Genomic DNA, 101,824 nt, shown 5'->3' on the forward strand with positions numbered 1-101,824 from the left:
TCATCGCTGCAACTCCCGTACAGACTCGGAAGAGGCGAAGGTCGAGAAGTCCAACAAAACAGCTCCCACAATCTTTTTATTATCAATTTCTCTTAGCCAATCATCAGTCATTTGTGTAAATTCCGTGCTATTTGAATGTCCTTCCCTATAAGCGTGCTGAAAATCTGTTGTCAATTTGTTTACAGTAAAATAGCATTGTATCTGGTCAAACCCAATTTTTTCCAAAAGTTTACTAAGGGTTGATAACAGGCTGATTGGTCGGCTATTTGAGCCAGTAAAGGAGGCTTTACTATTCTTGGGTAGTGGAATTACTTTTGCTTCCCTCCAGGCCTGAGTGCACACACTTTCTAGTAGGCTTAGATTGAAAATATGGCAAACAGGAGTGGCAATATTGTCTGCTATTATCTTCAGTAATTTCCCATCCAAGTTGCCAGACCCAGTGGCTTGTCATTGTTGATAGACAACAATATTGTTTTTACCTCTTCCACACTCACTTTACGGAATTAAAAATTAAAATGCTTGCGTTTCATAATTTGATCAGTTATACTTCTATGTGTACTGTAGTGTCAACATTTGTTGCTGGCATATGATGCCTAAGTTTGCTAATCTTGCCAATGAAAAAACCATTAAAGTAATTGGCAATATCAGTGGGTTTTGTGATGAGTGAGCCACCTTACTCAATGAATGATGGAGTTAAGTTTGCCTTTTTGCCCAAAATGTAATTTAAGGTGCTCTAAAGCTTTTTACTATCATTCTTTGTCATTTATGTTTGTTTCATTTTATAGTTACTTCTTTTTATTCAGTTTAGTCACATGATTTCTTAAATTTGCAGTACTTTTGCCAATTGGTTATGCAGCCAGACTTATTTGCTATTCCTCTTGCCTCATCCATCTCAACCATACAATTTCTCAATTCCTCATCAATCCACAGGGATTTTCTTTACCTCTTTTTCTCCACAATTTCATGGTATCCAATTGGTAGTTACAGTCTTGTCTCATCGCTGCAACTCCCGTACGGACTCGGGAGAGGTGAAGGTCGAGAGCCATGTGTCCTCCAAAACACTACCCAACCAAGCCGCACTGCTTCTTGACACAATGCCCACTTAACCCGGAAGCCAGCCGTACCAATGTGTAGGAGGAAACACCGTACACCTGGCGACTGTGTCAGCGTGCACTGCGCCTGGCCTGCCACAGGAGTCGCTAGTACGCGATGGGACAAGGACATCACTGCCGGCCAAACCCCCTACCCTAACCCGCTGGGACAATTTTGCGCCACCCTATGGGCCTCCCAGTCACGACAGAGCCTGGACTCGAACCCAGAATCTCTAGTGGCACAGCTAGCACTGCGATGCCTTAGACCACTGCGCCACTCGGGAGGCTGATCGTTGGGAATTTAATGGTTTTAACAGTCATTTTCTTAATGGGTGCATGCTTATTAGTAACTGGAATAAGCAATTTCAGAAATGTGTAAAGTGCAGCGTCTGGTTGCTCCTCATTACATACCACAGGCCAACAAATATTCTTTACATCAACAACATAGGAATCACCACAAAACATATTTTATGACCTCTAATACACTATACTAGGCCCAGCCTTTGGAACTGTCTTTTTCCTAGATATGGCTACTGTATTGTGATCACTACATCCGATGGATTTGGATACTGCTTTGAAGCAAATGTCTGCATCATCAGTAAAGATGTGATCAATACATGTTGATGATTTCATTCCTGTGCTGTTTGTAACTACACTGGTAGGTGAATGATAACCTGAACCAGGTTGCAGGCACAAGTTACAGTTTGAAGTTTTTTCTTGAGTGGGCAGCTTGATGAAAGCCAGTCAATATTTAAATCAGCCAGAAAATATACCTCTGTTGATATCACATACTTTATCAAGCATTTCACACATTATCCAGATACTGACTGTTAGCACTTGGTGGTCTATAGCAGCTTCCCACCAAAATTGGCTTCAGGTGAGGCAGATAAACTAAATACTGTTGAAGTAATAGTTCAAGTTAAGTTTTACAGGAATGTGGTTCTAAATATAAATGGATACACCTCCACCTTTGGCATTTCTGTCTTTTCTGTTGATGTTTTAACCATGTATTGTTACCACTGTATCATCAAAGGTATTATCTAAGTGAGTTTCAGAGATTGTCAGAATGTTATCTGTAAATGATTGATTTCATGAACCTTGTTTCTTAAGCTACATATGTTAACATGGGCTATTTGTAGAACTTTTCTGGGATGCTTGATTGTTTTCATTGCTTTACTGGGAAGCTTGGCAGAAGTAGACATGCTCATGTTATTTATGTTAGTGCAGGGTGAGTTGCACACAGTGGACATCCTACTAGTGCACACCGCCTCAGTGTTAATAGTACAACTCTAGTTCATAGGCTCATGATTACTGCATACAATAGCTTTGGATAAGCAGAGGCATTCAGGGCAGTGAGAGGGACGTAAATTAGATTACTTACATTGTATTGTGTCTTCAAACACCACTAGGATAATGTACATTTGCTGTAACATTTTGACAGCTCAGCAACACAATGGGAGGGATTAACTGAGCTAAGCTTGGGTCATTGATAAATTATTGTCTCAATGCAGCCTTATAATGCTGTGAAAGGATCCAGGAACCCAAATGATTTGGGTGGATTCCATCTCCATTTAAATTAGCTTTGTTTCCAGAAGGTATCAAAATTGTCAATAAATGTTACACCCACAGATTTGCAATAGCGGGAGGGCTAAAAGTCTTAAAGTCTGCTGAAATGTTCAATGCCACTATTTAGGAAGGGCACAGGGACAGATATTATGGGGTGTTTGTTGGTGTCAAGCAGAGACCCAATCAGTTCTTTAAAATCCATCTTCAAATCAAATCACATGTTATTTGTCACATGCGCAGAATACAACAGGTGTAGTAGACCTTACAGTGAAATGCTTACTTACAAGCCCTTAATCAAAAATGCTTTAAGAAGTTAAGAAAAACGTGTTAAGTAAAGAATAGATAAGTAAAACTTATTTTTTTAAAGTAACAAATAATTAAACAGCAGCAGTAAAATAACAATAGTGAGGATATATACAGGGGGTACCAGTACAGAGTCAATGTGCGGGGGCACCGATTAGTCGAGGTTATTGAGGTAATATGTACATGTAGGTAGAGTTAAAGTGACCATGCTTAGATTATAAACAGAGTATCAGCAGCATAAAAGAGGGGTCTGGGTAGCCCTTTGATTAGGTGTTCAGGAGTCTTATGACTTGGGGGTAGAAGCTGTTAAGAAGCCTTTAGGACCTAGATTTGGCGCTCCGGTACCACTTGCGGTGCAGTAGCAAAGAGAAAAGTCTATGACTAGGGTGGCTGGATAGGTCCAGACCTTCCACAGCAGGCAGTCCCCCGTCAGATCCAGAGAGAGGGAAAGGACCCGAACTCGACGACGAAGCCGCTGCTGGAGTCAGCACAGCCGTCGCAGACACAGGCAATCCCAGCGATGAAGGCGCAAGTAGATCAGGCACCAGTGCGGCAAAGCTATTCCTTATGTCAATCTGCTCCAAACCTCTCGCAGACACTCCAGTCCGCTTATCAGTATACCGCTGCCATCGGTTTCCGTGACTTGTGACATTGGACCAGCGCTGATTCGAACAATCCTCTTGCTGTTCTCCGTCTACTCCACTACAGGATGGAGGAGGAGAAGCAGATAGAGACGACTTCCTGAGCAGGCAAGTTCCAGGTAGCACAGGCCATTCAGATAGGGACAGATAACAAGGCAGGGAAACATCCATCAGGCCCGAGCGGCGTCCAGCCACAGGAGTTGAGAATGATAAAGTTCCAGTTTTCCCCATAAATTTGTGCAGAATTTAAATTTGCTTGATAAGGATAGCCACCTCATTCCTGTAATCCTCTGCAAACAAACAATTGCCGCATTGGAACTCCGGATTATCAATATTGTCCCGGACAAGACTCCAGGCGAAGCGGGCTCCATTGCAACCTAGCTAGCCAACTAGCTGGTAGCAGGTGTTGACAAAAACACTTACGAACAAAATAAAAATAAAATAAAACAGGCCGAAAAAAAACAGGTTGAGGCGCAGGAGGTATCTGAGTTTGTGACAGGGATGATCATGCTGTTTAATCAGCTTCTTGATATACCACACCTGTGAGGTGGATGGATTATCTTGGCAAAGGAGAAATGCTCACTAACTGGGATGTAAACAAATGTGTGCACAACATTTGAGAGAAATAAGCTTTTTGTGCGTATGGAACATTTCTGGTATCAGCTCATGAAACATGGGACCAACACTACCTGTTGCAGTTATATTTTTATTCAGTATAGTTGATGACCACTGCAGTATAACATGCTCATTCCCATTCTATTGACGACTTATACTTTGAAACTCATTTATTCATCACACTTTGCATTAAATGTTGCAGATAGTCACTTAAAAGAGAAAAAGCCTTTGAAATGAAAAGCTGAATGACTTAACAGTATTGTAGTTATGAAACAGTCGGCAAGTCACCGGCCAGCCGCAAGGCAAAGGCATTGTCCTGTTAAGAGGGCTTCTCGCTCCAGCACACAGGAGTTCTCCGCCTTTGTGATCCTCTTTGAACACAATCTACCCAATTTGTCTGCTGCTTATTTATTGAGTCGGCATGTGTAAGGAAATTGGTTGGGAAGCTGGCAAAGCTCAGGCAACACAGGGATGGGCTTACACTTTCAAAAGATTCTTCTCTAGGACTTTTAAAGGATTTGTCTTTTGGACATGGTTGGATATAAGGAATAGATGACTATCATACTTCATTATTACAGAAATGCTTCTTTGCTGACGCCGAGTTCTCAAGTCCCTGTACTGCTCAGCAGGGGGTTGTCCAGAGCAGTTTCCACGGTTACCGGATGGACGTCTGGGCCGTTGGACCTGACCATGTCCCCGACATGTTTCCAGACAGGATGGAGGGGGTTAGATGGAGTGTGGTGCACACTCCAGATGTGAGGGACAGTTAAGAGAATTCGGTTCCCTTTGGGTTTCTCCAGTTTCATCTAATGCACAGGTCCACTCACTGCCCCACCCTCGTGTATCCCAAGGTGCCTTTCCTCCTTGGGTCTTGTCCAACTGTCCTGTGCAAGTTTGTTTTCTCTTTACAAGTGGGAACCTCCATCGAAGTCACTCAGAACAGTCCGAATTTAAGTCATTTCAGTCCTCAGTTTATGAAATGACTCTAGGTGTTTTCATTTCATGAATGGTATTTCAAGTATGCAGTCTCAAGACTTATGGTAGTTTTTATGCAAACAGACAAAATACAGCCTACACACTGTACGGCTTTGTTTGCGAGGCTGTAATCACACCATGATCATGAGCACTATTGGGGATTCTTTAAGGTTGGAAAAGCTAACGAACCAACCCTGTCACTGTCTTTATAGTATTTTGGGGGAACTAAAAATACATTTGTTTTGAAGGCATAAGCCTTGGTAGCGTGTCAACAAACTGCAATGGTAATTAGTGAATGTTCCAGTGTTGACAGACGATACTAGACTGCTACTATTCCAGATGTTTCTGTCTTTTTCTGAATGGTTCCTGTTGTGGCCATTTTAATCACCGAGGGCCGGGGGGGAAATTTAAAGAACCAACTCTTTGTAAAGTATTACATGAAATACTGACGAGGAGAATACGGTATAATTGAGAATACGGTTATATTTAGCCCTAAAGTATTTGTGAATGTCAGTTGGGTGCCAATTACAGACAGTATTGGGGGGGGGAAAGCTTTCAGATGATCGTTAGTCACACGGTCGATCTAGTATTCCCTAAAAAGTCCTAACCTTGACACTGATTACATATGGATCGAAGAGAAAAATGGGTACAAAGAGAGACAGTGCGGGACAGTGCGAGACAAAAAGAGAGGACAGAGGCTGCTCTCCGTCATCTCAGTTGACCCTCTCTAAAGTAAACCGAGTGAAAGACAGATGTTGTTCTCCCATCTGGGTGTGCGCGCGTGTTCTTTCCCTTCCAGCACTCCCTGACTTTTACCAGGAGTTTAGGTTTCGGCCTAGGGGGTCACAGCCTTCCCATTCCAAGCCCATGGAGAGGAGGCGGAGTGCAGAACCTGTCGCCAGGAATAAAAGGGGAGTCTGCTGAAGGGGTGCAGGCGCCGCTGAGAGCCGGAGCATTGTTACGGCTCGCCGGCAGGACAGTGAGGTCTGTGGAGTCAGAACCATCAGTGCAGTTTGTGGCCAGCAGCGCGACAGGCCGGGTGTTACTGGCACCCTTTTAACAGCAGGATGGAACAGCACCAAATGCTCTTTAAAGAGCTCCAGTATCCCCCACTCGCTATTCACTTACAGCACCAGCAGCTGTGCAGCAGTGCTTTCTCACCCTCCCCCCCCTTCTGTTTGCATATATATGTGTGCTAATGTACGTGTGTGGGTCTTAAAGTATCACTGCAACAGTGTGTGTCTCCTGGTTTGGATGGGTCCCTCAGGGCCACTACAATGAAACTAGATGCTCATATAGGTTTGGCAGGTGGAGAAGAGAGAGAATGAGAGTGAGAGACAGCAAGAGTGCTAGAAAGGAAGTAGAGTGGATAGGGGATTGAACCATTATTTCCCCTCTCTCAGCAGGTGGGAGGGAATTAGAGGAAGTCCTTCTCCACGCTTAGACCCATCCTCTTCATCTTAACACTATGTTTCCTGTGGAGTCTATAAACTCCAACAGAACAATGGACAGAGCTATAGTATGAGGGCTGCACAACAGGAAAGAACACCAGGGCCTTGTAACCCCATAAAGGCCTTACATTTGGTGCAGAGGGTTGCCTGCATACCATAGACTACCCGTTGACAGTGCTTTGTGTGATCACATAAAAAGAAAGAAATACACACACCATCAGCCACCTTACAAAGCGACAAAAGGGTCAACGTATTTATTAACAAGTTGCAGATGACAAAGTCTCGATTTCATATAATATATAAAAAGAAACAGTAACACTTGTGATTTCATCTGTAACGACCTTGCCAGTGATTGATTGTGGTAGGGTAAGGTGATGACTGATTTTGACCTCGCTCGTTGGATGATATGGTGAGGTTTCCTGTATGATGTTATTGTCGTCTCCAGTTCTAATAATGTCATTCTGCCTACAGACCAGGCTGGTGTCAATTCCTGCCCAATCCAGGATGCACATAATTTATTTATTATTAATGAAAAAAATCTATTTAAGCTGTCTATATTTGATATGGAATTGACTCCAACCCTGTAAACACAGCCTGTGTGGGCCTCGCCAGGGGTGTAGTGCATTGGTGAGCTGTTCTTAATACCCTAGCAGTGAAAGTCCTATGCAGGGTTCCATTTCTGAAAGATTGTTATCTAGGTTGGAGGGAAGGGATCAAAGTCTGAATTTACCCAGGCAGCCCAATTGTGATCTTTTTCCATTAATTGGTCTTTTGACCAATCAAATCTTTTCACAAGACAAATTAGTGGAACAAATATCAGAATTGGGCTGCCTGTGTAAAAGCAGGCTACTTTCCCCTAACTAATTTGAAGGGCCTGGATAGGTATTGTAACACCAATATGGTAGGAGGCTAGGTTAAGATTCCTCCATATTGTTTTATTTTCCCATCGTGAACAGAAGTGAGAAAGTTTTGTTGAGATAGCCCAGCAAGAGAGAGCAGTGACGCCTCTCTGAAACTGGTTAGTGTTCATTACAGCACACAAAGGAAAACTATTTAAAACCTTCCGCAATAGAACACAAATTAGCATTTGAAGTCCAGTCAGTCTCAACGTTTTTGTATGTTTTCTTCTATTTCTCAAATTAACACAACCCTAATAATACCTTACTAATGGACAGGAAGATAAGTGGATACAGGTGTACAGTGAGTATGCACCTCCATGAAAACAAGAACAAGTCAAAAACATTATTATTTTTTTAAATTAAGCAACAGCCAAAATGTCATCCAAAAAGGTAGAAAGAACTAAAAACTCCCCATCACCATATAAAGCTGATTATGGCTTTCAGTTTAAGTGTAGTTGATGAGGGAAGCAGCGGGGGAGGCTGTAACCATAGCGTGGTGTCTCATCTTGTAATACTGAGCCACCGGAGCAACACTTAAATACTGATCCGTTAGCGCTTGAACTGTAACAACTAACCAAATGGGCCTTTCACTGAGAAACATTGGACCAGTAAGCTTTCACATTGTAATACCAATTTGGGTTTAATATCACAAACCAAACAAGATAAAACTGAAATATGGTTTAATATTGTAATACGACTTACTGCAATCTGACTGAAATATTGGAATACTTGGGTTTTTATTGAAATACTGGACAAGTGGCAAATTATTCTGAACACGAGTGTGAACAGGAACACTATTCCCAGACCAGTGGTTCACTCTCTCTCTGTAATACTGGTCTGTTGGGGCGGCATCTTGTGATACTTTGTCATGTTCATTAGAGCACACAAAGGAAAACATAAAAAAAAAAAACATTTCATAATACAACACAAAAATCTGACTGAAATATTGGCCATAAATGATAATACTGACTTTGACTTGGGCTTATAAAATACTACGGTCTCAGCCCAGGTTTGAGGGATATCCACTCAACAACTAATAACACAGTGAGTCATTGAGGAAGCACATCGTGGCAAACTGGAACAAGGAAAGGATAATGCACCAATTCTCAGCCTATTTATAAATAAAATAAACCTAAATAAAATAATCCAGGCCTCTTGTCTTTCTGGATATTAACATCTGTAATAATAATCTCAAAATGCAGGGCAGCCTCAAAAAGGCCTGCTGATATGGAAGCGATAAGGGGGAGAGACAAAGGTTTAAAAAAAGGCCTTGTGTGGGTCTGAGGTGGGATATGTACTGTATGCCGATGCCCGGATGGAGGGTGGCTCGCCAATGCCCGGATGGAGGGTGGCTCGCCAATGCCCGGATGGAGGGTGGCTCGCCAATGCCCGGATGGAGGGTGGCTCGCCAATGCCCGGATGGAGGGTGGCTCGCCAATGCCCGGATGGAGGGTGGCTCGCCAATGCCCAGATGGAGGGTGGCTCGCCAATGCCCAGATGGAGGGTGGCTCGCCAATGCCCAGATGGAGGGTGGCTCGCCAATGCCCAGATGGAGGGTGGCTCGCCAATGCCCAGATGGAGGGTGGCTCGCCAATGCCCAGATGGAGGGTGGCTCGCCAATGCCCAGATGGAGGGTGGCTCGCCAATGCCCAGATGGAGGGTGGCTCGCCAATGCCCAGATGGAGGGTGGCTCGCCAATGCCCAGATGGAGGGTGGCTCGCCAATGCCCAGATGGAGGGTGGCTCGCCAATGCCCAGATGGAGGGTGGCTCGCCAATGCCCAGATGGAGGGTGGCTCGCCAATGCCCAGATGGAGGGTGGCTCGCCAATGCCCAGATGGAGGGTGGCTCGCCAATGCCCAGATGGAGGGTGGCTCGCCAATGCCCAGATGGAGGGTGGCTCGCCAATGCCCAGATGGAGGGTGGCTCGCCAATGCCCAGATGGAGGGTGGCTCGCCAATGCCCAGATGGAGGGTGGCTCGCCAATGCCCAGATGGAGGGTGGCTCGCCAATGCCCGGATGGGGGGTTGCTGCAGCTTGTTAAAAATCTTTGATATTTACATTGTTTTGTGAATACATTCAGGCAGTACAGGAAGAGGGCATCTGCTCCCCCCTTTGTAACGAGGTACGTACGTTTGGCACGGCTCTAACCATCTGTCCCTCTCTTCTGCAGATTGTCCGACTCTACAGCTGTCCGTCAGGCCTTCCGTCCTCTGCCATCCATCATCATCCTCTTCCATATCACTTGTTCGTTCATGTGATTTTCAGGGGTATTGAAACGGTAAACGCGGTTGTCGGATCCTCCGTTGACTGTCCTGAAGACGTCCGATCCAGGCCTATGTTTCTCCTGACACAGGAGCCTCTGGGTCAGAAGGCACGTATGTGCGTCTCTCCACTGAGCCGTCCGTTTAAATCTTCTCTTCATAAAAACTTAGGCAGTATGCAGACCACCAGGGTCTGGGTTCCCCCACCCCCCCACCCATCCAGGTTAATTCCCAGAATCCTCTGTTCTGTGGTTCTTTTGGAAAAAGGCAAAGCTCTGGGACAGTTAGACTCAAATGCCGTTGGTCAGGTCCGTGATGACGTTGGCCTTCACCAGCTTGCGGAGGAACTCCTTCTCCTTGGATATGTTGTGTGTCCAGGACTGTGGAGATGAAGGGGAACAAGATGAGAAACAAGAAGATTGTCAAAGATCAGTGGGGGTCAGGGTCAAAGACAAGAACTGAGTCTCAACAACCTATGAAGGAAATGTTTTGTTTTCTAATCCTGACAACACTGCATGAAAACAAGGGATGAAAACAGCCTTCAACGCTCTACGTCAAACCATTTATACTTTCAACTGGTTTTAAGAGCATTGTCATATGTAGTAATGTCTGCATTGTTTTCTCTAGTTAATATGATGGAGTTTGATGCAATTAAAGCCTTTAAGGCTGGGAAAACTCCAGTGCTGGATGGCATACCATCCCTATATACTCAGAGGACCATTTATACCATGTTTTAACCACTCCTATATAAACGGTAGATTATCAGACACGCAACACAGTGGTCTGATTTCATTATTACTGAAACAGGATCCAAGTGGTGTGTGTATATAAAGATCCAGTCCATTTAAAAAATAATTGGAGGCCTCTTACACTTGAGTGTTGTGATGCAAAAATTCTAGCTAAATGTTTGGCGCATAGAATTAAAAAGGTTTTGTCAGATATTATTCATCCTAATCAGACAGGTGTTTTACATGGACGATACATTGGAGATAATATAAGACTGGAAGTACTGGAAACAATAGAATACTATGAAATATCGGGGAAACCAGGTCTGGTTTTGAAAAGGCTTTTGATAAAGAACGAATGGAGTTTATACAAAGATGCCTGGAATATTTCAATTTTTGAAGTATAATTTTTGTAAATTATATCATAAATAGGACTGGTGGAGTTATGTCATTCAGACATATGGAAATGTCTGTTCTACCCAAATTTACAACCAACTAATTGCAGCATTACCACAAAAATGGAAGAGGCAAGTGGAAGGGGGAAAAAGTAAGGAACTTGTCTGTCTGCCCTACATTAACTTCTCTTGGGTAGGGGGCAGCATTCACAATTTTGGATGAAAAGCATGCCCAAATTAAACTGCCAGCTACTCATTCCCAGAAGATAAGATATGCATATTATTAGTAGATTTGGATAGAAAACACTCAGAATCATGTCTGTGAGTATAACAGAACTTATTTAGCAGGCGAAACCCCGAGAACAATCCATTCAGATTTCTTTTTCTTTTTTTGAGGTCACTCTTTTCAATGAGTTTTCATTGGGAAACCAGATTTCTAAAGGGACCTTCTTGCAGTTCCTACCGCTTCCACTGGATGTCAACAGTCTTTAGAAATTGGTTGAGGTTATTCCTTTGTGTAATGAAGAAGTACAGCCATCTTGAAGGAGGGTCACTCGAAGTGTCCTGTTTGTTAGAAGCGCGTGACCAGAGCGTGACCAGAAAGCTAGCTACAGTTGGTTTTAATCCTGTATTGAACACAGATCATCCAGTCTTGAATTTTATCGATTATTTACGTAAAAAATACCTAAAGTTGTATTACAAAAGTAGTTTGACATTTTTTGGCAAAGTTTACAGGTAACCTTTGAGATATTTTGTAGTCACGTTTCACAATTTGGAACCGGTGTTTTTCTGGATCAAACGTGCCAAATAAATTGAGATTTTGGATATATATCAATGGAATTAATCAAACAAAAGGACTATTTGTGATGTTTATGGGACATATTGGAGTGCCAACAACAGAAGCTCGTTAAAGGTAAGGCATGAATTATATTTTTTTTCTGCGTTTTGAGAGCGAGATATATATATATCCCAAAAATATATGGGGGATTGGAAATGATGCAGACAATTACATTGATGGAAGCATCAATCTATCCGCAATATTAAAGCTGATCCATCCCCCAATTATAATTTTTTTTAAAGTGAGTTTGTAGTGAGAGTGTGTGTGTCTGTTTGTTTGTGTGAGAGTGGAGCCACATTGGGTCAGTTTCCTTCCCCACTGTGCTCCGGGCCCGCAATCTGGTCGACAGTGTGTAACCAGAGTCCGGTATTCCTGTGGGAGGCTCTGGGGCCTGAGAGTGGGAGGACCTGGCTGGGTTGGGCCCCAGAGCCCTGCCTGGGTCCTGGCTGTGGGGCCGAGCCTCTCCTGAGAGCCACTGGCCTGTCTGGATTGGCCTGGCCCTGACTCTGTGACGGATCACACTCATACACAGAACCACACGGATCCATGGCTAGGGTTTCACTGCTTTACTACAGGGAGCAGGGCCGGGAGTGCCATGTGAGCAGTAACACCAGGGTGTGTGTGTGTCTTCAGGCCTTGCGGTCTGGGATGACGAGCTAGGTCAGAGAGAGGATGACGCGTTAACAACCACCCTCTCTCTTTAACATGCTGGCATCTCCAGAACACATACGAATGGTGTGTACAAACATACTGAACAGTGTGGCATTCTACATTCACTCCTGTTCGGTCCCTTCACACCAAGCTACAGAAAGTTGAAGCACCTGGATCCATCCTGAGTTTAAGCAGAGTAGCCCTGTTTTAGGAGGGGACTGGTTCAAGTCCGACAGTGAGTAAGGATACTACTGCATCTCAGCACCCCCTGAGAGGTGACCTCAGCATATTACCACCAGAGGAAGGACATGACACGAGGGAGTGGAAGTCTTTCAGTGTTCCAATGACGATAGACCTACTAGATGAGGTTTCCATTGATTACATGACAAGAGTTCACTGGGAGTTCAGACAAAGGTTATCATTCTGAGTTCATACGTCAGCTGCCCTCTGTGACACCTGGCATAATAGAACACTGAGGCAGTCGGGAGTGGAGGATTAAAAAGCTCCATCTTGGGGTCATTTATTTGGTCGTAGTTGGAAGGGAGGAGGGGGATGAGAGAGCCAATCAAAAAATGCACAGAAAATGGAATCACACCCTCAGTAGCTTAATAGGTCTAGGGGGGAGCCAATATAGTCTCTCTAATCTACACTCTCTAATCTACACTACACTCCTGAAAACAGTACGGTGGGTTTGTCTACTGAGAATGCATTTTCACCTTTCCAGTTCTTTGACACGGGTAGACAAGGAGAGGAAACACCACTCCATGACCCATTTCCAGTGGATTTGAATGCAACAAAAACAGGCACCTCTTTGATGGCGGACATCTTGACCGTCTCGTAGTAGTGCAAGGGTGCGTGGGGCGTGTTCATGTCGTAGCCGAAGCCAGCCACCGCCACCTCGTCACAGTTATGCAGGGCCATCGTTATGGCGACCGTACCCAGGGTTGGAATGTTCTGAAGAGGGAAAAGCACAAAAAGGTGGCCATGTCACTTCTTTATAGTGTGTCGTACAGCCAGCTGCCAAAATAAAGGAAAGTCTTAAGGAAATGAGGGATACAAAGTACACTGCTCAAAAAAATAAAGGGAACACTTAAACAACACAATGTAACTCCAAGTCAATCACACTTCTGTGAAATCAAACTGTCCACTTAGGAAGCAACACTGATTGACAATAAATGTCACATGCTGTTATGCAAATGGAATAGACAAAAGGTGGAAATTATAGGCAATTAGCAAGACACCCCCCAAAACAGGAGTGATTCTGCAGGTGGTGACCACAGACCACTTCTCAGTTCCTATGCTTCCTGGCTGATGTTTTGGTCACTTTTGAATGCTGGCGGTGCTCTCACTCTAGTGGTAGCATGAGACGGAGTCTACAACCCACACAAGTGGCTCAGGTAGTGCAGTTCATCCAGGATGGCACATCAATGCGAGCTGTGGCAAAAAGGTTTGCTGTGTCTGTCAGCGTAGTGTCCAGAGCATGCAGGCGCTACCAGGAGACAGGCCAGTACATCAGGAGACGTGGAGGAGGCCGTAGGAGGGCAACAACCCAGCAGCAGGACCGCTACCTCCGCCTTTGTGCAAGGAGGTGCACTGCCAGAGCCCTGCAAAATGACCTCCAGCAGGCCACAAATGTGCATGTGTCAGCATATGGTCTCACAAGGGGTCTGAGGATCTCATCTCGGTACCTAATGGCAGTCAGGCTACCTCTGGCGAGCACATGGAGGGCTGTGCGGCCCCAAAAAGAAATGCCACCCCACACCATGACTGACCCATCGCCAAACCGGTCATGCTGGAGGATGTTGCAGGCAGCAGAACGTTCTCCACGGCGTCTCCAGACTCTGTCACGTCTGTCACATGTGCTCAGTGTGAAACTGCTTTCATCTGTGAAGAGCACAGGGCGCCAGTGGCGAATTTGCCAATCTTGGTGTTCTCTGGCAAATGCGAAACGTCCTGCACGGTGTTGGGCTGTAAGCACAACCCCCACCTGTGGACGTCGGGCCCTCATACCACCCTCATGGAGTCTGTTTCTGACCGTTTGAGCAGACACATGCACTTGTGGCCTGCTGGAGGTCATTTTGCAGGGCTCTGGCAGTGCACCTCCTTGCACAAAGGCGGAGGTAGCAGTCCTGCTGCTGGGTTGTTGCCCTCCTACGGCCTCCTCCACGTCTCCTGATGTACTGGCCTGTCTCCTGGTAGCGCCTGCATGCTCTGGACACTACGCTGACAGACACAGCAAACCTTTTTGCCACAGTTCGCATTGATGTGCCATCCTGGATGAACTGCACTACCTGAGCCACTTGTGTGGGTTGTAGACTCCGTCTCATGCTACCACTAGAGTGAGAGCACCGCCAGCATTCAAAAGTGACCAAAACATCAGCCAGGAAGCATAGGAACTGAGAAGTGGTCTGTGGTCACCACCTGCAGAATCACTCCTGTTTTGGGGGGTGTCTTGCTAATTGCCTATAATTTCCACCTTTTGTCTATTCCATTTGCACAACAGCATGTGAAATTTATTGTCAATCAGTGTTGCTTCCTAAGTGGACAGTTTGATTTCACAGAAGTGTGATTGACTTGCATTGTGTTGTTTAAGTGTTCCCTTTATTTTTTTGAGCAGTGTATATTAAAAACAGGTGCTTCCACACAGGTGTGGTTCTTCAGTTAATTAAGCAATTTACATCACATCATGCTTAGGGTCACATATAAAAACGCTCAGTTACCCACGATTTTTGCTACCATTATTTGTGTGACTGTCCTTGTCTATCAATGTTTTGTTACAAGTCCTGTGTTGTGGATCCCAGGAAGAGAGGAACCAAATGAACAAACAAGCCATGGCTAGAAGAGATCTCAGTTTTGAAAGAGGGGTCTCAAAGGAGCATTGGGGGGTGCAATTGCGGTGCCTCCGGAGGCATGTAGAGGCCAAATCAGACGTCGGGATTGACCATGCAGCGCCTTTCAGTCACCAAACCTCAACCCAATTTGAACACGGGAAAATGGAAAATTCTGGAGCGGCGCCTGAGACAGCATTTTCCAACAAAACACCAAATTATGGAATTTCTCAAGGATGAAAAGTGTCACATCCCTTCAATAGAGATCCAGACACTTGTAGAATCTATGCCAAGGCGCTTTGAAGGTGTTCTGGTGGCTTGTGATGGCCCAACGCCCTATTAAGACACTATGTTGGTGTTTCCTTTATTTTGGCATTTACCTGTATATTGTATTTTATGTTGGGGTGCATTATAGTAACAAAGCATTATTATTAGGGGAGATGAGTGTGTAAACAAGCCAACACCCTTTCCTCTAACAGCAGTATGTAGTAAAAGCAAGCATTGAAAATGCAATAAAAACTAAAAATGTCTATATTAACGTCATCTTCCTTTACCGCCAGTCTGTGACAGGTATGCACCACCCTCCCTTCCCTCCCTGTCCTCGTGTTCATGGCTTTGTCCTGGGCCGGAGTTGTTAACTCGTCCTGAGCTGAGAGTGATTAACAATTTGCTTAAACAGATGCACCCGCACAATGACACAGCGGTTTGAGAGGGCAGAACTCCACTTCCTCAAACCCTAGGGCCTAATGGAGAGGAGATGGGGGGGGGGGGGGGGGGGGGCTCTAAATCATTACCTTGATTTTGAAGCCCTAAGGGTAGGTGTAGCTTAAGCCCCCCTGCTGTGTGAGCCCGCAAACACACACATCATACAAACACACCGCACTAATCAGGGGAAAGACAGGCGGGCATTTTAGGGGAAGGATGTGTCAGGCTGTATCCCGCCTTGATCGGTATTATATGAGACAACTCCCCCCAACACCAGGGCAACCCACATGTTCCACACATGTTCCTCCTGTAACCAAAGTTCAGCCAGAGGTGTCCTGGTGGTCGCCCCTTCAGGGTAGAAGGCTGTACACACTCCTTGTACCCCTTCCCATCCTTCTAATGCCTGTTGAAGCATGTTCCCTACCCCCTGCACTCCTATGTAGAACTTCATCAGCCTCTCAAGCCAGTCTGCTGCATAGTTCCAGTCCAGGAGGGGTGACAGCATCTGCTGGTCTTTATCTAACCTATTCCCTTTGATCAACCAGCCATAGTCCTAGTAACTCAGGTAAGTGGCCTTGAAGCCAATCAATGCGTTTGATTGATTAGCTACGTGCCAAGGAAAGAAGAAAAGCAGCAGAGCCTGTGACAGTCCAGAATCTACAGTCTCATCTGATAACCCCCTCAAAACCAAAATGAGGAGTTAATGAGGTAATACGTCCAAAGCTTCAATTTCCCTCCATAAATCTCTCCTTTTCATCGAGAGCAGGGGTCTGCAACGTGTGGCTCTTTAGCTACCCCTTTGTGGCTCCATGACAAACTATTCAACACAATTTTGTTTCCTTTAGTTTGAAATGCAGTCAGATGCGCCCAATGTCTCTGTCTCGCTCTCTGAATCATGAGGTTCATCCAATGCAGCTACTAGAGCACAAGGTTTTTGTAAACATTTGAAGAAATGTCTCTTCCTGTCACTCGGGTTCCCGACCCTTGATCTAGAGAGATGTTTGCAGAGTTGTTTTAACGATTTAATTTCCTGTGATGGCATGGCAAGGTGCTGCCTTGCTAGTGGCAGCGAGGTTTGAGTTTCGGGCCTGAAGTGTGTCAAACACACTTTGGTTATGACCATGCAGTCGGTCGTCAATTCCCGGGCTGCTTATGGGTTGTGTACCGTTTCGTAGCATGTGTGTGAGAATGTGTTAATGTTTGAAAGAAGGATTGTGCCTCTGTCAGGGTGTGCATTCTTGAACTTAATATACATGGGTGTGAGTAAAAGTCTATGCACTCTTGTAGGGAAAGGGGGATACCTAGTCAGTTGTACAACTGAATGCATTCAACTGAATGTATCTTCCGCATTTAACCCAACCCCTCTTTATTCAGAGTGGTGTGTGGGGCTCCCTTAAATCGACATCCTCGCCTTCGGCGCCCGGGGAACAGTGGGTTAACTGCCTTGCTCAGGGGCAGAACGACAGATTTTTACCACTTCAGCTCAGGGATTCGATCCAGCAACCTTTCGGTTACTGGCCCAACGCTCCTAACCGCCAGGCTACCTGCCGCCCCAGGTACTGCATGCGTGAATGCATGTCTGCATATGTGTTTGCATGTAGACTGCAAACCCAGTTTATCCACCATAAACCAGGTAACGGACATCATACTTTCCTCAAATGTCTACATAGCACCATACATGGGTTCTGCCAACATTCTGATGGTTCATCTCAGAACATTCCAATGCAGAAATTGTTTGATACATTTATATTTCTATCCAACTAGAGCGGGTTTCAGTCTGAGTGTCACTCACCCCTTTCCCCATGAGGCCGTTGTTGAGTGGCAGGCCGATGAACTGGAAGGCAGCCTCCTGGATGAAGTAGGGGTTGAGGATGCGCATCTCTGTGGGCTCCTTCGGGACGTAACGGGCCACTGACTTCCAGAAGCCCTCTGTACCACGCTAAGAGAGAGGGAGAAAAGCGGAAATTGTGAGTTTCAGCAGGCATTGAAAGTAACAATTTATGAAATTGATCATTTTGGGGATAAAAAGAGTACTTCTAAGTACGAGATAGACAGAGATTTAAACAAAGAGATTCTCTTCAATAACATTGACATAGAACCACAGGTCACGTCGCCAGAGAGGCCCACCTCCAAACTGTCTCCCTACAATGATTGGGAGAATGGCTCTGAGCCTTGGGGGTAACATGGAGGAAGGCTAATCCCGGTCATTAAATGTTACCCTTTTTACCTACCAAGAGAGTTCTCAGGGATTATTCCCACGGATGTGTACGTCGAGCCCAAACTGACACCAAAAATGCTAATCAAAGATCTTCATTGGACTTCATTGGCAGATTTCATTATCGTAAGGGACCTTAACAAAAGTAATCTGAGGACCGTGCTCCAGAATTAGTATCAACACATTGGCTATCCAACTCGCGGAAACTCCAAGCTTGACCACTGCTACACTTCTTTTCAACACAGGTATAAGGCCCTCCTGCTGTCCTCCTTTCGACAAATCTGACCATGACTCCATTTTGCTCCTCGCCGCCTACAAAGACTCAAGAGGGAAGTTCCGGCTGTCAGGTCTGTACAATGCTGGTCAGACCAATCAGAATACATGCTCCAAGACTGTTTTGATCACGTGGACTGCAACATGTTCCGGGTCGCCTCTGGTGAGAACATCAATGAATACGCCAACTCAGTTACCGGGTTCATAAAAAAAGACATAGGATGTGATACCAATGGCATCTTTAAATTTTTTTCCCGCCCCAAATCAAAAAATGTGGCTTGATGGCAGCCTTGTTGGGAAACTGAAGGAGAGACATGCTGCTTATAAACAGGGCAAGATGAGCAGGGACAATAGTATGGTTACACAGCACAAATACAACCTACGCACATTGATCAAGATAGCGAGACATCCCTTTAGGGACAAAGTGGAGGAACAATTCAGCGGGTTGGACACGAGGCGTATGTGGCACGGCTTCTAAGTATCACGGATTACAAAAAAAAGCCAGCCATGTCGTGGACACCAATGCTGCCCTACTGGACGAGCTACAGTAAACACCTTTTTCTCACACTTCAAGCATATGACTGAGCTGCTGAGGAGTGTCCCTGAGGACAACGAGGGCTACATTCTTACGATCTCCACGGAGTACGTTTGTAAGTCATTCAAGCGTGTTCATCCTCGTAAGGCTGCCGGCTCATTGTCTGACTTCATATGCTCCAGAATGCCAAAACATACTTCACTCAAGGTACATCTAAAGCCAGAATATTAACATTCAAATCTGATTCATACATTTTTTTTTTTATATCTTCCAAATCCACAATAATATTTTATAACGTTAGCCAAGTAGCTACGGCTAGCCCTAGTCCTCTGTATGTCAACATCCCTCATCAGGCATTATCAGGCGTGATGTCCCACAAATTACACTAGCTTTCTGACACACACACTTGCCTGCCTGCTTGCCTGACTGACTACCTGGCACACAGCCAAAGGGGTCAGCAGATGTAAATGGGAATCACCTGTTCAAATAGTCCTGCCCTGCCGCCTTTGATATTGGGAGGAGTGGGAAGGGGGGGTAATGAGAGAGAGGCAGTTGGGTGGTTTTGAGCAGCGTGTTTTCAACCAAGGGCCTCCGCCCCCTCGGCAAGCCGTGGCAGGAAAACCTAATCTCTCCTGTCAACATACTGCTTGTGTTTGGGGATCTGTTTGGCAGGAAGCGCTGCAGAAGCTGTAAGTAATGCTTTTTATTGTGGAGAGCAGGGACGGTGCCGACTCAAATGCACAGTACAGACAAGTGTCATGTATGACGTAGGAGTCAGACAAATGAGTAATAAGAGAAAGTGGTTCAGAAAGATACATCCAAGACGACAGCTAATTAGCAGGTAACAGCACTGCTTGTCAATGCACACTGATCATTTCCAATGAAGCTACCTAGGCCTATAACAACAAATGAGATACAGGTTTCCATATCGAATGAAGTTCTATCACTCAGAAGCCAGAGAAGAGTCTCTGAATAGGCCCCTGGGGGACAGGAAGTGATTTCCCCTGCGCTGTGACCCTTGGACCAGTCAGTCAGGAGAAACTCAACTGATGGTCCGTTTGAAAAGACAAAACAGGAAGCTGCAGATTGATCCTGTCCTACTCGCTCACACGCCATACTAAACCTGAGTCAACCATACTTACACACAAATGAATGTGTGTGTACATACACGCGGACGCACACACTGGGGTGAGCAGGAGTGTGTATGGCTTGTTGGGCGATGGCAGTGAGGAAATGGCTGTTTCCCTTCTCTCACGGCAGGTTTATGGTTAAATTAGTCTGGATTATTAGATTGAAGTGTATGCACGAGGCTGTGCCCTGACGCTGGCATCTGTTAAAACAGCCCTTAATTGGAGAGGTTGTTTGCATAGCAGGGAGAGAGAATGGGAGTACGTTTAAGATTTCTCATCCAGACAAGGGCCTCAGATCTGGCCAAACTACCTCAGTTCCACCAGTGTTGACCTTGGTTTAACAGGTGACCATTTTTCAACACCTGACAACGGCTCATCAATTCCTCTTCCACAGCAGCCACAAGTGTACGTACTCATTGTGGTGTTTGTATTGCAAAACAATTTCCATGGCAAAAAGCAGACCAAACTCTTGGGTCCAAGGTTATTATAGTTGTGATTTTCTATTTGTTTTCAGATTTTTATTTGATATTCAGTTTCAGTTCGTTTTCAGACTTGATTCACTTGTTTCTATTCAGTTTCAGTTAAAAAAAAAATATATATCTTTCATTTAGTTTCAGTTTTTGTTTTAAGTGTTAGGGACAGAATGTAGGGAGGCATAGGAGGCTAGGAACGATTTACACTACAATGATCTACACCTGCTCGTCAAACATCTCATTCTAAAATCATGGGCATAAATATGGAGTTGATCCCCCCTTTGCAGCTATAACAGCCTCCACTCTTCCGGGAAGGCTTTCCACTAGATGTTGGAACATTGCTGCGGAGACATGCTTCCATTCAACCACAAGAGCCTTAATGCGTTCAGGCACTGATGTTGGGTGATTAAGCCTGGCTCTCAGATGGCGTTCCAATTCATCCCAAAAGTGTTCGATAGGGTTGAGGTCAGGGCTCTGTGCAGGCCAGTCAAGTCCTTCCACACCGATCAACAAACCATTTCTGTATGGACCTCGCTTTGTGCACAGAGGCATTGTCATGCTGAAACAGGAACTTCCCCAAACTGTTGCCACAAAGTTGGAAGCACAGAATTGTCTAGAATGTCACTGTAAGCTGTAGCATTAAGATTTCCCTTCACTGGAACTAAGGGGTCTAGCACGAACCATGAAAAACAGCTTCTCCACCAAACTTTACAGTTGGCACTATACAGTCGGGCAGCTCGCATTCTCCTGGCATCCGCTAAACCCAGATTTGTCCGTCGGACTGCCAGATGGTGATTCATCACTCCAGAGAACGAGTTTTCACTGCTCCAGAGTCCAAAGGCGGCGGGCTTTACACCACTCCAGCCGACACATGCACATAGTGAGCTTAGGCTTGTGTGCGGCTGCTTGGCCATGGAAACACCTTTCATGAAGCTCCAGACGAATAGATCTTGTGCTGAAGTTGCTTCCAGAGGCAGTTTGGAACTTGGTAGTGAGTGTTGCAACCGAGGAGAGACAATTTTTAAACGCTACACGCTTAACCACTCGGTGGTCTCGTTCTGTGAGCTTGTGTGGCCTACCACTTTGCGGCTGAGCCATTGTTACTCTTAGACGATTCCACTTCACAATAACAGCACTTACAGTTGACTGGTGCACAAACTGACTTGTTGGAAAAGTGGCATCCTATGACGGTGACACATTGAAAGTCACCGAATTCTTCAGTACGGGCCATTCTACTGACAATGTTTGTCTATGGAGATTGCATGGGTGTGTGCCAGATTTTACACATTGGTCAGCAACAGGTGTGGCTGAAATAGCCAAATCAACTAACTTGAAGTGGTGTCCAGATACTTTTGGCCATGTAGTGTATGAGTTGTAGGTTTACAGCAGTTGTACCCAAGTACTATTTTAGATGGTCGAGTCGCACAAATTTCCTAGGTGGCAAAGGTCCGGATGGATATAGTCAGTCATTTGGGCGGCAGGTAGCCTAGTGGTTAGAGTGTTGGGCCAGTAACCGAAAGGTTGCTAGATCGAATCCCCGAGCTGACAAGGTAAAAATCTGTCGTTCTGGTCATGAACAAGGTAGTTAACCTTTCTGGCCACCCACCTCGACAACATCCGTTGAAATTGCAGAGCGCCAAATTCAATATACAGAAAGTCATAATAAACATTCATAAAAAATCTACCAATTATATGCATATCCTAGCTTCTGGGCCTGAAGAAACAAACAGTTTACTTTGGGCACGCTTCTCATCCAGACGTCGAAATACTACCCCAAGCCATAAGAAGTTAAACTCACTGTTCCCCGGTAGGCCGTCATTGGAAATAAGAATTTGTTCATAACTGACTTGCCTAGTTAAATAAAAGGTTAAATATAAAATTAAAACATTTTAAAAATGTTTTTAAAAGATTGCTGTTCACTGCCACTCCCCATCTAATTTAACAGAGCTTGAGAAAATCTGAAAGGAAGATGTGCAAAGCTGACAGACATACACAAGACGACTCAAAGCTGTAATTGCCACCAAAGGTGCTTCTACAAAGTATTGACTCAGGGATTTGAATACTTACGTAAATTACATACATTTTTGTATTTCATTCTCAATACATTGGCAAACAATTCTAAAAACATATTGTCATTATGGGGTATTGTGTGAAGATGGGAATATTTAATCAATCTTGAATTCTGGCTGTAACAACATCTGGAATAAGTCAAGGGGTATGAATCTTTTCTAATGGCACTGTAGCTGTGACCATCAACAAGGGTTTCTACAAAATAGCAACATTAGCACAGATAGCTTGAAATCTAGGCCATAAGCAAAACGCACAGATATGCATTGCCAAACAACACTACTGCCACCTTCTGGCTTGGAGTGTTTTAACAAGTTGATTGGCTGACTACTTCTAAGGTCTTTGCTGTGTGAACACAAAAGAGATTGACTGCCGACACTGAACAGAGGTGCTAAGTACTGTCAGCAGGCAAACGTTTGACAATCCTACCAGTGTGTCTGAGCTTTAATTTCTTGGCCTCCTACTCAATGACTCAGTCTCTAAAATCTTCCCTCTTCAACGGTCTCAAAGCACAAAAAAACAAAGACTGCTTAGTTGATCAAATCTGAGTAAAAAACGAATAGAAAGTAATTTCATATCTACTCTAAATGCCAACAGTCATAAAACAGGTGCAAGACTTGGTAAGGTAAACACTTTGTCCCATGATTAACAACAGGTTTGTCTGTGGAAGACAGAATGTGTGTATGGATGGTAAACACTAGTGACCCTGGGGAGATACATTCCCAGAAACACTCCCATTTTAGAAAATTGTGTTGAGGAGACCTAACAAATATCAAAATGTCAAGTAGTGTTTTTTTTCTGGAGACTAACTAGGAATGTCTGGATACTGTTTGTATTTGCACGAATAGTCTAATACTTGAAAAACATTGACTGCCTCACAAATCAACTGCTGACCGCACTACAGAGGCTCTGGTAAGTGGCTCCGTCTAGGAAAAAGATAAACCTACACGAGAGAGTCGTCGGGCAGGATTAGAGCAAGACAATGCCAGACCCGGGAGAATAAGATGTACAGAGAACAGGGGATCAATCTGAGTGAAAAAAATTATGGCAACCAACAGTCTGATGAAAGTGGTGTTTGAGGACAGGTGTGTTAAAAAGACTAAAATGGCACGAATCCCAAACAAGATTTTGAAATCCCTCACTGGAAAAGTGGTGGCAGAACATAAGCATCTAAACACCTGAAGTGTATGGAAGATTTCCTCAAAAAGGTCTGCATGTTCCTGACTGATTTGTAATCGCAGCGATAACGCTTCCAGCCTCTACGGCCCACACAGCCCCCCCCCCCCCCCCCCCCAGAGAACATATGTGACCTGTTACAGAAAGCTGGGCATATGACAGACATCACTACTTCACAAGAGAGGCATTTCATTTGACAAAATGCCTTCTTGAACATGTGAACTGTCATGTCCCTTAATAACACACTTATGTCATCTGTAGATCCAAATAAAAATGTTAAATTACGAGCCTAGTTGGTTTAGAAACGAAAAAGACAGGAACCTTCCCGCTACCTTCTGTCTATAACATGAGCTACTCAGAATCTTTGCTACCACGGGATTTTGAAAGACATAGCCATGGAGAATTGCAAAACTGTTGCTCCCGCTCTCAGCAACATTGCTGCCCTGAATTCCGCAGGCGGAATCGACAAAGACCAGCTGGAAAAAGTTGTGATGGACTACTTTCTGGAGAACGATCATGCCATACTGACTCTGAAAAAGGAATCCCTGACTTAAGTAAAAACATTTCAATTTAACCAGACATTGTAGAGTCTTCTGATGACAGTGATGGGAACAGTGTTGTCACGGAAGAAGTTGACAGAGTTTTGAAATCAGTGGAATGCCCGGTGGAAGCGGAGTATGAGAAAATTCAGAAGTTTGATTGAAAATACGGAGGGAATCGAAAAGAGAACACAGAAGGCTGTTGTATAAAACACCCGTCGTCAGATTACATCTTCAAACTAAAAGCAACCATGTCAGTGAAGCATTCATCCATGTATACCTGTAAGAGTCAAGTTACATTTTCAGATATTATACATTTGTAATTTTGTCATTGCAAGTTAAAGCATACTGCTACTTAGCTAATGTTTAGCTGGCTGGCTTGCCAACTAAGTGTATGATCTTTGTAAACTCAGCAAAAAATAGAAACGTCCTCTCACAGTCAACTGTGTTTCTTTTCAGAAAACTTAACGTGTAAATATTAGCATGAACATAACAAGATTCAACAACAAGACAAACTGAACAAGTTCCACAGACACGTGACTAAAATAAATGGAATAATGTGTCCTTGAACAAAGGGGGGGGGGGTCAAAATCAAGAGTAACAGTCAATACACCTGCATTACGTACTGCAGTGCATCTCCTCATGGACTGCACCAGATTTGCCAGTTCTTGCTGTGAGATGTTACCTCACTCTTCCACCAAGGAACCTGCAAGTTCCCGGACATTATGGGGGGGAATGGCCCTAGCCCTCACCCTCCAATCCAACAGGTCCCAGACATGCTCAATGGGTTTGAGATCCGGGCTCTTCGCTGGCCATGGCAGAACAGTGACATTCCTGTCTTGCAGGAAATCACACACATTACAAGCAGTATGGATGGTGGCATTGTCAAGCTGGAGGGTCATGTCAGGATGAGATTGGAGGAAGGGTACCACATGAGGGAGGAGGATGTCTTCCCTGTAACGCACAGCGTTGAGATTGCCTGCAATACAACAAGCTCAGTCCGATGATGCTGTGACACCGCCCCAGACCATGACGGACCCTCCACCTCCAAATCGATCCCGCTCCAGAGTACAGGCCTCGGTGTAATGCGCATTGCTTCGACGATAAACTCGAATCCGACCATCACCCCTGGTGAGACAAAACCGCAACTCGTCTGTGAAGAGCACTTTTTGCCAGTCCTGTCTGGTCCAGCGACTGTGGGTTTGTGCCCATAGGCGACGTTGTTGCCGGTGATGTCTGGTGAGGACCTGCCTTACAACAGGCCTACAAGCCCTCAGTCCAGCCTCTCTCAGCCTATTGCGGACAGTCTGAGCAGTGATGGAGGGATTGTGCGTTCCTGGTGTAACTCTGGCAATTGTTGTTGCCATCCTGTACCTGTCCTGCAGGTGTGATGTTCGGATGTACCGATCCTGTGCAGGTGTTGTTACACGTGGTCTGCCACTGCGAGGACGATCAGCTGTCCGTCCTGTCTCCCTGTAGCGTTGTCTTAGACGTCTCATTGCAATTTATTACCCTGGTCACATCTGCAGTCCTCATGCCTCCTTGCAGCATGCCTAAGGCACGTTCACGCAGATGAACAGGACCCTGGGCATCTTTCTTTTGGTGTTTTTCAGTCAGTAGAAAGGCCTCTTTAGTGTCCTACGTTTTCATAACTGTGACCTTAATTGCCTACCGCCTGTAAGCCATTAGTGTCTTAACAAACATTCTACAGGTGCATGTTCATTCATTGTTTATGGTTCATTGAACAAGCATGGGAAACAGTGTTTAAACCCTTTACAATGAAGATTTGTAAAGTTATTTGGATTTTTACGAATTATCTTCGTCCTGAAAAAGGGACGTCTTTTTTTGCTGAGTTTAGTAATAATAAATCAAATCTCGGAAAGCCGTTTGCATTTCTAGTTATAGCCTGATGATTATATAACCCATCAATTTAGCCAGGTGTCTAGGGGTGATTACGGCCATCTATTGTATTTCATGAACATGTGAACAGGTATATCAATCAATCAATTTTATTTTATATAGCCCTTCGTACATCAGCTAATATCTCGAAGTGCTGTACAGAAACCCAGCCTAAAACCCCAAACAGCTAGTAATGCAGGTGTAGAAGCACGTATAGACAATAGAGATCCATCCACTTAGCTAGATGTGGCTTGTGGGTGGTTAGAGCCACTCTTTCACATGACCCATCAATTTGGTGTCTGGGTAAGCCTAGTCTAATAATGATAAAATATGTGTATCTATAATTAGTCTTTCAGCAATAGCAGAACACACCCGACTCTCCTCCACCAGTCATACAAGGAGAACAGTCTAATGCCTCCCATCAAAAAGAGAGCCGGCCCAAGCAAGCATAGGTTACAACTGAAGCATGAAGACTTGCAGCGAGTTGTGAACTTCAATAATTGTGCAGAGGATAACGCAATAGTAATACCAGGACGCCACCCAGGACAAAAAGTTTGGTGGAAAGCTGCTGCCATCTCATGTGACAAACGCAGCGGTGTGTCTATAAGGAATCGATGACAACACTTGGTATGTAAAGCATAAACAACATTTTGATTATTTAATTTACCACCAACATGATTTGCACAACTTTTATTGATCTTACATTATTTTATAAAGTGTATTTTTACCTGGAGTTATTCCCTTATTGTAGACTACTTTCACCACTTTTAGTTTTAATCTTCGGTTGTTTACTACACTACCATACTCTGTTTAGCACATGGCTTCACATGTGAATCCTTAAAGAGATGGGTGGGGCTAAGGCTTAAGAGGGTGTGAACAAAGTGTAAAAACTGAACAAACTTTTCAAGGGCCATTTCTCAAAAGTGGGATTACAAGTTCATCAGCTTTCCAAGCAGCATTACTTTCCCATTGTTCCTCCAATTGCAGCGTGTGATATACCATGTTGAAGCTCTGAGTCTTTATCCAGTGTCAAAAATATTATTTCAAATTTTGGAACATAAGACCGAAAAGAGATGGGGGTCATAAAAATAGAATTAAAAACACCTATATAACATACCGTGCATTCCCTCCATAGAGGAGTGGCTTATCGTCAATTGCACAAGTTATGTTTTTCTTCTCAATGGGATGAAGGCAACCCCAGAATAGAAGACCCTGGAGATGTCTAGCCTATATGGTGTCCTGTTTGCATTTCAGTTCATAAATAGCAGGAACACACTGTTAAAGTGAAATTAGCCATTTTTATCCGGTGCGTATTCTAGTTAACTAGTCATTGCTTGACACATAGAATGAGAGAGGGAGGGAGGGAAGGCGGAAAGGCAAAAGGAAGAGAGAGGGGCAAGCAAGTTAGAGCGTTCACATCTGCAGGCCATACGCAGATGGTCATAAGGCCGCCCTATGCAAATGAAAACAAACACGCTTCACCCTGCACCCAGCCACAAGCAGCCAGCCGAGACTGTCAGTCCAAGTTGGACAGGGTAACAGCAAACCCAAAGCAGGGAGAGGGACGCTGCTTCCCTGTCCAAAAACAACCCCCATACCCCGTCCCAGGAGCCCTACTCCTTGGGTGTTCTGAAGGTCTGGAGGGCCCAGCTACACCGTAGGTGTACTGTAAGCGATAGGTGTTGGGATTCCAATGGGCTTTTTAAAAAACCTTTATTTAACTAGGCAAGTCAGATAAGAACAAATTCTTATTTTCAATGACGGCTTAGGAGCGCTCCCAGCGGGCTTAGGAGCACTTCCGCCATATTGCTTACACCATTCAGGTTCCTTCCACTCAGCAATCACTGAATGGGTAGTAGTCAGGACTTGTTTTTTGACCAGGCTAGAGCAGGCCACAGGGATACATAACTAACTAAAAGTCTAAATGGCAGCACCGAGCTACAAACAAACCCAATTAACGTTGTCTGGAGGTCATTAGCATGGTGTACATGTTTGACTCAGCGTTTACGAGGTTCAGTGTCTCGCCACAATTTCCCACAGGGAAGGAACTTCTTGGGGGGGGGGGGGGGCAGGGCATTTGAGGAGCACTCGCCTAGATAATATCAAGTTGGTAAGACTGAGACCAGTTACCAAAGACCTTAAGAGTCTACACTTGGGAGGTACTTTGATACTTATTCCCTTTTGTTTGGGAGGAATCTTAAGCATTTGCCAATTTGCTTTTCTTGATGCACACCGCAGGGAATCTGGTAGACCCCTGTTCTACTGGCCTACACTGGCAGGGTCTGGAGCTGTTTACTTACAGCAAACCGACTACAGCAGTCCCCTGATCCTCAAAACTGTTCAATGATTAGCCAACTATCATTTCAAAATAATATTCAGAAGTGTCACCATCAAGATACTCAATAACCCAGTGTTCTGTCAAAACCAGGGAATTAAACGCTAGCTTACATTTGAAGGTGTGTCAAAGTTAGCTGGCTAAGTTACTGATTCTGCTTTGTATAAAATAGTCTGGATGCTAGTCAGGATTTGACTACTTGCATTTCCGCAGATACCGCTTGGTTGTTTACTTGTATGTGTAAGTGTGTGTGTGTGTGTGTGTGTGTGTGTGTGTGTGTGTGTGTAAGCATGCTACTTTTGGTTCCTTTACAGATGTTTTAGTGGTCGTGAGAAATATCAATATAGATACTATTTCTGTCCCAGGCTGTGTTCTCAGCTATGGAGTATCTACTGTTGATCTGCACAATAGACCAGCTATGATATAACAATAGACCAGCTATGATATAACAATAGACACTACCGTTCAAAAGTTTGGGGTCACTTAGAAATTACCTCGTTTTTGAAAGCACATTTTTTGTCCATTAAAATATCAAATTGATCAGAAATACAATGTAGACATTGTTAACGTTGTAAATGACTATTGTAGCTGGAAACGGTTGATTTTTAATGGAATATCTGCATAGGCGTACAGAGGCCCATTATCAGCAACCGTCACTCCTGTGTTCCAATGTCACGTTGTGTTAGGTAATCCAAGTTAATCATTTTAAAAGGCTAATTGATCATTAGAAAACCCTTTTGCAATTATGTTAGCACAGCTGAAAACTGTTGTTCTGATTTAAAGAAGCAATAAAACTGACCTTATTTAGACTAGTTGAGTATCTGGAGCATCAGCATTTGTGGGTTCAATTACAGGTTCAAAATGGCCAGAAACAGAGACCTTTCTTCTGAAACTCATCAGTCTATTCTTGTTCTGAGAAATGAAGGCTATTCCATGCGAAAAATTGCCAAGAAACTGAAGAACTGGTACAACGCTGTGTACTACTCCCTTCACAGAACAGCGTAAACTGTGCAAAGGGGGGGTTCAACTCCATTTAATGCCCAAGATTTTGGAGTGAGATGTTCAACGTGCAAGTGTCCAAACACTTTATGTAGTGTTTTCAACACCTTTAATTTTAATTCCTTCACTTTACATTTTTTACTGCAACATCAAACTTCCTGACTTCCTGACGTCTCTAAATAACAGTTCACTGAATAACATCATTGCAAATTATTATGGCATTTCCAAATCCCTCTGGGCAATAAAGGTTACTACTCTTCAACCTTTGTGATGTCTTTTAGTAACAAGGTTTCAGTCAGTTACTCATCCAAACACTTCCGCCATGAGAGATGGGAAGGGGACTGCCATGACAGGGGAGTCACTAATTAGCATTATTACCTCCCACCCACCTTAAAGAAGCAACGAGAAACCTTCCCTTTCAAACCTGGTGAGAGATAGGCATCATGAAAGGGCCTCGCAGCCGCCACGCCACACAAAGGACATCAAAGCTCCCACAGAGCAACTGTTCAAAGTTAAATATAAGGGAGGAGGAGGCTGTGTGTAGGGATTAGTATGCCAGGAGTCCAAAAACATGATATCTCTAAAGCTCGTGGTTTTTGTACAGTTGCTCCTGCTCTGGTATTAGAGGTGAAAATGCGAGGGGTTAAAAACATGACAGCACAATGAAGCTTGCTAGCCGCAGTCCCTGAAGACATAACGTGTGTGTGTGTGTGTGTATGTATATACACTGCTCAAAAAAATAAAGGGAACACTTAAACAACACAATGTAACTCCAAGTCAATCACACTTCTGTGAAATCAAACTGTCCACTTAGGAAGCAACACTGATTGACAATAAATTTCACATGCTGTTGTGCAAATGGAATAGACAAAAGGTGGAAATTATAGGCAATTAGCAAGACACCCCCAAAAAAGGAGTGAATCTGCAGGTGGTGACCACAGACCACTTCTCAGTTCCTATGCTTCCTGGCTGATGTTTTGGTCACTTTTGAATGCTGGCGGTGCTCTCACTAGTGGTAGCATGAGACGGAGTCTACAACCCACACAAGTGGCTCAGGTAGTGCAGTTCATCCAGGATGGCACATCAATGCGAGCTGTGGCAAAAAGGTTTGCTGTGTCTGTCAGCGTAGTGTCCAGAGCATGGAGGCGCTACCAGGAGACAGGCCAGTACATCAGGAGACGTGGAGGAGGCCGTAGGAGGGCAACAACCCAGCAGCAGGGCCGCTACCTCGGCCTTTGTGCAAGGAGGTGCACTGCCAGCGCCCTGCAAAATGACCTCCAGCAGGCCACAAATGTGCATGTGTCTGCTCAAACGGTCAGAAACAGACTCCATGAGGGTGGTATGAGGGCCCGACGTCCACAGGTGGGGGTTGTGCTTACAGCCCAACACCGTGCAGGACGTTTGGCATTTGCCAGAGAACACCAAGATTGGCAAATTCGCCACTGGCGCCCTGTGCTCTTCACAGATGAAAGCAGGTTCACACTGAGCACATGAGCACATGTGACAGACGTGACAGAGTCTGGAGACGCCGTGGAGAACATTCTGCTGCCTGCAACATCCTCCAGCATGACCGGTTTGACGATGGGTCAGTCATGGTGTGGGGTGGCATTTCTTTGTGGGGCCGCACAGCCCTCCATGTGCTAGCAAGAGGTAGCCTGACTGCCAATAGGTACCGAGATGAGATCCTCAGACCCCTTGTGAGACCATATGCTGACACATGCACATTTGTGGCCTGCTGGAGGTCATTTTGCAGGGCTCTGGCAGTGCACCTCCTTGCACAAAGGCGGAGGTAGCGGTCCTGCTGCTGGGTTGTTGCCCTCCTACGGCCTCCTCCACGTCTCCTGATGTACTGGCCTGTCTCCTGGTAGTGCCTCCATGCTCTGGACACTACGCTGACAGACACAGCAAACCTTTTTGCCACAGCTCGCATAGATGTGCCATCCTGGATGAACTGCACTACCTGAGCCACTTGTGTGGGTTGTAGACTCCGTCTCATGCTACCACTAGAGTGAGAGCACCGCCAGCATTCAAAAGTGACCAAAACATCAGCCAGGAAGCATAGGAACTGAGAAGTGGTCTGTGGTCACCACCTGCAGAATCACTCCATTTTTGGGGGTGTCTTGCTAATTGCCTATAATTTCCACCTTTTGTCTATTCCATTTGCACAACAGCATGTAAAATTTATTGTCAATCAGTGTTGCTTCCTAAGTGGACAGTTTGATTTCACAGAAGTGTGATTGACTTGGAGTTACATTGTGTTGTTTAAGTGTTCCCTTTATTTTTTTGAGCAGTGTATATATCCACAGCAATAGTTTAGGGCACTTATGATGCAGTTACTTCGGTAGCAATGAAGCTACGCTAATAGTCAGTCAACAGGATTGACTTGTCTTCTGATGAGGGTTTCCAAAATGACTAAAAAGCAGATACAGTTAAACAGTTTCCAGTCAACAGATATGACTGCCTACACTGTTACCATGGTAACTGGTTGTTTACTGAGAATGTATCACGTTAAGCATCTTCATGACTCATTTCCCCCAAATCAACCATAGGAAAATACTGTCTACTCAGGTTAATTGAATGTAAATACCTGATATTAGTTGAATGTCTGGTTGAACATCTAAATGCCATTGCTTTTTATTTACCCGTCAAAGAAAAAAACACATCCAAAGTTAAACAAGCCGAGAAACTGGTTGCGGCAATAAATGGAATGTGTGTGCGTGCGTGCGTGTAAAATACTAATCCTTCTCTGGGAGCAAACAGAGAATCTAGGATAATTTTTCATCAGCAGGAATTCACAATGATGGGCCTCATTTTTCAAGTGAAAAAACACTTAAAAAGACACTTCAAACCTTGATACACTTACTACATACGAACGTATTGAAGTGGACTCGCTGGAAACACGGTGTACAACTGCGGCTGTCTCGGTCTGTGTGTGTCAGTAGAATTGATGGACAGTTACAAATAAAACATCTCAGCAGTCAGCACCATTTTAAAACGGTTCAATAACTTCGCTAAAAATACTTTACAAAGTATTCACTTAAAAGCAAATGATCTTGGGTAACTAGTGTAATATTGTTGTCTCTACCTTCTTGCCCTTTGTGCTGTCGTCTGTGCCCAATAATGTGTGTACCATGTTTTGTGCTGCTGCCATGTGGTGTTGCTACCATGCTGTGTTGTCATGTGTTGCTGCTATGCTATTTTGTTGTCTTAGGTCTCTATGTAGTGTTGTGTTCTCTCGTCGTGGTGTGTGTTTTGTCTTATATTTTTTAAATCGCAACACCTGTCCTCGCAGGGGGCCTTTTGGTAGGCTGTCATTGTAAATAAGAATATGTTCTTAACTGACTTGCTTAGTTAAATAAATCAAATGAAAATGCCTTGCATTGTTCTCAGAGCCCTATTATGGTTGTCAATGATTTCCGCAGTTTCAATAAAGAAGTCCAGCTTCTAAAATTCACAGACATTTGCATTGTTAATTACAATGAGCTCCATGGGGCAAGGTCAACCCGAAATAGTGAGTTGGTGTGACTATGAGATCAGTGAAATAGTGAGTTGGTGTGACTATGAGATCAGTGAAATAGTGAGTTGGTGTGACTATGAGTTCAGTGCATGCGCGCCATCACAGCTAAAACGCTGTCATGGAAAAGAGACGGTACTTTTGACCAGCAATTTACTTCATGAGAAAAATTATTCCTTCCCCTGCAGATCAAAGGCTGATCTGTCAGGAGCTAGAGGACAGATCAATTATCTCCGTCCGCCATTTCCACTGTCCCGCTACTTACCAGCTGATTAGTCCAGACAAATCCGCCCAATTCAAAAGGCTAAGGGGCTATCAAGCAGCCAACTATTTCTCTCTTTCTCACTTACTAGTACCCCCCCCCACTCTAACCCTTATTTTACCCTCCTCCTAACCCCTCTCTCGCTCCCTCCTCCTAACCCCTCCATCTCTCCAGAAGCTTGTATTTTGAAAAATGTCACCCAGTAAAAATTCCTGCTGGCCACTGGTCCCTGAAAGTCACACAGCTGTGCTGGATAGGAAGTCGGTTCCCAAGACGCTGGCTTGCCAGATTTGCAAGAAGAATCACTATAGAAAATGAGCAGGAAGCCCCCTATATGTAGAAACTCAACCTAGCCAAAATTGAAGTTCAAAGGCAGGCACCGTTTTTGCTCCATCGGGAATGTCCTTGAATTGAGCATACCCTACCCTGACTGTGGTGGAGTGACTACAGACAAGCGAGAGTGCTTGTGCAAGCTCTTTCAGTGATAACAGATTGTGTCCTCTCAGAGTCATTAAAATGTCTGCCATCCTTCCTGTCAGAGATAAGGAAAGACCCATTCAGTCACCCAGCCATAGATTAAGAGGCCAATTCGCAGGCTGTCACTCAAGCGTGGCAGTCAGTGGCTTGTCAAAAGGTCCTTAAAATGGGAAAATTGTTTTATATGTCATGGCAGAATGAAAAGCAGAGAGAAACCGAATTCAGAAGGTTTGTTTTTCTATAAAACCACAATTTAAAGTGATTTTCATATTCATGAGAAAATGGGAAAGCATTGTGAGAATTCACAACCACATCTATTGAATATCACATTTACATTTAAGTCATTTAAATATATATATCAGGAATATCACAGGACGAGCAAGTGACTGCGACAGAAGACAGTCTGTTTACGACCAAAATGGCGTTAAAAAAAACAACTTTAAACTAGTCACTCAGTGCCACAGAAAGCACTCAAACTAGCCAAAACATCCAGTGGGATTCATGCGTATGTGGTCGCCTCAATGTTATGAAGCAATGGAAGACCTAGAAAGGAGGTGGGGCTGGACAATATGCAGAATAAATAATGATCATCTTTCAGAGCAGTGGAAATGCACACAAGCTCATACTAACATGACCAACTAACTGTGTGTGATGGATTTCTTAGTGGTCCCAATGAGCAAAGGTAACAACAGTCAGCCTTGACGTATGCCTCACCAGCTTCTCTCTGAAGACCATCTGTCTGAGCCACTTGAAGTCCAGCGGTTTGAAGGCAGAGAAGACGAAGAGCGAGTCCTTCTCGTATCGCTCAGGCTTCTGGATGGCCCCCTCGGGGTAGGTGATGCGCATGGTGGTCTTGGTGCCCACGTCCTTGCCGAAACCAGTCACCGGAGCCTCGTTCAACCTGCGGTTGGAGAAGAAACGCTATGTGGGCGAATAGAATACCACAGTATGAGTCATAATACCCATAAAACCTAGCAGTCAAACAAAAATCGTTTTTCTACCATTCATTTTTCCCATAGGGGATTTTAGAAACACTTAAAATAAGGGCTGTGTTTCATGTAGGCTTACGCTGGCGTGACGTTTTGAGAACCACGTAAATCTCTCTAGGACAACAAGACGTATCAATATATTTGCCTGTATTTATCCCCCAAAAATGAAATACTAATTAGCTGCTAATGTGGCTATCATAAAGAACTACAAATGCCATGATGATCTGAACAAGACTGCCGAATAAAGGCAAAGGTAAGAATCTCTGTTTTAACTATCTAATAGCTAAATTTAGTAATGAATAAGTTGGCTAAATTTCTTTAAAATGGACAATTCTGTGAACAGTCTCTTGATAGTTTAAATTGACAATACCCATCAGCAAAGATGACGTGCGGGAGCTTGCTGTGATTTGTAGTCTTGAATGTTGTCTACTTTGATGCTAATTAGCATTTTCGAATCCAAGAGTAAATAGAGACAAATATATTAATTAAAGTTACCTTGTCCGAGAGATTTACAAGGTTATCAAAACATCACGCCAGGGTAAGCCTACACAAAACACAGCCCTGATTTTAAATGTTTCTAAAATTCCCAATGGGAAAAATGAATGGTGGGAAAACGATTGGAACCATTCCCTGTTTGACCGCAGGTTTTATGGGTATTATGACACCTCCACTGTGGGGCTCTGTACATTGTGTGTTGACATCACAACAAGACTGGGGACTTGAGAATTTAGTTTCACTCCCTCTCAAATATGACTACAATTTTTGCCAATCGAAACAATAACTGGTCATTTAGCTTCTATTTAGTTTCTTTCTGATACTGGGCTTGCCAACAAATGCCCAGTACCCTTCATAGTGTAGTGATAAAACAGTAGGTTTACACTCATGCAAGGAAAGTTATCAATCTAAGCCCTAACCTAAGTCAATCAACATTAACAACCTTCAGAGTTCAGGAGGAATTGACAATAAGCAGGATGTAATCAAATCAAATTCAGTGTTATTGGAATTTTAACGTTTGTGCTTTTCTTATAAGTAATTTCTGTCTTTTATTCATGCGCTGTTCTAATAACCAATTTCTGTGTTCATGCAAGTGACTGACTGAACGAATCCTCACTTATCAGCATCTGCAATTTGTCAGTTAGCCCAGACCTTGTTTTGAGAATGAATGAACTCAGTTTCAAGGTCTCAGCCTAAAGAGAAGAAGCCTTGTGAGGTGTTGGTCTGCCACTTGTTATGAACCAGTATTGGTTGGTCACATGAATGAAACAAAATGGTAATGATTAATTAAGCTAAATCACAAATATAACTTGTATTATGTATAGCCATATATAAGACAACTGCTGGGACTGCCCAAGCAGAGCTCCTGATTGATTGGGGGCGGCAGGTAGCCTAGTGGTTAGAACATCGGGCCAGTAACCAAAAGGTTGCTGGATCGAATCACCGAGCTGACAAGATAAAAATCTGTCGTTCTGGCCCTGAATAAGGCAGTTAGCCCACTGTTCCCCGGTAGGCCGTCATTGTAAATAAGAATGTTCTTAACTGACTTGCCTAGTTACAAAGAAAAAAAGTAAATTGACATGTGTCCTATGGTGCTTTGAGTTGGTTCGAACCTCTCCAGCGTGCTGACAAACGATGATTGATTTAAGATTGACTTCGAGTGTCCCTGTGTAAGAATTTCAACAACAAGAACTTCATTTTTTTTTTATCCCCTGGAACTGGCATCGCGTTGCCCTTATATTAGAAGTAAAGACTCACCTCACCACAATGTCGTAATCATCGATTCGGGAGCCCATAGACTTGTTAGCCAGGATACCACCGTTGCCCACGATAATGCATCTTTTACAAATTAAACTGGAAGAGAAGAATGTTTGAAAAGAGAAAGTATGTCTGTAAGTGCTAGTATGTACAGTTGAAGTCAGAAGTTTACACACTTAGGTTGGAGTCATTAAAACTAATTTTTCAACCACAACTTCTTTGATATAGGGGGCAGCATTTTCACTTTTGGATGAATTGCATGCCCATAGTGAACTGCCTCCTACTCTGTCCCAGTTGCTAATATATGCATATTTTTATTACTATTGGATAGAACACACACTGAAGTTTCTAAAACTGTTTAAATAATATCTGTGAGTATAACAGAACTCATATGGCAGGCAAAAACCTGAGAAAAAATCCAAACAGGAAGTGAGAATTCTGAGAAGGGTCGATGTTAAAGCCTATTCAATTCCCTGTAATACACTGCTCAAAAAAATAAAGGGAACACTTAAACAACACAATGTAACTCCAAGTCAATCACACTTCTGTGAAATCAAACTGTCCACTTAGGAAGCAACACTGATTGACAATAAATTTCATATGCTGTTGTGCAAATGGAATAGACAAAAGTTGGAAATTATAGGCAATTAGTAAGACACCCCCCAAAAAGGAATGGTTCTGCAGGTGGTGACCACACACCACTACTCAGTTCCTATGCTTCCTGGCTGATGTTTTGGTCACTTTTGAATGCTGGCGGTGCTTTCACTCTAGTGGTAGCATGAGACGGAGTCTACAACCCACACAAGTGGCTCAGGTAGTGCAGTTCATCCAGGATGGCACATCAATGCGAGCTGTGGCAAAAAGGTTTGCTGTGTCTGTCAGCGTAGTGTCCAGAGCATGGAGGCGCTACCAGGAGACAGGCCAGTACATCAGGAGACGTGGAGGAGGCCGTAGGAGGGCAACAACCCAGCAGCAGGACCGCTACCTCTGCCTTTGTGCAAGGAGGTGCACTGCCAGAGCCCTGCAAAATGACTTCCAGCAGGCCACAAATGTGCATGTGTCTGCTCAAACGGTCAGAAACAGACTCCATGAGGGTGGTATGAGGGCCCGACGTCCACAGGTGGGGGTTGTGCTTACAGCCCAACACCGTGCAGGACGTTTGGCATTTGCCAGAGAACACCAAGATTGGCAAATTCGCCACTGGCACCCTGTGCTCTTCACAGATGAAAGCAGGTTCACACTGAGCACATGAGCACATTTGACAGACGTGACAGAGTCTGGAGATGCCGTGGAGAACGTTCTGCTGCCTGCAACATCCTCCAGCATGACCGGTTTGGCGGTGGGTCAGTCATGGTGTGGGGTGGCATTTCTTTGTGGTGCCGCACAGCCCTCCATGTGCTCGCCAGAGGTAGCCTGACTGCCATTAGGTACCGAGATGAGATCCTCAGACCCCTTGTGAGACCATATGCTGACACATGCACATTTGTGGCCTGCTGGAGGTCATTTTGCAGGGCTCTGGCAGTGCACCTCCTTGCACAAAGGCAGAGGTAGCGGTCCTGCTGCTGGGTTGTTGCCCTCCTACGGCCTCCTCCACGTCTCCTAATGTACTGGCCTGTCTCCTGGTAGCGCCTCCATGCTCTGGACACTACGCTGACAGACACAGCAAACCTTCTTGCCACAGCTCGCATTGATGTGCCATCCTGGATGAGCTGCACTACCTGAGCCACTTGTGTGGGTTGTAGCCTCCGTCTCATGCTACCACTAGAGTGAAAGCACCGCCAGCATTCAAAAGTGACCAAAACATCAGCCAGGAAGCATAGGAACTGAGAAGTGGTGTGTGGTCACCACCTGCAGAACCATTCCTTTTTGGGGGGTGTCTTACTAATTGCCTATAATTTCCACCTTTTGTCTATTCCATTTGCACAACAGCATGTGAAATTTATTGTCAATCAGTGTTGCTTCCTAAGTGGACAGTTTGATTTCACAGAAGTGTGATTGACTTGGAGTTACATTGTGTTGTTTAAGTGTTCCCTTTATTTTTTTGAGCAGTGTATATGGATCTGTTTGCACTTCCTACGCCTTCCACTAGATGTCAACAGTCTGTAGAACTCTGAATGAAGCCTCTAGTGTGATGTGGGACCTAATGGGAGGTGTTTCAGTCACTGGTCTGGCAGATTGCCAGGTCTTGCTCAGGCGCTTTCCTCATGATATCGCCTTGCGTTCCATTACTTAAACAGACATGAAGAAATGCTCCGGTTGGAACGTTATTGGATATATATGATAACATCCTGAAGATTGATTCTCTACTAAGTTTGACCAGTTTATTCGACTTATAATATAACTTTAAGTTTTCGTCCGACGTTTGCCTGCATCTGCGCGAGCGGTTGGACACGCAAAAGTAGCTAAGTAGCAAAAGTAGCTAATTGGACATAAGTAATGGACATTATCGAACAAAACAACGATTTATTGTGGAACTAGGATTCCTGGCAGTGCATTCTGATGAACATAATCAAAGCTAAGGGAATATTTATGATGTAATTTCGTATTTCTGTTGACTCCAACATGGCGGAGAAATGTTAAATCTGAGCGCTGTCTCAGATTATTGCATGGTGTGCTTTTTACGTAATGTTTTTTTTAATTTATTTATTTATTTTTATTTTTTTAAATCTGACATATCGGTTGCATTAAGAACAAGTCTATCTTTAATTCTGTGTAAAACATGTATCTTTCAAAGTTTATGATGAGTATTTCTGTTATTTGACGTGGCTCTCTGCAATTACTCCGGATATTTTAGAAGCATTTCTGAACATGGCGACAATGTAAACCGAGATTTGTGGATAGAAATATGCACATTATCGAACAAAACATAAATGTATTGTGTAACATGATGTCCTATGAGTGTCATCTGATGAAGATCAAAGGTTAGTGATTAATTTTCTCTATTTCTGATTTTTGATACTACTATCTTTTGCTGGGAAAATGGCTGTGTTTTTCTGTGGCTATGTACTGAGCTAACATAATTGTTTGGTGTGCTTTCCCCATAAATCCTTTTTGAAATCAGACATAGGATTCACAACATGTGTAGCTTTAATTTGGTGTCTTTCATGTGTGATTTCATGAAAGATTGATTTTTATAGTAATCTTTTTGAATTTGGCGCGCTACATTTTTTCTGGATTTTGGCCAAGTGGGACGCTACCGTCCCACCTATCCCAGAAAAGTTACCAAACTATAGGTTTTGGCAAGTCGGTTAGGACATCTACTTTATGCATGACAAGTCATTTTCCCAACAATTGTTTACAGACATATTATTTCAATGTATCACAATTCCAGTGGGTCAGAAGTTTACATACACTAAGTTGACTGTGCCTTTAAAACAGCTTGGAAAATTCCAGAAAATTATGTCATGGCTTTAGAAGCTTCTGATTAATTGACATAATTTGAGGTGTACCTGTGGATATATTTCAAGGCCTACCTTCAAAGTCAGTGCCTCTTTACTTGACATCATGGGAAATTCAAAAGAAATCAGCCAAGACCTCAGAAATAAAGTTGTAGACCTCCACAAGTCTCGTTCATCCTTGGGAGCAATTTCCTAACGCCTGAAGGTACCATGTTCGTCTGTACAAACAATAGTATGCAAGTATAAACACCATGGGACCACGCAGCCGTCATACCGCTCAGGAAGGAGACACGTTCTGTCTCCTAGAGATAAACATACTTTGGTGCGAAAAGTGCAAATCAATCCCAGAACAACAGCAAAGGACCTTGTGAAGATGCTGGAGGAAACAGGTACAAAAGTATCTATATCCACAGTAAAACTATATATCGACATAACCATATCGACATAACCTGAAAAGCTGCTCAGCAAGGAAGAAGCCAATGCTCAAAAACCGCCATAAAAAAGCCAGACTACGGTTTGCAACTGCACATGGGAACAAAGATAGTACTTTTTGGAGAAATGTCCTCTGGTCTGATGAAACAAAAATAGAACTGTTTGCCCATAATGACCATCGTTATTTTGGAGCAAAAAGAGGGATGCTTGCAAGCCGAAGAACACCATCCCAACCGTGAAGCACGGGAGTGGCAGCATCATGTTGTGAGGGTGCTTTGCTGCCGGAGGGACTGGTGCACTTCACAAAGTAGATGGCATCATGAGGTAGGAAAATTATGTGGATATATTGAAGCAACATCCCAAGACATCAGTCAGGAAGTTAAAGGTTGGTCTCAAATGGGTCTTCCAAATGGACAATAAACCCAAGCATACTTCCAAAGTTGTGGCAAAATGGCTTAAGGATAGCAAAGTCAAGGTATTGGAGTGGCCATCACAAAGCCCTGACCTCATTCCTATGGAACATTTGTGGGTAGAACTGAAAATGAGTGTGCAAGCAAGCAGGCCTACAAACCTGACTCCGTTAAACAAGCTCTGTCAGGAGGAATGGGCCAAAATTCACCCAACTTATTGTGGGAAGCTTGTGGAAGGTTACCCAAAATGTTTGACCCAAGTTAAACAATTTAAATGCAATGCTACCAAAATACTAATTGAGCGTATGTAAACTTCTGACCCACTGGGAATGTGATGAAAGAAATAAAACATTCTCTCTACTATTATTCTGACATTTCACATTCTTAAAATAAAGTGGTGATCCTAACTGACCAAAGACAGGGAATTTTTACTTGGATTAAATGTCAGGAATTGTGAAAAACTGAGTTTAAATGTATTTGGCTAAGGTGTATGTAAACTTCCGACTTCAACACTCTGCGTGTGTGTGTGTGTGTGTGTGTGTGTGTGTGTGTGTGTGAGAGAGAGTTTTACTTCGTTCCCGTGGTAATTACCTGTCAACGTCTTGACCCAGCCCATAGTTCTTTGTGGCAGTTAGAATAATGTCTATGATTGTTTCTGAAAAAAAAAAAAACAGTTTAGATAACTACAATTAATTATTATTGCTAGTTCAAAGACAAAAATTATGAAAAGGATTAATAGCTCCTCTTCAATAAACAACTGTCGAGAACTTCAACTCCCAGAAAATGCTGTAGCAGGCTAGGTGGTCCTTGGGAGAGTTGGAGGTCTGGAGAAGAGAACATCCCCCCACATTTATTCAATTACAGATAAGGATAAGCCACAGGCCAGGTGACAAACGTTGTAAAACAGTCACTGCTTTGAGGACAGATGAATCCAGATGATACAGCTCTGCCCATAAAACCACTTGTTTTCAAAACAAGCACATTCTCCCAGTTGAAGTGTGCTGTGCTAGGGCTCTCTCACCAGGACGACACAGAGCTGGGTCTGGTGGTGTAAGATACAGTGCTGTTCAGCCATAGTGTGCATTCCTGCCATGCTCCAGAGGGTATTCTGGAGGAGTCATGACTCTGGTGTTTAAGACATATTGGTCTTCGCCCCCACAGCCCACTAGCACCTCTTGGCTTCTCATATTAGTCATAGATCTACCATGGCCAGATTATTGGGAGATCTAAAACTTTTGACCAGTGGTGTAGAACACCTACTCATTCAAGGGTTTTTCTTAATTTTCTACATTGTAGAATAATAGTGAAGACATCAAAACTATAAAATAACACATATGGAATCATGTAGTAACCAAAAATGTGTTAAATTAAAATACATTTTATATATTTGAGATTCTTCAAAGTAGCCATCCTTTGACTTGATGACAGCTTTGCACACTCTTGCATTCTCTCAACCAGCTTCATGAGGTAGTCACCTGGAATGCATTTCAATTGATAGGTGTGCCTTCTTATAAGTTAATTTGTGGAATTTCTTTCCTTCTTAATGCATTTGAGCTAATCAGTTGTGTTGGGACAAGGTGGGGGGGGGGTATACAGAAGATAGCCCTATTTGGTAAAAGACCAAGTCCATATTATGGCAAGAACAGCTCAAATACGCAAAAAGACATGAAGGTCAGTCAATACAGAACATTTCAAGAACTTTGAAAGTCCCTTCAAGTGCAGTCGCAAAAACCATCAAGCGCTATGATGAACATGGCTCTCATGAGGACCGCCACCAACTCAATCATCAAGTTTGCACACGACACAACAGTAGTAGGCTTGCTTACCAACGATGATGAGACAGTTTACAGGGAGGAGGTGAGGGATCTGGGAGTGTGGTGCCTGGAAAATAACCGCTAACTCAACATCAACAAAACAAAGAAGATGATCGTGGACTTCAGGAAACAGCAGAGGGTGCACCCCCCTATCTACATCGACAGGACTGCAGTGGAGAAGGTGGAAAGCTTCAAGTTTCGTACACATCAATGACCAAACTGAAATGGACCGCCCACACAAACAGTGTGGTGAAGAAGGCGCAACAGAGCCTCTTCAACCTCAGGAGGCTAAAGAAATGTGCCTTTCACCTAAAACCCTCACAAACGTTCACAGATGCACAATTGAAAGTATCCTGTCGGGCTGTATCACCGCCCGGTGCAACCGCAAGGCTCTCCAGAGGGTGGTGCCGTCTGCCCAACGCATTACCAGGGGCAAACTACCCGCCCTCCAGGACACCTACACCACCCGGTGTCACAGGAAGGCCAAAAAGATCATCAAGGACATACACCACCCGAGCCACTGCCTGTTCACCCCGTTATCATCCAGAAGGCGAGGTCAGTACAGGTGTATCAAAGCCGGGGCCGAGAGACTGAAAAACAGCTTCTATCTCAAGGCCATCAGACTGTTACACAGCCATCACTAGCACATTAGAGGCTGCCTATAGGCATAGACCAGAGATCACTGGCCACTGTAAGGAATGGAACACTAGTCACGTTAATAATGTTTACATATCTGGCATTACTCATCAAGGCAAAGGGTAGCTATTTGAAGAATATCAAATGTATTTTGATTTGTTTAACACTTTTTTGGTTACTACATGATTCCATGTGTTATTTCATAGTGTTGATGTCTTCACTATTATTCTACAATGTAGAAAATAGTAAAAAATAAGAACTCTTGAATGAGTAGGTGTTATATAACGTTATACCGGTAGTGCATATCTTTTGTCCAATTTATCCAACAAAGTGATCTTCGAAAGAATCACTGATTTGCATGTACAGTACATGACCAAAAGTATGTGGAGACCTGCTCGTCAAACAGCTCATTCCAAAATAATGGGCATTAATATGGAGTGGATCCCCTGTTTGCTGCTGTAACAGCCTCCACTGTCCTGGGAAGGCTTTCCACTCTGTTGGAACATTGCTGTGGGGACTTGCTTCCATTCAGCCACAAGAGCATTAGTGAGGTCAGCACTTATGTTGGGCTGTCGCATTCGGCGTTCCAATTCATCCCAAAGGTGTTCGGAGGGGATGAAGTCATGGTTCTGTGCAGGCCAGTCAAGTTCTTCCATACCGATTTCAACAAACTATTTCGGTATGGACCTCACTTTGTGCACGGGGGCATTGCCATGCTGAAACAGGAAAGGGCCTTCCCCAAACTGTTGCCATAAAGTTGGAAGCACAGAATTGTATAGAATGTCATTGTATGCTGTAGTGTTAAAATGTCCCTTCACTGGAACTAAGGGGCCTAGCCTGAACCATGAAAAACATCCCCAGACCATTATTCCTCCACTACCAAACTTTACAATTGGCACTATGCATTGGGGCAGGTAGCGTTCTCCTGGCATCCGCCAAAACCAAATTAATCCGTCGGACTGCCAGATGGTGAAGTGTGATTCATCACTCCAGAGAACAATGGAGGCAAGCTGTACAGGACTCCAGCCGATGATTGGCATTGAGCATTGTGATCTTAGGCTTGTGTGCGGCTGCTCTGCCATGGAAACCCATTTCATGAAGCTCCAGACGGACAGTTCTTGTGCTGACGTTGCTTCCAGAGGCAGTTTGGACCTCGGTAGTGAGTGTTGCAACCAAGAAGAGATGATTTTTACACACTGTGCGCTTCAACACTCGGTGGTCCTGTCTGTGAGGCTATGTGGCCTACCACTTCGTGGCTGAGCCGTTGTTGCTCCTAGATGTTTCAATTTCACAATAACAGCACTTACATTTGACCGGGGCAGCTCTAGCGGGGCAGAAATTTAACGAACTAACTTGTTGGAAAGGTGGCATCCTATGACATATCTGGCATTACTTTCAACATGACGGTGCCACGTTGAAAGTAACTGAGCTCTTCAGTAAGGCCCTTCTACTGCCAAAGTTTGTCTATGGAGATTGCATGGCTGTGTGCTCGATTTTATACACCTGTCAGCAACGGTTGTGGCTGAAATAGCCGAATCCACTAATTTGAAAGGGTGTCCACATACTTTTGTATATATAGTGTATAATCACATTTAAGCATCTACATGAGTCTCTTGCAAGAGTAATGCAGCAGGCTTACAGCTTTATCCCTCTAATGATTAAAAAGCAGAAAAAGAGCAGCGGCCCATTGTTTGGACAAGGTGTCGATGTCCGGCATCAAGCATCACCTCGGGTAGCAAAAACAGAGGACCAGATCACACCCGACTCGAGAGGGTGAGAAATCGCAGATGGGAAGTTTTCTTCAAGGGGGTAGACATGACGGCTAATTGTTATTAGCGACTAGGATAAACACTTCAGCCAAGTATGTCTGGGCAGCAGCTCAGACAAATTACAATCGCCTTGACGTACACGGTTCTGGCGATGAAAATCTTCAGCTGAAATATGGAAGAGGGACTGGAGGTCTCTGATAATTATGCTACAGCATGCAGCTATAGAGCAGAGTATACAAATGGTAAAGAGAAACACCGGAGACTGGTCAATCTAACATTAATACATCTTCAATGCTTATGAATCACTTGGGATTGGCAAAGAGCATAATTGTATACAGGTCAGAAATATCTCAACTTTATCAAACTATCTATTCTAGGTGCATTGTGGTCTGGTCAGTTGGTCTAGGCCAGCGGTCCCCGGCCCGGTGATTGGGAAACCCTGGTCTAGGCCAGCGGTCCCCGGCCCGGTGATTGGGAAACCCTGGTCTAGGCAATCCAAAAGCGTAGCTCCGATGCACATGGGGATATCCTTGGTTTGTCTATATGACAGTCAGAGGCTTAGACATGACTAGCTAAAGTCAAGGGGTACAAAAGGAGAAGAATTCAAATGGACTTTGCTTTGAATGGGAAGGTATCTTAAACAATGGGTGACACTGTAGCAATAATTGAGCAATTCCCTTTATGCAACTAAATTGATACTTAAATGTGTATAAACAATTTTAACATACTAGTAACATTTAAAAAAGAATCAGGGCTAGGTTTTATATTACCTTATTATCCTGAATGAACTAGCCCTATCCAAAAGATGTCATGAGTAATGTTAATGTAACATTGCAGGGAATTAGCTTAAAAACTGACATTTCCCTAAACAAAAAAGCTAAACAAATGAATCATTAATTGGGTGTTGGGGCAGGGCATGAAATAGGGGTACCTGAAATGTGGGGGTCTTGAAATAGGGGTCCCTGGGGGGAAATGGTTAGGAACCGCTTGCTTTAGGTGGTAAAAAAGGTCCCTGTAAAAAATGCTCCACATGCTGGCTTATAGCATGATGGAGGGGCCTTCACCTGCATAAAGTCTAGCGAACAAGACTGTGTTTCAGGTAAACCAACGTGGCAGCTTGGCAGCAAAAATAAAATGTTTATTTTCATGCTTAACATTTTTTAGGGATTCTAATTTGGAATCCTTTGTGGAGTGCAATTCAAGATCCACACGTATTACCTCTCCATACAGATAAAAGGGAAACAGTACTGCAGTCACCATCCGTGGAGAAAACAGAAACCAGGTGTAGCGTGCACACAAGGTGCTCGCCTTTGAAAACCAGCGTGTGAGAGTGGGCAGAGGGCCCTTGCCAGAGCACATAGGTAACATTCAGTGTACCTTTACCCTCACTTCGTTCATAAGTATTGGAAAATATGCAAGAGGATGCACCCAGGCCACACCCTTTTTACCTCATCTTCCCAATTCGGATATGCATTTCGCCATACATTTAGGATGGGTGTTGAAGTTAGAAAATGCCATAGAAGTTTGTAGAAGTTCAGAGAAACTGAAAAGTGCCGTCTCGCTATCCAGATGTTGCCGTAGCAAGAAATGTTCTGTAGTATTCATGCATCCCATCCTCACCCTCTACCCTGCCCCCCACCCCAGGTAATGGCACGGTCAGAGGCAGTGTGTGGAGAAATCAGAGAGCATGACAGGAGCGGAATTAGGCCAGGTGGGCTGTTCTGCCAGCTCTATCTCCAAGAGTAAAGATGTGCTAACTGATGCGTGGTGATAAGGATGGTAGAGCCCTGGCACCCTCTTCTCTTTAGCTTACCTATCCAGCCCAAACCACCATCCATACACAGTTCCAAAACCACCATGACAAGTTAATGACACATCCATTGCCATCAATGAGATACATGGATGGGGGCATAGTGACTTACAGGAGAAATTAGGGTTAAGCGCCTTGCTCAAGGGCCCATTGACAGATGGGAGCATAATCCAATTTGTGCACGTTATACACGCAATGTGTCTTACCTTGTGTTTTGAATCCAAATGGAGGTAAGTAACTGCTGACTTTTGCCAGACGCTTGAAGTTCCGGTCGAGAAACATGGGAGCTGGCTTCATGAACCTGTGAGAACAGCAGAGAAGAACGGGAGAGATTATATTTTAGAGAAGGACTTCAGTTTGTCTGTTCACCCATGAGCAGGTCCAGGAGGACTAAAGTTAAACAAAATAGGCCCACTTTCGTGTTTTGTTGACTTAGTCACGCCCTCTCATTTCCAGATGCATAGTTCAAAAGCCAGCCAAACCCTTGTCGTATTCCAGATAACGTGCTGTGAGATCCACCACAGATAACGTGCTGTGTTAATCAAGTTAGATTGACACTCGTCAATGAGCAACGGAGTTGACCTGAACGCCCATGTACAGTTGAGTGAGTGAGGGATCAAGCGGAGAACATGTGTCTGGGGGTACACCACCACAATGTCTCGCAGGACACTCGTTTTTTTCTAAAAGCGTTTATTTTCTCGTCCTCCCCGAGAAGGACGTGGCCCCCACTCATCTCTGCCGTGACCCCTAGGGCTCTGGTGTGAATGTCCTGCCAGGAGTTAAAGACACTGCGCCGTAAGAGGAGACGCTTGTTCCACTCATCAATCTAACAACGTCATCCCACTTTTCCGCTTCACCCCGTTCCCCAAACCTATCCTGCACACACAGAGAGCAAAACGGGCTGGCTCAAGGGAGGAAAAGAAATAACACAGGGGAGAAAGAGAACAAGCCTCCTGCATGTACCCTCATTGACAAAGTTTTTTCCCCAGGAAAAGGTCTAAATCATTCTTGACGCATAGTTTGGGTATACGTGTCCTGACGATGTATTGATGTCAGTGTTTTTCTGTCCCAGATGATTTGGGGCCTGGCTGTTTCGAGGAAGGGGCCTGGCCGTTTTAATCAAGAGGGCAGTGTTGATTGGTAATCTGTGCAGAAACAGTTGGCGCACTAGCAAAGTACTCCGACACCAACCTAGTTAGTTACAGGTATGTACAGAAACGAAGCAAACAACAAAAATCAACCTTTAAAGAGTTGAAAACATTTTTATACTCCAGGAAAATGTGCCATGACATTATAAACCCACTTTCCCCTGCCCTCGGAGGCTTCAAATAAAACACGTTTGGCATACTCAAAGAAGCTGTGACTTAAGGGTACACAGTACATTTAAGCATTTCCACCCCTGGCCCCTGGCTGTGATGACTCCCCCTTTGATAAAGCCCTCCTCTCAAATCAGAAGTAGCCACTTCCCCCGGTCAGGCCCCTCGGACCTGGGCTGTACGTGCTGCTTCTGGAAGTGTGGCCGGACGATGGATGTCTGTTTTTATGACCTGCTGTCTCGCTGGGGAGAGCACAGGGGTTGTCGTTTAACAAGCCTGCAGCTCCAATGCTCCACTTTTACAGCTCGCAGTGAAGGTTTTCACAACAAGCTCGCAGACTGGCATTTAAACAGAGGGGGATAACAAGGACATTACTGGTCCTAGGATGGTTTATGTCAGATACTATTCTTGCAGAGAAATTATTTGTATGACAAGTAGCTATTTTTTTTTTTAAGTGGGTTTGGTAAAAAGTTGATTACATTTTGGTGATTCTAATCGGAAAATGTTTGAAATGCAATATTAATTACATGATAAACCCATTTTAAGTACTTACCACCTTCCTAATAAGAACAATTAATTTGGCATCATATGAAAACGTAACACTCCACAAGAGATCCTAATTATATGTCTATACAACACCGGTAGCTTCTCAATTTAAACTGACAATAACAAGACATTCTATACAACTCACAGGCCGGGGCGCAAACCACAACATGTCCTCCACAACATCTGAAGGAAGAACTCAGTGGCTTAACTAACCCCTAGTGGGGCTGTGTTTACAGCCATGGGCCATTTTAACCAACCTCTAGTTATGGCTGCCCAGTTTACAGTTTAGTAATTTTGCAAAGACTCTTATCCCGAGTGATTTACAGGAGTGAGTGTGAAGTGCCTTAGTGTGAAGTGATTTACAGGAATTAGTGTGAAGTGCCTTGCTCAAGAGCTCATTGACATTTTTCACCTAGTCTGCTCGGGGATTTGAACCCGCAACATTTTGGTTTCTGACCCAATGATCTTAACTTCTAGGCTACCTGCCACCAGTTAAGTGCGACAAGTCAAGCGGAAGATGGCTAACACCAAAGGAATCTGAGTCCGCTATCAGATTACCAGACTTCACTTCCTACTAAGCGTGTCTGAAATCAATGACCAAAAATGTTTAACAAGAGCCGCTTTTCAACTTCCCAAAATGTTACACTTCCCCCAAACTCCTTAATTGCACTTGAGGAACAAGTTGTACCAGTGTCAGAAGGGAGAAAAAAGTAGTCAGTCATGTCTGACTCTCCATCTCTCCATCTCTCTCCTCACATCACCTGACAGAGAAGTTGACCCTTGCCAACACAAACCACAATTCAACAACATGTGGCTACAGGGGCCCAGCCGCAGTATAAATAACTGGGACAGTCAAGAGTCTCCTAGTCCATGGACAGACAGGGATCTGGTCTGCTTGTCTTAAAGAGAGAGGGCTCCCAAAACGTGAGGCCAGGGCACATTGTGCTCATTTCCTCTCACTGGGGGCCATATTTTCATAACCGCGCCGCTCAAGTTCACCGCCAACACTTGATTTAGGGCTCCAATACAAACAGTTTGGCGTGAGGGGAGGTGTTGAAAATATTGTATTCCGTGGGGCAGGGCCTTTTGGAAGAGAACAAACAAGGAGGATGGGGGGGTGGGGTCTCACTTCAGGAGGTTGAGTCTCACTTCAGGAGGTTGAGGGGAGGGGGTTTATCTGGCCAAGTTAACTGTCAGTGTATATACTTTGTTTCTACTACAAATTAAATCATTCATGTGAAATTCAGTTTGCCAAGAAGAAAAAGTAGGCAACATTTTTACATGAATCATCAACTTATTTGGTCATGAGAGTGAGACCAAAAAATTGATTTAGATGTGGCATACAGAGCTGGGGAGGCCACTCATCTATGTGAGCAGGCTGACAGGGAAGCAAAGTGGCCAAAAAGAGGTAGCCATTTGCTTATTTAGATTTGGTATCTGTGGTTGCACATGTATGAACGAACCAGACATTTAGCTTTTTCACACATGGCACTCATCAAACTCTAACAGGACATCTAACAGATACACAACTTTGTCACTATAAGTCATTAATTGTACTAACTGAATTGTGATGTGAATGTGGTAATAATCAACTCTGTCCCATAGGGGGCTGTTTGTAGGGAACTTTGAACCGACACGTGTGGCTGATTAGAGGAAGTCGTTGGGAGACATCGTTAACACATCGCCTCGTAGTTGGACGGGCCTGAAAACCGCCTGAAAACCAGACGGCTTCTACTTTAACGACTGCTGTAATTTAGCAGCGCCCCAACGTAGCTCGCCCAAAGTTATGATTACTGACTCCAGAGAAAAGGCCTAAGACTATTTGTGTAACACACCCTGACGACCGCTTTTGGCTTCCGTATAATAGTCATAGTTAACCATACAAATATGTTGTTTCAGAAAGAATAAGAAACACAAAATACAAGAAATATCCTGTCATTGCTGGTTTTCATCATTCAAAACTGTCTAACCCAATTGAAGCATTCTGTACCACTGCTAGCTGTCATTTTGCAGACTATGCATCATCACAACATCATCGTACATTATGTTAAGATGGAGTCGCAATCTTCCACATTTAGGGGCAGCTGAAGAAAAATGCCCCGGGCCATTGTTCTGCTATGTTCAACATGCCCCCAGACCTGCTGAGCACTCATGAGACAATGACCCATGGCTGGAGAGGAGACGGTGTAGGGATGGCATCAAAGTCCCAGTGACATCACGGAGGGCCGTCGAATGTTCCGTGAAGGAAGATATGATGAGTCATGCCCTCCTGGACAGGAAGACATTGCCCCTCCGACAAAAGGCTAATTTCTGGCATCCATTTAAAATGGGGTAGGACAGGGGCTACACTCTCCCAACATAAATCCTACACTCTCCCAACATAAATCCTTTTGTGTTCGGAAAGCTGACGAGGACATGGCATAGTGCAAGGTTCCTCAGCTGGCAGCCCGATTTTATTTGTCCCCAAGCATAAGAGAAATATCTGTGATCGTATACAAATGTAAGCAAGGCCTGAAATTACGTTTTAGTGAAATATTATATCCATTTGGGCTTCTTGCAGTCCACAAATGATTTGTAATTATGTTCCAGCCCCCTAACCATCTGCCCGCGGCTGAATGTAGTTGATCCTGGTATAGTGCGTGTAGTGAGGATATAAATTAATGACTAGAAGATTGTGTGGGAATGTGGGGGCTTTTATTCCTGAGTTGATCCCCGTAGGCCATGCTGGCTGGAGTAATGTCATAACGTCTCTAGGGGTGCGTCTCAATAGCTTAGAGTTGCTGCCTCTCCTGAACTCCTCTCCTTCAATGGCACTAAACTGATATAAAACATTTGGCTTCACCTGACCAGTTTTTTTCAACAGTGCAACGTACGAAGGAATGGAGACAAGGAGAGGAATCCTCTTAAGACTCAACATGCACCCAAGGACTCTAAATCAAACCCTGGAGAGAGTTTCTCACTTTTGATAGATGGCAGTCATCTTGGCAGCTGCGTAGCCTGGCTTGCACACTCCTTCGCTGAGGTTGCCATACTTGTACGTCAATTCTGCTGACCTGCAAATGTCACCAAGAGGGAAGGACAAAAGGTTATTAGATGAGAATGAGAACAACATGACCAGATAACACTGCACTTCCACACAATCCAATTTAGACAAAGATCTCCCAGGAAGAAATAACAAAAAATAGTTTGAGATGATGTGGAGAGGAGAAAATAATAAATAAAATCAACAGGTTCCCTTTAGCCCATCCTATGCTGGTCCTATCTATCCTATTTATATGTAAAGTAGGACTAGAGGTCACGTTCTAACACTCCATCCAGCAGCTCCTTTTACCACCTCCTCATTGCTATCATGCTCATGAATTAACCGCTATACGGCACGTGACTAGTTCAAATAAACAGGGGGAGGGGCTGCACTATGGGAGGCCTATCCGTCACACATTGGGAGTGTTGATGAGATGGGGGCATGGCAGGGTGAAGGGGGTGCGGTGCGTGCATGGACAGGCTACAGCTGGATTGGACTGGGCTGGAGTCTCTTGCTAACGTGCCATCTTTGCTAGGTCAGAGTAAGTGCTCAGTTGGTGACCACTGCTGTAGGCAGTTCTCATCTGGACCTGCTATTACTTGCATTCAAACCATCTCCTGAAGTTGTGCCTATAGTGAGTGTCTTCAAAAAGTATTCACATCCCTTTACTTTTTCCACATTTTGTTGTGTTGCAGCCTGAATTTAAAATAGATTAAATGTTGATGCTTTATCACTGGCCTACACACAATTCCCCATAATGTCAAAGTCTAATTATGTTTTTAGAATTTTTACAAATTAATTAAAAATGAAAAGCTGAAATGTCTTGAGCCAATAAGTACTCAACCCTTTTGTTATGGCAAGCCTAAATAAAGTTCAGGAGTAAAAATGTCATTAAGTCACATAATAAGTTGCATGGAGTCAATGTGTGTAATAGTGTTTAACATGATTTTTGAATGACTACCTCATCTCTGTACCCCACACATACAATTATCTGTAAGGTCCGTCAGTCGAGCAGTGAATTTCAAACACATTTTCAACCACAAAGACCGGGGAGGTTTTCCAATGACACCTATTGGTAAAAATAAAGAGCTGACATCGAATATCCCTTTGAGCATGGTGAAGTTATTAATTACACTTTGGATGTTGTATCAATACACCCAGTCACTAAAAAGATACAGGCGTCCTTCCTAAGTCAGTTTCCGGAGAGGAAGGAAACCGCTCAGGGATTTCACGATGAGGTCAATGGTGACTTTAAAATAGTTAGATTTTAATGACTGTGATAGGAGAAAACAGAGGATGGATCAACAACATTGTAGTTACTCCACAGTATAACCCTAATTGACAGAGGGAAAAGAAGGAAGTCTGTACAGAATAAAAAATAAAAAAAGGCACTAAATGAATACTGCAAAAATAATGGCAAAGCAATTAACACTTTGTATTCAGGGCAAAAAGTTATGTTTGTGGCAAATCTAATACATTACAGAGTACCACTACCCATATTTCAAGCATAGTGGTGGCTGCATCATGTTATTGGTATGATTGTTATTGGTATGATTGGAATTTTTCAGGATAAAAATAAAACAGAATGGAGCTAAGCAGCGCAAAATCCCAGAAAAAAACCTGGTTCAGTCAGCTTTCCACCAGACACTGGGAGATTCACCTTTCAGCAGGACAATAACCTAAAACACAAGGCTAAATCTACACTGGAGTTGCTTACCAAGAAGACAGTAAATGTTCCTGAGTGGCAGAGTCAGTTTACATACATCTATTTGAAAACTGAATTTGTGGTCTGGCAATGATCAACAACCAGATTGACAAAGCTTGAAGAATTTAGAAAATAATAAATGGGCGGCAGGTGGCCTAGTGGTTAGAGTGTTGGGCCAGTAACCGAAAGGTTGCTAGATCGAATCCCCGAGCTGACAAGGTAAAAATCTGTCGTTCAAACCCTGAACAAGGCAGTCATTGTAAATAAGAATTTGTTCTTAACTGACTTGCCTAGTTAAATAAACCAAAAAATTGTTGCACAATCCAGGTGCAGAAAGCTCTTAGAAACTTACCCCGATAGACTAACAGCTGTAATCGGTCTACAAAGTATTGACTTATGTACATTTGAATACTCATGTAGTGGTAGAGGGGTGATGAGAATTTAAGTTTACAGTGGGAGCATCAACACACAGACATGCCAACAAAATACAATTACTCAAGTTTGCATATAAGCCATACCAACACCTATGTATCTAAACACACATCGACATTTATTAGTCATATAGGGATTGATGAGGGGTTATAATAATTCGACCCAGCATAATTGCTTGGTGTAAAGTTGGCTAAAATAATTCTAATTAAATCATGTTTATTTGAATTGACTAGCGATGCAAATGAGATTAATAGGTCACAATACTAATATTCAGGCAACTAGTTCCAGTTCAGTTTCTGATTGGTTAAAAGTGAATTTAGCCCATTCTTAAGATCAGACAACTAGCATCTGATAAATGGCATATGCATCTGCAGCATCTGCTACAACTATCAATTGGATGAAAGAGGTTTCCCTTTGGGTTTAAAATGACATTATACTTTACAAAATGTAATTTTACTTACAACTTTCCATCCAGCTTCAGCAGAAAGCCCTGCTTATCATACACTATAAAGAAAGAAAGAAAGAAAGAGACAGAAAAGGGGTAAGAAAACAGAAATGAACAAACAGGATTCAAAATGGCTTGTGAACCAAGACTCATCCCATAGACGAAGACAGAGTGATCATCCATCCTCATCTTGAACATAGTCAACTATCAGCGTCGTGGCCATAGTTGTAGATCTCTCGCCAAGTAAACAGCCTGTGGATTTTCATAAAGAAAAGAAACCAAAGTAAAACACTCCGTTGAAAGCAGGTTAGAGATCTTTGCAGCCGGTCAAACAAGCGGGTGTCAGGGAAAGTCAGCCAAAAACATTGCCGTGTTTCAAGTCCAAATGATAAGTTAAAAACAGCAGTTGTGGTTCACCTATGGAGGAGGACCGTGTGGGGTCGGTCCATAGGTGCCGTTTCAAGCGCCATCGGCATTTAGGCTTTTTTAGTAGCGAAGGGGAAAGAAGCGAAAGCCTAATGTCTAATATCTACCTGTTTTTTTCTGCTTGGACAAGAGAAAACGGTTAACAGCTTAGTAATAGTGTCCTTCAACAGGGAAATCAATTCCGCAAGACAGTTATTTGAATTCCACTTCAGTCCGTTTGTGTACACATGTATCCATCATTGTGACCTGGATGTGATTCGGCATGACGCCAATACACTACGAGGCATGCTGACTTAGTTCATATATCATTCTGTCAAAGCGTTAGGTCAACAGAATGGCCCAGGTCTCTGGAACCTACTGCTACTGAACTATTTCCATTGATCTGTGAAACAACGTGAAGAAGTGTTACTAGTGAATCTCTACTAGCTACTACAGCCTGCAATTATCCAGACCTTCACCATTACTCATAACTGAACTGCATCTTCTGATGAAGCCAGTAAATACTGAATATCTGTGACTGAATAAACATGTAAGGACAGTAATTACATAAATAACCACTCATCAAAATAACAACATTTTTTATTTTATTTTTTATTTTACCGTTATTTTACCAGGTAAGTTGACTGAGAACACGTTCTCATTTGCAGCAACGACCTGGGGAATAGTTACAGGGGAGAGGAGGGGGATGAATGAGCCAATTGTAATAAGCTAAAGGGGAGAAAGGGAAGCAGTACTCAGCGCTCCTGCGGTTGCACTGTGCCGTCAGATGGATGCTAGAGGAGAGAAGAGGAGGAGGCTGCCTTGAAAGATGGGCCATGGGTTTTAATGCAGCAGCTATGAGTGTGTGTGTGTATCATGTGTGTGGAAGGAAGCGCGTCGTAGCCAGAGCTGAGCAGAGGAAGCAGCAGGACCCTGCCTGTATCATAAACCTCGGCCACTTAAAACATCTAGTACCAGACACCCTTTAGACTCTTTGTCGCTGCTTAACCTTGAACTTGATGCCCCTTTTTAAAAGGCTGATACAGAGCTGATGTTCTATGCTCAACAACAGAGGGAGCTGTTGCATCATTCAATGGAGTGACATGAATGATTCAGCTGTGCTTTATTTGCTCCATTCACATCGGGATTATCAAACCAACTGAAAACCCAGGGACACCAGTGCCATACGATGTCTGGGACTGGGGTGTGTGGTTGTTGACTTGGTTCAAAGGTTGAAGAGAAACAGAATCACATTTGCCTGTCACACTCATTTCTCTCACCATGCCAATGTGACACATTTCAAAAACAGTTTGGGAGTTCGTCCAGTAGCCCTTTCCAGGGAAAGGGAACCAAGCATGGGACCTTTGTAAAATCAGTGGTCAGCGACAGAGCCTTGCAGGGAGTCTGGCCAGGCACCATGTCCGACCCTGTAGTACTTGCCATCTGTCAAAGATCCGATTTACTGATACAGTTATCATAAATTACACCTTTAACCTTTGAAGACATAACTTGTAATTGGGATGATGTCGACCGCAGAGAAGCACTCTCTGCAAGAAACAAAATAGGGTAGGATTATCTTTGTGAGAATCATGAACATCTTCTAGATGAGGAACCCCCCCCCAACCTGGCCGGTGGGGTGTGATGTGTTCCAGGAGGCACATGGAGCTGTATTATTAAAGAGGGGTGGAGAGGGAGGAGGAAGGTTTGTACCTGAGCCTACTATTTGTCCCACGGTGAGAGCAACGTCCGCTTCCAACTCTGAAACACAAAAAGGGTCAGTTAGGCCCGGTCCGGTGGGGGTAACCACAGCAACCAGTGTCCGCAGCCCGATAGGTTTAGGCAGGAAATATGCACAAGACACAAATCCCTAATACCACAGAGGAAGAGGTTAGTCACGTTAGTAGCCCACGGTTCCATTAAAAACCAAGAGGCTGGATCCCCCAAATCAAGATGCCTACCCACTGTGCTGGTGATCATCTACAAAATGCACATTTACGATTCTTTTAGTATTTGTTGTGGTTTCTGAAAGGTACCAGCAAAGACCACAGTACATGAGTGAATGAGTACATTCTGGTCAGAAAACAAGAGGAGAGGATCAAATGCAAGGCTTTTGTTGTAGAGTTAGTGGAAAGTTGTTATTCCAAAGTGAGCCCCTAAGCAGCCCAGTTGCACCACTTTCCCGCCATCACTCAATGTAAAGGGGGCTCGCGCCTCAGTCTACCTGTGGTGCTTTGACCTTTAGTCGGGACTATGAGAGTGGACTCCGAATCAATCTCTGCAAACAGAAGGGTTAGAGAGGACGTCAGGTGAGACAATGTCCACTCAGCAACTGAGACCGAGAGGGCTGGACAGGAAGAGTAGGCCTGGGAGTCAGGTAGAGCAGACGAGGACAAACCAGCACAGACAGACAGTAGGATAGAAAACTCATTAACAGAGACGCATCTTATTGACTGTATTGTTTCTTTGCCCAACAAAGTATTTTCAAGACAGAGGCGGCTACTCCTACAATCTATTTGACTTTTAGGCAGGTTGAACTGGTCCATTACAGAATGCTGGACTCATAAATGCAACTGTTGCCCATCAAGCGGGTAAAAAAAAAAAATGGCTTTAAGGCACTGCGGACCCACCCTGACCTGTGAATCCCCCTTCTCCGTTCACGAATGTTGTTTGTTATCTTTACCAGTTGGCAACAGGTCCACATTTCCTTTCCACTTACATATTTGTCTTTTTCATTTGTATTTCTAAGAGATAAAAACGGTGAACTCTTGCATAACGAGGCACAAGTTCAAACAGAACCATCCCAGGTCTTCAAAAGCAACAAAATGTTCCTCAATCAAAATAAGCAGAGGACAGCTGTCGTGTTCTTTTATCTAACTGCTGATGATTAAACACAACCAACAGGCCTCTGCTGAACAATGAGAAGGAAGACACACTACAGTCTGTAGGAACATGAAAGCAGAGCAGGGGGCAAGGGGATTCTAGGGCGGCAAACACTGGGTTGTTCGGTACTATCCTACTATTTAAGTGGAGACTGCACTAAAACTGCCATTTTACCAAACTTGAAAACTATCCCTCAATGGTGCAACAAGTCGGTGTTAACACATTAAATACTCAATTAGGAAGTTATCTAATTGTATAGCCTAGCGTGCTTGCTGCCTTCCCCAAATTAAAACCTAGTCATGTGTAAGGCATCATCACAGGAACCAGTCTACCACAAGAGAGTGATGTACCAAACATAGCAGTTTGAAATCGTTGGGCGGGCCGCATAAGTCCAAAGTGTGAAAAAATATATCTATCCATTACATAACCAAAAGTATGTGGACACCTGCTTGTCGAACATTCATTCCAAATTCATTAACAGCCTCCACTCTTCTGGGAAGGCTTTCCACTAGATGTTAGAACATTGCTGCAGGGACTTACTTCCATTCAGCCACAAGTGCATTAGTGAGGTCGGGCACTGACGTTGGACGATTAGGCCTGGCTCGCAGTCAGCATTCCAATCCATCCCAAAGGTGTTCGATGGGGTTGAGGTCAGGTCTCTGTGCAGGCCAGTCAAGTTCTTCCACACCAATCAACAAACCATTTCTGTATAGACCTTGCTTTGTGAACGGGGGCATTGTCATCTGAAACAGGAACTTCCCCAAGCTGTTGCCACAAAGTTGGAAGCACAGAATAGTCTAAAATGTCATTGTATGCTGTAGCGTTAAGATTTCCCTTCACTGGAACTAAGGGGCCTAGCCCGAACCATGAAAAACAGCCCAAGGCCATTATTTCCCCTCCACCAAACTTTACAGTTGGCACTATGCTTTCGGGCAGGTAGCGTTCTCTTGGCATCTGCCAAACCCAGATTCGTCTGTTGGACTGCCTGATGGGGAAGTGTGATTCATCACTCCAGAGAACATGTTTCCACTGCCCCCAGAGCCCAATGGCGGCGAGCTTTACACCACTCCAGCCGACGCTTGGCATTGCGCATTGTAGTCTTAGGCTTGTGTGAGGCTGCTCGGCCATGGAAACCCATTTCATGAAGCACCCAACGAACAGTTCATGTGCTAACGTTGCTTCCAAAAGCAGTTTGGAATTCGTTAGTGAGGGTTGCAACTGGACAGATGAGTTTCACGCAGTACACGCTTCAGCACTCGGCGGTCCCATTCTGTAAGCTTGTGCAGCTTACCACTTCACGGCTAAGCGGTTGTTGTTCCTAGACATTTCCACTTCACAATAACAGCACGTACAGTTGACCGGGGCAGCTCTAGCAAGGCAGAAATTTGACGAACAGACTTGTTGGAAAGGTGGCATCCTATGACGGTGCCACGTTGAAATTCACGGAGCTCTGTGGAGAATGCACGGCTGTGTGCTCGATTTTATAGCCAAATCCACTAATTTGAAGGGGTGTCTACATACTTGTGTATATAGTGTATATTATTATTATATATTTTTTTTTTAATACAATTTTCAGGATGGAAAAATATTGTGTCGAATTAAAACAACTAAAACCAGATAAAGGGAGTAGAAAATAATGGACCAATATAGTTTTAAATAATAACATCTTTGAGAACAAAAATAAATACATCTACAAAATAAAAGCTAAACAGTCAGGGAGAATTGAAAATTCCAAAAACAATTTAGCGGTATTAATTTTGTTATTATGTTTGAGCACACGAACACAGCAAAATGGCAAAATGCATAGAATTGCAGGAAAATAGCTTTACAACTGCAAAATTCTCACTTCTATTGAAAAATGTGAAGAATTGCAGAATATTGGCTTAAAAATGCAAAAATGCCTCTATACCACCAATATGGGGGCCTCTACAATTCAGCCGAACTGACCACGCCCATTACCTCGCCATGGCCGTCGAATCCCCTCATGCCTTGCGGCCATTGTGCCATTGGGCTGAATATAGTAATTATAATTCCCTTCTCCCAGCTCCGTAGCACCTCTCACTCACATGGCTCTCTCAGATATCTCAAATCTTATTAGCCAATGCACCTCACGTGTCCACGTCCTTCTCATAGTCATCACAGGTCTGACGGAGGCTACTAGTGAAGACAGACGGGGATGCGACTGCACGCGTCCTTCTTATCAAGTTCCGAGGCGCATATTGAGGAAGAATTGTCCACATTTACTTTGTCAGCTAACAAGATCAGTAATGAACAGAAAAATAACTAGCCTGTGTCAATCTACTATCCCCCCTAGTACAAAAGTTTACCCATTCTATTAGTCAGCTTGTCGTTCTGTGCGACAAATAAATCATCAAAAACGGGCTCTGGGACAGTTGTGGGACGACAGATCAAGTTAATACAACCATTAAAAAAATAAAATAATTAAAAGCAATGAGACTGAAGCAACAGATCAGAACTTTAAACTTAAAATGTGAATAAATTAACTTTAACATAATAAGAGCAACAATGATCACACAGCAGTAGTCTAGAAGCGCAAATGTTTCAAAATATAATTACAGGGAAAACACCATTCTCCAAAGCGCAAATGTGAGCAGTTTCATATGACAGACTCAAATATCCTTTGGAAGTGTTTAAACAGGGAAGATGTAAATTATACAACTAGCATGGAATGTTAATGACAGGGATTGTGTCTTTGGAAAGAAAGTTGAGAACAATGAGATACTGGTTTCAATGTCATAAGAGGAAGAGTTTATAAAATAATTCCCTTAACATTCCTATGGTCGGAACACGGTAAGACATGCCACATAAAATTACTCTGCCAAAAAAGTTCAGGTTAAAAAATTACGTTTATGGTTGAAAAGTTTTTAAATCTTGACTGCATCCGCTCAGATTGCAAGGTGGGTGTTGTGGTGTGCAACGGGCACTGGCCTTCCTGTCCTATCTGAGCGAACAGTGCCTCGGGTATGACAGAATCAAGCCTTTAGACATTAATATGAATGATCCTACATTATATCTGTCAAACATGACTGCCGTTTAGACTATATACAGTGCTTTCAGGAAGTATGCATACCCCTCGACTTATTCCACATTTTGTTGTGTTACAATCTTCATTCAAAATGGATTAAAAAAAAATAAGTTAAATCTCCCCCATCTAGACACAATAACCCATAATGACAAAGTGAAAACACACATCTATATATAAACTCGGCAAAAAAAAGAAACGTCCTCTCACTGTCAACTGCGTTTCTTTTCAGCAAACTTAACATGTGTAAATATTTGTAAGAACATAAGAAACAACAACTGAGCCACATGTCTATGGAACTTGTTCAGTTTATGTCTAACAGAAATTGAATAATGTGTCCCTGAATAAAGATGGGGGGTGGGGTCAAAATCAAAAGTAACAGTCAGTATCTGGTGTGGCCCCCAGCTGCATTAAGTACCGCAGTGCATCTTCTCCTCATTGACTGCACCAGATTTGCCCATTCTTGCTGTGAGACGTTACCACACTCTTCCATCTTCCACCAAGACACCTGCAAGTTCCCGGACATTTCTAGGGGGGGGGGCCTAGCCCTCACCCTCCGATCCAACAGGTCCCAGACGTGCACAATGGGATTGAGATCCGCGCCCTTCGCTGGCCATGGCAGAACACTGACATTCCTGTCTTGCAATGACAAGCTCTGACACACAGCCCCAAACCATGAAGGACCCTCCACCTCGATCCCGCTCCAGAGTACAGGCCTTGGTGTACTGCTCACTCCTTTGACAATAACCGCGATTCCGAATACCACCCCTGGTGAGACAAAACCGTGACTCGTCAGTGAAGAGTACTCTTTGCCAGTCCTGTCTGGTCCAGCGACGGTGGAATGGGGCCCATATGCGATGTTGTTGCCAGTGATGTCTGGTGAGGACCTGCCTTACAACAAGCCCTCAGTCTAGCCTCGCTCAGCCTATTGCGGACAGTCTGAGCACTGATGGAGGGATTGTGCGTTCCTGGTGTAACTCGGGCAGTTGTTGCCATCCTGTACCTGTGATGTTCGGATGTACCGTTCCTGTGCAGGTGTTGTTACACGTGGTCTGCCACTGCGAGGACGATCAGCTGTCCTTCCTGTAGCGCTGTCTTAGTACAGACATTACAATTTACTGCCCTGGCCACAACTGCAGTCCTCATGCCTCCTTGCAGCATGCCTAAGACACGTTCACGCAGACGAGCAAGGACCCTGAGCATCTTTCTTTGTGTTTTTCAGAGTGAGTAGAAAGGCCTCTTTAGTGTCCTACGTTTTCATTACTGTGACCTTAATTGCCTACCGTCTGTAAGCTGTTAGTGTCTTAACGACCGTTCCACAGGTGCATGTTCATTAATTGTTTAGGGTTCATTGAACAAGCATGGGAAACAGTGTTTAAACCTTTTACAATGAAGATCTGTCAAGTTGGTTGTTGATCATTGTTAGACCGCCATTTTCAAGTCTTGCCATAGATTTTTAAGCCGATTTAAGTCAAAACTGTGACTAGGCCACTCAGGAACATTTGATGTCATCTTGGTAAGCAACTCCAATGTATATTTGGCCTTGTGTTTTAGGTTATTGTCCTTCTGAAAGGTGAATGCTAAATGACTAAAATGGGGGGGGGGGGGGGAAGAGCCAGACACTCTTATTCAGAGCAACTTACACTAGTGAGTGCATACATTGTGATACTTTTTTTGTACTGGTCCCCTGTGGGAATCAAACAACTTTGGCTTTGCAAGTGCCATGCCCTATCAACTGAGCCACACGGGACTAGTGTCTGTTGGAAAGCAGACAGCTAAGTTCTCTCGGATTTTGCCTGTGCTTAGCTCTATTTCGTTTCTTTGTATCCTGAAGAAACTCCCTAGTCCTTTCCGATGACAAGCATACCCATAACATGATGCAACTACCACCATGCTTGAAAATATGAAAAGTGCTACTCAGTGATTTGATGTGTTGGATTTGCCCCAAACCTAACACTTTGTTTTCATGACATAGTTAATTTCTTTGGCACATTTTATTTGCAGTTTTACTATAGTGCCTTATTGTAAACAAGATGCATGTTTCATAATATTTGTATTCTATACAGACTTCCTTCTTTTCACTCTGTCAATTAGGTTAGTATTGTGGAGTAGCTACAATGTTGTTGATCCATCCTCAATATAATTTTTTTATTTAACCAGGCAAGTCCGTTAAAAACAAATTTTTATTTACAATGATTTCCTACCTCGGCCAAACCCGGACAACGCTGGGCCAATTGTGAGCAGCCCTATGGGACTCCCAATCACGGCATATTGTGATACCCTGGTTTGAATCCAGGCTGTGTCTCAGTGCTAGAGGCGTCACTACAGATGCAGTGCCTTAGTTCCCAAGTGGCGCAGCGGTCTATCACAGCCATTAAACACTGTAACCATTTTTAAATGTCACCATTGGCCTCATGGTGAAATCCCTGAGCGATTTTCTTCCTCTCCAGCAACGTTTTTCCCCCAGTTTTCAAATCTATTTAATTGGCTATTTTGGTTAATGGCCTTGGTGACCTAGCAGGTGGCCTTGGTGCCCTGGCAGATTGGATACCTATTGAAGGCCAAATGGACTTCGCCCTAAAATCCCAAGCCTGTCCACCACCTAAACCCCTTATTGATCCCAGGGAACACCCTGCACAGGTGTGGCCTTTCACAGTTAACACCCTCGGGTGATGTACCAGCAGACAGAAACAGTGGGTGTCCACTTTTAGTCACACCTGCATGACAGTGCTGAGGGTAGCAGGCAGCAAGGTAGCAAGCAGCAGCGCTGAGGGCGGGGAGAAGAACACGTCGAGCAGTCTTCTCCATTTCCCTCTAGCAACATCTCCTCTACAATGCTAACTACACCAGTATCATACAAAAATTAGTGTGTGCAAATGTTATCACTTTCATATCACACCCTCAATCTGTTTCCTGTCACTGTACATTCATTTGTCTGTGTTGGAGGACTACTTACAGTTAGGTGGTGGGCCGTAGCAAGCCATCTGCTTTAGTTATTGAGATGATCAATCTCTGTCGAGGGAGGAGCAGGTGTAGATGTATTTATTTCTGTTTGTTTTTATTTAAAAGATAAAATTGCAATACTTATGTTTGCTAGCTGGGACAGGCGAATGCCGCAGAGTACTGAACTATAAACCAAGCAAAACTTGTGTACTATCCGTGGTACTCCCTGCTGATCATGTCTGCCAATCACATTATTCGTATCTAAGGTAGTAGACAGCTGGTGATTACAGCTCGAGATAGCAGTTTGTCGGACTGAGTTCTACCAGGTAGACTTTTTTTTAAATGTGCAGTCTATATTAGTTATAGAAACATGATACCATCAATGCAAGCTGTAAAATGGCTACCAACTTAGAACACAAAAGAACCGTAGTAATGTAGCTAGCAATCTAATTACAACACGTAGATCTATTGCTATATAGCAGGAGAAGATAGCTTTATCACCATCGATGATGTCATTCCGGGTCAAGGAGCGTTTAGTTATCAGTTTATTCCAAGTAATAATTTACGACCACAAATCTAAAAGGATAAGGATTGTAATTATAATCTAGCATTGGCTAGCTTTCAAAAATGTGTCTACAGTTTCCTATTCATATGATCAAGACAATTCGTATTGCACGCTGCTGATTGGTTCCAATTTATTTTATTTTTTTACACTTTTAAAAAAAATAGGCAAGTCAGTTAAGAACAAATTCTTATTTACAATGAACACCAGCCAAACCCTAAAGACCCTGGGCCAATTGTGTGCCGCCCTATGGGACGGCTGGTTGTGATACAGCCTGGAATCGAACCAGGGTCTGTAGTGACGCCTCCAGCACAGATGCAGTGCCTTAGACCGCTGCGCCACCCGGGAGTCCAAAGTTTAGAAGTTCAGCAAATTTGCCTGGGCGGCCAAGTGTTGAATTATCCTTTCAATGAGAAGTACAAGAATTGAAGGTGCCAACAAATGTATATAGTCATAGTAAGAATGTTTTACTGTCATATACACAAACATTATGATCATCAGCTCCTCTCTTGAAGGGGATCCATCAACTTCATGTTTTCAGTCTTCGGCCCACCACCTTAGTGCCTTGCAAAAGTATTCAGACCCCTTGTAAGACAAAATGTGAAGAAATCCATGTGTTCTGAATACTTTTGCAAAGCACTGTATAGGCCTCGAGAGGCTCTGATATCAAACTGACAGACTGACTGAAGCACTCACTCAAATCCATCTTGATGAATAAGTTCCCATAGTCAGTGATCATTTAGATTTGTGAGAAGGGGCTCAGTCTCTTGACACTACAACCAGACTATATGGGCCAACCTCACTAATCTAGTCCTGAAATTAGAGGAGGAAACCGGAGACCCTAAATATTGACAGTGTAAAGGCAATGCACAAAGGGGTCTTGTCACAGAAACTTCAGAAGTGTCAAACATCCTCTGAAGTTGCTGCAGTGGGAATAAAAACATCCATATCAACTTGTTTGAAGTTCCAAGTTGCCAGGTAAATCATGTCCAAATGCTAAGAAATAACCTAATCAGGGTTCCAACATGACTCAGCCCTGTGGCCTAGCTGCTCTGTTCACCATTAGTGACACACCAGTTTGGTGCTTTACATTGTAAAACATGAAGTCAATTGACTGGTGGTCAGCAAGTTAAGCAAGCCTATTCACTGTAGGGATAAATATTTACATAAGAGTAGTTAAAAAGGGTATCTTTTCACCATAACTCATACACAACACAATGTGCTGAACGGTGATTTAAAGACTCCGAGTAGAATACCTCAAAAGTGTGGAACAGGGATTATTCGGTTTGATCCTCTGTGGTGATATAACAGATAAAGTCAGTGTTGGGGAGAGTACACAAAAGGGACAAACATGCTCCCTGTCCTCTCGGACAAACAGACCTCCGGACCTTAACATCTGGCAGCAGTGTGCAAAAAGCCACAATTCCCAAATCCAGTGTTTTTCTGGACTAAATGTTTATGGTCTTCGTGTTGAGAAATATAATTGGAAACAGTCACTTCAGAATCATCTATGAATGAATCAAAAGGACATATTAATAATTTTGGAATCATTAAAATTACAAAAACTTGAGCCAAATGAAAAAGACTCAAATTAGTTATTTTGAAAGGGCATGCATATTGCAAATTACAATGCTTACTGGGAATGTAATGGGAGTAAGACACCGTAACTGGAGCTTTTGATAACTTGAAACAAGTCCCTTACTTTATACAGCAGAAGAAGCTAGGCCTCCCCTCATCTGAGTCTCACTGTGGGATTTCAACGCCCTCCGGAGTTCTAAAATGTCCCTCTTAGCTTCAAGCTTCCTTCAATGTCTCAGGCTACAAGTTACTCATGAGAGGCAACCACAAAGCACGAACTTCAACTCACATTCAAACACTTCCTGTGAACAGTGCATCTACAGTGTTTCCTACTGATAAGAAACACCTCTGGCAACCAGTTCTAAAAGTTCCAGGGAATGTTTATGGGAAATCTTTTAGCCGCCTCTGCTGGTTACAAAGATAAATATCAGTGACCACCCAACAGTGAAACATCACCCAACCATCCACGCCCTGGGAGACTCAGGTTTTCCACCATTACGTAGCCCTCTTCATTACCAACCCTGATTCATAACCAACCGACACCCAAAACATGCCAGGCGGGTACAGAGCTGACCACGGGGCTCTCACAGCCTTCAGCCTGTATTGGTACCCTGCAGCTGGACTTTAGTCCTCATCAACTACAGGAAATAAATTAGAGAAATTGGCTTCGGCTACCTAGGCAATGGCAATAGACACATATATAGAGTCAAGATTTATTAGTCGTATGCATGTGATACGCATGGTATACATCGTCCATGAAACTTTACTTGCAGGTTCCTTCGACAATGCAACAATAAGAAATAAAAGAATATGAACCTAAAGTAAATGTCTCAGTAAAATAGAATACATATTTTAGGAACTATTTATAGCCCAAGATGTACACGTTTATTGGGGGAGTGTACAAATTGAGCAGTATAATAAGTCTGGTAGCAGCAGTTGTGATGTGTGTGTGTAGCATGAATCTATGCGTGTGCGCAGTCCCTTCAGAAATGTAATTCAAAATGTAAACTCACCCATCTACACACACAATACCCCATAAAAATGAAGTGAAAACATGCACATTTATTGAAAATGAAATACAGCAATTTCTCATTTACATAAGTATTCACACTCCTGAGTCAATACATGTTAGAATACCCTTTGGCAGTGATTACAGCTGTGAGTCTTTTTAGGTAAGACTAAGCTTTGCACGCTTGGATTGTACAATATTTCCACAATTATTTTTAGAACTCTTCAAGCTCTGTCAAGTTGGTTGTTGACTACTGCTAGATAAACATATATGGTATTAGTTGAAAATGGTTAAGCCGATTGAAGTCAAAACTGTAACTAGGCCATTCAGGAACATTCAATGCGGTCTTGGAAAAACACTCCAGTGTATATTTGTTTATTGTCCTGCTGAAAGGTGAATTCCTCTCCTAGTCTCTGGTGGAATGCAGAATGAAGTAAGTTTTCCTCTAAGATTTTGCCTGTGCTCAGCTTTGTTCCGTTTCTTTTTATCTTAAAAAAAACTCCCTAGTCCTTGCCGATGACAAGCATACCCATAACATGATGCAGCCACCACTAGGCTTGAAAATACTAGGCTTGAAAATAACAAAGTTAATTTTTCTGCTAAATGTTTAGTAGACTTACTTTAGTGCCTTATTTTCCCTCTGTCAATTAGGTTTGTATGGCGGAGTAACTACAACGTTGTTGATCCATCCTCCGTTTTCTCCTATCACAGCCATTAAACTCTGTAACTCTTTTAAAGTCACCATTGGCCTCATGGTGAAGTCCCAGAGCGGTTTCATTCCTCTACAGCAACTGAACTTTGAAGGGCACCTGTATCTTTGTAGTGACTGGGTGTATTGATACACCATCCAAAGTGTAATTAATAACTTCACAATGCTCAATTAGATATTCAATGTCCGTTTTTAACCATCTCCCAATAGGTGCTCTTTTTTGCGAGGCATTGGAAAACCTCCCTTGTCTTTATGGTTGAATCTGTTTGAAATTCACTGCTCGACATTACAGATCATTGTATGTGTGGGGTACAAAAATTAGGTAGTCATTCAGACATCATGTAAAATAATATTGCACAAAGATTGAGTCCATGAATCTTATGTGACTTGCACATGTTTTCCCCTGAACTAATTTAGGCGTGTCATACCAAAGGAGTTGAATACTTGACTCAAGACATTTCAGATTTTCCTTTTTTATAACTAATATCATTCCACTTTGACATGATGGGGTATTGTTTAGGTCAGTGACAAATTCTCATTTATATCAATTTAAAATTCAGGATGTAACACAACAAAATATGGAAAAAGTCAAGGGGTGTGAATACTTTCCGAAGGCACCTTGTGTACTGATCATTGAACATGATGAGAAACGTTGCAGAAAATAGAAACATTGTGGTCTTTGACCACCAGACTTCGTCATCTTGATTTCCACTAAAGACAAGAACCTAAGAACTCATCTTCAGTTACAGGGAAAAAACATTCTGTTTAATTTCCTTAATTCCTTGTTGCTTGAAAATCTTCCTTACAGTTTAAGTGTGCTGATATGCCATAGTAACATAGCCAATCACAGTCCTTGTAGTAACACTACCCACTGGGCACAGACATCAGTTCAATGTCTAGTTTTGATTTACATTTGGTTGAGTTGAATGCTATGTGAAATCAACAAGAAATGTCACCATGTCATTGGATTTAGGTTAAAAGTTTGGTGAAAGAGACAAAATTCCCTTAGGTTGAAGACTTTAAAAAATCCAATCCGTTTTCCACGTTGATTCAACATCATCACATTGAATACTTTGGTTGAAATGACGTGGAAACAACGTTGATTCAACCAGTTTCTGACCAATGGGTAGCAACTATGAAACCTCAGCCTTCCCCAATATGACTTGTTAAGCAAATGTTTTCTCCTGAACATAATTAGGCTTGCCATAACAAAGGCATTGAATAGTTATTGACTCTAGACATTTCAGCTTTTATTTTTTTATTAATTTGTTTTAAAAATAAATCCACTTTGACATTATGGGGGTATTGTCTGTAGGCCAGTGACACAGATCTTGACTGACAAGCAGAGACACACAGAAAGACAGGAGTAAATCAACAGGCTGAAAATTATATAGATACAGAGGAGACCAACCAGCAATCTAACACAGACAGTACGATAGACAAATGGATGGATGAGTGGATAGAGGCATAGGCTGTCTAGTGTAACTCACGTGGCTTCTGGCCCCATACGTGCAGGTGTAGCTTCCCAGAGGAGTAGTAGATGAAGCCCAGGACCAGCATGGGGCACAGGACGAACAGCAGCTTGTGTGACGACTTCATTGTGGTTCTGTCATTCACATGGCACCATGCAGCACATCACCTACAAGGATACAGGAGATGCAGAGAAGTGAAAGTACAAGGGAAATGAGGAGTCAGTAATGTATGCAAATAGGCTGGCTGTAAGAAATGGCTTAGGCTGTTTAACCTTTCCCAATCTACTCTCTTTAAATGACAACTGATCGAAGAATAGCTTACCCAATGAGGTGATTACACAATAAGGTGGCTCACCAGACCAAGTTCTTAGTTCCAGCTTTCCATTACTCAGTGCTCATGAAGGGAGGGAGAAGATGAGAAGCCAGTGTGTTGCAGAAGTTGGCGCACACTGCTTGTCAGCGGCTTAACTGCAATTGTTGAAATTAGTCAACAATGTCTAGTAAACGTTTCCTGCTGAGCAAACATCCAACTAGGCTGAGCCACAGACGTTTTTACATTTCCAAAAACTCTCCATAACTGAGGTAATATGATCCAACTGGCCTCCCCAAACATTGGTTCCCACTAGAGGTCGACCGATTAATCAGCATGGTCGATTTCAAGTTGTCATAATCAGTAATCAACCTTTTTGGATGCCGATTATGGCCAATTACATTGCAATCCATGAGGAAACTGTGTGGCAGGCTGACCACCTGTTACACAGGGTGCAGCATCAAAACGACCTTATAGCTGCAATGTGGCTGCAATGAGCCATGGTAAGTTGCTAGCTAGCATTAAACTTATCTTATAAAAAACAAACTACACATGGTTGATGATATTACTAGGTTAACTAGCTTGTCCTGCGTTGCATATAATCAATGCGGTGCCTGTTAATTTATCATCGAATCACAGCCTACTTCAACTTTGCCAAACGGGTGATGATTTAACAAAAGCACATTTGCGAAAAAAGCACAATGGTTGCACAAATATACCTAACCATAAACATCAATGCCTTTCTTAAAAACAATACACAGAAGTATATTTTTTTTTTTAAACCTGCATATTTAGTAAAAATAAATGCATGTTAGCAGGCAATATTAACTAGGGAAATTTTATGTCACTTCTCTAGCGTTCAGTGCAAGCAGAGTCAGGGTATATGCAACAGTCTGGGTCGCCAGGCTCGCTGCGAACTGTATTTCTACCTAAAAAAAACGTAATTAATATTTGCCAGAATTTGACAATTATGACATAACATAGGTTGTGCAATGTAACAGCAATATTTAGACTTAGGGTTGGTTCTGTATTTCACTGAAAGGATAAAAGTTTTGTTTTTGAAATGATAGTTTTCCAGATTTGACCATATTAATGACCAAAGGCTCGAATCTGTGTGATTATTATAATTAAGTCTATGATTTGATAGAGCAGTCTGACTGAGCGGTGGTAGGCAGAAGCAGGCTCATAAGCATTCATTCAAACAGCACTTTACTGCGTTTGCGAGCAGCTCTTAGCAATGCTTGAAGCACAGCGCTGTTTATGATTTCAAGCCAATCAACTCCCGAGATTAGGCTGGCAATACTAAAGTGGCTATAAGAACATACAATAGTCAAAGGTATATGAAATACAAATGGTAGAGAGAGAAATAGTCAACACTTCATAATTCCTATAATAACTACAGCCTAAAACTTCTTAACTGGGAATATTGAACCACCAGCTTTCATATGTTCTCATGTTCTGAGCAATGAACTTAAACGTTAGCTTTTTTACATGGCACATATTGCACTTTTACATTCTTCTCCAACACTGTTTTTGCATTATTTAAACCAAATTGAACATGTTTCATTATTTATTTGAGACTAAATAGATGATTTATATATTATATTAAGTTAAAATAAAAGGGTTCCTTGTTCATTCAGTATTGGTGTAATTGTCATCATTACAAATATATATATAAAAAAAAGATTGGCCGATTTATCGGTATTGGCTTTTTTTGGTCCTCCAATAAATCGGTATCGGTGTTGAAAAATCATAATCGGTCGACCTCTAGTTCCCACATTGTTTCCACCTTGACAAAGGAAGAGGCACTATGCCCACTCACTCATGCCCTGAGATCTGAAATATAGCACTGATGAGTGAAGAGATTCATATCTGGGATATGAACCCATCTCTTAATCGCATTCATTTAGCTCTTCTGTGCGGTTTACAATCACCCCGGCCCGGAGGTCTACTGTAAAAAAAAAAATGTGACCCAACACCAATGCAATTTTGTCAGACCTGCAAATTCCAATCATCTTCAATGACTATTATTATGCACAGAATAGTGTCACGATACCAGAATTTTAACTTTGATACCGGTACCTGGCTTACGATACCACAAACAAAGAAATAATGCATATTAGGTAAAGTCACAGAATGGCACTTGATCCAGACAGAAACTCAGCAACTGCTCTGGGACCGGTTCTAACGATGAACCAGTCAGAGTTCAATGGTTATAACGAACTTAGCTATAAGATGCTTTTGGGGAACCAGGCCCTGTTCAATCATTGGGAATTTTTTGAGCTCAATACCATTACTTTTAACAGACTTTATGTCTATTATTTAGAAACAGCCATATATGCATTTATTAATCAATTATACAATCAATTTGACTTTGGTTAAAAACAAATCTAACTTTCAGCTAAATTCACCACCCTAGTACTTTGTAAAGCAAAACATAATACAAAATATACTTATTTCATAAAGATAATAATTTATTTGATTGGTAAATCTATTGATAAACTGGGTAAATCAAGATGTAGTCTAGGTCTATTCACAGTGCATGCATTGAGTTGAGCTTGTTTTAGGACTTATTTTGTAAAGTGTTCTAGCCTGTATGGACACTGTTTTGCAAACTGTAATGAACAGTTTCAACATTTCTACATGCAGTGTTGCATTATTCAAGTGGGTTAACTTCTGTGCAGCATGCGTGTGGGGGCGCTAACAATGCCACCCAGACAGCTCTAGCAATGAATGAATAGGTGGCACAGGCACTCTGCTCTTCACTCTATAAAGGGGCTGTACTGATTGATAGTCTTGATCCTCTGTCACATTTGACAGTAGTACTGAGCGTAACAAATTCTAATGCCGAAAAGTTATTTTTTTTAGTACTTAAGTTTCAGTATACCGTGCAACACTAGCACAGAGCCTGTGGAGACACATTATGCCTTGGATTTGTGGGATGTGACATGTAAAACTGAACCTCAATTCAAATTCCATTTCATTGTCTTTTTTCTCTCTCCGAACAGCTGGAGGCATGTGCTAACAATGGTTTTAAAGGCCCGGTGGAGTGAGGCAACTGTGCACTGAGCTGAATTAGTGTAGAAATATGAATACATTACATTACATTACCTCTTCACAACAACCACTATAACAGAGATGGAGCAGCATAAAATGTAAAGAGCAACAGACGTTAAAAGAAAAGGCATACTGTATCCTGATTCTATAGTTATGACTAGAAGATTCTATAGGACAGGACTATTCATAAGGATTAGGATTCTCATATGGCAGCACTTAATCATAAAAAACAACAACTAATAACACAACTTTTTCTCTCGGTCTTGCTCATAGAATATGTTCAGTAAACGGTGTAAACTGACTCAGACACCGCTTTGGGTTGTTTCTCACAGAAACAGTCAAGTCAAAACAGAACATTCCAGCCAGTGTGCACATCAGCATTCTCTAATCAAGGTTACTCAACACAAACACTTTTGACAGGGACTCATGTGGAGACCAAGGTCTCTTTTACAGATGAGCCCTGTAATAAAAATATACACAACAATACAAAAACCAAAACAGAGATAAAAAAAAACAAAATCATTAAAAAAACACATTCTTCAGAAAAAAAGGTCCTTAATTAATCAGCCGTCTGAATTGCCCTAGAGGCACCAAGGTGCAAAAATCTAAAAGCTGATTTACTTAACTCTGTAGAGACCAAAGGAATTTCCAGAGTTAGCTATCCCTGAGACAGGGTATGGTAACTCACATGTACAGTACCAGTCAAACGTTTGGACACACCTACTCATTTAACTTCTTGCGACTACAGGGGGTGCTGTTTTCTCATTAGCATAATTGCATTACAGATTAAACGGCTTCCTACTAAATTCTTGCTCGTACAATATGCATATTATTACTATTATTGGATAGAAAACACTCTCTAGTTTCTATAGGCGTTGGAATTTTGTCTCTGAGTGGAACAGAACTCATTCTACAGCAATTTCCCTGACATGGAGTCAGATTTCACACATTTTGGCCCCTGATCTGGAGTCAGTTTAAAGGCCACTGTGAACGCTATCAGGATACGGACACTGCTTACGTCTTCCCCTGGATGCCTTTACGTGATGACGATTTGAATGGTATCGATTGCGCAATCACAGCCCCTATAAAACAAAAACACGTGTAGGTAGGAACTCTTTTCCAGATGCGTCGGGCGCGCGGTGGACACCGACCTGCTCTTTTTCCGAGCATTAGTGTAGCCAGTTATATTTCTCCGGTCATGTTTCTACTCGTTATAGGAGTTAAAAACATCATAAGGTAGTTAATTTAAACCGTTTTATAGCAATTTATATCCGTTTAGTGCGATTTTGGGACATTTATTTCTGAGACACTGTGAATCTCTGGGCACGGTTCCAGTTCATGCCGAACGCAATGGGCATTTCTACATGGCAAGAGGACAGCTTTCGACCAAAAGACGATTAGACCCAAGAAAGGATTCTTTGCCCAAGATTCTGATGGAAGAACAGCTCAAAGTAGGAACAATTTATTATGATAAATCGTGTTTCTGTCGACAAATGTTAATCGCTTATGACGCCATTTTGTTTGACGTAGCTTCGCTTGGCGCAAACTGTATTGAAAAGTAAGGATAATTAAAAAAATGTAAATCAGCGATTGTATTAAGAATTAAATTGTCTATCAATCGCTGTCCACCCTATATTTTTTTGTCACGTTTATGAGTATTTATGTATACGACTAGATCACTGTCTAATATGGCGCACGACATTGTCTGACCAGCTGGGCAACTTTTGTCATTGTCTAACCATGATTTTGGTGGCTAAATATGCACATTTTCGAACAAACTGTATATGTATGTTGTGATGTTACAGGAGTGTCATCTGAAGAATTCTGAGAAGGTTAGTGAAAAAATTAATATATTTTGGCGATGTTTACGTTATCGCTCTCTTTGGCTAGAATCAATGCTCTGGTAAAGTTTGCATATGTGGTATGCTAATATAACGATTTATTGTTTTTTCGCTGTAAGACACTTAGAAAATCTGAAATATTGTCTGTATTCACAGGATCTGTGTCTTTCGATTAGTGTATGCTGTGTATTTTTACGAAATGTTTGATGATTAGTAATTAGGTAAACACGTTGCTCTATGTATTTATTCTAGTCCATTTGTGACGGTGGGTGCAATTGTAAACTATGATATCTACCTGAAATATGCACATTTTTCTAACAAAATCTATCCTATACCATAAATATGTTATCAGACTGTCATCTGATGAGGTTTTTTCTTGGTTAGTGGCTATCAATATCTTAGTTTAGCCGAATTGGTGATAGCACCTGATGGAGTAAGAAACTGATGGAGTTAGAAAAGTGGTGTCTTTTGCTAACGTGGTTAGCTAATAGATTTACATATTTTGTCTTCCCTGTAAAACATTTAAAAAATCTGAAATGGTGGCTTTATTCACAAGATCTGTATCTTTCATTAGGTGTCTTGGACTTGTGATTTAATGATATTTAGATGCTACTATTTAATTGTGACGCTATGCTAGGCTATGCTACTCAGTGTGGGGGGGCGGGGGGGGGGGTGATCCCGGACCCGGGGTAGATACTCGTGAAAGGTTAAAGGGTTTTATTTATTTTTACTATTTTCTACATAACTAACACATAGGGAATCATGTAGGAAACAAAATATATTTTAGATTCTTTAAAGTGGCCACCCTGCCTTGATGACAGCTTTGCGCACTCTTAGCATTCTCTCAACCAGCTTCATGAGGTAGTCACCTGGAATGTATTTCAATTAACAGGTGTGCCTTGTTAAAGTTCATTTGTAGAATTTCTTTCCTTCTTTATGTGTTTGAGCCAATCAGTTGTGTTGTGACAAGGTAGGGGTGGTATACAGAAGATAGCCCTATTTAACTTCTTTGGGATAGGGGGCAGTATTTTCACTTTTGGATGAATAGCATGCCCAGAGTAAACTGCCTCCTACTCAGTCCCAGATGCTAATATATGCATATTATTAGTAGTATTGGATAGAAAACACTCTGAAGTTTCTAAAACTGTTTGAATGATGTCTGTGAGTATAACAAAACTCATATGGCAGGCAAAAACCAGAGAAAAAAATCCAAACAGGAAGTGGGAAATCTGGGGTTTGTCGTTTTTGAACTCAGCCCCTATTGAATACACAGTGGGATATGGGTTATTTTGCACTTCATAAGGCTTCCACTAGATGTCAACCGTCTTTAGAACGTTGTTTCAGGCTTCTACTGTGAAGTGGGAGCGAATGAGAGCTGTTTGACTAAGGGGTCTGGAAGCAGCCTCGTTCTCAGTCACGCGCGTTCACATGAGGTAACTCTCGTTCCATTGCTTTTCTACAGACAATGGAATTCTCCGGTTGGAACATTATTGAACATTTATGATAAAAACATCCTAAAGATTGATTCTATACTTAGTTTGACAAGTTTCTTCGACCTGTAATATAACTTTTTGAACTTTTCGTCCGACTGGACCTGAACGCGCGTTTGGATTTGTTTACCAAACGCCCCAACAAAAGAAGCTATTTGGACATAAATTATGGACATTATCGAACAAAACAAACATTTGTGGAACTGCGATTCCTGGGAGCGCATTCAAATGAAGATAAAAGGTAAGTGAATATTTATAATGCTATTTTTGACGAATGTTGACTGCACAACATGGCGGATATTTATTTTGGCTGGTTTGGGCTCTGAGCGCCGTACTCATATTATGCTTTTTCCGTAAAGTTTTTTTGAAATCTGACACAGCGGTTGCATTAAAGGAGAAATGTATAACACTTGAATTTATCAACATTTATAATGAGTATTTCTGTGAATTCATGTGGCTCTCTGCTCAATCACAGCATGTTTTAGAACTACTGAACGTAACGCGCCAATGTAAAATTAGATTTTTTGATATAAATATGCACTTTATCGAACAAAACATACATGTATTGTGTAACATGAAGTCCTATGAGTATTATCTGCTGAAGATCAAAGGTTAGTGATGAATTTCTCTCTAATTGTGCTTTTTGTGACTCCTCTCTTTGGCGGGAAAAATGGCTGTGTCTTTCTGTAGCTTGGTGGTGACCTAACATAATCGTGTGGAGCTTTCGCTGTAAAGCATTTTTTAAATCAGACACTGTGGCTAGATTAACGAGAATTTTATCTTTAAAATGGTGTCTAATACTTGTATGTTTGAGAAATTTGATTTATGAGATCTGTTGGATTTGTATTTGGTGCCCTGCAATTTCATTGGCTGTTGGCGAGAATTGTATCTTCAAAAATGGTACTTGTATGTTTGAGAAATTTGATTTATGAGATTTCTGTTGATTTGATTTCTAACCACTAGGCTACCCTGCCACCCCCAATTTGGTACAAGACCAAGTCCATATTATGGCAAGAACACTTCAAATAAGCAAAGAGAAACGACTGTCCTTCATTACTTTAAGACATGAAGGTGAGTCAATGCGGAACATTTCAAGAACTTTGAACGTTTCTTCAAGTGCAGTCGCATAAAAACATTAAGCGCTATGATGAAACTGGCTCTCATGAGGACCGCAGAGGATCAGTTCATTAGAGTTAACTGCACCTCAGATTGCAGCCCAAATAAATGCTTCAGAGTTCAAGTAACAGACACATCTCAACATCAACTATTCAGAGGAGACTGCGTGAATCAGGCCTTCATGGTTGAATTTCTGCAAAGAAACCACTACTAAAGGACATCAAATGTCTGAGACGCAAAGAAAATTCAAGGAGAAGGGGTACAAAAATGGTCAGATTAATACTGCCATTGAGAAAATTCAAAACAAACCGAGACATGATCTTTTTCAAGATCAGTCTCGCAAAAAGAAGCATTCTGGCACTCTAACTACCCGCTATTCAACGTGCTCTGAACAAATTAATGGAATCGTTCAAACATTGGCACATTTTAAGATCCGATGACAAAATTGGTAATGTGATTTCGGACCCTCCCTTGGTCGTATTCTCGCGGGGCAGAAATCAATAGGTAAACTCTGATTTACCACCACAAGATATCCCTGCACAACGTCTAGTTGCACCCCTACTGGATGAAAACTACATGTGTAATGGCTGTGCTCAATGCAATGGCACATATACATGTAGATCCTTCAAACTCCCCCAAACAGGGAAACAGATCCCAATCAAAGGTGTTATGACATGCTCCACTAAGGCAGTTATTTATCTTATAATTTGTCCTTGTGGTAAAAATGTGTGGGTAAAACAAAATGCGAATTAAAAGTACGAATCTCGGAGCACCATTAGGTGCAAAAACTCGACTAACCCAGTTGCGGCCCACTTTTTGGAAGCAAACCACTCGATTTCCTCCTTACGTTAAATTGGCATCGAACATGTCACCCTCCCTAGGAGGGGGTAACCTTGACAATTTGGTAAAACAAGAGGCTGCCTAGATCTTTAATTTAAAGACCCCTGCTTCCTTCGGTCTCAACGTAGACTTTGATCTGAAGCCATTATTGTGATTTTGCCATTTATTGTAAATCTTTGTAGGCTTATGTAGCCAAATTGTATCTGTGATCGTATGCTATCTGTTTGTGTTTTTTTGTATGCAATTTTAATATATGACAATTAACCAATGATCAGGCCACACCCAGCCATGATTACAGACACCTGTGTGTCCTTTGACACTATATAAACTAGTCACCCCGCAGCGTTTGTCATTATATCCTGATGAAGACAGCTTGTCTGTTGAAACGTTGGATATTAGGTTATTCAATTATTGCATCTGAGCTCCTAGAGTGTGCGGCTCTCCTTTAAATTTTTCTTTGTTGAACATGAAAACGTATAATTGTTTGCGTGTTATTAGTTTAAGCAGACTGTGTTTGTCTATTGTTGTGACTTTGATGAAGATCAGATCAAATGTTAAGCCCAATTTCTGCATAAATCCAGGTAATTCCAAAGGGTTCACATACTTTTTCTTTCCACTGTATTTAGAATGCAAGGCACAGTTAACTTCTTGACACTAGGGGGGCGCCATTTCGACTTTGTAAAAATGAGTTCCCATTAAACTGCCTCAAACTCAATTCTTGCTCGTACAATATGCATATTATTATTACTATTAGATAAAAAACACTCTAGTTTCTAAAACCGTTTGAATTATTTCTGAGTGAAACAGAACTCATTCTGCAGCACATTTCCTGTCAGGGAGTGAGATTTCAGAAATCGAGGTCCCTGTTCTGAGGCCAGTTTATAAGTCCCCATGTAAGCCATCGGGCTACATGCACTGCATACGCCTTCCTCTAGATGTCAGTAAGCGGTGAGAATTTGAATGGAGTCGATTGCGCAATCTGGGGCCTTATATAAGACCGTGGAACGGAAGTACCGTCCTTTTCAACGGTGCGCCTGGCGCATCAGGGACATCACTATGGCCTCCTGCAAAGCTTGCGTTTTAGCAGTTCTGTATCTCCGGTCATGTTTTTATTCGTTATAGTTGTTAAAGACATCATAAGGTAGTTAATTTAAACCGATTTATAGCAGTTTATTGCGATTTTCCTGGATTTCTTTGTGACGCGCTTTCACTAGTTGGACTCCTCTCCAGTGGGTGGCTAACGTTAGCGGTTAATTCGACAGGACAAGAGGACATCTTTCAGCCAAAAGACGATTGTTCTGAAGAAAGGACACCTTTCCCAAGATTCTGATGGAAGCCCAACAAATAGTAAGCAGTCTTTATGCTGTTCATTCGTACTTATGTTGACAAATGTCAAATAATAATTCCGCCATGAATTATGGTGCGGTCTCGCTTTAGCGCACGCTGTATGCTTGAAGTAACGTTAATTTAAAAAATGTAGCCCAGCGATTGCATGAAGAACTAATTTGTCTTTCAATTGCTGTCCAACCTGTATTTTTTTTGTCAAGTTTATGAATAGTTTTCAATAAGAATAGGTGCCTCTCCAAGATGGCGCCGGACAAATTGCTTGAGGTTTTGGACACTATTCTCATTGTATAAGCACGATTTGTGCCGCTAAATATGCACATTTTCGAACAAACTCTATATGCATTGTGTAATATGATGTTATAGGACTGTCATCTGAAGAATTCTGAGAAGGTTAGTGAAAAAATTTACATATTTTGGTGATTTATACGTTATTGCTATTTTTGCCTTGAATCAATGCTGTTGTGATGTTTGCTATTGTGGTAAGCTAATATAACGATTTATTGTGTTTTCGCTGTAAAACACTTAGAAAATCTGAAATATTGTCTGGATTCACAAGATCTGTGTCTTTCATCTGCTGTACGCTGTGTATTTTTAAGAAATGTTTTATGATGAGTAATTAGCTAATACACTATGGTCTCTGTAGTTATTCTAGTCGCTTTGGTGAGAGTTGTGATGGTGGCTGCAATGGTAAACTGATTTATACCTGAAATATGCACATTTTTCTAACAAAACCTATGCTATACAATAAATATGTTATCAGACTGTCATCTGATGAGGTTGTTTCTTGGTTAGTGGCTATTTATATCTCTATTTGGTCGAATTCGTGATAGCTACTGATGGAGAAAAAAAAATGGTGGAGTAAAGAAGTGGTGTCTTTTGCTAACGTGGTTAGCTAATAGATTTACATATTGTGTCTTCCCTGTAAAACATTTAAAAAAATCAGAAATGATGGCTTGATTCACAAGATGTGTATCTTTCATTTGGTGTCTTGGACTTGTGATTTCATGAACATTTTATTATATGATATCCCTGTGGCTTTAGGCTAGGCTATGCTAGTCAGCTTTTTTGATGGGGGTGCTCCCGGATCCGGGTTTGTGAGGCGTTAGAGGTTAACCAGCATGGTTACCACAGCATTCTGCAGCGATACGCCATCCCATCTGGTTTGCGTTTAGTGGGACTATCATTTGTTTTCCAACAGGACAATGACCCAAAACACACCTCCAGGCTATTTGACCAAGGGGAGTGATGGAGTGCTGCATCAGATGACCAGGCCTCCACAATCACCTGACCTCAACCAAATAGATATGGTTTGGGATAAGTTGAACCGCAGAGTGAAGGAAAAGCAGCCAACAAGTGCTCAGCATATGTGGGAACTCCTTCAAGACTGTTGGAAAAGCATTCCCCATGAACCTGGTTGAGAGAATGCCAAGAGTGTGCAAAGCTGTAATCAAGGCAAAAGGTGGCTACTTTGAAGAATCTCCAATATAAAATATATTTAGATATGTTGAACACTTTTTGTTTGGTTACGACATGATTCTATATGATATTTCATAGTTGATGTCTTAACAATTATTCTACAATGTAAAAATAAAGAAAAACCCTTGAATGAGGAGCTGTGTCCAAACTGGTACTGTATATCAATAACGTTAGGTACAGCAGGAGTTTTCGTAAGACAGCTTTATAAATGTTAAGCCTTATATGCTCGCATTGACGCAAGCAACACTGAACCATGTATGAGAGCACCAGCTGTTCCAGACGACAGTGATCACACTTGCCCCGTAGCCGATGCTAGTAAGACCTTTAAAAACAGGTTAACATTCCCAAGGTCGTGGGACCAGGACACGTACTCAGAGCAAGGTCTGACCATCTGGCAAGTGTCTTTATTGACATTTTCAACCTCTACCTGACCCGGTCTGTAATACTAACTTGTTTCAAGTAGACCGCCAATAGTCCCCATGCCCAAGAATGCCAAGGTAACCTGCCTAAATGACTATTGCCTTGTAGCACTCAAATCTATAGCCATGAAATTCTTTGAAAGGCTGGTCATGGCTCACAACACCATCATCTCAGACACCCTGGACCAACTCCAATTCGCATACCATCCCAACAGATCATGCAATCTCTTTTGCACTCCATACTTCCCTCACCAAACCGGACCAGGTTTCCTGCTAGCGATGGAACTTAGGCTATTGAGTGTTTTAACGATGTTACATGCGTTTCCAGATACACAGCGCAGAGAGAATAGTAGCTAAGTGCATCATTGGAGCATGTGTCAATACTGAGGGGATCGAAAGAAAGGCAGCTGCTCTCTGATCAGCTTTCTATTAAAATCTTACCTTAACATAAGAAATATTTCACAATACTGACAACTGATCAACCATTACATTTTTATACATTGCTTGTTTTAATTAATTGCAAAGACATCGGCAACTTTGTACTTGTAGTCAACTTTGTTCTGAAGTTATCGGTGGTCACAGTGAGACAAACCATGTGATTCTATGTTAAGCAGATATCTTGCATATAAAGTGACACGTAAGGGCAAAAAAGCATTTAACAACGCACTTAGCTGTTCTACAAGTGGTCTGATGCAGGCGTTAGATTATAAGCATTTAAGTGCATTTTAATAACTATGGTTTTGGGAAACAGCTCAGAGAATTACGATGCTACTACGAAGGTTCTAACGATTAACTTAGCCTTAAGATGCTTTTGGGAAAACTGGCCCTGAACAAAACAAATACCTATATGTAGCCCGATTAAGGAAACTAGGCGTATGTCGCAAGTCACAACTTCACAGAAGAGCAGTTTGAAAGTAATTATTTTTAACCAAAATGTATTTTTTGGCAGAAATGCCTTCTCTCTGAGTGAAACAGAAGTCCTTCTGCAGCACTTTTCCTGACCAGGAAGTAAAATGTCAGAAATCGGTGCTCTTTTCAATTTGATGCCTATACATGGTCTTAAAACTTAGGAGTCTGCTGACAATCTATACGCCTTCCTATTGGTGTAAAGAGGATGTCAGAGAAGAAATTTCTGCTCATCTTGTTCTGTGGTGGGAAAAAAAACTATTTCTTTGTCCTGACCGTCCACTTCCGGTACTCTGGAGGAAGTGGGATGGACTTTTGTTTTGCCTTGGTAACGAACGGCTAACGTCTCCAGCTCGAATTTTTTTTGCTACATGTGACCATATCACCGTAATGTATGTTTTTTCAATATAGTTTAATCAGATTATTGAAACTTTATTCGGGAGTTTTGCCGTGTTCCGTCATCTGACTGTGTTTACGTTGGAGAAATTTATACCACTACGCTAGTGCCAATGCTAATTGAAGAGGGACATTTGCCATTCTGAATCGAAACAACGACTCATCTGGACAGAGAGACGTTCTTCAACATTCTGATGAAAGATCAGCAAAAGTAAGACCCATTTTATGATGTTATTTCATATATCTGTCGTGCATGTGAATTGGCCGTGGGCGCCCAATTATTTCTGTCTATTTTAGCTACGCTAATATAGCGATACATTTTGTTTGCGCTGTAAAACATTTAATAAATCGGAAATATTGTTTGGAATCACAATATGCCTGTCTTTCAATTGCTGCAGACTATGTATTTTTCAGAAATGTTTTATGATGAGTAATTAGCTATTTGACGTTGGTGTCTGTAAATATTATGGCTGCTTTTGGTGCAATTTCGGCTTGTAGCTGAAATGTAAACTATGGTTTATACATAAAATATGCAAATTTTTCGAACAAAACATATGCTATACAATAAATATGTTATCAGGCTGTCATCTGATGAATTTGTTTCTTGGTTAGTGGCTATTTATATCTTTATTTGGTCGAATTTGTGATAGCACCTGATGGAGTAAGAAACTGATGGAGTTAGAAAAAGTTGTCTTTTGCTAACGTGGTTAGCTAATAGATTTACATATTTTGTCTTCCCTGTAAAACATTTTAAAAATCGGACATGTTGGCTTGATTCACAAGATGTGCACCTTTCATCTGGTGTCTTGGACTTGTTAATGTGTGAAAGTTAAATATTAAAAAAAATAGATTTTGAATTTCGCGCCGTACATTTTGAGCTGGATGTTGTCATAAGTGTACCGGTGTCGGGCTGCCCCCGTAAAAGGTTAATATCAAATTTGTATGCCATCTGTAAATACAAATAAATTGTTAAATTACAAGCACAGTTGGTTTAGCCCCAGAAAGAGAGAGCAATCTTCCCGCTAGCCATGATTGGCTGAGATAATGAGTGGGCTGGACATGCCGAGAGATGGGTTTGAATTGGTCTATCACACAGCACACGTCTGTCTATTGGAGCTGGTCAGTATGTCTAGGTAATTGTGTCGAGCGCAGCTTCTTTTTTTTAAAGTATTGCGTAGTAAAACTGCATAAACCTAATGTCAAGTTAAAGTGTACTGTTAGCTAGCTAACGTTATATGTATGCTCTCCACTTTCTGGAAGACCGAGTTTTGCAATCAGTGGAATTTGAGTATGATAGCTAAGGAGGAGAAGACCCCAGCCTGGATTACATCATAAAACTAAGGCAACCATGCATGGCATCAGACAGGAGACGCAACCATAATGTATACTGGTAAGATTCAGATATTACACATTTCTAATTTTGACAGAAAGTGGTTTCATTTCAAGTGTACTGTCAGCTAGCTTGGTCGCTAGCTAACGTTATGTGTATGATCATATTCTTCGTATCTCAGACACATTTGCTTGACTGGTTACAGCCATAGAACCTGGTTGATTAGCTAGTAGGGTAGTAACGTCATAAATTGTGATTATGGTCTATTGTTTAGCTAGCTAGCTCCATGTCTTAACAAAAGACACCACTCTAATTTTGACAAAGTATTTTCATTTCACGTTAAAGTGTACTGTTAGCTAGCTAGCTGGCTCACATTACGTCATGCATTGTGAGTCATTGTTTACCTAGCTACATTTCTTAACAAAAGACTCTCGTCTTAGTGTGCCAGAGCGCAGAATAACGGATGCATTTAACGCTCAACACACGTTGAATATGTCCGGTGTCAGTAAACGTCAACAACAAAGCATAATTCAATTGTTGCCAGCAGCACAGTTAGTCACCAACGCTCTGGATAACATGAAAAAAAGCCTAACCAGCTCTGCTAGGGCGAGTAAAATGGTCAGAGTGGGGTGTTCTCTCATTATGTGTCTGAAAGTAGCTAGCCAATGTTAGCTTGGGTGCTTGACTGTAGTTGTGGGGTCAGAGCATTCGGAACAACCCTACTTATTGGCCAGAGTGTCCAGTGTCCTCTCTGAACGCGAAACCACAGAGCGATAGGGCGAGTAATGTTCAGTGAGCTGTGCCCTCTCACTTAGATGTCTGGAAGTAGCTGGCAAGTTAGTACAGAACAGTTGGATCAACCCTTAAAGAGATTGGTGGGGCTAAGGATTAAGAGGGTGTGAACAATGCTGAATGGGTGTAGACAAAGAAGGTCTCTCCAATAGTAGTACCAAAACATTGAAAGACGGTTCTCAAAAGTGAGTTTATAAATTGATCAACTTTCAAAGCAGAATTACTTTCCCATTGTTTTCTAAAATGCAGTGTATGATATACCATTTTGTAGCTGAGTCTCTACTTTTATCCAATGTAAAAAAAAAAAAAAATGAAAGTCAAATGTTGCTACATAAAACCGAATCCAGGTGGTGAGTCATAAGAATGCTGTTCATTGACTACAGCTCAGCACTTGAGTACCATAGTCCCCTCCAAGCTCATCGCTAAACTCAGGACCCTGGGACTGAACACCTCCCTCTGTAACTGGGTCCTGGACTTCCTTACGGGCCGCCCCAAAGCAGTGAGGGTAGGCAACAACACATTTACCACGCTGACCAACTACACGTTTCATCCATGAGTGCGTGGCTGTGCACAACTTCAACATCAAGTTGGCACACACACGCTTCTGCTACAACTCAGTCTATTATCTATACGGTTGCCTACAGGGCTCTAAGCTGACCCTTTTTTTACAAGGAGCACATGTGAAGAAGAAAAACATGTAGGCATACAAAATTTAGGAGAAAAATATTTGGCGTATTAAAGCTAGAATACTACATTTTTCTAGGCGCACTGGTGCTCCAAAATAAATAAAAATCCAGGTCGCACATCAAAATATGTATGCGAGTAAAATGGTCGCACTGTATGAGAATGACAAATCTACAACAAATTTCTATGTGAATTTGGTCGGGTCGCCCAAAAAGTTACATATTACAGCTTTAATACAGGGAGTAGCTACTGGGTAATGTTAATGTAATGGTTACGAGCGAGAGGATATTCACCCAACCTTAGATAAAGTACCAGATGATTAACGTTACTATCGTTCTTAACTGCCAGTCTAACGTCAGAGCCATTTGTAACTCGCTAGCTGCCTAGTTTGTTGGCTGGTTCGCCTTGCTAGCACGTAGGGAAAATAACGGTATTGCTGGTCCCATAATCACGTTTCGCTATACAGAATACAGCCGTTTTGCAATACAAACATCAATGCAGATAGTAGACTTAGCTAGCTATTTAGACAAATTATATTTCCCTGACAGTCGAGTTGTCAAGACAATTAAAAAACGTTTGTATCCACCAAAACCCACAACAAAGACGGTGGATAGCTAAGTTCATATAACTAGTTACTGTAGCTAACAGTAACAGGTTAAATTGGCACTCTTGCTAACCTGGAAGTTGCCGTTAGGTTTTGTGAGGTTTCTATGCCTTAAAAATGTAATGTTAGCTAGCTACCGCAATCACAACAACCAAGGGTTAGGAAAGATTACTACAAACGATACACGATTGAGTAATTTACAAAAACATAGCTAACTAACTAGGTTAGCTACTTTAGATAGCTGGCTAGCTAGACGACAATGAAATGGAAAGATAGCGGTTGTCTAAAATAAACTGGATAACGTTAACTAGCTAACGTTAGCAGACGTTACAACGTAGCTAGCCAGACAACATTCACCACAACGTCGTATAAAAACAGATTCGTTTAAATGTTTGTGGTAGTTACCTTATCGTCCCTTTTTCAGAACTGCCTCTTGTAGAAAAGGCCAGACGTAGCTAGCGCTAGTTTAAAAAACGAAAAGGTCGCAACCGTATCGCCCCTACTTTTCCGACCATCATCATGAGATCTGTTAGCTGAAGATGTTCGAGAATCACCCTCCCATATTGCTCGCGCCCCTTCTCTTCTCTCCAAGCTACTCTGGCTGAATGGTTGGTCTGTCACGTGGTTATGTTGCGTTTACGATTATCTCCAGTACTTCAATTGAGTCGAATGCCTGAAAACACCTTTTCATTTGTTCAAACCTTCACGTGGCACTCTCCCAGTCAGCTTTTACATTATATTCGGCTGTTGCGTGTGCAATGTTTGCCTTTATGTACCCGATGGTAGCATCAAAATCCTTTCATTGTCCCCATCGTCCTTTCAACGGTTTAGCTATCTAACTGGATGTTTCACGTGCAACAATAGAGATGTAATGTATTTGTTGAATTGTAGCCTACACTATCGATAGCTTTTGCTTGACATGCACATATTTTGTTACCATACACATAGTCAATTATAAACAGGTCTGTTCTGGCAGTTGTTAAATACACCATTATTTGCTATTAGAAATGTATGGCAATGTATTGCATTTTTAAATTGACCCTCAACTACAGAGAGGGTAGGCCTATGATTTGAGAGATGGCCTAGTCAATTCAAACAATTTCTCTGTGCTTTCACATTGTGGTTTCCTGCTCACACAACTTACTTCTTGAGATATAATTTCTGAAGTCTCATGTCAAAACCTTTTAGAGAAATACCAATGGACATAGATCTATGCGTTACTGTAGCTAGGGGCCACAGCATAGGCTATTTGACGAAATGTTGCTGCTGGCACAGATTGTTGGAGCTCAGGATATCTATACTCTCACCTGCTCGGATTACACTCCTAATTCAGTTATCCTCTGAGCAGCCAAGTGATGTATGTGACATTTATAGACCCATCCTATATTGGGCTCAGGGCCAGGATGAAAAAGGCATCTGCTCTGCCCTATGATGTATAGTAATATCACACACTGATCTATTAATATTGAATCAATCAAGAAACACAATCCGGACATCCAATGTTTTCCATCAGGGCCAGCCAGATTAGTGAGAGGATATAGGCACTTGTGTCCAACAACATGTTAACATATCAGAGCTGCGCTCCTGAGAGTGTTCTCTGGTGGCCAGCAGATAATGCCCTCTACTACTGCTCAGTTACCTCAGCATCATCCATTACAAAGATCCATCTCCATCGATAGAACATGAAATGTTTGCTGAACAGGGCTTACACGAAATTGCCCCAATTGAAGATGGTTTGCAACAAGTTTACTATAAGATCACCTGCCTGTTAGGAGCCAAGATCTGTGTTGTTGTCTTGGGGGGGGGGGGGGGGGGGTAAGTTATATAATGTCATTTTTTGAAGTGGGAGGAAAAGTAAAGAATGTATTGCAGTGAACCATTGCTAAAGGACATTAGTAGATACCAATAGTAGTTAACAGTCCTGCAAGCCTCGTTTTCATGAGTGATGCAGTTCTTGCAAGAGTGGCGAAATCTTCAACAGCATAATTTGGGTGTGAAACCAGAGGGCGTTTGTTACAGGGAGGGACAGCTAGAAGCCATAGACAACTTTCTAAACCACAGCATTGAGGATTAGATCAAAGTAAACCTACGCAACTAATAATAGAGATTGAATTTACCGTTCAAATTTAAAGTGGAAAGAAAGTAAACTGAATGATCCCCTCACACTTTTAAGCCTCTGGAGTGGCTTATACTGAAGCATGGAAACTGTGTGACTATGCTGTCAGATAAATATCTCTTGTCAAGAAACAGGGATCCACCACTCAGGACGACAATATGTCACTATTACAGGCCAGCCTAAAAAGAAAGCGTATTTTGAGAGTAAAAAAATACATTGAAAATGATGATGCTCTCCCAAGATCATGTGATGAAAACTAGGGTTAGTGAGCATGAGTCATGAATGTTGCCAAAGCATACATTCCTTCTAGGATGAATTGTATAGTTATATTATACAGTGGCTTGCATATGGCTGCTTATAAATTAAGCTGAACCCGCTCACACTTAAATGAACTGCAATCGGCTATCTTGATGCTTGCCCTGTGGTCACATCTAGGGCCATTTTGAAGAGATATTTGATTTTTGAAATGTAATTTTAGCAAGGAAATTAACTATTGTACATGTATAATAGAGACTACATGTGGCACATTCTCAATGAAGGCTCCTTTAAAATCTAGAATGGCAACATAGTAGTTTAACATTTTGAAATGACAGTTGACCATCAGTCTAAAATAAATGTGTATCTAATCTCACCTTTGATCTTTTTTTCAGATAAAACATGTAATAGGTGCACATATCCCAGCAACAACACTTGTACAGCACCACCAACTCACAGCCATCTAGTTAGTAGACCTCTGGGATGATGATCAGAGAGTGTATAAAAAAAGCTGTGTGTTTTCTCCCAAATCTGAGTGAACAAAAAGCTTTTTCTCTCTAGCCGCTGTCTCTTGACATTTGGGCCAAGTTCTCTCAGCATGATAGACATTTGTCCCAGGGCTTTCATGGGGTTTGAGAGTGCCTTCTTTAATTGCATAATGCCCCCTTGTGTTTCCTACGATCAACATCTCAGAAGATGTGAGATTCTTTTATGAAAGCTGTTACATCATTTAGAGATTAAATTGAGATCTTTGAACCATGATCTTTGAACCGACGACCATCTGTTGACAAGCTATACTCTTTACACAACAGACTCCCTAAAAGAGATTCTCCAATATTTTTGTATACTTTTTAGCCAGTAGTTCTGCAAGTAGCGCTCACAAGCCAAAAGTGGCCCCCGAAGATTGAGTACTACGTCACATGTGTGCAGATATGGACAGTACGTCATTGCTCTCTGTCTTGCTCTGCTGTGTGTGCATCATGCTAGCTGTCACTCAAATGGCAAGGGCTGAAGCTCATTGGCTAGAACTCACATTTCTACAAGGCTGGGCCACTTGGGGGGGGGGGGGGGGAAATGAAGGTAATATGGAGCAGCACAGCTTCCATTTATTTTGTGGCTAATTGAGGTAAAACAGTAATTCTGCTCATAGATTATGCATGTATGAACTACATACTGACACATCCAGCACAAAGCGGGAGGTTAAAAAAATACTTAGTATATTTTACTTTATAAGGACTGAATGCTAAGGCTACCAAGCTTGCTAGGACATAGAGATACAACTTCAATTAGCACTGACGTGTGAAGCGAAAGGTGTCGAAGCCTTTGAGCCCAACAAATGGCAGGCTACCCCACCCAAATCCAGAGGCCTTGAAGACCCCTCCTGTTGTTCATTCACTGGCATTTTCTACAAGAAATCTGCCTCCAGAAATAAAAGCTTCTCCCAAGTGGGTGTGACACCTACTCCCGTTGCCTGCTGCATTGCTGCTTGGATTCCACCTGGCGATCTGTTCACCGTCTGCCCTGGTTGTCTCCCCCTGTCTGGTACAGGTATCCGGAAGGCCAAAGTTAGTTACTTTAAGGAGCAGATCTCTCTCTGTGGTTCTAACCCCAAGAAGTTCTGGAAAACGGTTAAAGACCTGGAGAATAAACTCTCCTCCTCACAGCTGCCCATGTCCCTTAAAGTTGATGTGGTTGTTACTGACAAGAAGCACATGGCTGAGTACTTTAATCACCACTTCATTAAGTCAGGATTCCTATTTGACTCAGTCATGCCTCATTGCCCGTCCAACATTTCCTCATCTTCCACCCCTTCTAATGCGACTATCCCCGATGTTTCTCCCTCTTTTTCCCCTGCCCCACTACAAAGTTTCTCCCTGCAGGCAGTCACTGAGTCCAAGGTGCTAAAGAAGCTCCTGAAACTTGACCCCAAAAAAGCATCTGGGTCGGATGGTTTAGACCCTTTCTTCTTTAAAGGTTGCTGCCCCTATCATTGCCAAGCCTATATCCATCCTTTTTAACCTGTCTCTCCTTTCTGGGGAGGTTCCCATTGCTTGGAAGGCAGCCACGGTTCATCCTTTATTTAACGGGGGAGATCAAGCTGATCCTAACTGTTATAGGCCAATTTCTATTTTGCCCTGTTTATCAAAAGTGTTGGAATAACTTGTCAATAATCAACTGACTGGCTTTGATGTCTATAGTATTCTCTCTGGTATGCAATGTGGTTTCTGCTCAGGTTATGGATGTGTCACTGCAACCTTAAATTCTAAGCAATGTTGTGCTGCTATTTTTATTGACTTGGCCAAATCTTTTGATACGGTAGACCATTCCATTCTTGTGGGCCGGCTAAGGAGTGTTGGTGTCTCTGAAGGGTCTTTGGCCTCGTTTGCTAAATACCTCTTTCAAAGAGTGCAGTGTACAAAGTCAGAAAATCTGCTGTCTCAGCCACTACCTGTCACCAAGGCTCGATCCTAGGCCCCACGCTCTATTCAATTTACATCAACAACATAGCATTAGGCAGTAGGAAGCTCTCTCATCCATTTATATGCAGATGATACAGTCTTGTACTCAGCTGGCCCCTCCCCGGATTGTGTGTTAAATGCTCTACAGCAAAGCTTTCTTAGTGTCTAACAAGCTTTCTCCACCCTTAACCTTGTTCTGAACACCTCCAAAACAAAGGTCATGTGGTTTGGTAAGAAGAATGCCCCTCTCCCCACAGGTGTGATTACTACCTCTGAGGGTTTAAAGCTTGAGGTAGTCACCTCATACAAATACTTGGGAGTATGGCTAGACGGTACACTGACCTTCTCTCAGCATATATCAAATCTGCAGTCTAAAGTTAAATCTAGACTTGGTTTCCTCTATCGTAATCGCTCCTCTTTCACCCCAGCTGCCAAACTAACCCTGATTCAGATGACCATCCTACCCATGCTAGATTACGGAGACATCATTTATAGAGCGGCAGGTAAGGCTGCTCTCGAGCGGCTAGATGTTTGTTTACCATTCGGCCATCAGATTTGCCACCAATGCTCCTTATTTCACACGTCATTGTACTATATAACCATCTGTAAACTGGTCATCTCTGTATACCCGTCGCAAGACACACTGGTTGATGCTTATTTATAAAACCCTCTTAGGCCTCACTCCCCCCATCTGAGATATCTACTGCATCCTTCACCCTCCACATACAACACCCGTTCTGCAAGTCACATTCTGTTAAAGCTCCCCAAAGCACACACATCCCTGGGTCGCTCCTCTTTTCAGTTTGCTGCAGCTAGCGACTGGAACGAGCTGCAACAAACACTCAAACTGGACAGTTTGATCTCAATCTCTTCAGTCAAAGACTCAATCATGGACACTCTTACTGACAGTTGTGGCTGCTTTGCGTGATGTATTGTTGTCTCTACCTTCTTGCCCTTTGTGCTGTTGTCTGTGCCCAATAATGTTTGCACCATGTTTTGTGCTGCTACCATGTTGTGTTGCTACCATGTTGTGTTGCTACCGTGCTGTGTTGTCATGTGTTGCTGCCTTGCTATGTTGTCTTAGGTCTCTCTTTATGTAGTGTCGTCTCTCTTGTCATGATGTGTGTTTTGTCCTATATTTATATTTTATGTTTTTATTTTTAATCCCAGCCCCCGTCATTTTGCAAATCAGTATTTATTCTTAACTGACTTATCTAGTTAAATAAAGGTTCAATAAAAAAATTGTCGCAAACGTTACAGATTATGTCTTTAAAGAAATACAGTATATATGTGTAACGGATGTGAAATGGCTCGCTAGTTAGCGGTGGTGCGCGCTAGCAGCCTTTCAGTCGGTTACGTCACTTGCTCTGAAACCTAGAAGTAGTGGTTCCCCTTGCTCTGCAAGGGCCGTGGCTTTTGTGGAGCGATGGGTAGCGATGCTTCGTGGGTGACTGTTGTTGATGTGTGCAGAGGGTCCCTGGTTCGCGCCCGGGTCGGGGCGAGGGAACGCCATAAAGTTATACTGTTACATATGTCTGCCTTTAATACTTGAGCTTCACCTACCAGTCTCTTTAGACCAAGTCTGTTATTAGCTAGGAGTCTGTGATAGGTGATCCAGATAGGTCTTAGAGCACAGGGCAGAAAATACTGTTTGTCTTTTTTTGTTGACAAATGACTTAGATAAACAATACAGAGTATTCATACTGGAGCAGCCCTCACATTTATTTAAACGAAAAGACACTGGTCAGAGACACCTGCATCTTTCTCAGAGCCCTGGATATAGCATTTGTTATTCAATAATAATAATAAGAAGAAGAAAACCAGAAGTTTGACATCAATTACACTCTGGCAGAGTGACCTTTCACCATAACATAAACTTTAACCAGTCAGAAACAACATCTGATCTGGGGAAAGGGTCGGTCAGACGACCATCCCTGCTTTGATGGCGATGGGGTTGATGGGGAAGGAGGATCGCATGCTGGCAGACACAGATTGCTCAAATGATTATGGGCTGGATCATACATCATGTGACGACTGTGTGCCTTTCGGGGCTTATCTTATGCTGCTGCAGTCAGATGCTTAATGGGCTGGCAAAACAACAGAGGAGCAACACTATGAGAGAGATAGCATAGAGAAAGAAGGCCGTGACACAACACCACAAAAGACTACAAGGAAATAGGACCAAAGCGATGGAATTCACAATTATGCAATGAAATGAGATAATAATCAACTTTCTGAATAGGCCAGGTTTTAGATTAGAACACAGTGACAGAACACAACACATGCCACAATGGAGAAGCACAGAGCCATATAGCATGCAACGACAACACGCTGTGTTTATCTGTGGGAGAGAGAGACGACAGGCTTGTGAGCTAATCAGCCAACAGTGGTCTTCCACTGGTGTGTTAATAGGTATACTGAAATAGGCAAAGACTGGCCACAGCCCTGCATGCTCCTTCTTTGTCTGTTTCTCTTTAGGGAAAGGGAAATTAGGATTCCTAGTCAGTTGTACAACTGAATGCATTCAACTGAAATGTGTCTTCCGCATTTAATCCAACCCCTCTGAATCAGAAAGGTGCGGGGGGGCTGCATTAATCGACATCAACGTCATCGACATCCGGTTAACAGTGGGTTAACTGCCTTGCTCAGGGGCAGAACAACCGATTTTTACCTCGGCAGCTCTGGGATTCGATTCAGCAACCTTTCGGTTACTGACCCAACACTCCTGCCCACCTTTATCTGTACTCTCACCTCGCAACATTCAAACACACTAACTTTGCACACAGTGTACCTATAAAGGAACACATATGTGAGAATGCTGTTCATTGATTACAGCTTAGCGTTCAACACCATAGTGCCAACAAAGCTCATCACCAAATCAAATCAAAGTTTATTTGTCACGTGCGCCGAATACAACAGGTGTAGTGAAATGCGCCGAATACAACCTTACAGTGAAATGCTTACTTACAGGCTCTAACCAATAGTGCGAAAAAAAGGTGTGTGTGTGTGTGTGTGTGTGTGTGTGTGTGTGTGTGTGTGTGTGTGTGTGTGTGTGTGTGTGTGTGTGTGTGTGTGTGTGTGTAGATAAGTAAAGAAATAGAACAACAGTAAAAAGACATTTGAAAATAACAGTAGCAAGGCTACATACAGACACCGCTTAGCCAGGCTTATTGAGGTAGTATGTACATGTAGGTATGGTTAAAGTAACTATGCATATATGATGAACAGAGAGTAGCAGTAGAGTAGAAAGAGGGGTTGGCGGGTGGTGGGACACAATGCAGATAGCCCGGTTAGCCAATGTGCAGGAGCACTGGTTGGTCGGGCCAATTGAGGTAGTATGTACATGAATGTATAGTTAAAGTGACTATGCATATAAGATAAACAGAGAGTAGCAGCAGCGTAAAATAGGGGTTGGGGGGAGGGGCACACAATGCAAATAGTCCGGGTAACCATTTGGTTACCTGTTCAGGAGTCTTATGGATAGGGGGTAAAAACTGTTGAGAAGCCTTTTTGTCCTAGACTTGGCACTCCGGGACCACTTGCCATGCGGTAGTAGAGAGAACAGTCTATGACTGGGGTGGCTGGGGTCTTTGACAATTTTTAGGGCCTTCCTCTGACACCGCCTGGTGTAGAGGTCCTGGATGGCAGGCAGCTTTGCCCCAGTGATGTACTGGGCCGTACACACTACCCTCTGAAGTGCCTTGCGGTCGGAGGCCGAGCAATTGCCGTACCAAGCAGTGATGCAACCGGTCAGAATGCTCTCGATGCTGCAGCTGTAGAACCTTTTGAGGATCTCAGGACCCATGCCAAATCTTTTTAGTTTCCTGAGGGGGAATAGGCTTTGTCGTGCCCTCTTCACGACTGTCTTGGTGTGTTTGGACCATTCTAGTTTGTTGTTGATGTGGACACCAAGGAATTTGAAGCTCTCAACCTGCTCCACTACAGCCCCGTCGATGAGAATGGGGATGTGCTTGGTGCTCCTTTTCCTGTAGTCCACAATCATCTCCTTAGTCTTGGTTACGTTGAGGGATAGGTTGTTGTCCTGGAAAAACACACAGCTGATTGTGGACTACAGGAAAAGGAGGGCCGAACAGGCCCCCATTGACGGGACTGAAGTGGAGTGGGTCGAGAGTTTCAAGTTCCTCGGTGTTTCCGTCACCAACAAACTATCATGGTCCAAACACACCAAGACAGTTGTGAAGAGGGCCGGAAAACACCTTTTCCCTCTCAGGAGACTGAAAAGATTTTGCAAGGGTCCCCAGATCCTCAAAGTTCTACAGCTGCACCATCGAGAGCATCCTGACCGGTTGCATCACCGCCTGGTATGGCAACTGCTAGGCATATGACCGTAAAGAACTACAGAGGGTAGTGAGTATGGCCCAGTACATCATGGGGGCCAAGCTACCTGACATCCAGGACATACAGTTGAAGTCAGAAGTTTACATAAACTGAGTTTAAATGTATTTGGCTAAGGTGTTTCACAATTCCTGACATTTAATCAGAGTAAAAAGTCCCTGTCTTGGGTAAAAGAGAAGTTTGTATCACCACTTTATTTTATGAATGTGAAATGTCATAATAATAGTAGAGAATTATTTCTTTCAGCTTTTATTTCTTTCATCACATTCCCAGTGGGTCAGAAGTTTACATACACTCAATTAGAATTTGGTAGCGTTGCCTTTAAATTGTTTAACTTTGGTCAAATGTTTTGGGTAGCCTTCCACAAGCTTCCCATAATAAGTTGGGTGAATTTTGGCTCATTCCACCTGACAGAGCTGGTGTAACTGAGTCAGGTTTGTAGGCCTCCTTGCTCGCACACATATTTTCAGTTCTGCCCACAAATTTTCTATAGGATTGAGGTCAGGGCTTTGTGATGGCCACTCCAATACCTTGACTTTGTTGTCCTTAAGCCATTTTGCCACAACTTTGGAAGTATGCTTGGGGTCATTGTCCATTTGGAAGACCCATTTGCGACCAAGCTTTAACTTCCTGACTGATGTCTTGAGATGTTGCTTCAATATATCCACATAATTTCCCCCCCTCATGATGCCATCTATTTTGTGAAGTGCACCAGTCCCTCCTTCAGCAAAGCTCACCCACAACATGATGCTGCCACCCCCGTGCTTCACGGTTGGGATGGTGTTCTTCGGCTTGCAAGCATCCCCCTTTTTCCTCCAAACATAACAATGGTCATTATGGCCAAACAGTTCTATTTTTGTTTCATCAGACCAGAGTGCAGTTGCAAACTATAGTCTGGCTTTTCTATGGCGGTTCCTTGCTAAGCATCTTCCTTGCTGAGCGGCCTTTCAGGTTATGTCGATATAGGACTCGTTTTACTGTGGATATAGATACTTTCGTACCTGTTTCCTCCAGCATCTTCACAAGGTCCTTTGCTGTTGTTCTGGGATTGATTTGCACTTTTCGCACCAAAGTACGTTAATCTCTAGGAGACAGAACGCATCTCCTTCCTGAGCGGTATGACGGCTGCGTGGTCCCATGGTGTTTATACTTGCGTACTATTGTTTGTACAAATGAATGTGGTACCTTCAGGCATTAGACAATTGCGGCCAAGGATGAACCAGACAATTGCGGCCAAGGTCTTGGCTGATTTCTTTTGATTTTCCCATGATATCAAGCAAAGAGGCACTGAGTTACTGAGTTTGAAGGTAGGCCTTGCAATACATCCAAAGGTACATCTCCAATTGACTCAAATTATGTCAATTAGCCTCTCAGAAGCTTTTAAAGCCTTGATATAATTTTCTTGGAATTTTCCAAGCTGTTTAAACGCACAGTCAACTTAGTGTATGTAAACTTCTGACCCACTGGAATTGTGATACAGTGAATTATAAGTGAAATAATCTGTCTGTAAACAATTGTTGGAAAAATGACTTGTGTCATGCACAAAGTAGATGTCCTAACCGACTTGCCAAAACTATAGTTTGTTAACAAGAAATTTGTGGAGTGGTTGAAAAATTAGTTTTAATGACTCCAACTTAAGTGTATGTAAACTTCTGACTTCAACAGTATATACTACACTGATTCTACTCGCTGTTTATTATCTATGCATAGTCACTTTACAAATTACCTTTACTAACCTGTATCCCCGCACATTGACTCGGTACCGGTACCCCCTGTATATAGCCTCCACATTGACTCGGTTCCGGTACCCCCTGTATATAGCCTCCACATTGACTCGGTACCGGTACCCCCTGTATATAGCCTCCACATTGACTCGGTACCGGTACCCCCTGTATATAGCCTCCACATTGACTCGGTACCGGTACCCCCTGTATATAGCCTCCACATTGACTCGGTACCGGTACCCCTGCATATAGCCTCGTTATTGTGTACATTTCTTGTGTTACTATTTTTTTACTTTAGTTTATTTAGCAAATATTTTATGAACTCCACTGTTGATTAAGGGCTTGTAAGTAAGCATTTCACGGTAAGGTTTACACCTGTTGTATTCGGCGCATGTAACACATAACATTTGATTTAGTCAGAGGCGCTGTGCAGGATAGCAGGGAATCAGCAAAGCGGCTTTACATGTGTCAAGCTGTCTGGTAGGAAGTGAGGAGGGAGGCGAAAAGCCAACGTCATTCTCTTGCAAGCTGCATACAAGGTATGGCAGATCGACATACATGTGGTTAAGAGTGTAACTGTTATTATAGAAACTTGTCAACCAGTGCAACCACAGCTGTTAATCTAATTTGGCGGATGTAGCAAGCAGTCTTTATATGCACCATAGAACCATCTAGAAATGAAGAGTGACACCACGGCTGTCTTTTAGGACTTTTATGTAGATCTGCAATGATATTATGAAAAGACAGGACAGGAACACAGTCTTCATTGTAACATCTGACAAGTTGTTATTTCTCTCTGTGTAATCACGAACTCCACAATCATTCATACAATTTATACATATAGCCACAATGTAAAGAATAAAATAATTAACCGTTTTCAATACAAAGATCATGATAAAGATCATAAAGTGGGGGGGGGGGGGTTCGTCACCACGGATCTGGACAACCACCAGAAGGGAGCTCTCCAGCTCTCTCATTAAGGCGGACCTGTGATTTATGTTATAGTTTAAAGACACTCTCCTTATGTTCCTTGTTATTGAAAAAAAGAAGATTTGTGTTTTCCTTGGGAGATCAACCTTGATTGTGTTGGAGTGTTTAAAAAAGAAATTCCTCAATAGAGAACTTTGTTCAATTAAGAAAACCTGCTCCTGACTCGTTTATTCCACCTTTCTGCTTTAGAGTAACCTCAAAGTACTTGGTCTGCTCACAGTTATCTGAGACCAGGTTGCTTGTTGTACCAAAACAACAAAGGAGAATTACAGGGAGAATTTATATATCAGGTTAGGTGAATTGGATTACATTTAGAATTATGGTTCGGTTAATAAGAAGGGTTAGCTAAAATGCTACAGTTGTCCCCAACGTGACGCGAACATGCAATCTTTGAATTGCAAGACTGTTGTGAATTACGTTCACCCAAAACAGCCACAACTGTCAGTAAGAGTGTCCATGATTGAGTCATTGAATGAAGAGATTGAGATCAAACTGTCCAGTTTGAGTGTTTGTTGCAGCTAATTCCAGTCGCTAGCTGCAGCGAACTGAAAAGACGTGCGACCCAGGGATGTGTGCTCTTGGTGACCTTTAACAGAATGTGACTGGCAGAACGGGCGTTGTATGTGGAGGATGAGGGCTGCAGTAGATATCTCAGATAGGGAGGAGTGAGGCCTAAGAGAGTTTTATAAATAAGCATCAACCAGTGGGTCTTGCGACGGGTATACAGAGAAGACCAGTTTACAGAGGAGTATAGAGTGCAGTGATGCCTCCTACAAGGAGCATTGGTGGCTCTAAACCCAGAGGTAGTAATCACACCTGTGGGGAGAGGTGCATTCTTCTTACCAAAGCACATGACCTTTGTTTTGGAGGTGTTCAGAACAAGGTTAAGGCAGAGAAATCTTGTTGGACACAAAGAAAACTTTGTAGAGTGTTTAACACAAAATTCAGGGAGGGGCCAGCTGAGTACAAGACTGCCAGTCAACCTCATCTGCATATAAATGGATGAGAGTTCTTCCTACTGCCTGAGCTATGTTGTTGATGCCTTGGGGTACTTTATTTCTCATTTGCCTGAATGAGAGCCAGTCAACCTAAGTATGCCGAGCCTTTCACCAAATGCAGTTCTTGAGGTGGAGTAATTCTGCAAGATCACACAAGCGTGTATGACAAATCAGAAAAGGTCATTTCACTGAGCAGCCATTATGAACACAGGCTGTAAAACCGTGATCACTAAGGTCATTACAGAAAATACCAGCTTGATACCTATCAGGATTATTTGTGAGGATAACATCGAGGAGAGTAGCCTTTTCTGGGTGTTTGGAGTCATACTTTGTGGGATTGGTAATAATCTGAGAAAGATTTTGAGAGTTCCATTGCTTGAGGACTTGGTCAGGTGGTTTAAGCATTTCCCAGTTCAGGTCACCCAGCAGGACAAATTCAGACTTATTGTAAGGGGCCAGGAGAGAGGTAGGGTACAGGCCGGTGCTGATGGAGGACAATAACACCCAGCAACAGTCAACAAATAGCTACAGTATTTGACAGTTTAATTCTTAAAAGCAGCAAATCAAATTGTTTGGGGACAGACTTGGTGGAAACAACCGAGCACTGAAGGTGATCCTTGGTAATGACTGCCCCTCCCCCACCTTCGGAAGATCTGTCTTGCCGATAAAGGTTATATCCAGAAAGGTTAACATCAGTTTTCAAAACACTCTTTCTTAACCACGTCTCAGTAATGACCAACACATCTGGATTGGAGCTGTGAACCCACACTTTCGTTTGATCCATTTTAGGTAATAAGCTTCTATTGTTAAGGTGCAGAAAACCCAGGCTTTTACGAGAGCAGAAATCAGTGAAGCAGATATCAGAGCACAAGTCAGAATTGGGGCTAGCAACAGTAGATGGGCCAGGGTGTACATGCACATTTCCAGATATCATCAGCAGTAATACAATCAAGGCACAGCAGAGGACAGGGAGAGCTCTGCAGTGCTGATTAGATGGCAACAAGATCATATTGTACAACAATTTCATCAGGTAACATGAATACAAAGCCTGCGAGAGGTGGTTAGAATGGGATGGGAGGCCAAGAGTCCATGTAACCAATAGAGAGTCAGAGTCCCAAGTGTGGGAACAAACAGTCTGTCCCATAAACAAGAAAGTTCATAGTCAAGGCATGCAGGACTCTTGAGGAAAATAGAAAAATGCACAAGAAAAAAAATAACTTTGTAAGTTCAGAGTTACTCGTCCCAACAGTGTGTGTGTGCTGAAGGCGAGTAAAAGCTTGGGAGAGAGGGGGAGTGTGGTGGGGGTACCTGTACCAGACAGGCCAGGGCAGACAGTGAACAGATCCCCAGGTGAAATCTGTGCAGCAGGCAACGGGAGTAGGTGTGGGAGAAGCTTTTATTTCTGGAGGCATATTTCTTGTGGAGAGACTGTGAGAGACTTCTGCCATTTGTTTGGCTCAAAGGCTTCAACACCTCTCACTTCACACCGCAGTGTGAATTGAAGTTGTATCTGGTCTGTCTCAGTTCCAGGTTGGATGGTGTCCTCAGGTCTCTGCTGTTTGTTTGCTAGAGCACCCTCTGTATAGCTTGGAAAAGGAAATCCTTGGTAGTAGTAATCCTTCCAGGTAATTTAGTCTAAAATTTGGTTGTATGTTTGGAGTTTTGAATCTGCTGTGGAGGGTAGCATGCTGTATATGTCCCTGCCGAAAAATCCACATATTTCTAACTCAATCTATCTTTTTGTAAAAAACATGTTGAAAAATGTGAGAGCTCACATGTAGCTGTGTCTCTCTCTCTCTAGGATGGGCATTCTAGTTTCTTTATTTCTATGTTTTCTATTTCTTTGTTTGGCCGGGTGTGGTTCTCAATCAGAGGCAGCTGTGTTTTGTGGGTAGTTGTTTTCTGTATAGTTTAGTATCCTTACAGAACTGTTCGTTTTTCTCTTTGTTAGTTTTGTTCTAGTGTTCTGATTTAATAAAATATCATGAACACGTGCAACGCTGCGTTTTGGTCCAGTCATTTCCAGGAAGAGGATCGTGACATATCAGACACAGGGTTGCCAGGTCTAGCTAAAATTTTAACCCAAAGACCCCGAAAACCCGCCCGCAAGGGCTGAAAACTAGCCCCTAAAAAGAGAGAAGTTACCACATTTATCCAATAACTATTTTTTTACATAATGTTATCGACGGAATTAAGCAGGAATATCGACTTCATTTTTAACAACGTCGACAAAAAGCTACATTTGGTTTTCCATCAAAATAACAATTCTTGCGAGTTTAAGAATATGTCGGAAGAGAAAGAGAATGTCGGAAGAGAAAAGATAAATCGGCCTTATTAAATTTTACGTCAATTGATGTCGATATAATTTTTTTGGACTGCTATGAGTAAGCAATAAGGCCCGAGGAGGTGTGGTATATGGCCAATATACCACAAACCCCTGAGTTGCCTTAATGCTATTATAAACTGGTTACCAACAGATAGAACAGTAAAAAGTAATGTTTTTGTCATTCCCTTGGTACATGTCGGATATACCATGGCTTTCAACCAATCAGCATTCATGGCTCAAACCACCCAGTTTGCCTCTTTCTTTCATTTTTATTTAACTAGGCAAGTCAGTTTAGAACAAATTGTTATTTACAATGACTGCTTACCCTGGCCAAACCCTGACGACACTGGGCCAATTGTGCGCCGCCCTATGGGACTCCCAATCCCGACAGGTTGTGATACAGCCGCTGCGCCACTCGGGAGCCCAGCTCTTGCTGCAGCACTCTCTCAACCAGTGCTCTCAACGCACACACACCCCTCCGGTCCTCCCCCATTCATTGACTCACTCACTCAGTAACAGCCTGCTCACTGCCTGATAGCAGCAGGTCAAAGTGAAACATATATTTTTTCACTTTGAGAAAAAGTTGCAGTGCATTGCTAGGTGCTCTTAGTGTTGATCATATTAAAATTAGGGGCTCCCGAGTGGTGCAGCGGTCTAAGGCACTGCATCTCAGTGCTAGAGGCACCACGACAGACCCTGGTTCGATTCCAGGCTGTATCACAATGGGCCGTGATTGGGAGTCCTATAGGGCGGCGCACAATTGGCCCAGTGTCGTCCAGGTTTTGCTGGGGTAGGCCGTCATTGTAAAGAAGCATTTGTTCTTAACTGACTTGCCTAGTTAAATAAAGGTTAAATAAAAAATATATATAAAAAATACAACTCATGTACAAAAACCCTATTATAAACAAGCTACAATGTGAAGTGGCATTTATCCCATTCAGACCTAACGGGAGCTTTCTAAACCCAGATGCACAACCTCGTGAGACTTCTGGGAACGCTTTCGGAACAGACCAAGCAGACCAGGCCGGGAAGTCAATGAGAGAAGTAATTATTTGACTACATCTCTGATAATGACG

At 42.7% G+C, this 101,824-nt stretch overlaps 1 protein-coding gene across 5 annotated transcripts; it reads right to left on the bottom strand.

Annotated features, from left to right (window-relative positions):
* Positions 1-6,864: 6,864 nt before the first annotated feature.
* On the bottom strand, positions 6,865-86,158 carry LOC129823838 (CMP-N-acetylneuraminate-beta-1,4-galactoside alpha-2,3-sialyltransferase-like). Of its 5 annotated transcripts, XM_055882869.1 has the most exons (14): positions 85,930-86,158; positions 69,239-69,384; positions 68,935-69,083; positions 56,942-56,995; positions 56,431-56,478; positions 54,332-54,374; positions 51,672-51,764; positions 47,056-47,150; positions 41,412-41,475; positions 36,581-36,676; positions 34,554-34,740; positions 17,738-17,884; positions 13,220-13,366; positions 6,865-10,183 (listed from the first exon to the last, which is right to left on the bottom strand). In XM_055882869.1, the coding sequence occupies exons 3-14, from the start codon at positions 69,041-69,043 to the stop codon at positions 10,094-10,096; spliced, it is 1,173 nt and encodes a 390-aa protein (XP_055738844.1). In that variant the 5' UTR covers positions 69,044-69,083; positions 69,239-69,384; positions 85,930-86,158; the 3' UTR covers positions 6,865-10,093. The 5 variants fall into 5 exon arrangements, with proteins under 5 accessions (XP_055738844.1, XP_055738843.1, XP_055738845.1 ...); XM_055882868.1 differs by lacking the exon at positions 69,239-69,384; XM_055882870.1 differs by lacking the exons at positions 56,942-56,995; positions 69,239-69,384.
* Positions 86,159-101,824: the final 15,666 nt, after the last annotated feature.

The sequence above is a fragment of the Salvelinus fontinalis genome, chromosome 26 (assembly GCF_029448725.1).
Source record: "Salvelinus fontinalis isolate EN_2023a chromosome 26, ASM2944872v1, whole genome shotgun sequence".
In the NCBI taxonomy this organism is placed as follows: domain Eukaryota; kingdom Metazoa; phylum Chordata; class Actinopteri; order Salmoniformes; family Salmonidae; genus Salvelinus; species Salvelinus fontinalis.

What these genes read in the sequence shown, in the direction of transcription:
- LOC129823838 (XM_055882868.1), bottom strand. Translation starts at nt 69,043, where the DNA reads ATGAAGTCGTCACACAAGCTGCTGTTCGTCCTGTGCCCCATGCTGGTC. An exon ending in CGTATGGGGCCAGAAGCCAC is followed by an intron (nt 56,996 to 68,934) that starts GTGAGTTACACT and finishes TTCTGTTTGCAG; the next exon opens with AGATTGATTCGGAGTCCACT. An exon ending in ATGACTGCCATCTATCAAAA is followed by an intron (nt 47,151 to 51,671) that starts GTGAGAAACTCT and finishes CTGTTCTCACAG; the next exon opens with GTTCATGAAGCCAGCTCCCA.